Source organism: Atractosteus spatula, chromosome 8, assembly GCF_055471065.1.
Source record: "Atractosteus spatula isolate fAtrSpa1 chromosome 8, fAtrSpa1.hap1, whole genome shotgun sequence".
NCBI classification, from domain to species: Eukaryota; Metazoa; Chordata; class Actinopteri; order Semionotiformes; family Lepisosteidae; genus Atractosteus; species Atractosteus spatula.
The window spans coordinates 43,271,934-43,416,112 of record NC_142713.1 but is presented as its reverse complement, the minus strand read 5'-3'; the positions used below and the strand labels follow the sequence as shown (position 1 = coordinate 43,416,112).

General features: G+C 35.3%; 4 protein-coding genes across 4 annotated transcripts; 1 reads left to right on the top strand and 3 right to left on the bottom strand.

The window, feature by feature from the left end:
* Window positions 1-9,868: 9,868 nt before the first annotated feature.
* dld (deltaD) lies at window positions 9,869-18,538 on the top strand. The gene is made up of 14 exons (XM_088923876.1): window positions 9,869-10,007; window positions 10,753-10,828; window positions 11,033-11,112; window positions 11,203-11,271; window positions 11,547-11,616; window positions 11,722-11,822; window positions 12,631-12,774; window positions 13,468-13,569; window positions 13,962-14,152; window positions 14,432-14,602; window positions 14,963-15,152; window positions 16,771-16,908; window positions 17,424-17,513; window positions 17,604-18,538. Exons 1-14 carry the CDS (start codon window positions 9,969-9,971, stop codon window positions 17,667-17,669), a joined length of 1,527 nt encoding a protein of 508 aa, XP_088780002.1. The 5' UTR covers window positions 9,869-9,968; the 3' UTR covers window positions 17,670-18,538.
* lamb1a (laminin, beta 1a) lies at window positions 18,528-49,594 on the bottom strand. Its single transcript, XM_088923874.1, has 33 exons — window positions 49,389-49,594; window positions 48,436-48,608; window positions 47,001-47,139; window positions 45,806-45,879; window positions 45,229-45,417; window positions 44,995-45,058; window positions 44,212-44,414; window positions 43,310-43,430; window positions 42,160-42,348; window positions 41,731-41,907; window positions 41,490-41,602; window positions 40,724-40,803; window positions 39,116-39,251; window positions 38,873-39,031; window positions 38,647-38,774; window positions 38,385-38,505; window positions 37,826-38,027; window positions 36,919-37,062; window positions 36,568-36,799; window positions 35,479-35,642; window positions 34,432-34,656; window positions 33,953-34,170; window positions 33,499-33,595; window positions 25,338-25,707; window positions 24,962-25,146; window positions 24,026-24,267; window positions 23,274-23,477; window positions 22,683-22,827; window positions 21,559-21,766; window positions 21,073-21,214; window positions 20,472-20,648; window positions 20,183-20,342; window positions 18,528-19,713 (listed from the first exon to the last, which is right to left on the bottom strand). Exons 1-33 carry the CDS (start codon window positions 49,414-49,416, stop codon window positions 19,577-19,579), a joined length of 5,346 nt encoding a protein of 1,781 aa, XP_088780000.1. The 5' UTR covers window positions 49,417-49,594; the 3' UTR covers window positions 18,528-19,576.
* Window positions 49,595-54,813: 5,219 nt separating this feature from the next.
* On the bottom strand, window positions 54,814-86,714 carry lamb4 (laminin, beta 4). Its single transcript, XM_088923575.1, has 34 exons — window positions 86,684-86,714; window positions 85,473-85,630; window positions 84,139-84,274; window positions 82,417-82,490; window positions 81,752-81,940; window positions 80,331-80,394; window positions 79,543-79,757; window positions 78,953-79,073; window positions 78,527-78,715; window positions 77,826-78,005; window positions 76,911-77,023; window positions 76,720-76,799; window positions 76,046-76,199; window positions 75,423-75,554; window positions 74,868-75,056; window positions 74,273-74,388; window positions 73,633-73,750; window positions 72,545-72,722; window positions 71,431-71,574; window positions 69,912-70,143; window positions 69,669-69,826; window positions 67,572-67,796; window positions 66,099-66,316; window positions 65,851-65,947; window positions 65,026-65,395; window positions 63,930-64,090; window positions 63,462-63,664; window positions 62,738-62,941; window positions 61,318-61,462; window positions 60,607-60,814; window positions 60,149-60,284; window positions 58,982-59,152; window positions 58,646-58,799; window positions 54,814-54,947 (listed from the first exon to the last, which is right to left on the bottom strand). Exons 1-34 carry the CDS (start codon window positions 86,712-86,714, stop codon window positions 54,814-54,816), a joined length of 5,397 nt encoding a protein of 1,798 aa, XP_088779701.1.
* Window positions 86,715-102,567: 15,853 nt separating this feature from the next.
* Window positions 102,568-113,204, bottom strand: LOC148829643 (apomucin-like). Its single transcript, XM_088923430.1, has 12 exons — window positions 113,088-113,204; window positions 112,744-112,770; window positions 112,050-112,067; window positions 110,977-110,997; window positions 109,336-109,386; window positions 108,408-108,439; window positions 106,776-106,938; window positions 105,569-105,606; window positions 105,043-105,150; window positions 104,919-104,958; window positions 104,376-104,484; window positions 102,568-103,251 (listed from the first exon to the last, which is right to left on the bottom strand). Exons 7-12 carry the CDS (start codon window positions 106,906-106,908, stop codon window positions 103,089-103,091), a joined length of 591 nt encoding a protein of 196 aa, XP_088779556.1. The 5' UTR covers window positions 106,909-106,938; window positions 108,408-108,439; window positions 109,336-109,386; window positions 110,977-110,997; window positions 112,050-112,067; window positions 112,744-112,770; window positions 113,088-113,204; the 3' UTR covers window positions 102,568-103,088.
* Between the last annotated feature and the right edge of the window lie 30,975 nt (window positions 113,205-144,179).

Below are 144,179 nucleotides of genomic sequence, written 5' to 3'. Positions count from 1 at the left end.
TGTGAAAATCTTATGTGCTCAAAAAGAACAATGTCACGTATACAGTACATTTTGGTGACAGCAAATCCACGATGCCTTGACTAAGATGCTGCTTGTGAACATCGACAATTTTTGCTATCCATCTCTACAACAATCTGGAACCATATCAACCAAGCCATCTCCACTTTGGAGAAGAAAGCACTGGAGATGCACTCCTGAAAGAACTGTGCTTCTAAACCCCTAAGCTGAAAACATACTTCATAGAGTACTGTCATTGGTGCTATACTCTAATTAACACGATGGGACTCTTTTTCTAACCTTTTCTTACATGGACATTGAAGTGACATTTTATTCGTTTCCACATAAAAAACACAGATTATGTCAATTCAATAAAACTGATAGTTCTAGTTTACGTTATTATTTTATTTGTAAGTAAAGTCCTTTTTATCCATCTTGTGAGTATTAATGACTGATACCTTCTGTTAATACAGGCAAAAAATCTACCACACAACCAAATATATTTATGTATGTACACATACAGAGTTCAAATAGTGCTCTCTAGTGGTATTTCAGCACTCATTATTCACTGCAAAATATGAGAAAGCTATTGTTTTAAAAATAATTTAAAACTGTACTACTCTACTTATGTGTACTGCACCATCTAAAGAGAATTTCCATGACAATTTCACACAACGTGACACAAGATGACTCAAGTTAAATACAAGAGATGCACGTTTTAGAAGGGTGGAAATATTAAAGATAGGCAGAACAACTTTTGGGTTTCAATTAATAAAATAAAATAGTATAAATTATTTATCTTTGCTTAAATGGATGTTACAAAAATGATGAAACTCGGTAAAAAAAATTTAATCTGTGAATGAACATCTCAAATGCTATGACAAAATACATCTTAGATACATTGGCACATAAACAGGGAAACTGTAAACTCCTAGGCAACACCACTTCAGTCCATTCACTACCCCTTTTAACAAATGCTTTATAAAGCTGGTATTCAATCACACTATTTCGGTCATTTTAAACAAGTTCAATGCAGGCAGAATCTGAAAGTTTCTGTGAATTCTGTGGTCCCATTCAGAAGGATTTAGTGCCTCAATGTGGTCTTTATGAAAGTCCTATTAGTGATCTCAGGCAGAAAATGACATATTTGTTGCAGCTCTCCAAAGAAGTGAACAGAGATGACAGAATCCACAACATTACACAGACAAGTTCCCGTTATGGGAGTGACACAGAGGAAGAGGAAAAGGTTCTAGGATTAACTTTTTAGATTCTTGTGAGAATTCATCTAGCAAACTTTCTTCAAAGTAACTCATTCTAAAAAGTAATTTTTCTAATTCATTTTGTTTATTTGTCTGTTGTCAGAGCAATTTTTCAGGTCTGTTCTGGTTTTTATACAGTCAGTCAAGATTTACTTAGTAAATTTACTTAGTAAAAACAGGCATGATTCAATCTGAAAACAGTTGGACTATGTACAGACCGTGCAAACTAGGTGATCTAAGGTTGAAATACCTGCTAATCTTTTTCACAATTAAATAGCGTGGGAATTTCAGTGTTGAAGAATACACTCATTTTGCTTAAGACACTATAAAATAATGCAAGCTTTAAGACAATTTGAAAAAAAACATTATTTCAGACAAAATAATAAAAAACCAAGTATTTTTAAAAAGTCAGACTAATAACATATGTTTCATGCTTATTTTTATAAATTACTGTGCTCTCCAAAGACAGCAATTTTTTATTATGAACTCTAATAGTAACAACCCGTTCTTTTAAATAGTCATATGTGATATTTTTAATAAGATCACTCACTCTAAAAACAGCTGTACTTTCTTGGATCAATAAAACAACTGTTTGAAAGAGCAAAAATATTGAGACAATTGGCTGAGAAGTTCTCTTGCTAGCCAGGTGTTTGTTATTGGGTAATTAAACATTCATTAAAGAGCTGAAGATCCTATCAACCTGTCCCAGTGTAGCCTGAATTGAAAGTCATAACCAAAGAAATTTGTTAAAGAAAAGCAATTTTAAAGCTTAAGGAATAGAACAAATAAAAAAAACATATCACAGAATTTAAGCACAGCAAAATCAATAACTTGGAATGTATTAAATAATAAAGCCTACAATGGTTAGGAGACAATCTAGCTCATGTGGTAATTCCAGTAGTTGCTAATTGATCCAAGGCACCCATACATCTGCCTCTTGAAAGAAGCCAGGTACAGTATGGCTGGGTAGCTGTTCCTACATTTTCATACCCTTAGCATAAAGAAGTACCTCATTTTCTTAGTTTTAAAATGCACTTTAATGTAATTTCCATTTGCTTCCTCTGCCTCGTGTTTCACTGTTAAGAGAAAGTCCACTGAGACTCCAATGTCTTTGAGGATTTTCAATACTTGGATCAGGTCTTGTCAAGGTCTTCTCTGATCAAAACTAAAACGGATCAGTTCCATCAGCCTGCTGAGTAGGTAATTCCTTTAATTTAAGTTTAATTTAAACTCCTGGTAAACTATAATTATTTTTTGTTAAATAAAACCACCCATTAACGAGGTGCCAAGAGACATCACTTGTTGAAGTTTAAATGAAGGAACGTTTGAGACATCCATGTTTTTATGTCAGAAATGCAATTAGACAGTGAAGAGACAGTTACTTCTGTGTCAGATTTAGTAGGCATGTAGATTTGAGTATCATCAACATAGAAATGATCATATAGACCACATGATCTTAACAGCTGACCAGGAAGGAACGTATAAATGCTGAATAGTAGGGGCCGCATTACTGAGCTCTGAAGAACACCAGACTAAACAAGCTCAACTTCAGAACTGAAGCCTCCAAGACAGACAATTTGTCAGCAATCAGTAAGATAAGTGTTTGAACCATTTAAGAGCAATGTCAGAAACTCCAAACAGTCCCAAAATGAGAAAGTAAGATGTCATGGCTAACAGTGTTGAAACAGTTTCTGGTGCACTATGGCTGCCGTCGCATAATCCAGGTGGATAGTGCACATTGGTGGTGGTGGAGGGGAGTTCTCGTTACCTGTAAAGCGCTTTGAGTGGAGTCTCCAGAAATGTGCTATATAAGTGTAAGCAGTTAATTAATTAAAAACAGCACTGAGGTCAAAGAGAATATAAATAGGAAAAAAAACAATCAGAAGTCATAAGAAGATCATTAGTGATTTTAACCTGGACAGTTTCTGTCCTGAATCTTTGTAATTGTGTAAAACCAGATTTGAAGGGTTTGAAGAGGTTATTCCTGTGGTTATGGTTGCTCTTCTCTGCTTTTATTCTACAGCAGGGGTTCGTGACGGTACTGCAAAGGGTCCATGAGATTGTGATGGAAACATCAGTGTCAAATTAAATAGTCCTATAAATAAAGTAATAATAAGAATAAGAAAAACAACAGTAGTAATATAAATATTTAACAAAGTGAAAAGAAGCATGTTAAGAGGGTTGCTGCTGCATTTATTGAAAGGTTTGATTGTGAAAATCTCAAGGGGGTACACGAGGCAAATAATTTAGGTTGAAGGGGTTCAGCTGACAAAAAATGTTATCATTTTTATAATATGGTGACCAAAATTGTATAAAATATTCTAAATTAAGTCTTTAAAGTGTGTAATTTTAACACATCATTCATTTATTTAAATGTTATGCTTTTAAGTATACATCATTTATTGCTTCCCCACATTGTCTTGAAGATGTAAATGTGTCAGCATAAATACCTAAATCTTTGTCAGAAATAGCCTCTTTAAGCTCAGCATTTTACTGCTCATTTTTATTTTCATTTGCAGCTTTTTTATGATTTGTACTAGTATGTGTGTCCATTAATGTCTGTTCAAAGAACTAATAAGTTATTTAATTAAGACCAACGTTTTCTAAAACTATGCTCACTAACTCCCAGGATACTATTTCTATATAAATTGATCCTTTAGTTCAGTTCTAGTAATTGTTTCTATAACCATGCACATAATTGTCAAACGTATTGCTCTTTAATTACTTGGTTCGGTTTGGTCACTATGTATCTTTTACCTGTGGAAAAAAAAACACAGGTTTTCATACCAATCAACCAAGACCTGGTCAGCCAGGAAAAACTTCTGCAGTTGATAACATAAAACATATCAAAAGTGTCAAGAAAAACTGTCAGTGAAATCACCAACAAACGCCAGAGTGGAGGGGTTAAGGTATTGAAATCCACAGATCACAGTGGACTGAGACAGTACAGTAGGTATACAAATGCTAAATTTGGGTATGGTAATGTAATAGAACCTTCTGTCTTGTTTTAATTGATATTGTAAATAATGATGCCAGCAGCCGAATGAACTCTGAAGTTTATAGAAACATTTTGTATCCTTAAATAGAAAAAAAACCCAAAACACAAAGCTAATGCAACCAAGGAGTTCATTAGGAGAACAAATGAGGTCAGTCTGCAGATTTAAATAATAGAACAAGCACTTTTCATGCTGAAGAAAAAAAACTGGTACCATAAATCAACTGAAGTAAAAAAAACACACATTACACTCAAACTAACAAAAAAAAAACAAACATGCATGAATGGAGAGACCAAGAAAGAAATTAAATTACTACAAATGTAAATAAGTAGCCAGCCAGCAGCCATATCACCCTGCAACTCACAACTGGCAACCCACTGAAGCTAAGCAGGTATGAGCCTGGTCAGCACCTGGATAAGAGGAACAAGTAATAGGTTTATTCCATGCTGGAAGAAAGAGAACAACGTTTTGGCCGTGGAGCCTTCTTCAGGTGAGTGTTCTGAAGAAGGCTCCACGGCCGAAACGTTGTGTTCTCTTTCTTCTTTTTTTCAGCATGGAATAAACCTATTACTTGTTCCTTTGCAGCCTACGCATGCTGACGCAGCTACCCACCTGAACTACCTGGATAAGAGACCTCCTGGGAAAAACTAAGGTTGCTGCTGGCAGAGGAGTTAGTGGGGCCAGCGCCAGCAGTGGGCGCTCACCCTGTGGTCCATGTGGGTCCTAATGCCCCACTATAGTGACGGGGACACTATACTGTAAACAGGCGCCGTCCTTCGGATGAGACGTAAAACCGAGGTCCTGACAGTCTGTGGTCATTAAAAATCCCAGGGCGTTTCTCGAAAAGAGGAGGGGTGTAACCCTGGTGTCCTGGCCAAATTTCCCATTGGCCCTTACCAGTCATGGCCTCCTAATAATCCCCATCTATGAATTTGCTTCATTACTCTGCTCTCCTTCCCACTGATAGCTGATGTGTGGTGAGCGTTCTGTTGCACTATGGCTGCTGTTGCATCATCCAGGTGGGGGCTGCACATTGGTGGTGGTGGAGGGGAGACCCATTACCTGTAAAGCGCTTTGAGTGGAGTGACAGAGGGATCTCTGTCACCATCCGCAGACAGTACAGAACACGACATTCATTATCCATCTTAAGTTACACGCGTTCTTGCATACACTTTCCTGTCGGCTAGCTAGCTCATGAGGGTGCACACTCGGGGCTTGGCTAGCAGTTTCCTATTCCTATTTCCTGTTTCATACACGCAATACATTACCACCTCTTATTTCAAAATCAGTTTCTGTTACCTGTTAAGACATAAACACAAACTGTAGGTCTATTGTCATGCTTCTCTTTATTTGTACTTATCTGTGTGAGAGAGCGCTCTATCCGTTTGTCTGTCTCTTCCGTGTTGCTGTTTGACTTCCGGGTATAGTGGCCTCATCGGTCCAAACACGATCCCTCTTTTCAGCTTGGCTTTATATTGTCAATGCGGAATAGTGCATGCACACATCTTCCGGTAAAGGAAGTACCATTTTTTCAGGAGGTTAAAAATAACTAAAATGTATTCAGAGTTGGTATTTTTCTTTTGTACATTCTGTTTACACTAGAGTTTACACTCTTTAAAAGAAAGAAGGAATTCCCATGTTAGGGAAATTAGTTTATCTGTGGTGAAATGCAGCACCATAATTTTGAAACAGTGGTACAGTCCAAGGGGGCAGGGCTATATGGTACCTATTTAGGAGGGGGGAGAGCTCTAACTGGAGCCTCGCTATCGCTGCAGTGTGGAGATGATAGGACCTAAATGTGGTAGAACCCTTGATCCTTTTCTTAGAGAAAGTGGGTGTGGGTGTGGGTGTACTTGTTCCATTTTGTTGTGTTTTTTTTGTTTTGCTATATGTATGATTATTTGTGGGGAGCATTGTCTTAATATACCATCATCTTTGCACCTAAGTGCAATTGTGGCAGAGCCATCATCCTGTTTTAAAAGGACTCACTTGGGCACCCCTCCTGCCCTCCTGGTGAGAAGTGGAGAGTCCAGAAAAACACTATATAAGTGTAAGTAATTATTATTATTAGAAGTAGTTCAGGTGGGTAGCTGCGTCAGCATGTGTAGGCTGCAAAGGAACAAGTAAAGGTATTTCTATACTGAAAAGAGAAGAAAGAAAATGCAACGTTTTGGCCATGGAGCCTTCTTCAGGTGTTCATACCTGAAGCTCACCTTTACTATCTGTATCTAGACTGGATGCCTTGTATGTTTTCTCTTTTTTTGAGAATACTATTCCTCTCAGGCTTCAGTGAAAGCATCACAGAATTTCATAAGCAGCAATGTGTGCGTGCTAGACATTTTAATGCATTAAAGAAAAATAACCTTATCTCTAAAACATTACTTTAGTATATGTGTGTAAACTAAAAATAATTACTAGCATTTGTGTAAAGCAATTCACACATAGGAGGGGACACATTATATCCACCACTGAAGTGTGGCGGTAACCTGTGTTAGGTTAGATTTCACAACAGATCAGGTGAAGGAACAAGTAGCTACTTCACCAGTTTAATAAAGTTAACTTTAAGGAAGACCAAATTGACAATATTCCTGTTACAAACCACACTAAAAGATCTTTAATGACCAAGATTTCAGTTTAGTGTTTCATTTTAAAGACAGCTCTTTCTAGAGCAGGGCCCACTATGACCATAATGGGACATTTGTTTGGACATTCTGTACCAGAGGAGAAAGTGCCACCTACTGTATAACTAACATCATTACAGTATCAGCATGGTCTGCTTAGAGGTCTCTCATACCAATACTAATCAGGCCCAGTCTTGCTTAGCTTTAGAGATCCACCTACGAGGTGGGAATGTTGCTGTCACAACAGGAACACAAAGGGTAAAACTTTCAGATTTAAAGATCCTCTACTATTCTTTATTCTTCTAATTATAATGCCATTGCTCTAACTTTCATTGCTCACATGTGAAGTCAATATACTGTATTTCTGTAGAATACATGGAAGCTACTGAATATCAGTAACTAGGGTAAATCAAATGTGTCCATAGTTTTAAAGCAGCAAATTCTCAGTTTGTTTTATTGGGTAGGGCTATTTTGTGTAGAAAACTATTGTATAACTGTAAATATGGATTTTTAGAAAAATATGTTCTTAGGTGGTTACACAGACTTACTTTGTTAGCATAAATAATAGCACCAAATTACAATAAAAATGTAATTTTACAGTGTCACCAAAAATTATTTCTATGCTCAATACTCAGATTTTTTTCCTTGCTGTCAAATATTACAGTCCTTATGAAAGAATCCAGACCCTTGCACATTTTCTTTGCACAGCTTTTGAATTTTCTTTCATTAAAGCTCACAGTTATGACACTAAAATACTGTAGTAATTAATATTTGTTATATACACAACTACTCCACACATTCAAAGCAAAAAGAAGGAAATAAATTGATAATTAATATGAAAATAATTGAAAAGTCTTATTGCATAAGTATTGAAACCCCATGCTGAGGCAAACCTTAATTAATTTAAGTGCACTCAATAACTTTAATGAGCCAACAATTACTCGATTGGCCTCCATCTGTGCAATAAGATGCTTAAATAAAAAATACAACATTGCAACACCACGTTATTGTTCAGGGCACTTCACTCAAGCACAAATGTTTTATGAAGTGTTTTATGAAGTGCCTTTATTAAATGTTTTTATGATTTCAGAATAACAACACCAGTCTCTCTAAGGCTCTGTGGTCAGATAGCTCATTTCAAGCAAAAATTCAAACACGAACACATACTGTAGGAGCTTTCAAAACAGGTCATTGTAAATTATTGAAAAGCACAGATCAGGAATACTATACAAAAATATACATACACAATAGTGTAGGATACTCTACTCAATCATCAATCATCAAGAAATAGAAGATGCAACGTACTGTACTATTCAGATACTCAGACACTGCCTAGATTAGACCATTCCTGCAATTTGAGCAAAGCTGGCCTAAATGGCAGAGTGGAATACCAATCCCATAACCCATATGAAGTTTTCCTGAGTGCCTCCTATGTTTATACTGCAGATATAAATCTGAAAATGTATGCAATGATAACATGAAGGTTTGCATTAAGAAATCTTGAAATGATTGAATGATTTGTGAAAATAATTTAATCTTTTTTGACTAATTTTAAGTATTCATATAAATAAACTTTATAAAGTTTTTGATTAACTTTAGTAAACACAGTCAGGGCATGGACACTCTATACTGATGAGCCCCAGCTCCACACTGTAGTTGCTAAATTCTTTTACTGCTTATTTATGAGCAGACAAATCTCCCACCCATACATTCTTGACAGATGAGTGTAATGCTACAGCTGGTATGAACAAGAGAGTAGTTCAGGTGGGTAGCTGCGTCAGCATGCGTAGGCTGCAAAGGAACAAGTAATAGGTTTATTCCATGCTGAAAAAAAGAAAAAAGAGAACACAACGTTTCGGCCGTGGAGCCTTCTTCAGGTGTGACTACATTCCCCAAAAGCAAACAGATCATGCAGACTCTTCCTCACCAATTGGGCCCCCAAGTGCTGCTTTTCTCCCTCGTGGGATTCAAAGGATAATTCAAATAGTGACTCTCCGGCAAACAGCATGGAAGCACTCTAATGTAAATTGAGAACACAAGAATACCTCAGAGCTGAACCAGAACATAGTGATGAGACTCACTCTAGATTCACAACTCCTCAATTTCATGCAGTCATGGGCTGTCAACTGAAGTTAGAAAAGCAATTCCTGGACAGCAGAGTCCAGTAGTCTTTGATTCCACAAAGAAGCCTTTCCACCAGTTCGTTCACTGTAATATCCACACAGGATGCAAGGTGGGACACACATGCATATGGGGATAATCTAGAAATACCTCTCCAGGCATGGTTTAGGACCATTAAAAAAAAAACCTGGGGAGAACTCCTTCAAATATGATGAGAACATACAAACTCCACATAGAATCATAATCAAACAAAAGGCCCTGGAACTTTGAATCAAGTGTATCCCATTGTTCAACTGAAAAGACAATCTTCTGCAACACAGTAAAATTGAAAAGATGGCATTATGAAGACAGACGCAATTCAGATTTTATTGCATTTTGATGGGAAAATGTATGGCAACAATACAATATTTATTATGACGGGGAATACAAACTTGCGTGACTGAAAAAGTTCCCATTGGAAGAAGCTACCGTATCAGTAGCACCTCATTTTTTTCGACGAGAAAGATTTTGTATTTCTTTTCATTATCCCAGATACAAAGTTTATAAGTTATGCTTATTCAGAGAGTAACACAAAATATTTTTTTACAGTTTTACTAAAACGTTGACTGTATCGTAACTATATAGAAATTTAGGACATATTCATAGAAGTCCTAACTGATCATTTTTAAAACATCTTAATTCACTTTAATTTTCATTTTTAAGAAAGAAGTCTAAAAAATTAATCTTTCTGAATCGTACTCGCACGTTAAAATAAGGCATTAGAATGCTGCACCTTCTTTCCCTACAGAGAAAAACGTCTGTATTTTATTAGGTAGAACTAGAACGCCGAAACCAATCGGTTTTTCTCAACGTCATATGGAGGCGACAGGAAAATCCACCCTTCTACGAATCCAGTGCGCAAGCGCAGAACAGGGAGTCCTTGGCTTTTCAGTCTTGCTGTAGGTTACCCAGAAGGGAAGGGACGTACAGTGAAAATGCAGAGTTGGAATCGGTTATATCGCACTTTAGCAAAGGTAAAAGAGTTGTATTAACTAAGAAATGGTTGTTTTGATTCTGAATCGTTACTGAAGTTTTGAGCCTTTGTAATGATTTGATATTTTATTTGTTAAAACTGCAGTATACAGGCCTAGTAGTAGGTATTACTGACAATTTCGTCACTTATGGCGTTAGTACATCATCATATTTTTAAATTTGAATGAGTTTCAGTAAGTCGTTATCCATATTGATATTATTTCTTTTTTAAATACTAGTTTTCAGGTGAGAAAATCTGATATACGTTTTTGAAATTATGCAAATTACTTTTAAACTAGGAATAGCACTCTTGCAGTCATAAATCAGGGTCATAAATGGAAATAGGTTTTATTTCCATGAGAACAGAGATGAATTATGAAAACGGGTGAAGGTAGGTTTTCTTCATAAGAAGGTTAGGGTTATAGGCTAGTGTGTAAGTAAAGGAACAGGTAAAGGTTTATTCCATGCTGAAAAGAGAAGAAAAGAATCACAACGGGTGTTACCCGAAGAAGACTCGCAAGCCGAAACGTTGTGTCTCTTTTCAGCATGGAATGAACCTATTACTTGTTCCTTTGCAGCCTAGGCATGCTGACGCAGCTACCCACCTGAAGTAATAAATACTGGCCTACTATTAGGTTAATGTAATGTTTTTCATTAGGATTTGTTGAGCTTTACAAAGCAAAATCGATAATTATAGGCAATATAAAACTTGTATATTTAAGCTAATACTTTGTCTTCATATTTCAGCGTGCCCACCATCTCCCAAGTAGACTCCAAGGGATCACAGCTTTGTCCCTGAGAACATATACTGATAAAGCACAAAGTAAGTCTCGGTGATGTTGTTTTATACTGTATATTTATGGGAACACATATAGTAGAGATGTACGACACTGAATAAGAAATCATTAGAGTGATCACCTAAAACATTTACTAAAATGTTTCTGCTTTTTTGATGATCATCTGTTTTCACAGATATTCAAGAAAATTATAGTAGTTTAAAAGGGTTTTTGTGTCTTTTCCTGTCTAGTTGATGCTGATGTCACTGTAATTGGATCAGGACCTGGAGGATATGTGGCTGCTATTAAAGCAGCACAACTTGGTTTTAAGGTAAGGAGAAAACATTTTTAAACAATTTTCATGTGTTTTAAAACGGTTTCATCTGCAAGTTCTTTATTTTTGAACATTTTCTTTTTCTAGACAGTATGTGTGGAGAAGAATGAAACTCTTGGAGGAACATGTTTAAATGTTGGCTGTATCCCTTCAAAGGTAAAATTAAGTGTTGGATATGTGTTTTAGTTGTTCTTACTTGCAGGATGTGTTGACAAATTGAGTAATACAAATAACCTATTGACTACTGCAGAATAAAGCTGTAGCTTATAGAGTTGTTCTGCTTGTATAGAATGGAATGTTGTGTACAACTTGAACTATTTTGATACAGTTTGAGGCTTTTACATTTCTACAGTGTAAGATTTGGAATTACATTTATTGGCTTGAGAGACAAGAAACATTGAGTTTTGTCGATTTTCTAAAATTCTTTTCAGGCTTTGCTAAACAACTCTTATCTGTACCACATGGCACATGGAAAAGATTTTGCAAACAGAGGCATTGATAGTAAGTGAAGCATTTATTTATTGCTGTTGTTTTGTCGTTTAACCTTAAAGACCTTACTTCCTCGGGTAATATTGGTGATTAAATGTCTTTTTTTTCTTTATATAGTAACAGGAATCCAGCTCAATCTGGAGAAAATGATGGAACAAAAGAGTGGAGCTGTCAAATCTTTAACAGGTGGCATTGCTCATCTGTTTAAACAGAATAAGGTCAGTAGTATTGAAACAGCCAGGTGTTTTTTAAAATGCCTTTACTAGCACAAATTTTAATGTGCACTGTAGTTTAATATTTTAAATAAATATTTTCTTTAGGTACATGAAGAGCATTTCTTTGTAAACTTGTAAATGAGTCTTTAAAAATCAGTGTCTTATATCATTGTATATGTTCAGTTCTGCAGTTCCAGCATTCTTTGCCAGACTGAAAGTTGCACTGTCGCTGTTCATCATCCTGTTTGAATAGCATACATAAAATAATGCCTGAGGGAGAATTTCACAGTGTGAATGGATACTTTCATTCTATAAACTGAGTGAAAGTGAGATCCTTTTCCTGTGAATTCAAAATACAGATTCCATTGAGTTAAAAAAGCAGTTTTATGCTGTAGTCCAAACAGGGATGGTGCATGTTTTTGTCTCTGTGTTATGTCATTAAATGTTACTACTACAGTCCTAATGTACTACACTACTAATGTGTGTCAAGACTATTGATTAAACATAAATTATGCTAGCTTCTTACTCTTGCTGTGTAGAGCTTTGCCTACTTTTAAATTTAAATTTGTAAATATAAAAATTAGCCTGCTATTAAAAATATTACTTTACCTCCAAAGTGCAACTTAATTACGGCTATTCTGTACCCCTTTGGTGTTGACATGACAGGATTAAGATATGCATCTTCTGTTGTATGTAGGAATGTAATGATAATATAAATTTGGTTTACCATAAGGTTTCATTGCACAGGATTTCTTCTGCAGTTGCATTTGGTGTGACATTAAATAAACTTTTAAACACAATTTTAATAAAGGTCACACAAGTGAATGGATTTGGCAAGATCACAGGCAAGAACCAGGTTACAGCTACAGTCAGTGATGGCAGTGAACAAGTTATCAACACCAAGAACATCTTGATAGCAACTGGCTCCGAGGTCACACCTTTCCCTGGAATTGAGGTATTATGTTTTCTCATTTTAAGTTTGTTTTACTGTTTCCAGTCTTGAAATTAAACAGTTTTGGCTATACATGAAATAAACTTTATGGTTCCTGGTTCCTAGACTTTTTATTACTTCTGTTTTCTAAGCATAATTTAATGATTATGGACATGTAAAAAATCCTCTATTATTATTGTTATTATGAATTTTAGAAGATGGGTTATTCATGTTAATATGCACATCTTATTATTTTCTTAATTTCATTTTATTTAAAGATCTATTTGAAAAGTCTTGTCCTTAGACTAATGGGATACAACCCATGAAACGTGTTTCTTTTGAGATCATTGTGATCATGGTAACAGTGAACATGGTAACATTGTTGTAATGGAAGCCATCTGAGAGTTAAAGTCTAGCAACCTATGTGAATACACTGTGTAAAGAGCTTTCCTTTCTAAAATCTTCCTGAAAGTGGCTTGATATGAACATTTGTCAATATAATTGTGATCTATATATTGAGTAGAAGGGACTTATGGGGCACAACTGTTACACAGGGCTGCTCTTCTTTATTGACAGGTTGTTCCCATGCTTTAATTTTCTTCATGTATCTTTAGTATTGTGTTAAAGTCTTAGGTATGTTGATTTGTCAGACACTTTTTTTCCAGGTGATTTATAGAAACGTGCTTCTTAATGTATTGTTTTGTCATCTTGCTGCAGATTGATGAAGAAACTATTGTCTCTTCAACTGGTGCCCTGTCTTTGAAGAAAGTGCCTGAAACGCTAATTGTGATTGGTGCTGGAGTTATTGGTGTAGAACTGGTGAGCTTACTGATTTTTTTTTTAAAGGTCACTGCATATGAATATTTAAAAATGAGTAATGTTGTCATCCTACCTGAAACCTAATAATTAGAACCTAAAACTATTAAAAAAGATTGTTGGAGTAATGAAAATGTCATTTTTTATCATAGATTAATATTGGATCATCTCTACTTCCAGTGTTCTTTAATTTTAAAATTAGTTTTCTAATGTTATCACTGACATTGCATCTCATTCACTGATGTCCATCTCCTTTCAGTCATTGCAAGTTTCAGAATACAATTGTGAATTTTACTTTCTCTCGTGTATTTCTGTACTGCTTCAGATAATATTTGACACAGTAGATCATGGTACAGCTCCTTGCAATGGAGAATCTAAGTGTGTGTTTCCTGCAGGGTTCAGTGTGGCAGCGGCTGGGCTCACAGGTGACAGCTGTTGAGTTCTTGGGCCATGTTGGTGGAATAGGCATCGACATGGAAATCTCTAAGAACTTTCAACGCATTCTTCAGAAACAAGGCCTTAAATTTAAACTGGGGACAAAGGTCACTTCAGCCTCAAGGAGAGCAGATGGACAGATCGATGTGTCGTAAGTGGGTTACTTCAATTTAATAAATTACCTTGGATTCAGGATTATGCATTGAATTATAAAATAATCACTGTGCATACTAAGAGGATAAGTATAACTTAAATATAAACAACAAAGTGGGGAAAAAAGAATTATGGTGTAGTAAGTCCAACATAGAAAAATACCTTTGGCATGTAAGAAGTAATACAGATGCATAAACATTTAGGCAGATGTTCAAATGATTTTGCTTTGTAAAGTTAAGCGTTTATTTCCTGTTTTCTTCCTTACTACATTGATTAGAGTTGAAGCAGCTGCAGGTGGAAAGAATGAAGTCCTCACTTGTGACGTTTTGCTGGTCTGTATTGGTCGCCGTCCTTATACACAGAATCTCGGCTTGGAGAATGTTGGAATTGAGCTGGACAACCGGGGCAGAATCCCAATCAACAACAGATTCCAAACAAAGGTTCCAAGGTATATACATTTATCCCTTTCTTCCAGTCCTGTCTCTGACCCTTGGTCTCTTCAGTGCTTTTACAGAAATGGGTATAATAGCATGATTGTTTAAAACTGTCTGGGGAATGTGAGGTAAAACATCTAAATTGTCTTTGACTGAACATTCTTTGGTGCATTTGTTAATATTTCAGCCTAATTATCATTATGCAGAGTTGATACATTTAACGTTGTGGAAATAGATGTAAAGTCGCATCACTTTTTGTCAGACAAAATGGTTCACTCTTAACAAATTCAGTTATCACAAGGCTTGCTTCATATATGTTCTACACATGATTGCCATTCATGCCGTTCATTTTCTGATGATATTTTTCTTCACAGCATATATGCCATTGGAGATGTAGTAGCTGGACCCATGCTTGCTCATAAAGCTGAGGATGAAGGCATCATCTGTGTGGAGGGAATGGCTGGGGGAGCTGTTCACATTGACTACAACTGTGTGCCATCTGTCATTTACACTCACCCAGAGGTTGCCTGGGTAGGAAAATCTGAGGAGCAGCTCAAAGAGGAGGTTGGTTTATGTGGGTGAATGTTTTTTTTTCCCCCGCTTGAGTAGACGAGTCCAATTAAGGGAAACTTACTCCTCTATGCTTCTACAGTTTTTTCATTAATATTGTTTGAAAGCTGTCTTCATTTTCAGTTTGATGTATCACTATGTGAGTTATGTCTTGAAATTCAATACCTGAGGGACCATTGATGATTTTAAACTTGGAACCAGACTGTAGGAGGTGTGAGTTGGTTGGGAGTAGTAGCCTGCTGCCGGTGGCTCATTTGAATTATTACCACTTCAGTGGTGGACGGAGCGGATTCAGTGTACTTTCCATAGCCTGCATTCGAACATTGAGATCAGTACCTACAGTAGGACTTTATTTTACACAGCATTAAAAAATAGCATTTGTGATTGCAGCAATTTCACAAAGCTCTCAGGAAAATCAGTCTTTCGTGCAGCAGATGCATTGACATTTTAATGAATTTACCTTTCTTACGTCTGTTCAGTATGTTGAATAACATGTTATCTACAGGTGGTTTGCTGTGAAAGTCATGGGCTGTTTGTGTTTTATTGCCACAGTTGGAATCACTTTGAGATATACAGTACATCTGTGATGCATGCTTTGCATCAGGTTGCCATTGTTGTTTTGTGGGGTTCTGTCCTATTTCTCTGCTAAAGCCTGGAAAGTATAGGTCTGTTGACTAGTCTCTGAGCCCTAAATTCCTGAAGGTGTCCCACAAATGTTCAGTGGGGCTCAAGTCTTCCAAACAGGAACTGTTGCATGACTAGCATGAGGATGTGCATTGTTCAACAGGGAAGTTGACATGTGAGCCTGCAGGAAGGACAGCAAGTGAGGTTCAGATATGTCTGGATTAGATGTTCACATGACAAGTGACAGTTCACTTAGTACAGCCTCCCACCTACCAGTGTCACAAAAGATTCTCTTGATAAACAGAACATATTGTTTCCTTTTTGGTTTTCATTTTCACCAGCCTTCACACTCAACAGGTTAGGTAATAACACCTCTTCACAATAAACTTTCTCACCAATGAGGTGATTTAGTTCATGTGTAACCAGGAAATGCAAGTAAATTACAGTAATGATCAATCAAAATGATGCCAAAATCAGATGCCAATCAGATTACACATGCTTTGTCTACAATTATATGTGCAAAAATATAAGTGTTTCTTTTGGTGCTCAGTAATTTATACCATTATAAATTACTTTGTTTTTACTGCAACAGTGAAAGCAAAGCCTGGGCAATATAAAATACAAAAAGGTGTCTTTAATGTATTATGTGTACAGAATAAAAAGATGAATGCAAGTTTAAGAATTTTTTAAGTTACATTTAGTAGTTATGGAGTTTTCTTATTGAAGTGGGGCAGGTTTTCTACTAGTTGTACTTTGGTAAATTTGGGGAAGTACATTTCCTTGTAGTAACTAAGTTTAACCACACGATGGCAGCTTATCCATATATTTCAGGAGCAGTATCATCAATCTCTTTTCAGGCTGAATGCCATTAACAGAAGGTTTATTGCTGCAATCCAGTGGTAACATCATAGCAGTTTAAAGGGGGCTCTAAGGGGGAGTTTAATGCTAGACCTGGTTCTCTGTAGTAATTGGAACCTCTGTCTTATAGGGTGTCCCATATAAAGTGGGAAAGTTTCCATTTGCTGCAAATAGCCGGGCAAAAACGAATGCTGATACAGATGGTTTGGTAAAGATCTTGAGTCACAAAGATACTGACAGGATGTTGGGAGCACACATTCTGGGATCGGTAAGTTAAACGCAGTTTACTACTATAGGTTACTAGGTTATACTCTAGTAATTCATATACTGAACTGCACCTTTCTATTGGAATGTGTGGGGTAGATTTGTAAAATTAAGGCATAGATGATTATGCTCTTCTAAAACTAGAGATTATGTTCGGGCATGAAAACCACCCAAAACATGTTCTGAACATGCATGTATGTAAATCAGACACCTGACCTAGCCTTCATCAGAAATGTCACTCTTTGCTGTTTTGAGCAAATGCCATTATATTTTATTTTAGAGTGCTAAGTGAAGTTAAGCTTTACATGCATTGTTTATATATATATGGCGTGTACAATCTAATGTACTGACTGATCGTTAAATGTTAAATTTATTAAGAAATGTAATAAGGATTGATATAAAAAAACTAGATTACAATGACCTTGTTTATGAATAGTTAACTTTATAACCAATTAATGAAAATATTGTAATTAATAATTACACTTAATGACAAAGCATTTTTTCATTTATTTTGTTTAGGGTGCAGGAGAAATGATCAACGAAGCTACTCTAGCAATGGAATATGGAGCATCTTGTGAAGATGTGGCCAGAGTGTGCCATGCTCATCCAGTAAGTCTGGAAGAAATGTTTTCTTGGTATTAACATTGTTCAATATAAATATATATTTTTTACTTATTCTGTTTATCTTCCCTATTTCAGACTGTCTCAGAAGCCTTCAGAGAAGCAAATTTGGCAGCCTCTTTTGGAAAAGCCATTAACTTCTAAGTTGAAGCATCATTTGCACAAAACGCAAATGCATTCTGAACTGTTCACTGGCACTTCATGTGTACTGGTCCTCTGGATTAAAAGGATTTTGGAGAGTTAAGGTGTAATCTGTACCACAATGAATCTGTCATTTACAGCATACTCTTAATACAGGGGGGTTGGGCTATGAACCTGGAACCGTTTTAGAATATTAGTAACAGTTATCAGTTCTGACCGTGTACCGTACTTTTCAGCTTTTAGTGCATACCATGTGCACTTAGTCTGAGCATTATGCACACTACTGAGTAATACTATTTAAGGTGACTTAAAATGTGCCCTTGCTTATTGCTAACCTATTCTGTTGTACAATGTCCTGAAAAAAACCACTCCTACACATTAAATATATCCCATTTTTGATATACTGCACATTCCAGATATAATGCACATCTTGTCTGCAATGTGCTGAAATGTATTTTAGAAATGTAAAAGGGTAGACCTTTAATACGGTAAATTACAGTATGCGAGTGAAATACTTTAGCCCCTCCTCAACAAGAATCACTGAAAATTTATAAAATTACTTGAAATTAATCTGCTGTCAAATACTAATTCTTGTTAACAATCCTCTGATTCACATCAGTAGGCTCACTTAAATTGTTTGCAGTTTCACTCGATTAAAATCATACCATTTTAAGCATTCTGTAAATTTTGTTAATTTTACTGTTTTAAAAGATAAAACTGTCAATACATGTAAACTTGGTGTTTGTATGGTACAGGACTTTTATTGTAATGAAGTCCAAAATGCAAACCTCTGCTTATTTAAGGGGAAAACAGGACAATAAATATAAGAATAACTGTTTTGGTGTACCAAATAAACAAACCTTTTCATTGAAGTTGAATTTAATAAAGCCTATTCATCGGTTTGGGTAATAGCCACAATATAAGACTGAACTTTAGAAAAATGTGCATAACATACTAAAGCTTTTGCTTGCAGGTACACAAAAGAATGCTATTTATTTAGTAAAAATCAGAATGCATAGCTGGATATTATCTACTCTCATTCTGCTACCTAGGAATAGACCTGAAAGCCCCTACATTTTAGGTTAACAGCAAAAAATAAGTAAAAAATCCAGAAAACACATTAAAATTGTAATTGCAAAAACTCTTAATCTGGTAGAGATCTGAAGATACCAAAGCACGGTCTGTATGGCCATTTTAAGTCATACAGCAAAAATAATTTTATGTATATATAAACTATATTGCATATAGTTTAATATAACTGTAGAATTAACCATAGAAATAGAGATTTACATAATGACAGGTGATTGAATGTTATAGATATCTTTTAAATTTAAGTTAGACATGAAAACTTTTTTCAGTTAGATGTTTCAGAGCGGGTTAGTCTAGGAAAGTAATGATTTCATGATTCATTTCAACAAGTACAGTACATCCAGTGAAGTACTACTTTGATAGTATATTATCGAAAGTATGTCATATTGTGACATTTCTTACAAAGAATATGCATCCTTTCGAGTTCTTAAAATTTCAGTTTTATAACTGCATTGTTTTAAACAAACTTAATGTTCCAAAAGCAGAAAATTACCACATTTTAAAATATTTTTAAATATGGAATGTATGTTTACACAGAAAACCAGTATTGCCATGTAGTTTCAAACTTCGGTCCATCTTTATAGTGACTGCTTGTGGGTTCTGTTTTTTTTTAATTTGGTTAATTATTTTACTGTAAACCTGATCATAATTTTAACCATTTTAACATTTTTCTTTATGAGAAACAGGTAAAAAAAGTTTTTCAACAAAAACTTTACTATATAAAATGATGAGACTTAAAATAGGTTTACAAATTCATTAGGCGAGAAGAACACATCCAGACACAGTTGCATAGATAAAAATTTGTAGGTTTTTTTTAAGTTTTACAAGCATGTGCTGTAAACTGTAACCTTCTGGCTGATTTCTTGCAAAAGATCCCGCACTGCCTTCTCCAGGTCTACAAGCTGATTTGCTTTCTCTTCTAAGGTTCTTTGATTGTCTTCATAAGATTTCTCTAAATCTGAAGGGGGGAAAAAAGCTCTTTAAAAATGTGCTTTGCAAATGTAAAATTTGCTTTTTTTTACTGTATATGAATATTTTCAGTGGAGCAATCCTTCTTCACATTTTCATATCTTCAAATATGCTAATAAACACAAAGGTGGGAAGCTGACCTATAACACTAAAAAGTTAGCAGTGAGTTTTAAAATTAAAATTTTATTAAGAAACCCTGATTTCAATACAAAAGAATTACAAAAGTAAGCAGTCTTCCTAAATTCGATTTGACTAACTGCATATATTGGAAAGATAGAACACATTCTACAGTTATCTTTACTGTTAACATTAATACAAAGATCAGGTTCTTTGCTCTACACAAGCACTCAGTATAAAATGTTTGGCAAGTGCCGTTTTATCTAATATACTTGGTATGAATGCTGCGTGTTTGCCATCAGTTGTCCATTCTCCACCCCTAATAAAGTTTGATGTTTTACCTTTTAGAAGCTGAAGTTTCGTGCTTGCGTGTGACAACAGTCCCTTGGCTTCATTTTGAAGCTCTTCTGCCCTCTTCCTTGCATCTGCCACACCTTCAGTCTTTTTAACAATCAAATCTTCTACATCGTTGTATTTATTCTTCAGTTCATTATCTAGTTCCTGTAAAAATCAAAATTTTGGTATCACATCAAAAAACACTAAAGGGATTATGAAAGAAAAAAAATCAACTGTAAAAATAATAAAATGAACATTTATAGAATTTTGAATACTTTTCAAAACTACCTATACCTTTTTGGCTTCATTGGCATCCTCTTGTATTTTATCTGTTGATTTCTCAATTTCATCCGCAGTAGCAATGTTTGTGACTGCTTTTTGTTTTAGGTCATCAATGTCTTTTTCCAGCTGAAGTAATCTCTGGGTTGCATTGTTCAATTTGAATTCTGAGTTTGCAGTTTCAGACTCCACCTGAGGCAAAACAAATTCCAATTACAATTTAAAACCTCTCCCACTAAATTCAGTTAACGTTTAGAAAATACTTATAGTCTGTGCAAGAAACATGTATCACCAAAGCCATATTAGGAAAAGTTTTTAAGAATTCTTAAATATTTTAGCTGGATCTGTACTTAATGATATACTACTTTTTGTTGATTATGTTAGACCTACAGACATGTTTTAATGCTTTCCAGTAATTGTAATGGAGGATAACTTCTTTGCATTTTTACTTTGTTCTTAACAGTCTGTTTCACACAGTTTTTTTTTTTAAGCTAAATACCAAGACCATTGAATAGAACATTTATGCTAGAAGGCAGCCAAGCCTCACATAGACTCTTTTCATGCAATATTCCCCACCCACTTCAAGAGCTCCCTGCAGTGCAGACTGGTGACTCACAGAGGTCAAGAAGTCATTGGTCCCCTGAATGTCTTTGCCAGCTTGTTCGATGGCTTCTGCTACAGCAGTTTGGGCTTTTTCTGCCTCCTCCAGGGCTTTTTTCACCCTGTCTGCAGTGTTCTTGATGTCTGTGGCCTCCTTACTGTAACAAAGATAATTCAAATGTATTGTGCAGAAAAATGCAAGGAATTTGCTAGTTTCAGTACGCCACACAGGAAGATACTGTGCTGTGGAACACTGTCTAGCACAAAGAGAGACCAATTCAGGATACTATTATCTGCATTACAAACTCCAGAATGAACTTTTAATACAAGATTGTAATTAATGATCTATTGTTAAAAGCATTTGAATAGTTAAATGATGCCCTTTTTGAACAAGATCCTGTATTACCCCCAGACTATTGCTACTCAACATAAGCTCAGCAAAAAAATGACTGAAGTAAAGAATGTCTCCTTCTCAGTCCACCACTGCAGACTAGTCACTCACCCGGCCTTCTTAGCTTCATCAAGCAGTGTTTCTGCTCGATGAATGTCTGCTGAACTTTGGTTTAGAATGGCCTCTACATCAGACAAGCTCCCCACTCGCTCACGAATTTCATCTGTCAAATTCTGGAGCTGTGCAGGTGTGGTGGGCATCTGCATTTCTAACACTTCATTAGCAACAGCCTCAATGCTTTCAAGATCAGCACCATCCTCTGTAATGCAAGAAAAAGGAACAATGCTAATGAAATTATTGAAATTGGTTTAGTGTGACAATATTGCATTTACAGAAATTATCAGATTTTTTTTCAGACTAAAACACTAATGCTGCTGTTTCTGCACTTTACAAGTTAAACGTTTATCTGAGTTGCAGATATAATATGTTTCTTAAGGTAAAATGTGACAAGACTGAGGTTAAATTCAGATTCCCAATAGTTTTTTTTCCCAGTGTTTGTATGTTCAGTGTTGCCGACAGTAAATCCTTTGATGGAAGTCAGAAACGTTGGTTTTACCTAATCTTCGGCTACCATTCGACATGCATTAACATGAACATCGCAAGCATAACTTTCTTCTTTCTGCATAGCCTTGCTCAGGTAACTACATCAGTGTATAACTCCTGTTTTCTGTAATTTTAATTAATGCTCAGTAAATTTAATAAAAAGTCCATGTCCTAAATATGAATAAGGCACTGAATGGTCTGGTTCCCCATTTTTTAAAAGATTTATATCAAGAAAAAAGTGACTGTTCAAATCCGTGACAGTGCTTAAAGACCAATCCGTTCACTAAAGATTTCAACGCATAATGTAGTTTTAATTTAATCAAATTTCTTCTTTTTTCTTCTGTTGCATACTTCTGTTGTATATTGTAGTTTCCTGAAAAGCACTCGTTACTATTCTTATTCTCATATTTATTCTTAAAAAATATTTTATTTATTTGTATTTTTTCTTCCACTGCTTTGTCATCTGTGACACAACAGAGTATTTTTGACAAGGACATCACTGGAATTGAAAATGTGGTGTCAGCTGAATACGTTGGTAAATAAAGAGCTATTATAAAGAAAAGGTGAAAAATTCCTTTTCTTATTCTTTAATATTTTTAGATGTGTTAATATGACATACAAACAGTCCTTACGCATTAAGAACTCTCGTATCTGCTTGATAAGTTTACGAAGATCTTCGTTGCTTTGATCCACTTTCTGCTTGGTTTGGTTGGTTTTCTGAAGAACCTCCTGAGCATTGAGCTTGGCTTCATCAGCCTTGAGTTTAGCCTCAGATACCTAATAATGACAAGGTAAATACCAAAACAACTTTTCCAAAAATATTGTGATGGCAAAACAATATATCAGTCTTATGCCCCGCTTTAAAAAACAAAGTTCAAATACTTTAAGGTTTTTTCAACTGGACACTTTCATTTCATGCATTATATTGCTATATTTAAAATTTAAAAAGCAGATTTTTTGTAACTTTAAAGAATTTCCTACACCATCAGTTTAGTTTTCAATGTTGGCTAAATTTGTCTTTGTATCCGCTAAGTAAATTTAAACCAGTGAAAGGGAAAAATCACATGCCATAAGCACAAAGAAACATTGTGACTATGAACAACATCTTGAAAACACATTGTAATATGTATTCTATTACCAAAGCTCTCTGTATGTTTCCTGATCCATGCACACTTTAAAAATACATTTTAAAACAGTATAATGAGATGCATTGCAACACCAACCATCTTAGATAGCCTGTCAACTTCTTCCAGGGCATTAAGAATTTCACTGTCAAAGTCTTTAGCTTTTTGCCAGGCATCATTTGCCAGAGTCACCAGGCCGTCGCAGTTCTCGCCTCCACACTTCCGGGTGCCATCTTCACCCTGGCAGCTTAATCCACCGCAGTGTGACTCAGAGCAAGTAGTGCCTTCGGAGCGTCCACAAGTCTAGGGGACAGAGATTAGCCATTTCAGGAAACAAGGCCATTTCTTTCATTTTCCTTTGGTGGGCAATAAGAGCATGGTCAGTGCTTCTCTTTAACGTGCTTAATAACCACATGCACTGAAGTAAATCATGATTAAACATAACATACCACGACCATCATTTTTTCTTTGATAAACCAATAAGTCTTCATGCATAAACGGAATTTATAACCTGCAGGTCTAGACTAGATACTGTATATTTTTACACTCTGTGTTAAGATTACAAATTACCTGTAAACTAAACATACTGTTGATCATCAACAGCAAAATAGTTCTATTTGTTATGCAATCCCACAACAAGACCTACTTCAATAGTTTTTAAGATCCTAATGAATACGAGAGAGGGACAAAAGTATCAGAAGTTATTTGGAATATTTGGCCTAGCTGAGAGAACAGCAGTCTGACCGCATTGATGAGGCTGACAGAATGTCCCCTTGCTTTAAATATAAAAGTAATTTACAAAAAATGGTGTTACATCAAATTCAGAAAAAGATTATCAAAGAAATTCATACCTTTTCACTGAGCTCAGTAAGGTCTAGGGATTCTAGTTGACCAGCAAGATCATCCAGTCTTTTGGAATATTCTGCTTGGTTTTCATCAAATTGAAGTCTGGTTTCATTCATCTTATCTTCCACTTGTTGGCGGATTGCAGATGATTGTTCTACAGTGTTGCCAGGGTCAGTGGTGGATGCATTTACCCTCGCTTCAGCATCCATAGACTGCTGGAAATACTTACTGACACTGTCTGATGCCCCTTTAGATATCAAAAATTAAAAACAAAAACATTCAAATTATAAAAATTATAGTAGAAATAGAAAAAACACAGTAATCACTTTTGTCAAGAAAAATAACACATTTTTAAAGTAGTTGTCATGTTTTCTAAAAAATATGTTTAGATTTAGTAAGGCACATCATACGGGATGGTCCTTTTATTTTCTTGATCATTTTCTAAACACACTTCTACAGCTCTTGGGCTCTACAAATATTTTTATACTGTGACATCAGAGCTAATAATCAGATTTATTTTTTTATTGTAGCTTTGACATATTTTGTATGAAATTAATTGCAGTTAGAAGCATGTTAATATAACCCTCATTCAAATTGCTTTCTTTTTTAAAATAGTTTTAGTTGATACCATCAGTAATTGTTATGCAATGTCCCCCTTTTCAGCTGTTTGATCAAACCCTAATTAGGACAGTGAAGGAGCAATCAGAATAAAGACTACTCTTCCATGAAAACCCCTAACCCACCCTCTGCCTCTAAATAGGTATGAACCCAGGAGCAGCTGCAAGGGTTAAAATAGGGTGGAGAAAGGGATGTGAAAACTAAATGCATGTGAAAGTAACCAAGAAATTTGACATTTTTTATGTAGGTTAGGTATAAGTGGGCTAGATTAGGATTTGACCTCTTACCAAACATTTGTTTAAAAACTCAGAAAAAATACCTACCTCGAACATCTGAATTTTTTATCAATTCCACTTGACCTAACAGGTCCTTCACAGATTTCTCCACATTCTGAGCATCTTCTTTAAGAGCATCTAACTTGGAGTTAGTGCTGTTCCTATCAGCTGATGTTTCTGAAAGTGTCCCTTCTGTGCTGTTTATTTTCTCAGTCACTTCAATGATTACTTTTCTGTTTTAAAAAAAAAACAAATCTCCATTATTTACTGCATCAAAAGGGAAAGACAATATTCACTTGCATTATGGTCTGTACTAAGTTTAATTCAAGGTTAATATAATATTCGATTAATGTTAAAACATAAATATATATAATATTCTATTCAAGAATAAATAGATTATTGAAGTTACGTTGTAAGTACTTACTTTGTATTTTCCAGGAGATCCTGAAGATCACTTAGTGGCTGGGCTGCTGGATTCTGAGCAAGTATATCTTTGATGGTATTAGCACTTTGCTCCACTGCATTAATTGTCTCCTGGTATGGTCCAGTTATTCCACTTGCTTTAACTGAGTTAGCTCTCTGTATCAGTTTGTGTGTTTTATTGGTTAAGTCTCTAATAACAGTGTCCCACACATCAAAGCACTGATGGCACTGCACACAGTCAGGGAAAACACCAGAGTACCCTCGGGCACACTCGTTGCATCTGGGACCTGACACGCCTTGCTTGCAGATACAATGTCCTGTGGCTGTGTCGCACTGAAAAGTCTGGATACCTCTGGCATCACAGTCGCAAGCTGTAGTCAGTTGAAAACAAATAAAGCAAACAAAATTTCAGAAGAATGTAAATGTACCTGCTAACTGCATGTAGTACCTGGCCTTTATACCTAGTAAGCTTTCTTTTGCTAGGTCTTTACCCAGATCTGAATATTGACAAAGTTCTCATTCATTGTTTGTACTGTTAAATTGGTATTTATATATTTTTTGCCCATGATCTTGAGGTTATACTTCTTCAAAACACTGCATTTCTGGAAGCAATGTGTTAAAAGTTGGCCATTACATTAAGAATTCTTGGGAATTCTCCATTGCTGACTGAGGCTCAAACTTTTATCTTTCATTGCCGTCAGAGCCTTTATGTAGTGATAACGCTGTAATGAGGTATTTCAGACCAGTACTTAATTTATCGTTGCACTGAAAATTACTTAAATTGACCACAAAGGCAATGACCTGAAAGACAATACCTTAGAATGAATATATTGTTTTCACTAAAACACAATTTCTAATGAATGGATAAAACACATATTAGATAACAAAATTGCTATTGCTATATTTTTGATTAAATTAATTTGGTTACTGTTAATTATAATTTCTAGAACACTGTCTCAAGAAACGCAATTGTTTTATTTGCTTGCTCTACATTGCTAGTTATTCACAAGGGCCTTTTAAAATAAAAAATGTAATGACTATATCAAGTAACTATATCTCCAAGAAACAGCAATTGTGTTTTATCAGGAGCAGGACTGACTACACATCTCTTAAGCAAGTAAAAGGCTCCAAAGAACAACAAAGACTCACTTTAAAACCCTGACCCCAGGGTGAAATGTTTCTGAAGGGGTGGGTGGAAACTGGACAAGAGGAAATTACGGACTTCAAAGCTTTTGTTCTCATGGAGTGTGTGCATGTGCATTCTTGGAGTAAGACATAAGAACAAAGTGTTGCTCTCAACATTGTTCTCAGCCTTTATAAATAAAGGCACTGGGCTGTAACATTCCTGCTACTCTATGCACTGTTTCAGCATTAGACAAACATGGTCATCTTCAACCAAATGTTACTAGATTCACCATAAATTATCTTCACATTTTTGTTTGCAGTACAAAAGAAAAGCAGTCACTAAAAATGTAAAAGGCTGGGTGTAGATCTCTAACAAACTTTTCACAACATTATCAATTTAAAGTTTTTTTTCCAAATAACCAGATATTTTTCTATGAAAAGTTAAATGAGAACATTCAAAGGGAAAATGGGTCTTTATGTGAATTGTTTTATTAGAATTGTAGACATTAGCCTGTTAACATAATTCAATACACGGCTATAGTTTACTTTTCATAATGATTAGAAATCTTGAAAAGACAATACATAGGAACCTGCTGCAGAACGGTTCCAAAAACATTTTACACTAGCTGGTCAGCATTATACTTCAATGTTCACTATTACTCAAGACAAGATATTTTCTCACAACATTAAACTGATCATAGTAACCAGCACTTTTAATGTAATAACTTACAGCAGCAAAAACATTCTAAAAGTCTGAAATGCCTACAACATTGTCTCCTGAAATGCAAGTCTTTTTGTTAAATTATCTTTTGTATTCATAAAACATTTTAGTAAAAGAATAGAATATTTAGCTAGTTGAAGACAAATACCTCTGTTAATTAACTACTGTATTTGCAGACTACCTGATTCAAAGAACCTTTATCATTGCAATTATTGTTTGTGTGATGCTGTTTTGTCTCAGTGGCTGTGTTTACTGAAGAGAGGCTCTTTTTCTTTCATTACAGCCATCAGCACATACACAGCTGAGTTTACATTTAACTCCCTTATTTTACTGAATCCACCTCCCCCAGTGTAGGATTAAAGCTATGACTTCGTGTTTACACTAGAACTACCCTTTAAACAGCAGCCCATACATTTGCTAGGTGCCAAAGTGTAAATGTTTACAAGACCCTCTACACAGCTGGAGCACTGTATAACTTCAAAGGTGAAATATCTATGGAATCCAGCAAAAAAACATGTTAATACATGTGATCAGTACCAAGTTGGTGACAAGCATGTATTTGAAAATTGTCAATACTGGTACACTACAGCAATTACAGCAAGAGTTCATTTAAGCCAAATCTAAAAAAGTCACTTTCACAGACACTCACATTAAACAGGAGTGCATAAGAGAAAGTCTCTTGAGAATACAGCTAGGTCTATCTCGTGTTCACCTTGAAATGAGATCAAAATAAAAGTATCCTAGTGAATAACAAACTTGCTGGAAATATTCAATGGCAGTCTTTCTGAAATATTCTAGGAATATAAATATCAAAAACTCTAGAAGCAGAATGCTTTAAATAAAATTGGAATGGCAAATTATTTTAATTGACATTTAGAAAGGGTGTCTGTGGCAGTTTACTTAGATTTCGTATCTTGTATTTTGGTTACTCCAAATTCTTAGCCACTTTGTCACTTTAGTCGCACTTTGTAGACTGCCTCTGAAATAAGATTAAACCAAGGAGGTTATCTGTTTTACAAAGGAAGCAAAGACTTTCAATGCTTAACTAAAACATTCCAAAAATGTCTGACAAGACTCATCTGTTTTGAATTGCTGCATCAACTGGCATGTCCAATGTAAAATGATGGCTTCACAAAATACCAAACCAAGGCCCATGTTCAATGAAAACTTTGAACCACACACCACTCACAAATTAAAAACTAAAGCTTGCCAGAGGTTTTTCACTTCTAAATGCAGCTTTTAAAAATCAGTGCTACAAATCTTATGGTTTGTAAGTACAGGGTATGAGTCCTAGTGTCCTGGATAATCTCCACATCCTAAATTCCTCCTTTAATTCAAAAGGTGAAGTAAATTCTGAATTTTCTACCCGATCTGTTTTGTTGTGTGGCTGTTGACACATAATGGCTGCACTTCAGCAAGATCCCTCCTATTTCTAGGTACACTGAGATCTTTTACGATGTACTATAGAAATGCAAGTAATTATCATCATTATAATCATTATTAATTAACATTAAAACTACTTAAAAAAATTATGGATGCAATTAGTGCACAATATAATATGGTTTTTAGTACTAAGATTATTTTCAAAGGTATATTAAAATATTTTTAATACTAACAAATCCCCACATAAAAGGCAGTGTTTATGTTTAAACGAAGAGCTATTTAATGACCAGAAAAGGGGACATGTGATATATTTAGATATATTTGAGCAGCACAGGGATCTGGATTAAGACTACAACTCTTATTTCATTCACTGATCTAAACTGCTGAATGTAGTTAAAAGACTATTCTAATTTGCACCAAAACAGAAGGAGTGGTAAACACTCCAGCAACAGCAAAAGGAGGACAAAAGATTTAGGCATGTGAATTATAAAAAGACTAGGAAAGGTTAAAGACTTAAGTGTTTATGTTAATACATTTGTCTCCCCTAGACAATGTCGAGACAATATTGGGCAGCAATAAAAATTGAATTTTAGGATATATAGTAAAAACACTGAAAACATAAATCAGAAAACATAAGTTGAAACTCTAAATAGATGCACTGAAGACTGAGAACAGAAGCTTCATATTTATACAGAGAAATTTTAAAAATACGGAATAAATTACCCATTTATTTTGGACCTGATATCCTGGAGACATTCAAGAAATAAATGTATGGATCAATTAGAATAGCAGCACACAGTTATGTGGTTAGACGAACAGCACGAAGTAGTAGTGAACAACATATAGCATAATAAAGCTATGTAAGACTTACAGAAAAGCTAAAACATTATCTTTATTTTATAGTGTTTCGTGAAACAAGATTGCATGGTCCTCTCGGAATGACAGTAAAGTTCCTGTTATGGAAGTGCTAGAAATACAATCCCAATGGAGAAGTACAATCAGTAGGTTGCAATGGGAGTCAAAGAAGGAGAAAACATTTCCTTTCATAAATTTCCTAAATGTTTTTATAGTGCTTATGTGTTTATGTATCGTACTTGTGGGACTGATCCAGGAATCACACATTGAGCTACCTTTTCTCTGTAATTAAAAACACTCACACACCATTTCCTCACTCCTAAATCACATCTTCACAGAAATGTATAAAGACAGAGACAGGGAGAATGCTGAGAATAAAAGCAAATTGTTTTGACTGTTTAGCGTGGAATTCACCTATGCTTGTTCCTTTGCAGGCCACACACAGAGTTTCCAACTCTAACCTATTCACAGCAGAATAGTAACACTCTAGTGTCTTATATTACACTAGTGGGCTGGGTTAGGGTTTGGGTATTCAAATCTGTATTTCTCTAAAATCCTATTCTTGCATTCACACCTTGGTGGAACTGATAGTATTTTATGGAGCTCATTATTAGATATCTTATATTTTATGAGATAGTCTTTAATTTTAACTTTGGAATTCTGGAGTGTCAAATTAAAAACTCAGTAAAGCTTTTAAACAGCAATCTTCTCTACATAGAAATTGTTAAAGTGATGTTGCTGTACGGGAGGGAAAAAGCATTTTTTTTTCAAGGTACACTTCATGTCCAATTCAAGCAATTATATATTCCACATAAATAGATCAAAACAGTGTAATAAATCACAGTGAAATAACAGCAACTCACAAAGGTATTGGTAAACCATGACACTAAATATCAGAAATCACGTGAAAACAAAGAAAGTGCACAGTACATTTCTGAGTAAATATGTGGGAAAAGTTTTCCAAAAATTGTTGAACACATTAACCTTTGCAAACTTTTTAAAAAGTTTTAGAATACAAAGCATTTTGGTACTGAAGCAAAAGATGTATCAGATATACATTTATCAAAATGTTTAATTGTGGCTAATAGATAAGCTGTAATAATAACATTTTAATTGCTGAATATTTTAAAAATATTTTTAAAATTGCAGATGATTTAAACCTTAAGACTTTTCTTTCCAATTTTTCCATTTTAATTATTTGTAGCTTCTCTTATTTTAACATTTTTTAACTGTGTTTTCTGAACAACTACATAATTTCCTAAGAGAATAACTTTGGGTTTAAACATTGTTTTGCATGTTTAACACCCCATTAAAGTAAATAAATTCAGACAATTGTGATAACTGGAACTCTTCAGCATGAAATTAGTTAAGACTCAACAATACAGAGAAATGAATGAAAGGAATGTGATCCAAAAGAAACACTGTATGTTTCCTGCTCTATCCAACTTATCTAAACATGAGGGTACACATATCTGGAATAACAACCCCCAACCCCCAGTGCAAGAAAAAAATGGAGGGTGGTTTTTCCCTACTAAGAAAAATAAACTCACATTTCTGCTTACTGAGAGAGAACAAGCATGTCACTCCAAAAAAGGTTGTACAAAGCTGAAGGAAACAACCTTAAGCTTAGCAAAATGTTTCCTATGCGAAGGTAATTATGAAAGTAAAATATACCACCCATATTGTTAAAAACAATTGTGATATGTTTGAATTGTATGAGTTACATAAAATATTTTTAAGGGTTCATTTTTACATTAACCCTGCTCGATAAATGCATCTCCTGTTTTCCAAAAATGATCTTCAGCATACTATGAATCTTTAAACTTTTTTCCTTAAGATATCATATGTCATTCATTATTCATACTAATTTTTGTCAAAAATAAAAAAAAATAAAAACCCCATGGCTTTATACTGCTTACATTCTAAACACAACACAATTCAAGGAACAAACCAATCGTGATTATTTTGAATTGCTGCTAATATTTGAGGAGGAAAAAAATACACTTTTAAAATATAAATCGAAACAGAGTTCCCAAGTCATTAAACAGTAACATTTCACAAAATAGCAGTGTAGTTAAAATGATCCTGAGTAACAGAGGACTATATTTAGTCTGAGACAAAGAATTCTTTTTTGCTGCTGAAGTCATTTTAAATATTGCCTGCTTCCAAAGGGCTGCCTTCAATATCCATCTTTAATGTCATGTACAAAGTTATTGCGAGGTACAGACAGATATACCCCATGTTAGTCATAGAAACACAGCTAATGTCTGTACATCTGGCCATAATTCACTATGACAAAAAATGACACCTAGAGTGTATGACTCACTCATTTTCTATAGCAAATCCACTTTTACCTCCTGCATTTAGATCAAATATTTGAATAAATATCCCAAATTGAGTTCTCTGTCTTGTAAATCAAGGTTGTTTTTTAATATATCCTGAGAAAATGGATTTCCGATATCTTCTTTGATCTAACTAATAAAATTTGAAAAATGTGCAGTAAATACCAAAATGACATTTATTGTATTCAACAAATGTGCATTAAATGTTGGAACATTCCATTTTTTGTAAATTACATTTGTAAAGAAAAGTATTGGAACAATGTAATTCGATAATTCCCAATTGTACCCAATCTGAGTGTACTTGTCCTGGTACCCAATTTGAAAGTACTGGTGAGGGTTATTAGTTTAATACTTTTACCATTAACATTAGATAACATTCTAATTTAAGGGTGCCAAATACTTGCCTGTAACAATCTTTTTTTTTAGCTAAAACTGGAGGCAAACTCAGCATATCATTTTTTGAAATGAAAGAGGTTGTATGTTAAGCATATATTTAAGTAAAAATAACTTTATAAATAACATTTGTCAATTTATCCCACTTTCCTTCTGATAAAATAAAGCCTGTCAGGAATTTATAAGAGAACAAATTGATTAGATTTATTATAGAAACCTAAAAATGAAGAAGATACAATACCTTCCTGTATATCTAATACACTTTTGCATCAAACATATCTTGCTGTTATCAAATTGCACATGATTATTAAATAACTTATACCACAAAGAGAGATCATAACGTAACAGATCATAATATGCTGACCAAAAACAAATCTGTTGTCTACTGTTTCATGGAAGATAATATACTGTATATCACTGAACTTTGGTTAGTAACTGACATAAATTCAATTTCTGCTTTTGTTCTTAAAGCCCATAGTTGATACCAATCACAAAGCTGTTTAAATTGTGTTCATGAAACTACCGCAAACAAAAGATACAATAATGGGCACTATGGATCTAATGGATTAAAAATTAATGGAATTTCAAAAGACTACCTAGACTGTATCAATCTGTTTTAAATCCATGTTATATATGACAGACTATATATGAAAGTCACAGGGAATTTAAATTTCACAGGTTTTATTTTTATTAAAATCCATATAAAGTTTTTTTTACTTTGGAATCAATTATTTTCTTCAGATATTCACTGTGTGTTGAATCAGCAATTGTTACTCCCCTCCACAGCACAGAAGGGATAACAACTGTGCATACTTTCAGCATGCTGTGTCAGTACCACCCCCAGTTTTCTCACAGTGTCTACAGTGTAGTATAAGTGGCTGTTTATGAATGTTTTATGAAGAATTGGGGAAGTCACATGAAAGGTCTATGAATACCCTGGGATTTAAAACTGTAATTCATATAACCTTCATAAGAAATTCTATATAATCTTTGCAATTACATCAAAAATATACTTTTATTGTGACATTACCATTTTTGTTTATGGTAATTCAAAATGATTGTATCGTTAAGAGTCTTTTGATTGATCTTTTCATCAGGAACCAAACATACAGTGTTCTGTTTTCTCAACCATTTCTTCTTATTCAGCACCACACACAAGCAGAACAGAGTACACATAAATTCCTGTTACATCGTGATTTTTGTTAGCAATGGGAAGCAAATATTTAAACTTGTTTGCTCACCACTACCATTAAGACCTGTAAGAGTTCCTTAATTCAGATGTTTAATTTCACTCTAACAATTTAAAATGTCAAAGGATACTACTATAAGGCTTGGAACAATACCTTTGCACTCAACATTGGGATCTCCCCAGTAGAGCTCCTTGCAGTCTCGGCATGCTCTTCCTCCAAATCCAGGCTTGCAGGAACACTGACCTGTCCACTGCGAAAAATAAAATAAAAAATGATCATAGAAGCTTGATGCAGTGCCTCTGTTTTTATACTTTACTGCGATTTAATAGAGTAGTGCAAGCATATAAAAATAAAGAACATATAACGTTATGACGGCAAAACCATAAAGAGGAAAGATATACCATTTACAAAAAGAACTATTTTTTTTTGCCAAAACTGGGTTTCATTTTCATGCATCCAAAAGCAGACTTGACATAGTTCTCTTATAAGGCAAATCTAACTTAATAATAAAATATATTTTAATAATGCAAATAAACTGCAAATGCTTGTGTTTGCAGCTAAAACTAAAAGAGATCATGAACTCTAAATCAGACTTGCTTTGTCTTACCTCATTGCAAGATGATCCCAGGGAATTGCTTTCATCACAATCACAGGGTTCACAACCTGTCCCACTCGCCAAATTCCAGGTGTCGGGAGCACATTGGTCACAATTCTGCCCAATCACATTAGGAAGACACTGGCATTGCCCACTGGCCAAATCACAGTGACAGTCGGCAGCTGAAGGACAGGTTTCGTTTGTTGTGCCCAGGTGGTTACAAACACATTCTTGAAGACAGAAGAACAAAAAGCAATGTAGTACATAAAATAACACAACAACTGTCTAAGGAACAGAAAAATCCTCAGAATCTGCATGAATATTTAGTGAAAATATAAAATAATAGGGGGGGTTTAGAAGATTCCATTTGTAAATTTCAAAAGGCACATAAGCATGAGATTTTAATTGAAATTAACAAGTGTTACGTTAACCCGTACTTCAATTGGCAGTTCTAAATCAAATGTGTATGTAAAAAAAGAAGAAATCCTTACTTCTACAACTTTGAGTTAGAGCATCTCCAAAGTATCCAAGCTTGCAGCGACGACAGTTTTCACCCTCTGTGTGGTACAGGCATTTCAGACAAATTCCTGTATGCGCATCACAGGAACCCGGATCCAGCATGTCAATATTGTTATTGCACTGACATGGCCGGCATATTCCTCCAACTTCATTAGGATTGCCATAATAACCTGGAGAACACTCATCACACCTGGCACCTATAAACAATATACACAGACATTTCATCCTTGTAGGGCATCACACAGATATCTGATCTGGGTTGTGAACTTACACCAAACAAAAGTTAAGACAAGCACAATGTTACAAGCAGTCAGCAAAAATGTATACTTAGAGGCATTAAAATGCAACATGTACTACTGGTGACAATACACTTTAGTAAGTAAAGCATGACAATACATTTTATTAAGTACTGGAAAAGTGCTTATACAAATGATGTAGGTGCTTATTTGGATTCACCTACATCTTCACTTAGAAAATAAAGGATAACTGTAAAAACCATCAAGAGGTTACACAGTGAAAAGTGGAAATATTAAATCTAGAAATATAAGATAAAAGATGGCACATACAGTATACGCCATTCTTAAAGGAATGACACGCAGACAGGCACTGAACAAAGGAAAAATTAACCAGTTTAAAATACTGCTAGGTATTGACAAAGGCAGCAAAAAGTGAACTGAAAGTTGTTCAGCCCAACATTCTGTACCTCGTGTTCCAGCATAATAATGCTGAAAATATACAGGTTCCAAGTCAGCAGTAATATAAAGTCTAATAATGTTTATTATTTTAGTATTTTCATTTCTCTGTTTCAAAATGTCTTTGGGTAATTTAGTGGTAATGCACATTTGTGTCAAAATAATCGATGGGGAGAAATCACAAGACTCTAAAATGAATTAATTTTAGTGTTTTACTTTTCTGAGGGGAAAAAATAAAAGTAAAAGTAGCAGAAAATAATTTTTCCAAATTAATTAATCCCCATTTATTATTTTGTGAAGGCTCCCCATTAAAACTTAACATATTACCTTTGTATCCCTGGTTACAGACACAAAACACTTGGAGGGAATCTCTGCTTTGATAGCAGGCACTGGCAAACTGGCGTCCGCTGCCTGGACCATCTGGGCATAGACAAGGGCGACAGTGATCCCCTGAGCCCAGGACTGGATCTCCATAGTACCCATCTAAACATCTGCCAAGAAAGGGAAGCACTATGTTATTTTTCACATGACTCAAGTAAAATATCAAAAGCTATGACACCCAGCCGAAACACTGTGTTTATTTTCTTCTCTTTTCAGCATGGAATAAACCTTTACTTGTTCCTTTGCAGCCTATGCATGTGTAGCAGAGCTAGTTTGGACACGGTGACATCATTGCCCTCCCTGAGCATAGCAGGGACCTCAGCTGCCTTGGCTGAGGGAGGTCTCCTTTAGCTCATGAGGCTGGTTCCCTGTTGCGTTATGCCGGAGACCTGGGTTTGCGCCCAGGTATTGCGGGACGAACCGGCGGAGTGGAGCGGTGGAGGGCATGAGACCACGTGGAACCGTGATGGTCACACATGCTGATGCAGCTACCTACTTAAACCTATCAAAAACTTTGTTGAAAACTGTGCAAGGTGTTGTATAAATTTGCAGTAAATTTATAAATTAAGTAAAAAACATTACTTTTGGAAGGAACGAGCCAGGGAGCTGCGGCAAGGGAGAAGATGAGTTTGAGGGACAGATGTGAGAAAGATGTGTCATGGGATGCTCAGAAGGAGGGATATTTATACTTAAGAGAGTGAAAGCAGGCAAGATTAGAATTTGACCATCTTCTGAACTTCTGAGGTGCTCGTTATTTTTTAAATAGATATTTGTGTCTTTTATATTGTTGCATTTTCTTTTACTGCACTCTAAAACTATACTGTACCAGAAACAATCAAGCCACATGGCCAGGCTTGCCAATCACTGAATTGTGGGCTGTTTGATTAAACTCTTAGAAATCTGCTTGCTAGATAAGCAGGTGGCAGGACTGATTTTCATTTAATTATTTCAAATTGACCCTATTTAGTTGGTTTACAATTGTCTCCACTTCGTTAGAGCTTCATTATTTCACTCGAACACAATCTATTATAGTACCTTTCGCAGTTGAGTCCAGTAGTATGATCCTTGCAGCCCAAGCACTCCCCTGTCTGAGGGTCACAGTGGTCTGTGTGCCCATTGCAGTTACAGGAGCGGCAAGTAGGAAATCCCCAGTAACCTGGCAGACACTTGTCACACTGACGACCATATGTACCATGGATACACTCACACTGACCAGTTGCCACATGGCAGAAACTGTTAACAGAGCCATGAGGGTTACACTCACAGGCTGAAATAAATAAAAAAAACAGATTTGCATTAAACAAAAACAAGTGTTACAAGTGCATTGAATTAATAGCTTTATTTGTAGACTATACATTACAAACATAAGACTAAAAATTAACTTACGTCTACAGCCACTTGGTCCAAATAAATAGGTAGCAGGAGCACACCGGTCACAGTTTCTTCCAACCACATTGGGCCTGCACTGGCACTGACCTCCATTAGGATCACACACAGTGCTTAAGGAACCTTGGGGGTCACACTGACAGCCTGTCAAAAAAGATCAATTGTTTTAGGAGGACTTCTGTCTGGACATTGCTATATTAGACTCCACTTCAGTTTTATGGATGATGCTTTGATGATGAGTGTTATGGAACAATAAAATTACCTCCTTGGCAGGCAGGATAAGAACAGCGAGTTTGGACTTGCATCAGAGCTTACATATTTTTGGCAGCAGATCAAATTTGTGAAAATAACAGGGAGTTCTAAGCCCTAGACGTGTATACAGTAATTATAAAAGAACAATGTCTCAGAGGTTTGTGGCTTTTAAAAACCACCATGGCTTTATGAAAACACCTGCAACCTTGTTAACCTCATTCTTTGCAAAAATGCAGTTAATGGAAGGAGACAAAGTAACAACATTAACACAGATTAGAGACTTGGCAAAGCATTCAGAAATGGAAAAACAAAGGCATTTTCAAAGAATTTTAATTTACAAAAATGTTTCTTAATTATGTACCTTAAACACCCCAGACATTTTAACCACATTTTATAAATTATCCTGGTACACTTTTGAAAACCTGTACTGTTATACACTCCACACATACGACATACACAAACAGTATGCTACCTATATATAAAAAGCTGCTTTGTGCATGAATCTCCAATTTTGTTTTCAAATTAAACTACTTCCAAATTAGTAAAACAGCTAATATGCTTTAAATATATTTTAACCATTGCTGTTAATATTTTTTTTGTTTTTTTTAAGCACATCTCTCTTGCTTTGTAAAAGATGAGTTATTAATATTCTTACTCAAGGCTCCTTGGTGAAGCAGTGCAGAAATACTGAAAATGAAGTTCCTGCAGATGTCTGTCATGGGGGTTTTCACTACACTCTGGCTGTTCTCCAGACAGCGGTACCTCTGGAAAGTTTCCCATGCACTGTTTGTGATAACATCTTCCCCGGAAGCTCCAGTGAAAATTTCAAGGTTTTTGCAGTGAGGCATGAGAACAATCTGTCAGGCAAGAGAAAAATATGTTCCAGACCAGGTTCGGATCACCACATTTCAAAACAGGAATCAAAGATGTAAGTAATTATTATCAGTGTATAATATTTTATAATACCTAAAAAATACTTAGCTGTATACTAGTCTTTAATATTCTGTGTTGAACTGGTTTATTTATGTCCGATTCTAGAGAGGACTAACTTTTCATGTGCTGTGTCAAGCAGCTGCTAGACATTTGGTAAATGAGAAAATGTATAAGTAAGAATTTTCTGATAATGTGACACACAATATACATGTTATTGGTTTTTGATGATTTAATGTAATGTTTAATGATTTGTTAGTATAATTTGAGTCATGTCAACTCACAGAATCAATCAGAGTGTATGGACTCTGGATCTCGCTCAGATTGGAGTAAAAAGGCAAGCTGAGACGGACTGTATAGTTCAGTCCCCTTTCAAAACACACAGGCCTTGGAAGAACCACATATCTAAGAGAGAAAATGCAGATTAAAAAAGAGGAAATAAGCAAATCAAATTTGGAGAGTTATTTGTTTCAAAAACCTCAATATATGTCTGAAACTAAAAATTAAATTATAAGTGCTTAGGGATCCATACTGAACATTACATACCTGGAACCTGGAGGTAGTGACACCACTTGGTTGTCATCATCAGGCACTGTATTCACACATCTGCTCCCAGTGGAAATTACGCTAGGACGATCCACTCTTACAACAACCTCTTCCCACTTGTCTGGTAACTAAGAACAGCAGGAGAACAACAATGATTTGTTTGTTTTTTTAGTATTTGAAGGCTTCCTACAGCTCATGTTTGATAAGTGAAATCATAATTTATTACCTGAGGTTCATAGCGAATCAGAATATCATACTCCATAGAATGTGGGATGTTGTCAATGTAGAACTCCAGGTAGGCTCCCTCTGGTACACTCACAAACCCAATACCTGTCCATGTAGGTGTCCGATCTTGAGGGTAGGGTCTTTGGACAATCGTCACTCCCTAGTGACAGAAAGAAAGGCTTTAGAAAATAAAGTTACAAGTGTTTATCAAATAACAGAAATATAAAAAACATAAAATACTTACTGGCCCTAGGGTGGCATCCTCTGCTTCATACGTGTAATGGTCCAGAGCAATAAAGTAAAATCCAGATTCCACTTCACTGCACTGGCGTCCAAACATGTGATCACGACACTGACACTGTCCAGTTTCTGCAGAACAACTAGGAGAGACAAAAAGGAAACACCTTCAGAAAAGCCCACTGAAATTCTACTATTCCCACCAAATAACACTGGTGTAACTTTATTGCTGCTTATTATTTATTATGACTTTTTATAAATTGATTTATATTTTACTGTGTAGCAGTTGCTGACTCTACTGATTTTCAAAAAAGCTTTATGTTAGATGGTTCAAATGACTATAAGAAAAAATATTTTCATAGAAATATTAATTATTCCATAATAAGATTACAAAAGAATATCACAATTAACCTTAACACTTTTCCACTATACCAGCACAGGCCCTTATTTATAGCAAAGCAAGATTATTCCTTTTAATATGGTAGTTATCATAAACTGATGTTGCTATAAAGATTTTATAAATTACCATAATACAGGCTTTATGAGATACAGCTGATTGGAGGAAACTTCTGCTTCATAAAGTGACTTATTATTGCTAACTACATGTTTGTGAGATTAGTGGTTTCATTGTGTATCTATCCTGGTATAAAGCTAACCTAACTGGTAAACTATTTGTTCACACCCAAAGAAGGCTCCACAGCCGAAACGTTGTGTTTTCTTTCTTCTCTTTTCAGCACGGAATAAACCTATTACTTTCCTTTACTATTCCTTTACTATTTGTTAATATTGGGCATTGTTCCTTCTTGACACTATTGGTCACATATGGTGTCTCACAGGGTTCTGTTCCTGTGCCCAATCTTATTTATCTTCTAAAATTCTTCTTAGGTATGGTTATCAGTTTTCATTTGCTCATGACTATTTGTTAATATTGAGCATTGTTCCTTCTTGACACAAGTGGTCACATATGGTGTCTCACAGGGTTCTGTTCTGTGCCCAATCTCTTTATTTATCTTTTAACATTCTTCTTAGGTATGGTTATCAGTTTTCATTTGCTCATGACACTCAAATGCATGTTTGCCCATTTATGAAACCTAACATTAATCAAATACTGTTACAGCCTGACACACCACCTATTTGAAACTGAAAAATCAGTGCAACATTTTTTCCCCCATCTGAATTCTGACAAGACCAAAGACTGAATCAGAGTTCCTGACTGGTTCTGCTTTCTCTACAATTGTGCCAACTTTAGTTAAACTATCAATAGAGTTGGATTCAATATGGGTCAAGAATCTTGTTGTCATCTAATTATTATTAATAATATCTTCTAGCTATTAATAGAAATATCTTGACTTTAATCCATTCTTACTGATTAGTTCAAAAATCATTGGAAATCAGGGCTGGGCAGTTCAAAAATCATTGGAAATCACAGACTCTTGATTTAGAGCCAGAACGAAAAAAGAAAAATAATAACATTTAGGGTACAAACACAGATTGAAATATGCTTCATATCAGTAACTAAAATGTAGATTAGGTCTATTCATAAATAAATATTAAGTTTTGTACAATACTGAAAAGACAGAAGGAGGTCTGAATCTGAATTGAACTTTGTCCTTACTCGTTATTGATAGCTCCCCCTTGGTCACAGTCACATGGCCGACATCCATCCATATCATTGCTCAATCCCCAGTGCTGTGCCTGTTGGATTATAAATCATTACCACTATCAATCTGATATGAAAAAACATTGATACTTACTGAACCAAATCAATGTCAGAAACCCTCCCTGCTTATACAGTCTTTTCACTGAGTAACTTTTTGCACTTGCAAAAAGTTAACTTTCCTTTAAGTATATCATAGTTCCTTAACATCCAGCAAGTACTACAATTTTTCAAAATGTGAATTATAAACTAATTTCATTGGTTACCAACTATACTACCCTCTTAGGCTAGTAAGGGGTGCCCAGTGCAGACTTTTAGTCAAATTAAAGGATCTAACAATGGATAATTACTATTTTTGGTATGCCCAGTGCATGCAAACCCTGGTGTCACAAAACTGGTACGAGTTATGGGCGTAGTCTTTGTAAACGTTTTATGAGAAAATAAAATACAATTTATGTTAACTTCTAATCTGCATACCACTTAACCCTGATTATCCACAGAGCACAAATTATGGGTACCCAATATTTTTCCCTAACAGCTTCATCTGCTTGAGAACACTCAAAATGAGATTTTTCTTTTCTTTTCAATCTTTGGTTTCCTAATAAATGGGCCTGATCAAATACACAGTACTCATTGATTTCCTGAAAACAAATTGTACAGCTGTAATAAAAATACATTGTACTCTTTCTGCAACAATGTTAGGTAAGAGAGACAGATTACGTACCAGACACTGGTCACAGTTCCTCCCAGTTACCAAGCGTTTGCAGAAGCAGTTTCCTGTCTCTACATAGCACGGACTTCCTCCTGGAACAGTTCCCAGAGGATTGCACGTGCAAGCTATAAAATGAAGACACATTAAAACCACTGAGTAATTTAATAATGATGTGCAGGGCATTACGCATTTCTTGTTAAACACCTGCAAAATACCAATTCAAGTAAAAAGTGAAAACGCTAATGATTCTTACGCTGGCACCCCAGTGGGTCATCACTTATTCCATAGTATCCTTGTTTACACTGATCACAACGTTCCCCCTCAACGTTGGGCTTGCAACGACACTGTCCAGCAATAAGACCAGAGGAGACGTCAGTGTGCCGATCGCATATTCCACCATTGAGAGAACCAACGGGGTCACAATTACATTCTAGAGAGGAGAAAAAAAGTTTTCAGTCTAAGAAAATAACATTTTTTACAAATTAATCTGTATGTAGCATGTACATGTTGACCAAAATAAATGTTAATGTTGCTTAGGGCTTGGTCTGCTTAGAAATCCCCTCTGTCGTCTGAGATAAAACTTTAAAGCCCAGGTGCTACCCAGTTCTGTCACGCACTATGAACTACGAAATACAAACATCTCCCTTCCTCTTACACTTGAGGGATTATATTATTGACTTACGTTCACAAATGTTAGGATTACGAATATCTCTCTCCGGATGCTGGAAATAAAAAGGCTTGCATTGTTCACAGTTGCGCCCCATGGTATTGTGTTGGCAATTGTCACACACTCCCCCACTGACATTCCCAGTGGACATGTAAACTGCCATATCAAAATGGCAGATGTTGGAATGCTGGTTGCAGTTACACTCTGTAAATATAAAACAGATATTTATACATCTTAAAGGAAAAAAATGTATAATCATTATTATTATATCACAGGTCAATCTCCCTGTGTACTCCTTGCAGTATAATACTTACATTCACTTAATAATGCTGAGTTATTTCCTTTTAATAACATAACATTTATTTTTTAGAATTCAGACCCAAAACAACCTAAACATCCCTACATATCAAACCCTTGAACTCCTGCTTTCCACAAATGTTAAGGAAAAAAACATTTCCAATACGTAGACAGCAGCTGATCATGCAGCAAGAATGAAGCAGATGGGAAAAGGCTTTATACACATTTTCCAAAGAGTTTCTATGTATGGTGTGCAAATATTATGTAAAGATATTTTCTACACAAATCAATATACTTCCTTCATCTGGTGGGAGTTTTAACAGGTTTGGGAGGTGTGGCAGCAACCAACTTTTCATTCCCTATGTTACTCTAACTGAATCCTTCGTAACACTGCATGTCAAAAAACTGTAAAGAACCTTTCTTTTTGCATTTGTCATTCTATATCCATCCTCCACCCAATCTTCAACTGTGCAGCTACCTTTTGGCCAACTTCTCACTCTACACTGGGGTTATAACCTCCTTGTATTACGAGATAGTTAACCCTTAGACACGCTTGCTCAAAAAAGCACATTACATCAAAGTTTCTTATGCCTAACTACTCAACAACATTCCTAAATTAAATTTCTTATTAGGCCTTATTGGGTGAATGTGTTCCATTTATTACAAGGTTCACAGTTTCCATCCTGTTCTTGAGGTTGTCTTAGCAATATTTCAATAAGGGCTTTATTATACATCTTCTGCACATATAATTAATATCATGTGCCACTATCAGTAAAACATATGTATTTCATTATGAATGAATGCACTCTTGTATTGGTATTAAATTCTTTACATTCTTCAGTCAGGAGCGTAGGAGTGATAAACATACTTTTGCAGGCATTGGTATTGCGTCCTTCAGCTGGTCTCCAGGGTAAATCATGATAGAAGTCTTTGCATTGTTCGCAATTCAGACCTTTGGTGTTGTGATTACACATACAATGCCCATGTACCTGGAAAAGCACAGAAACAATTACAATTACTCCTATATACATTAACTTAAATTGTGCTGCGCTTAGAATTTTTTTACAAATACCATAATGTTCCAGAGGCATATAAAGCTGAAACTTATAAATTATAAGCAAATGGTTTTATTAGTTTTATTGACAAAATAATATTTTTATGTTTTAGTACTGCAAAACTACATCTTCTTTACTTATTGTAAAAATACAAATCTTTCAGGTTTAATTGTTTGTTTAAAACAAAATAACTACAATCACCATACAAGAACATCCTAAAGTCATGAATCTGTACAGAGACTGAAAAACAAGGGTAGAACTATGTAATGTCTAAGACGTTCATTTGGCAGTGTACATTTTCATTCTTCAAGTATTAAGTTAATTATTTTTACGAAATCTCTAATACACACTCTACATGAGACAAAATAATGATATGAAGATAAAGAACTTGCTATACAATATCCTGTGTACTTTTCCCTGATTGACATGAAGGAAAGATCAAAGCCTACAATTATTTTCTTTGCCTCATTCAAGAAAGTCTGTAGTCAAGAAAGTCACGAAGGCCTTGGAACATCATGTGGTACAGGCTTTGTGTAAACACGACATGCTGAAGACTAAACAGGAACTTTGTAGTTCTGTTTGTACACATGAGACTTCTTTTGTGTCTGCTCTGCCACATATATGTTTTTGAAAGAACGTAATTCAGACTTTTTAAAAATGTTTCCAAAAAAGACAAAATATCACGGTTTTAATGGTCAAAATCAAGTCAGCTTACCATTCCTTCTACATCTTCTCCAATCCCATCTACAGGGGCACATTCACTGGCATGACCATAGCAGAAGCAGTTCCCACGCACAACCATGTCATAGATGGCATAGTAGTACTTCTCTTTAATTTCCATTCTGGAGTCCAGCAAGTTGTCTCCTAACGTGTGCACTTTTGTAAACTTGATCCTTAGGTTTGTGATTTTCAACATGTCTTAAAGGGTGGAAAAGAAAATATGAAAAAATAACTACACAAGCTAAGCTTTGTCATTTAAGAATATTTCTTGGGCAGTCTACTACAGTTGGCAAGCTAAAAATAACACTTTTCAATACACTGTTTCACTCACCACTAGAAGTATTAGCTATCATAATATCAGATTAAGATTTGAATGGAATGCCTTTCAGAAGTGTTTTAAATCATGTCTTCAAAATTATAATGCTACCATCATACCATTTGTGTTGCTACAGCTGGGTTGGGAGCATAAGGTCACAACTAGAATAAGAGCTGGAAGGTAACAGTGAGTGAAATCACTCATCTTCTTGATTCTAACTAAAAACATCCTGATAAGCATACCTCTTTCTTCCTGAAGGTAAGAATCAGGAATGCAAAATATTATCAGAGAAGAACACACTCTACAGAAATACTGCCCCTTACTAGATTTTAAAAACCCACTAATGAATCAGAAGTTACTGATTATTGATGTGAAGTAGGCCACATTTTTAAATACATTTTTACTTCAATGAGTAGAATGTAATACAACAATAGACATTAACTTAAAAAATGAAAAGTGTACTTTGGATTCTGGGGCTGTAAGGATCTTCGATTCTAAATGCAGGATCTAAAACCCGGAAGATAACCTACAAAAAAAAACACAGAAGAACATTTATTTGAAATGCTCATAGTACAGACCACAATAAATTACATTTACATAACAATTTGTATGATTTATTTTGGTCCTCAAAAACTCACAATGGCATTATATATGATCTCATATAAGCAATGTTAAAACTGAAGTAATTCAACAAACCTCTCCTTCTGTAGAAGGCTCAATGTCTGAATATCGAGAGTCACATATTACATCATCAACTTTCTTCATAGGTCCTCGTGAGACTGATGGGAAAGATGACTCGCAGTCATAAGCAAAATAACGGTACACTTGCCAGGTATTCCCAAAATCAGAGGACCGTTCAATCACCATTGCAGCAGGACGAAACGTCTAACATGAAACAAACACAGCACACCATTAACATCAGAGGTACACTTCAAATATAGCACAATATGAACACTTTTATTTAAAAGACTTAAACTATTAGCATTTTGCTGTCAAGCTCAGCTGTATTTCACCAAGGGTAGAAACACTAAGGGTAGTTACTGTAGAACAAAACAGTCACATTTGTTAAAAAAGAAATCCACTTTGCACTGCAGAAGACAGCTGAAACCAGCCTCTGAACTGTTTTTGAGTACTGTGTGTTTCAAAGCACTTTTTAAGTAGTGTGGAACTTGCTTCACTATGGTGAAACATTCTACATGGTCTTATCAACAGCTGGAAACGTATGCAAGAGGAACTGTGCTAATTAACCTCTTGACAAAAGACACCCTGTTACCTTGAACGTCATAATGAGATGAGTGAAATGAAATTCCGCCTCCAGATTCAGCTGGATGGTAACATTTTCTATGCCTGAAGGGAGTTGAAAAAAATGTGAAGAAAACAGAAACATCTGTGTGCACAATGTTTATCAGCCAAGTAAAATATGAGTCTAGGACAGCTGTGTAATCCTGTTTCAATGAGCTTCCTGAGCAGAAACTACATTTGTGCTGTAAAATTAAATTCACTTGAATGAACACTATTTAATGTTTCTGTGAATCTTAACCATCTTTCATAATCCAAACTATACCTTTCAAAATAATGTAATTATTTATAACTTCAATATTCATTCTAACAGTAAAATGTCTATAGAAAATGAATATGTATCTCATCCTGTAAGATGGTAAATGTACAACTGAAGATACTAAGACACATTATCTGATGATGGCCCATCCAAGAGCTTTTGACACACAATGCCTATTTAACAAGGAACACCAGAAAACTGGGATTTGCACAAATATGTCTTAAATTGATATCATTCCTTTCTAAGTACATTTTTTTCTGTCTTTTATCCAACTGATAATAAAAACAAAGTGTTTGCTTCTCACAAAGCAATTAATAAATTATTAATAAAGGTCATTAATAAAATTCATTCTGCTGGAGTTCCGTTAGTGGATAGCAGCCAAAAAATGCAAATTCTGAATTGGTTCCAGTGCATAACTGGATACATCTGTAGTACTTGCTGCCAACATCTTTATGATGAATCACACCCTCCCTGCCTCAAGTTTACATTCCCATGAGTTTTTTTTTTAGCTTTGTAAATTTAAGAGAAATAAACCTCTTTTGCTCCTATCAGCTAGCTTAAAATTAAATTTTACACTCAGTAATTGAAATTTCTGCAGCATGCATTTATCCTACATTTTAGGCATTTATTTTAATAATACATTGTCAATAGTGTGCAGATTAACAGATGTTTTCTGAGGGTCTTCAAGGTAATTATTATCGGCAGTTTAACTGTAAATCTTAAAGTGGATAAGTAGGTCCTTTGTGTATCGGTTAGCCATTACTTTTCACTTTGAATTTGACCCCAGTCAGTGCCTGTGCTTGATAAAAGAGTTAACTAACAACACCTTGTAGAAAACCGACCTGGAACAAGATGCCTTTAATTCATACCAAGAGTCTGTATTACATCTTATTTTCCCATGTGAACTCACCATTTTCAGACTGCCACCAGGTTTTCAAACGATTAGGAGCAAAAGTTGTCACCACATTCTCGATACGATGGCTGGTGGTGTGGTTTGTAGACTCATCATACAGTTTTTTAGAATCACAAACAAAGCACTTCTTTTCTTCCTGGAGCAAGCAGGACAACACAAGATTAAAAGGCAGAAAAAATGACATCTGTCATTTTCTTCAAGGTATATCATGGTGTTTATTCTAATAATAATTTATTTTTAAGGAAATATGTTATTTTTTAGATTTGGTAGATATAAACAGTATTTTCCATATGATAAGCAAAATGTTATAAAGGTTTCAGCTTAAAAGTCATTTTCACAAATGAAAAGTAACTTAATTAGTGTTGTATTTTTACTGAAATAATTCTTAAATGTATTTTTCCTAGATCCAAATATCCCAAAAATCTCCTGTCTTAGATATTCCTCCACTTGTTGTAAAAATCTTTCAAAGCCAGACAGAAAAGAAACAGTAGATTGTATTTGAACTAACCCCATAAGGAAATGTAAAAGGCCTTTCTTTCTCCAAGAACATACTACTGGAAAAGTCTAACAGAGAATTGGTGCAAGTTACTGTATAATTCAGTGTACATTAAGTACCTATGCCTTCTGGAAAAACTCTCTTTACACCCCCCTTTTTGACATTTACTTTTGTAAAACACAAATGTACTTTATGTAATGAATAAGTCTTTTAAATGTAATTATATTAGCTGAAAGCATTAAAAAATTCCTCTAAACCTCTGTATTTAATCTTGTGGTTTCCATTAACTTATCAGGAAGCTGTCTAGACACCCATAATGAAGAGATCATTCTCATCTGATCTTCCCTTCTGTCTCCGAATGATTAAAAGAATAAGGACACATATTGCTAAGAAGAAAAAAAGGGAAAAAAAACTTCCCATAAGAAGAGATTGTTTTAGAAAGACCCCAGGGGGCTTTGGAAAGCATCCCAAAAATAAATAACACCAGGAAACACAGAAAGAAGCCAACTATAAACCAGATTTCTTCTGTCAGAATACAGAGCTCATTTTGCTTCAGGATACAGAGTTAAATTATAGTTTGTAACATTTCCATATTGTTGGGAAAAAGATAAATAAATGAAACTAGAAAACAAACTTTCCCAGGCTTTCAGTCTCAGTTTTTGCTAAACTGTTTAAAAAGAAAACACACACCTATGCCATGAGTGAGGAGTTCTAGTTTTAACAGTGATTAATCATTCATGTAGAAATGCCCACGGGAGAGTTCTCTACTACGTGAAACGTTTTGTTTTGCTTCTGAAAATGCATTAGAGCATTTAATCTGAGTCCTAGGGGGTTATGCTAAACGATTCACACTTTACATGAGCTAGCCGTTAAGTTAACGGTATCTGCAGTTCTAAGAAAGTTGTATCCGTTTTCTATCGTTAATTTACACAATACCTGCAAGTGGCTAACAATGCAAAAGGGCTCAGGCTTCAAGAGTCCGCAGGTCGACGTAGCTGAAAGCTGATGAGCTCTCCCTATTAGCAAGTCACCGGTGGCCGGGTAACAGCTTCCTTCCCTGCAAACATCGCTGAACTCTGGAACCTGGGCGAGAGCAGGGACCCACATAGCTATGGAGACAAAAAAAAACTAAGATTACCCGATAGGAAAAGAGAAAATGTTTGTAAGAACAAATCTGTAAAAAATCAGTGTTTTGTGCATCTGAACAGTTGCAGATGTTGGTTAAAAAGCATTGAGAATTAAGAAACTGAGCAGTAAAAGCATTTGTAAGAAGATCTCAAATTGCGCTAAACATGAACAGCAGCAATAATCATCATAAGAAAACACAAAACAATTTTAATTACTTTTTTCAGTAGTGTAATTAAGTAATGGCATACAAAGAAAATCAAATATTTGCATTTTCTTTAACAAACAGAATCCTATCATTTTTATTTTATCTCATAAACACGAACAACACACGAAAATGAATAACTTCCTAGCCTGTTGTTGCACAAGTTTTAATTCAAATCATATGGTGCCATTTTCTTCACAATCCAAAAATCATGGGTAAAGAAATGAGGCTGTTCTGCTAATTTTTTTTATAAAATATGTATTTCCAACATAAAATACGAAAGCAAAATAGTTTTTTGGAAGGCGGGTATATTTTTTTTCACACGGAACATGGAATTATAATTATATACAACAACTACTAAATTACAAATATCTTTCCAGAATCAACTAATTGAGACTAAGTCACTAACTTTTATTTCGAATAAACTAACATTTGGGGTGCTTGGAATTGGTCTGTTGATAAGAAAATTAATAAGAATAATATTCTCAGAGGTCTTTGTTTGACTTTATGAGTTTGCTTTCCTGGTATATTTTGATGCGATGCAAGATGATTAACTTACCTAAAATTGCTGCGACTGCAAGCATCATTTTGAAAACCTTTAAAGCATTAACTTCGTACTCGGTCTCAATCCTTCCAGACCTTGTACTCAGCTGAGGAAGACAAATTTAAGATGTTTTGATACGGCGTGTACTAAATCTTAAAACGATGGGTGTCCACGCCAGTTCCACATCCCACACGACTTCCCACTGTAACCGCTGGAACACTGAGGCAGCGCAACTGTAACTTTAGTTTTTACTATCTTTAGAGCATGCGCACTGGGGGGTCAGATTTTAAAATACCATATTAAGTACATATCAGACTGTGAGCAACAGATTGAACAAATTGTAGCCTCATATCTCCAACTCCTGGTTATATATTTGCTGTGCTTTAGTAATTCTACTGCTCGTATCTGTTACTCATGTTTTGACTACGGTATTTTACTGTGATATACTGTTTTGCTTTTACCGATAAAGTACCGACTAATTGTGGACAAGCACGGTATGCGCTTAATGTTACTGATCTAACAATACATATTAGAATGTCCAGTGTTTTTAATTACAAAGGATGTTGAGCTCTACATATTAAACAAAAGCATTTTAAATCAGATGTTCTTCTTCACTTCTAGAATTTATCCGAAACAGTTGTAAGTAGACGATCAAAGGAATAATATAAAAATAACACTCGCTAAATATAACCAGCGGAAAACATCTGAGGAAAAATGAAATTAAGAGTTTAAGCCACAAAGAGCTACCAACCCCCCACCACCTTCTGTTTAAAAACAAAGAAATCTTTCCAGTAAAACAAAGCAATACCCCTCCCCTGGGGCACTGGGAAAAGAAGAGTTAATTACCCCCGAATAGTCCTCTGAAAAGGCACAGGACGCAAAAAAAAGCTCATAGAATTTTTGGAATTGCCTATCCTTCCTGCTCTATTAAGAGGAAGTGTAACTGATAGTAGTTAGAAAAGTGCAATCTAATGAACATTTATTACAATAGTTTTTGTGCTTCAAAGTGCATGACTCTCATGTCTTCCAATATTAAAACACTGTAGAAAAGATAAACATACCTACACTTGAATCACAGTGGGGGAAATAACCGTTCACTATATTTTAAATACTAAAAATCTGCAGTTTAGAATAAAACAGAATTATGTTTGGAAGACCTCACTCATTAATTTGATGATACCGAGAACCATGCGGTACAGTAGGTCTCGTCTCTCGAAGCCCGGATTAGATTAATGTTAATGATGCTTTTTTAAAGAATCTTTTCACTGATTATCAACTGTCTTTGAAAAACATAGTTTGCTTTAATCTAACGTGGAAATAGACAACTATAGCATTTTTTCGTGAAAACAAAAAACTCTTTGTGAAATGATCTGTGACTGTGTAAACTTTGAAATAAGAATTTCATGACAATGGGGGCAATTAAGGTATTCATACAAAATGGAGCCATCATTGGCCAGAAGAACTTTGTCTTTTTATTTCTTTACTTTGCTGATAAAAACTAGCCTTTAGGATAGATGTTAACTTTAACTCCCAAAATGCAGACATTTATTTTTCACCATCTTTGAAATACACAGAAAACACAAATATGACCTACATATTTACAGATAATAACTGGGAGAAATGTTGTTTCGTCTTGTTGAATAAATTGAGCTAATAATTAAATTAATAAGTTATGCATAAAGTCTGCAAAATTAGTTTTTTTTTTCCCCCTGATGTTTCTTGTTTGTGCCCTTTTGGTTTTGGACACTTTAGACCTTCAATTTGCAAATCCTGTAAAATATTTTCATTATCAAAGACCTTTTCCTAGTAGTACTTTGAGGTTCTGCTTATTCTACAATAAGAATTTGCTGTAGTAGTAAAAATTATGACCACATACTTACCACATTAAGCATAACCTGTATCATTCCATCCTGATATCTTTCGATTTCTATGAGAATATCCAAAAACAAAATGCAACACAGTATTCTGTTTTTTGTTTGGAAAAGAATGCATGCTTAATATTATTATTATTGCTTCTCTCCTTTTTCTATTTATACTTTGTCTCGTAACAAATCATTTTCACCACAGCGTATTCTTCAATTAAAAATATGATAAAAAGTTAGGTAGTAAAAGGGTTACATAAAAAAATACAACTTTAGAAATGGAAAATAAAATGTCTGCAGAGTTCCTCAGTTTACCGCCACCAGTCTATAACAGATTTTCTCGATCACACAGAAGACAACTATATGAAAGGGTTTCATATAGTTTAGAAAAAGCCATTCTTCCTTAAGACCAACTTTAAAAACAAGAATGGAAAAAAGATGGAGTAGAAATACTTGATCAAGCAAAAGAAATTACATGTAAAACCTTACGTTTGCCAGTTGAACAAACTCCAAAGAATATGATTTAAAAAAATATTTAAATGCTAGATTAATTGTTCTTTAAATCTTTTTTCACTCAAGTGTTTTGATTGACAGTTTAAGGTTCCAGAATCAAATGTAATTTAATATGTTATATCTAATTTACCTGTGAATTGAGAAGGCCATAAAGTATTGAGGCATCAACTAAGCTTAAAGGTGAGGAATAATTAAATTAATTCCATAAATGCTAAAAAAAACATCTGCGGAATGTGGTCCTCAAAGGCAGAACCGTAAATAAAAGACTGAAGTATAGACATCCTACTAACAAGGGAAGTGTGAATAATATGCCCCAAAGGATTCCAGCCATAATTGGATGCCATTTTTATTTTTCAATCTGAAAAAGCAAAACTTGAAAAAAAAATTCAGTACATATAATTAGGCCTTCAAAAATATTATTTGCTTGATATATACCGATTATAGACTTGAGAAATAGAATTTGGAAAGTTATTTGGCTTTATTGCAAACTGTAGCTTACAATATTAAAAACCATAGAAGCCAGTGTGTTTTTCAATTACCATAAGAAGAAAGAGTATTCTCAATTACTTCATGATACACAATTTTTTATTTTACAAATAATAAGGCCAGCCAACATTATTCACACATACCCGATTTTTTTAATTCACTATATTCAATAAATATTTTGATTAGAGTTCCTAATAAACCCTTGCTGAGTCAGAGTGCTTTAGACTTACAGACTGTGTGGTACAAATATTAAAATGTGGAAGGGGAGGCATGGAAGTAGGACAGTTAGCACGCCTGCCTACAATTTCTGGGTCCTATGTTCAATTCTACACTGAGGTACCACCAGAGTAGAGTTTTCATGTTCTCTCCAGATAAATAAGGGTTTTCTTCAGGTGCTCCATCTTCCTCCTACATTCTAAACGAATGTGGGGTAATTAGTGGACTGTAGAGAATGCAATGCAACCTGAACCTTCTGAGATAGGTTTCTCTGACCCTTGCCTGATAATGGATGAATGAAATGTGAAAGACCTCAAGGGCAGTGTTTTACTGCTACAGAATGCACAACTAGAGTTTAATGTGGGAGGTTCTAAATCTGTTTTTTCTGGGGCAGCATGGATATTTCAATGGGGTCAGATTTCTCAGTAACCTTTAAAGCAAAATAAAGGAAAACTGCTTCTATGAAAGATATTTTGAATCATGGAAAAGAAAATGTTAAAATTGATAGGCTTTTATAATACAAAATAAATCCCATTAAACTATGGCACACGCTTTTTTAAGTAAGAGTATGAAACAATTAAAATTAAGTATTTAGTTAGTCCAAAAAGGGAAAAAAACAGCAAAGCTTGTTAATACTGCTTATAAAGATCATTTTTTAAATGTTTATTCAGGGGCATAAGACACTTCTTACTCAGATTACCATTTGACTTTGCCCGTTTTTAACTTGGACACCTGTGCGCACATTTCATTTTTTTGTCTTAGGTGTATTACACATAAAACAAAACAAAACATGCCCTTTCATGCAGTTCAAGGGACCTAGTAGCACCACACCAACATACAGTACAGTATTTGTAATTGTTCCTTCTAGTCAATTTCTTGACTTTTAAAAAATTACAAATCATAAAGGCAGTGACATTGCCAATTTTCCATGTGAAAAAATATAAAAATTAAAAATATTAATTTGAGTATGGGTAATTAAAAGATGAGTATCTTTGAATTCCCTATTTGTTCTTTCACAGTATGAAAATTTGTAGCCATCCATCCTTTTTCAGTAACCTTTTTATCCTTGGAGGATCATGGAGAGTCAGAACTTAACCAAGCAGACACAGGGAATAAGATACAGTAACACTACTTTCTGTATGGTGTACCAGTCCATTGCAAGGCACACTACAATATACATTCACATGCATGTATAGTATTGTACTTATGGAGACAGTTTAGAGATGCTTATTAACATTGATAACATACCTTTAGACAAAGGGGGGAAAACACAGTAGCCAAGGAAAACCCATGTGAACAAAAGCAGAACTTTAAAACTTCCCCCATCATGCAATGCAGGACTCAAACACTGGATCCAAGAGTTTGGAAGCAGTAGTGCTAACATCATGCCATGTGGGAAGACTACACTCTCTGGCAAAGCAAAGTGTACACAGGACATGAATGTATTCTAAAACCTTACATTTCTTTAGTAAAGGAACAAGCAAGTTTATTCCATGCTGAAAAGAGAATAAAGCAAACACAATGTTTCGGCTGTGGAGCCTTCTTCTGATGTGAGAAAGACAGGGAAGTCAGCAGAGATTATATATCATAGGAGAAAAAAGCCAGGAGTGTAGAGGAGCAGGAAAGAGGCAGACTGGGCACTCAGGTGGTGCGAATTCAAGAGTGGTGAAGAGAGGTGTGAAGTCGAAACCTGCAAATGAATAAAGAGGATTAGAAGGAAATGAGTCTGTTGTTGAGAGAATGGGGGAAGGTGTGAAGGTGTGAATTTCTTTAGTAACTTTAGTTACTGTAGCAATAATTCCTAATTTTATAGTTTCATTCACATTTTCAAATTTAATATCTCCTTTGCTACTGTATTTGAGCACCTCTCAAGTAGATAAGATAAGGTTCAATCAGTAACTAACCTTCTGAGGTTAGGTCAGGTGAAAGAATTATGTGTAAAGCCACATACTGCAAATTAAACTTAAAAAAAAAATATTCCAATTATTTGGATAACAAGTATTTCCACAATATTGTGCCAAAATATGCATGGCTACCCAAAATGATGTATTTCAGTGGACTGTATTAAAATGAATACATTAATTATCTTAATGAAGCATTTTATTCAGGTGACACAAAGCTTAACATTTTTCACAACAAAAAAAAAATCTTCCACTATAAAAACAACACCCCTTAACCGAAAAGAATTTTATTTTTAGCCCAGAAGGTTAGTATTATAGATTACATTTCTAAAACAAATTGCATGAGCTTGATAATTCATTTTCAACAATAGCCAGTAGAAAAAATACAATATTAATAAGTATAATAACATGAGGAAAGATTAGCTGCAATGGGGCATTTTGTTAGCTTTGTTGTAGATTAAGCTAACAGGTGTTGTATCCCCTTCCACGGTCTAGGAGTTCTTTCCTGATTGCTTGAATTATTGCTTCTAGATTGGCAATTTCATTAGCTTTATCTTCCTTTTTCTTGTTAAGATCTTGGATTTTATTTTCTAAGTCTGAAAAGAGAAATAACAAGAATTTACAGTTCTCTACTTAAATATCTTAACATATACAGTATGACATCACTTATTAACTGTCTCTGCAAAAAATATTAAGTGAGTCTTGAGTCATAAGATGTTGGATCTCTTTTGTTTTTCTAAAGTAAAATATGGACTTGATGAAGTGCGAAGTGCTTTTAAGCTGTAGTTCATTGTGATATGTAAATGATTAAGTGTTTGCAAATTTAGTAAAACACTTTAAGCAGCTTCATATTACTGTGAAATTAAATCAATTATAATTGATGCTCTGTATAAACTGAATATAGAAACTGAACCAAGTTATTATAAGGTAATAAAGATTACATTTAATATTTCTACTCCCTAAAACGTAGAAAGAAAAACTTCAATGGTTCAACTGTGGAGCTTTTTTCAGGAGTGAGGAAGAGAGAAAGAGCACAAGAATTGATAGATACTTTATTAATCCCATGAGGGAAATTGCAGTGCAACAGCAGCCAGGCACAGTCAACACAGCACAGTGTAACAAAATAATACAATAATACAACAATACAATACAGTCAGTACATCAGTGAGAAGTGCAGTAAAAAATTGGGTACACAGAATTGCACACAGTACAGAGCTAAAACACAAACCAGAATGTACAGTACACAAGAAGATGTATTCCACATTATAAATATATTGCACAAATCTAAACGCATATATTGCACACCAGTTGTTAACAGAAAAAACAGCTGTAAACAGAGAATTCATGTTTAGTCCAAAAACAGATCCATGTTGTCCCTGCCCAGACACACAGTGGATGAGTTGTAAAGTCTTATGGCAGAAGGCAAGAATGACCTTCTGTAGTGCTCCCTGTCGCACTATGGTTGGATCAGCCTATTGCTGAACGTGCTCTTCATTCTGACAAGCATGTCATAGAGGGGATAGGAGATGTTGGAAGCAAAGGTGTAAAGAGAACAAAATGAAAAAAAACATATGAGGGGCATTGAAGGTAAAACTGAATATAGAATGGAAATCTGGGAGATGAATTCCTAAAATAAGTAAAAAGCTTAAATATGCACAGTAAATTATAAAACTTCCTGGACTGGCTCCTGCTTCCCTGTGATTGAGAGATGGCGATGTGATTTTGTTTTAAGAATACTTTTGGCATGGATTTGAAGGAGTTTAGAAAAGGTGACTCTCTGATATCCTTGGGGAGAGAGTTCCAGAGCTTGGGGGCAAAACAGGAGAAGGCCCTGTCACCAATAGAATGTAGATGGGCTTGGGGTACAGTTAGGAGACCAGAATTAGAAGAGTGAAGGTTGCGAAGTGGGGAGTAGGGCGATAATAGTTCAGACAGGTACTGAGGTGCCAAGCCATGCAGAGCCTTATAGGTGAGCATGAGGATTTTAAAGTCTACACAAAATTTGACAAAAAGCCAGTGCAAGGATTCCAGGAGAGGAGTGTGTGATCACTTGCACTAAACCTGGTCAGGATTCTGGCTGCCAAATTTTGGACATATTGCAGTTTGTTCAAAGTAGATTTAGGTACCCCAGAGAGTATAAGGCATTACAGTAGTCAATTTGGGAGAACACAAATGTGTTGATCAGTTTTTCAGCCACAGTTAGTGATAGCATATGGTAAAGTCTAGCGATATTTCTGAGGTGAAAAAAATATATTTTGACAATATGCTGTATATGGGGGTCAAATGTTAAACCAGAATCGAATATCACCCCAAGGTTTGTCAATTTAGATTGAAGCTCAAGTACAGAACCATCTACAGATAGGGTTACAGGATTGGCTTTACAAAGCTGATGAGGGGTGCCAATAAGCATGACTTCAGTCTTATCACAGTTAAGATGAAGGACATTTTGAGTCATCCAAGTTTTTATGTCAGAGATGCAATTAGATAGAATAGAGACTGCCACATCAGTGTCAAGTTTGGTATGGATGTATATTTGGGTATCATCAGCATAGAAATGATAACTGAAGCCATGTGATCTTAAAAGCTGACCAAGGGGAAACATGTAAATGCTGAAGAGCAAGGGGCCCAGTATTGAGACCTGAGGAACATCAGACTTAACACGACCAATTTCAGACCTATATCCAGTAAGAGAGACAAAGTGACAGCGATCAGTGAGGTAAGACTTAAATCATTTTAGAGCAGTGTCAGAAACTCCAAACACAGTCTCAAGACGATGTCATGGTCAACAGTGTCAGAAGCAGGACTGAGATCAAGAAGGATGAGTTTAGAAAGAGAACCAGAATCAGAAGCTATTAGAAGATCGTTAGTGACTTTGACCAGGGCAGTTTCTGTGCTGTGAAGTTGACAGAAGCCAGATTGGAGGGGTTTGAAAAGGTTATTTACCATGAGGTGATTTTGTAACTGAAATGTGGCAGCACGTTCTAGAATTTTTGCAAGAAAGGGTAAGTTGGAGATGCGGTGAAAATTGTTTAGATTGTCCAGAGCCATGTTAGGCTTTTTTGGCATGGGGTTAATGGCAGCAGTTTTGAGGACCGTTGGTACAATGCCAGTGCTCAAGGATTCATTTATAATATTGAGGACAATGGGACAGAGAGAAGAGAAACAGGACTGAAATAAAGTGGTGGGAATGGGATCTAAAATAGATGTGGTGGGTTTCATGTGTGTAACTAGTTTATTGAGGTAGTCAAGAAGAGAGAAGTTGGAGAGAAGGGAACCAGAAAAGTTGGATAAGGAGGGAGGTGGTATGGAAATGATATGGTGGTGGAGAGAATGTGTCGATCTTGGAGTTAAAGAAATCAAAGAATGTGTTGCAAAGTTGCAATGAGGCAGGTAATGTGGTGGGGCAGTTTGGCTTTAGCAAACTGTTGGTGGTGGAGAAAAGATGTCTGGGTTTTTTATGGTAATTTTCAATGATGTGAGAGAAGTAGGTGGATCTACAAGACACTATTGTAACCTTATATTCAGACAAGTAATCTCTCCAAGCCTGATAATGTACATTTAGGCCAGAAAGACGCCACCTACGCTCAAGTTTGCTGGAGGCTGCCTTCATAGGTCGCAGATGGTCGTTGTACCAGGGGGCAGAGCAAGAGATGGAGATGGTTTGAGTTTTTAGAGGAGCAAAGGTGTAGATAAAGGGTAGATAAAAGAGCTGTGGGCTGTTATTTTGGGGAATGACAATATACTGTATAGAGAGGTGATGTTCATGGTTAAAAATGAAGCATTATGGAGTCTGAAATTGAAAGACATCTAACAAGTGAAGAAAACGGTTAGTATTCTTAATATATTATAAAGGAAGAACTTCAACATGCCTCATTAGGCTGTCAAGGATAGCAGAAAAGGTTAGTATTCGTTCAGCTGTATGCCAACACAACAAAATCAGAATCATAAATGTAGACTATTTCAGTTATCAGTTATATTTCAATATACCATGATTAAGCCCCTTCAGTTTTCATGTTTATTTGTGGGTAGTTTTCCTATCTAAATCTCTGTGTAATCAAGTGTCTTTAAATATTTTATGTCAAAGAATTATTCAAATACCTATTTAAAATAATGGCAAAATATTAAAATTTAAATAATTATATGTGAATTATTATCCTTATGATACAGTAAAACAAATGAAAGGGGGCAATATCTACACAATCAAATGTAAGAATATTTAAAAGCTGTATTAGACAAATAGAACCAACCCTAGAATTATTATATAATTAATACAAGAAAAGTCTGTCCATATTACCTGTTAGGAGCTTAATTTTTTCTTCAACAGTTTTTCCTAGATTTTCAGCATCCATTTTTAGTTTTTCTATTCTTTCATTGGCCTCATTGGAAGCTTCCTGGTCTTCTGCCTTTTCTTTCAACTTGTTGAGTTCGTCAAAGACGACATCTAATTGCTGTTAAAGAGATTGAATGCTATTACAAAGTGGTCTCATGATCTTTAACATTATGCAGGTCTACAGTGGTCTTTAAAATATTGCACTGTGTACAACCTTTCCATTAAAATCAGATTATGATGGGTGTAATATGGTTGCTTTCAGTAGAAAGACCTTGGTTAATAGACATGCTCTGTATTTACCCTCTCACCATCTGTAGCTTTATTAAAGGCAGTTTCTGCTGCAGCCTTTGCCTCCTTGGCTTGTAGTCTGTTCATTGCAGTTTTGTTCTTTAGTGCCTCTATTTCCTCCAGTAAAATTTGCACTCTTGCAAAGTCAAAAGCATTTTCAGTGTGGTTTATCTTTTCTTCTGCCTGTTTGTAAAACAAAGCATATAAAAGCAATTCCACAGGTTGTGGGTAGTGTAAATTAAATGTGCTGTATATAGTGTCTTCATTTTTTTATATTGTTCTTATAGTTCTTGCATACATTAAAGAATGTGACATCATTCTATAAGCATTGAAATAACATAATGCTGGATTTTTTTGTTCCTTCAGGAATATGCAGTAATAGTGCTGTGTGTTGTTCAAGTGTTATGGAATAAAGGGCCTATACTACCACCTGATGTTACCTACCCCTGTCTATTATCATATTCTATTTATTTTGTTCTACCTATCCACCCCTTTATTTACAGTATATTGCTCTCCCTCATTCTCCCAACACACCTGAAGAATGCTACACAGTTGAAATATTGTTTCTTTTTATTTTGCAATGTAGGATTAAGATCTACTTGCTCCTAGGTTATACAATTACTAGGTTATATAATTACATAGATAACAACATCCCTTAGTGACAAACACATTTCACAGTATGTAAGGGACAGAAGAATGTTTTTAAAAATTTGTATTGTGAAATTATATCACATTGAAATGTTTGGCTTTTATTCTGTTGTTTATATGTGCTGCAACAATGATTTGGTTATATTGGTCTTTTCTGTAGTAAAATGAAGCTTTCTTACATATCGTGGGATTGATAATAATACAGCACCCCCTTTAGGTGATGTTTAGAATTAAAATTGGGTTCTGAGGGAAACAATAATGTTTTACATTATTATTACTAAAAATTGTTAATTGTATGCCTAAGTCTAAAAAGGTGCATTAAAGAGCACAAATCTGATTTAAAAAAGAGATTCTACATTCTTGGATGCAAAAAAGTGTGTGTTTATGTTTAGAACTTTGCTTTCTGTATTGTCTACATAGTATAGTCTAGTCTCCTTCTTAGTAGTAGTAAACAAAAATCCTGTGCAACATCTTTATATATTTCTTTATCTTAAAGAATCACTAAGGATATTGAAGTGTGTACACAATTACCTCTGCAATTTTGTCATTGATGGCTTTGGTACTAGGTTTTGTTGAGGCAAGTGTCTTTTCGACTCTGTCTTGAATCTTGTTAGCATTCTCTAAGGCCTTCTTTACTTTCCTGAAGTCGACAGATTTTGCTTTTGCCCTTAAATATAAAAAATCTTAGATAAATGATTGTTCATTTATATTAGAAAAAATTATTTTAAATGATGCATTTTACATTTTTTCATTTTATGTATCATATTTCAATTAAAACTGATGACTCATTCCAAACATATTTGAGGAAGCTATATATATAAGTTTTAAGATACATTATTGATTATAGAGTAATGCTAAGGAAATTTTAAATTTGCAAAATAAATTTATAGAAAATAAACCACACTGTAGCTTTTCAAAGATACAAAAGAGTCTGTAAATGTCTTTAAAAGTTTGTTTTCTTTTTCACAAGAATTAGAACAACATCTTACTCAGCATTCTTTCCTTCTTCCAGTAGCGTGTTTGCCTTCTGGAGCTGTTCATTTAGGTTTTTCAATTCATCTTCCACTTCTGCACAGTTAATCAAGATGCTCTGGATCTTTTTGATTATGTCTTCCAGATTTTTGGGTGAGCTGGGTAACTTAAATGATAGGACAATTGTAGCAACTTTGTCAATGTCATCTGGTTCCACTCTGTCAGCTGTGATTGAAATGGAAAAATAGAACATAAAATGGAGAGGGCATACATTCGTCTATGGTCCTTGAAAGATTTTTTTTTCCATTTTCTTCTATCACTACTCTTATGCATTTGTAAAATTCTTCCACTAAAATTTATTCCCTCCTCAGTCTGGGCTCCAGGCCCTCCACTTAATTTTGTCTTTCAGGTGGGTGGCTGAGATTTTGCAGTATTCTGAGTGCTCCAGTCAAAATTAAGAGTCCAGTGGGACTGACAGGATCTCATCAGTCTATGTTCTGATGTAAAGCATTTAAGATAGTTACCCCCACCTTCCTGGTAGTAAGGTTGTCTGTATCGAACCTGATTAATTATTGGCAATAACAAAACAAATCAAGCAAATGTCAATTAAAAAGCCAAACAAATAAGAACAGCATCCTTACATGTAATTCAGCTTCAAAAAATACCAATGGCTGCCAGGAACAGCTGAGAACATAGTAGCAGTATTTATATTAAATAACGCTTTTTACCTGTTAAAAACTCCTTTACTTTCTTAATAAGAATTATTGTGTCTTCCTTTTCTTTATGAAAATTTTCTCTTGTGCTTTCTATTCTCTTCTTCAGATCCACTGCTTTCTCTTTAGTTTCTTTTGTTTTCTGCAGTGCATCATTAATCTAGAAATGAAAACGTGTTGGTTTAAATTTCCATAACATGGTATTGTAAATAACAGAGGCAAAAGAGAAAGAAATGCTAGTCACAGAACTGTAAAGATTCAAATATGTGTAGAGTAAATCTGCATACAGTATGAGTAGGTAGCTGTGTCTGCATGCATATGCTGCTAAGGAACAGGTAAATGTGTATTCCATGCTGAAAGGAAAATAAAAGAGGCACAATGTTTTGGCTGTGAAGCCTCACAACCTGAAGAAGGCTGCTCAGCTGAAACATTTAGTTTCTTTTCTTTCATGCTTTCAGCATGGAATAAACCTTTACCTGCTCCTACTGTATATACAGTATGATTGTTTCTTGGAATGCACCATGATGGCATTGTCACCACTATCATGCTTGAGAGATATGAAGATGTGGATACTTTCAAACCAACATTAAATAACAACAGTAAGTAAAAACAACTTTTACTTTTACAGAGGACAACACTGTCTTTAATTCCTAAATAAGTAGAATTATAGGTCTTTAAACCTTCCATTGCAGAATTTATCACAACTCCCTAGGCTAGGATCAAATGGGAGGTTTCAAGTTGCCTCACAGGTTATTGTCTCTTGGTCAGCTGAGTTCAAGACACATATTACCTTCTAAAAATGCTTACAAAATGTGGGTTGTTTATATTTTAACATATACTTAAATTTACATGACAATAGCAAAGAAAAAACCCATAACCACAGACAATTATACATTTCAAGGTTGTGTTACACATATTTTGTATTGTGTTATGTCTTTTCTGCCTGCACATCAAATATGATGCAAGCAACAACCCATATGCACGACCCATATGTGGCTCAGGTTTAGATTACAACTGGATGGTCTGACATTCTGCCCCAGTTGCTGATACAATGCAGAATTCACGATTTGTTCAATAATTAGAAGCTGTCAATGATGTCTTCCAACACAAGAACCCCATCTTGTCTTAGGGCCAGGATGGTTTGCAATCTCTACATCTTACCAAATTCTAGTCAATAACCTGCTCCAAGACAATGATCTGTCACAACTGTCACATTTAACTGTAACATTTAACTAAATGTTAGATAATTAAGTAAATTAAGATAACAATAATTGATTCATTATTGTTGTAAATAACAGGTATTGTAACACTTATAAGTAGGTATATACTTTTGATATTTGTTTTAAAGTGGATTAATTTGATGAAGTTGACTCTACAGAGAGCGATTGAGAAATTACTTTAGTACCAATGCAAAAAATTGAAACTAGAAATTTACCTCTTTCTCAGAATACTGTAGCTGATTTAGAAGATAATTAATGGACTTTTCCACTTGGTTTGATGTTTTAGTAGCATTCTGGGAGAGTGGGAGGCTACCACTGCAGTCAGGACCTCCACATTTTCTGTATCCAAAAAAGCTTACACAAAGAGCCCCCCCACATCTTGCCTTGGAGCATTCAGCATCACCTGGGGAGCCACAGATCTAAGAAGAACAAAATATTTTTGTTCACAAACCAAGCTTTTTCAAGCCATTTTTTTTTTAAAATATAGTACAGAATGATATTCATACAGTTAGTCCCTTATCCTTTGAAACTGAAAGAAAAGAAAAGAAAACCACAATAAAGTAAAAATAAATTAAAAATTAATGAGTTTAGCACATCCTGATGGAGGAGGAATAGAGTGTCCTTCAAAGACAGGCTGAGCGCTACATTGGTCTACCTACAAAGTAGCTCTCAATGACAGAGCACGAATCAGTGGCAGAGCAGAGTTTATGTATGATGATTGAAGCACCTGTTATTTGGATGAAGGAGGTTGGGATAATTGGCCTGAGCAAGTCTGAATAGTCGGATGGAATGCAGCTCCTTGTGGGAATGCACCTGGTTTCCAAGGAAATTGAGGGCTGCGAGCTTGTGCTCGCCCAGACATTACATAGACTCCATACTTTTTGGAGAATAAAAATGGTCTTTTCCATAGAATTGTGACCCATTCATAATCACACTCACTTTTTCATTTAGATTTGCTACAGTCAGAGCCTTGACCTTTTTCTCTAAACTCTCCCAGTCATTCTGCAGACATGTCTTATACAGCAGACTATCTGCCTTTTCCCTTGTATTCTGGGATTCGTCAATGAGGGTTGTAGCTTGTTTTTTCTTTTGTTCCGCAAACATGAAATCTGTATGGTGCTTTCTGGTGACATCATATGCTCCTAATATCACATGAAATTAAAAAAATACACAACGATCATATAAATATTTGGGATTTGTATACTGTATTGAAAAAATACACTAAATCCTAGCACAAAATAACCTTGAATTAAAATTGAATCATAATTATTTTACTTTTATAATTATTAAACAAATATACAAGAAAATTCCTTAATAAATACCATTTATCACATATTAAGCACTTCGGTAGCACATTTGAAATATTTTAATATTGCATGCAAATATTTTTTTTTCCTTTGAACTTACTTAACAGTACTTTTGTGTCAAAATTCGGAAGGGCTTTCACTTTATCCTTCAAATCTTCAAAAAGCCTGTTAAAGTCATATCTAATAGTATCAATATCACTGTTCAACAATGAAGTCCAGTCCATAAAAATTATGTTTGGATCTGTTTCATCTTTTTCTTTGCTGCAAAAGAAGTACATTTGAATTTATGGTAAACAATTCCAAAATACTTGATAATATTGGTTTCACTTACAGTAAATTACATGATTAAATATTAATTTAAAAAAATTAAGTTCTATGCAGGCTGTGTTCACTAGATGAGTGTTTTTTTCATACAGCAAGGTCAAACAGAAAAGGGAACCTGTTATAACTGATTTGTGGCATTCTTCTAATACACAGAACTACTGTACATTAAATGTTTTGGTAACCTGTTCTCATTGCATCTATAAGTGCAAAATTATATCCAAAGTAAGTGGCTTTTTTAAACTCCTAAAATGTACCAAAAATCATAAAGTACACATTATGCTGAACACACTGAACTGAAAGTAGAAGTGCAAAATACATGGAGATTTTTTTTCCTATGATTCAAAATAACTTCATGACTGAATACTTTTGAGATATTGTTCCTGAGCAATTTAAAGACATACCAAGAGCTTCTAAATTAATTTTCAAATTCAGATTTCAGATCAGAACCATGGAAACCATGCATGTCTATACAACCCAACCATCATTGGTAACAGATGAGTTAACCAAAGCATAAAACAAAGGTACACTTAAAGAAATAAAACAAAACATTCCACCTGGAGATGTGAAACAGTAAAAAGAGAAACCATTTCCTCATGAAAGTTTACAATAGTAAATTTTCATACAGTGTCATACAACTTGATTTTTACTGTTAATTTATTACCATTTGTCAGTACTTTTACAAAGTACTTACTATGCTTTTTTTCCTTGAATTACCATAGATTCCTATAGTTTGAATTATGCTTTCTGATACACTTTTTATTACACTTTACCATGCTTCTTTTACACTTTGCTACTTCTTTGCCCTGGTATGCCACTGTAAAATTGAAGAAAATTCTAGTAAAAAAATATATATATAGTCAGATGAAGCTTACTTGATTTTTTCACAGAAGTGTTCAAGATTTTCTATTTCATCTGAGGAAGCCACTGAAGTGTTCAGAAATTCCTGCAGTTCTGCGAGCTTGATCTCCATGTCTTGTAGCTTGTTGTCATAGATTGTAATGTTACTGTCACTGCAATGAGACACGCTGCTGTTTAGCCTTCGGAAAGTGTTCTGAATGCCGGTGATGTTTTTGTCCCAGAGCAGGAAGCAGGGGTGACAGGGAGTGCAAGCTGGAAACTCTGCATCATAGCCACGGGCACACTTGTCACAAAAGGCACCAATCACGCCAGGACGGCAGTTACACTCCCCAGTGAACTTATCACACACTGGCTTCTCAGTTCCTTCAACATTGCAGTCACATGCTGTTGTATTAAAAACAAGGATTTACATGGAATTACTTCATGAACTTTGTCCTTCAGAAAGTCTAGCCTGTTCAAACGACACTGAACAAACTAATTTAATCACATTTACCTTCTGCCACTACTAGACTCACAAAAGTAACACATCACTATTGTGTCAAACAAGAAGCAGACTTCGAGCATAAAAGATGTGTATGGTACGTAATCCTGTCTGATAAAAATCATAAATTAAATGGAATTAGGTGAAGGTGGCGATTTGAGATGTGTGGTGAAAGTTTCTAACTTACTGAAGTTAGTTTGAAATGCAAAAGGTTGTGTGGATAACAATTTAAGATTTAAGAAGTGACTTGAGTAGCAACATCTGTCTCTTTTTACAATCAACACTTATACACTAATAAGCTGATGTAAGTGTGCATTGCAGGATAACAAGCACTTCTTAAAAACATGTTTGCACTTACAAATACACTGTAGCTCAGGGTCTCCAAAGAAATTTTCCCCACATTCATCACATTTTCTTCCTCCATAATCTGGTCGACAGGGACACTGGCCAGTATTCTGTGCAGCTCAAAATAAAAGACACAGGAGATGGGAAAAAAGAGAGTATTAATATTTAGGAAGATAGTCGCAATAAAAAAATAATATTATAGCAAGGCATACTTTCCATTGAAAATACCAAATATTTAGCTATTGCTGAAAAGACTTGTACCTGATTGCACTGGTTGCTAAGAGAGTTTGCTGAATTGCAGTTACATTGCTGACAGCCTCTACCATTTTCCAGGTTCCAGTATCCCACATCACATTGATCACAGTTTGTTCCAATCACATGGGGCAAGCAAGGACACTGCCCAGAAGACTGCTCACAGATACACACCCCATTAACCACACACCTGGCACTGTCAGTACCCAGCTCATCACAAGAGCATTCTGAAAACAGTAATTAGAGAAAAATAGATTTAGCACAATGCAGGAGGTAGAGAGAACAATGGTGTCATTTAACTTCATCATTCACAGAGATGATAATTCTGAGAGAGAGATATATATAAAGGCAAATTTTATTTTTGAGTCCTGGAGTATGTATGACTGGTAAATGGTAAGTAGTAATAAGACTCAACAGACAAAAAAAAAATACTTTCCCACCAAACTGGATACAAAGACTCTTGATTTCTTATTTAATTACTCCTGTCAGTGAAAAAAGAACACATTTTCAAATTCTAACAATGCATCAATATATTTTCAACATGTAAAGACACAATGAAAGGTATATTGTTACAGGTTATGGTACGTGACTTTGGAAGTCTCTAAGAATGTAGACACAACAGGTGACACCTAGCTAGTGTCAACATTTTCACTTCCGAGAACTTCAAACCAAGGGATTTTTACTTGTGTTGGGTGTGAGACACAATGATCAAAATAATCTTATGCTTTACATTAGTTAATTAATTAAGTTAAAGTAAGTTAAAACATTAGTTAATTAAGTTCTGGGTAAATGATTAAGAGTGTCAAAAATGTAGGATAAAAAGGCAGACACAAGAGAGTGGATCACAACAGATCAAGAAAGAAGAGAAGAGACGGGAGGACACAGAACATAAAGTGTGTGCCAGGAGAGAGATCATCAATATTTGTCAGTATTTGAACCTTGCTAAGAGTGATTGTTATTCTGTGTTTTTAGGATCCCTCAGTTAAAAACAGCCTCTCCTAATGAGTGCATTATTAAAATAGGGAGATACAGTAGGTTCCATTTTATTTTGGGTTTACAGACGGCATGTTGTATTCTATTTAGTTTAGAAGGCAGCTTTATCTTATTCTGGCTTTTGTAGGCTTTATTAGTTTGAATACTTGATAGCAGTCTGAGGTTTTTCTGGGTGATCTAGACATACAGAAGGCTTCTGGAACACCTTGACTGTAAACTTGTAAATAGAGTGACTTGTATGTTGTATGTTTAGTGTTTCTAAGGTCTCATACCTTTCTATCAAAGGTATGCCAGAGAACAAAGAACTCATGTGCCTCTAATTATACTAATAGCTTGGGTATGTTCTTGGCAAAATCCTTACACATTGGGGGTTATGATTTTTTAATTGACTTATTGATTAATCCACTCGATCATCAATTGATTCGATTTTCTCTTTTTTCGTAACCCCCCTTTTGTACCAATATGTTCAGAGGATGTACACTGTACTACCTTTGCAGTCTTGAGACAGAGCTGATCCATAAAAACCAGGCCTGCAGGACTCGCAGTTGTGCCCCACTGTGTTGTAGAGACATCTGAGACATTGCCCTGTGATCTTGTCACAGGCATTCTCATCTCTGAGGTCTATATTATTATTACAGGGACACTCCAGACATTGGCTCCCTGGCTGCGTCAGATTGCCATAGAACCCTGAGGGACACTTGTCACAGTGGCTGCCTGAAACATAGAAAAAGAGTTTATTTTCCCATTGTGCTGCAACTAACAAAGCTTCAAAACATATTTATGATAATATTTTTTAATCAAAGATGCACATTGCAACAATTAATATTTTGTTCATTAAAAAAGTCACTATAGCACTTGCCATTTTTTCACACCATTTATTGTATATGTGCATTGTCGCTCACTTTGGCCAGAAATGGCCAGAAATGTTTAATATTTTTAACTTCCACCCATCCCTCAAATATACGATTAACATATCTTCCACTACTCTTCCGTTTCTAGACATCCACTTGTCTATCAACTACCCCCGACTGTCCACTTCAGTTTATTACAAACCCACGGATTTACACAGCTACCTCCTGTACAGCTCATTTCACCCCAACCACACTAAAAACTCTCTTCCTTTTTCACAGTTCCTTAGGTTACGACGATTATGCAGCGACGACATCGACTTCGAGAACCAAGCCCTCGAAATGTACTCATTTTTCATCAACAGAGGAGACCCCAGCAGTGTGATTGACAGGGCCCTTGCCCCCCGGACCATCACCCCGATCAGGAGCTCCCACCGTAACAACCGCATTCCTTTGGTGCTTCCTTACCACCCTAACACACTTCCTATCCCCAGGACCATTAACCACAACTTTTCCATCCTACAGGATGATCCCTCCATTGGGGCCCTCTTTTCTGATCGCCCTATCATCTCATATCGCCGACCACCTAATCTGCGTAACCTCCTTGTTCACAGCTCCCTTGACCGCCCTCAACAACCATCCACACCAGGCACTTTCCCTTGCAACAGAGCTCGCTGTATCACCTGCAAATACACAGCCACCACCACACTCATTCAAGGCCCCTCAGGACAATTCCGGATCACCCAGACAGCATCTTGTACCTCCAGCAACCTTATTTACTGTATCTCTTGCAGTAAATGCCCAGCCATCTACATTGGAGAAACAGGAAGGAGACTCGGAGACCGTTTCAGAGAACACGTCAGGGCTGTAAAGATTAAAGATCTCTCCAAGCCCATTGTTTCTCATTTCACCTCTGACGGCCACGACCACTCTAATCTCTCCGTCTGTGTTCTCAAAGACGGTTTTCCGAACTCATACATCAGAAAGACCACCGAAACTAAAATTATTCTGCAGCTAGGATCACACCTTCTCCCTTCCCTTAACGACAGACTACTGTTCTTTTAAATTTTCTCCATTCATTGGAAGTTTCATTTCACACCTCTCTGCACCCATTCTGACTTCACACCTCTTGATTGGCCTCTCTTTCTGTCCCCTGCTCCCGCCTCTCACTCCTCCTCCCTCCCAACCTTTGTTCTCCCGCTACTTTACCTTTGCCTACTGCCCTGTCTCTCTCACACCTGAAGAAGGCTCCACGGCCGAAACGTTGTGTTCTCTTTCTTCTTTTTTTCAGCATGGAATAAACCTATTACTTGTTCCTTTGCAGCCTACGCATGCTGACGCAGCTACCCACCTGAACTAATATTTATAATGTATTGTTGTGTTGATTGCTTCATATAATAATACAATTATCATTATGACTGGAACTGGTTAATGGAGTTCATACAGTACAGAAGCATTACACAAGTGTTGGTTGCAACTTAGTCTCATACAATTTTTGTACTTCCAACTTTTTATAGTAAAAAGGAACAAAGCTAGAAAAACCTTGAGAGTTTTAAAGAAAAGTATAGCCGATTGTCATTTTACACACAATGGAAATTCACTCTAAGTAACATAATGTAAGGGTCTTTCTCTGTTAAATGTACACTATAGCAAGCAAAAGTATTTTACTTTAGTGTGCATATAACAGCTCCTAGAAATTAATATAGAAAGAAAAGTAAAACATTACACAAGTTCTGACCTGCATATCCTTCTATGCAGTTACAGACCACTTGGATGGCATTCTGATCTTTGCTGCAAGAATGTGCAAAATAGCGGCCACTGCCTTTAGCGTCTGGACACATACACGGTTCACAAGGTTCTTTCAAAACAGGGTCCCCATAGTAGCCATCCAGGCATCTACAAATACATGACATTGTTAATCCTACATTTCTGTTTAAATACATTTTAACATCTCTGGAAACATTTTACACATTTTACTTGCCTTTCACAGTTCTGCCCTGTGGAGAACCCCTTGCAGTTGAGACATGTTCCAGTTATTGGGTCACAGAGCTCTGCCATCCCATTGCATTGACATGGGCGGCACTTAGGATATCCAAAGTAACCTGGCTGGCACTGGTTGCATTGCCTTCCCGAAACATCCGTTCGGCAAAGACACTGTCCGTTCACTTGATCGCACATTTCGCTGACAGAACCTTGAGGGTCACAGGCACAAGCTATGGAAAATTGGACAGAATGAGCCTTTAGGTTGGGGTTGCAAACACTTTGCAAAGGCAGTATACATTTGGAAAGGTAAGCTTCTTTTCTAAACTGATCTGACCCACTTTTTGAAAGGGAAACATGTATACTAAAAACATTTTATCCGTGTATTAGCTTGATCCGTGATCTGTGACTGACAGATCTGCGGTATTGTGAAAGAGGTTGTATCATATCAATTAGTCACACTTTTGGCAGATTGAGATTGATAAGCATGACACAAGATGCTAAAATCTTGCCCTCCCTGTTTTTCAGCATTTTGTTAGTTGCATTTACCAACTAAACCATGTTTATGATTAAGTAAAGATGCAGATGATTTTTTATGATTATGTAAGGATGCATCCTTCCTTTGAGCATAGGGATGCAACTGTATGCGAATTGCATGGTGACTCATAGGACAGCTACTGTACTGTATATTAATTATGACGTGTTGTGCAGTCTTTTCTTTCTATTTTGTTTCCTTTCTGTCCTTTTGTTCCAGATTCAACACCACATACTCATAAGGTTACTCAAGAGTGTGTGGTTCAATCTGTGAGGACTGTTTCCCACCAGGTTGCTTGCATTAGGATTGCGAAGGACTTTAAGAAGGCGAGAAGCTGAAGATCAGGCAGAGAGATTTTCTTGTACAGCCTGTGCAGACCAGAAAGCAAACATATTTCTCTTTTTGAGACAAGCTGCTTTTGCTTAAGATACTGCGGTTGAGTTTGCTGGGTACAAGAGGATGAGATCTTTATGTTGACTCTGGGCTTTAATGGTTCTGGGTCAGTTAAGCATGTATGATTATTTTATCCTGACTCACCACTTTGCATAGTAGTGTAATGTAGTGTAAGTCTGTCTTCTCTTCAGATTTAGTCTCTTTCTCTATAATGGTTGGCTGTATCTTAGTTTGTTAGTGTGTGTTGTTACTGAATAATATTGTAGTTTGTACGTCTGAAAATTTCTTCGTTTTTCTCATCAGTGTGTCATTTAATTCACACAAAGAAAGCTGTGTACAGTACCTCCGTACCTCCTCTGTTATTGACACCACAGTTGCTCAATTTAAGAGTCTTGCACTTTTCAGAACCCCCAGACCACAGAATTAAGAGGTTCTAGATCTCTGTAATACTACAGTAGGTGGATATAATCAAAGTAAAGTATACTCATTTTATTGTTTATATTAGAGTGTAACCTTCCAGACTACACTGAACATTTCACCTAATGATGCACATTTACAGTAGCAAGGCTATTGTTTTAAAAGAGAGACATACCTGTACAGCCATAGGGACCAAATCCAAAGGTTGCTGGAGCACAAGTATCACAGCATCGGCCAATCACATTGGGTTTGCACTGACATTGACCACCAAACTTACTGCAGGAAGGACTTACAGAGCCTTCTGCATTGCACCTGCAGGCTAAAAAAAAACTTATACTAAATTATTTATTCAAAGGACCATCAATGGCCTTTGACCATCAAATTAAATTAACTTAATTACAATAATACATTAAATGATGTAAATATCTTGTTGATATATACATTTTTGTCTTATCTGAAAGTATGCTAATTATGTTGTAGCAGTTAATATTGGGTAAATAAACCCAGGCACTTTGAAACAGGCACTGAAAGCTTATTATACCAAAGACTTTTAAGAATTTGATTTCATAACCAATTCATTTTTTATACTTTGAATACATTTTGTAATATAGTTAATGATTAAGACCTGACAGATAATATTATTAAGAATTTCAGATGTTTGCTTATACTTTTTTTATTTAAATTAATTCTTACATCTAACCATTCTGTAAAAATACTCTAACAATATCTGTAATCATACGTCATACTGTAACTTATGATCAGCATTACAAAGTCCATGTACAACACAATCTTCCTTTGGTATTCACATTTGATTACTGACAAGTAATGACTGTAATTATTGACAAGAGGTGCAACACTTGGAAATGCAATTACATTTAAAAATAATTCACAATCCATTTTCAAATTTAGAAGAATAATTTCATGTCTGTATTGTTGAGGTGTTGGCATGTTTATTGTATTTAGCAATATTACCACTAGAGGGTCATGTTTCACAAATATTAGGAAGAAATGTACGGAGAGGAAGCACAGAAATTGAGAACTAGTGTGTAAGGACAAATAACACAGAGTCAAGTGTTACAAAATGACCTGGATAGCTGGATTATAAAGTCTAATTTTGAAAATTAAGAGAAGGAGCCAAGGTACACTGCAAAACTCCACTGCTCACTTTCAGTTACTATTCATAGAGGTAGAGATCCAATTAATTTCCAATTTAGAAAAAAAATGTATAAGCTGAACTGGCACAGATTGACTTTTTGACAGATCTGGAATATTACAGGTCAAGTACTTACACACAGCACCATTGTGTATGCGAGCTGACATGCTGGCAATAAGCCTCTCACACACATTAGGTAAGATCTGAGATCCGACTTCAGATGCAATCTCAATGCACTGGTACCGTCGATACTCATCTATATCACTTTGGGAGCAGAAATTCTGAAGGGACTCAATCTGTGGAATTAAACCCATCTGGAAAGCAAGGAAATACTGTCTTAAACAATATTTTCCAAAAATAGATCAACTCAAAACAGACGTTTTCTGAGCTACACATAATGAGCGCAGCAACATTTTTAGCAATTTCTAAAAGTCTCCAACTCACACCAGACCCTGGCAGCATATCACTCCTACACTTAAATCTCTACATTGCTTGCCTATAAAGTCATACATTGAATATAAGATCTTGTTACTGACTTTTAAAGCTCTTAATAATATGGTTCTATCATATATATCTTAAGTCCTTGATGTTTACACTCCCTACTTTAGGCTCCATTCAGTTGAGGCTGGTCCTTTGCCCACTGTACTTAGGACTAAATTTTGGAATTTTTCTGTTGCTGCTCCATTGTTATGGAATGGCCTTCCTCGAAATCTTCAAGATACAAATTCTTTGACTCTTTCAGTTTCAGATATAAACTTAGAATTCACCTTTTTACTGTACTTTTTTTCTTCTTTATCACTATTGTATGGTGTCCTTGGCTTTGGAAAGGTGTTTTATTTCTTTATTATTAGTAGCAGTAGCAGCAGTAGCTGGAGCGGTTTTTCATCTCAGGAAGGATTAAGGATTGGGATCTGGAATTTACCTCCTGTTGTATTAAGGTTAAATGTTCCTGTTATAAACCATTTATGGGTATGTTGTTAATCTAAATATTGTGGAGTGGAAATCGGATCTAAAATGTGCATCTAAAAAGCACTCCATTTCATTTTAAATTTCTGCACAGAGTTATGTGTGTGGAATTACTTTTTCCTTGCATGTAAAACTGTAATACAATTTTACTTTAGAAGCTAGAACATTTGGTTCTGGAGGTACTCTAGGAGACGTGGCTTGCAGTAGGAACAATACCAATGAATGAAATAATAACCTACATTATTTCAACAAGCTTACCGAATCAATCAGGGTGAAGGATGACTGAGAATTTGCATTAGATTGGGTTTTAAATGTGATATCTATTTGATAACTCCCATCAAGGTCCAAGCAGATGGGCATATCCCAGATGGCTATTCTGAAATCAAACAGTTATTTTATAATGATGAGGAACAATACTTTGACTTTATCTTTCTTAATAATAGGCCATTGTTAAAGGAAGAATTGTTAATTTTGCTTATATTTTTTTAAATTGAGGTTACATAATTGTAGGCTATATTTGTGGTATGTACCATAAGTGAGATATAGTATATCCCTGAAGGACTGCTTGATTGGTGCATAGTGGTACAAAATCAATCTTGGAAATGTTCAACTTTAAATATCAAGTTTCAGGTCAAAAGGCTTTGTTTGTAATTTTTGTTGATGTGTAAAGTTAACCTTTTCATGTCTTTATGATAAATATATTAAGCAACAGATCAAGACATTATTCTAATGAACCATTTAACTGAATAAGGAAAATGCAGAAACATAATACAATCTGTAGCGCCCACTGATTAGTAATACAATATTTACACAAACCAAATAGACACAGACATCTTAATATGGTTTTAGTGATTTGTTTTTGTAGCATTAAATTGGATTTTTGACAAGGGAAGCTTACCTTGCCAAGCCAGAGAGAGTTACTGTTTTGGTCTGTGTTTGTTCCTCTGGGCAGCGTCCGTCAACAGGTGAACTTATAACAGAGACTTTCATGTTTGCTGTCCAGTCATCTGTGGACTTAAGAATGCATTAGAAGTTAAAAAATGCTTCTGATAAAATTGTATCGATGTTTTCAAACAATCCAATCCCAGATATATAGTATGTATATATAAATAAATCAAGTAATAGGTTTATTCCATGCCGAAAAGAGAAGAAAGAAAACACGTTTCAGCTGTGAAGCCTTCTTTGGGTGTGGACACTGGTCTCTTTCCAGCATGGAATAAACCTATTACTTGTTCCTTTGCAGCCTACGCATGCTGACGCAGCTACCCACCTGAACTACTATAAATATATCAATGTTAATTTATTATTAATATTATTATTATTGTTATTTTGTGTTCATTTCTCATTTATTTTGGACATTTTTATTTTCAGGTGTTAGTTAAGAAATAAAGTATAAATTATTCCTGTAATATTATTCATTTAAAGAACCAACAAGAAATATTGTGATTTTTTCATTTTTCATTAAATCATTAAAATGAACAATCCATGCTTACTTCAGGTTCAAAGTGGATCACTACAAAGTATTGCATTGAGAAAGGGACTTTTGTGACATTGAACCTCAGTCCTGCTCCATCCTGCACCCTAACAAACCCTGGGCCTGTCCATGTGACAGGTCTGCCTGCCACTCGCTCTCGAAACACAAGCTGGAGTGGAGATCCTGGGTCAAGGGAAATGGTGTTCTGCTGCAAAAGATCCATGAGATAAAACAATATACAGTATTTCCAGTGTCAGCAACAAGTATCAAAATACTATTCCACAGTACTGAACAGTGTTCCAAAATGAACTAGGTCACTTCAGAATAATCATCTGTTATTACAGGAATTTAAAACAACCATTAAGAATGTGAAAAACACAGAAGGACAAAGTCAGAGGGAAAAATGTTTTCAATGGGATGTAAACTAAAGAAACCTTGTATATAATCCCAGAGCCTTGTATTTATCACAAACAAATAATGTGAAAAGTCCTTCACAGGAGAAAATGTGATAGTACTTGATTAAAAGTTGAAGTATTAAATGCATAAAATTTTCAGATTATGTTTTAAAAATTACTTGCTCTTGTCTCCTTTCCCAGACATTCTGCTTATTTATTCTGGTCAGGACAAATTTCCCATTTTTGTACTTAAAGTCATATCCTCTTTGGCGGAAATAATGCTCGCACTTTGGCAGAGCTGTTGGTTTTACCTGGAAAGACAGTTTGGAATATTGACAATAAAAAATTAATGTCTTTTTGTCTGAAATTAATAGTAAAATACAGTTAATAATAACATAAATTTAAAATCTAAAAATTAAATTGGTGTATTGCCATAGTAAGTAACAGCAACCAAAAATAGCTTAGAACATGTTATATAAAGCTAAGGAATATATCCAAAGCTCTGGCTCTCCAGTGCCATATATTGCTGAGCATTGCTGGATGCTTAGTCTAACTTTGTAATCCCTGTGGAGAGCTGGTAAAAATGGTTTGCTTTAATAATTTTAACTGCAAGGGCCACAGGGAAAAAAATATCAAATGAGACTTTAATAAGAGTTTAATAACATCTGCTGTTTTGTTTCATTTTATTTAAGAGTAGAGCTAGAAAGAGAGAATTACTGTAACACTTGATTTACTAAATTGTATAAATTGAATAATGAAAAGAGCAGGATTTGCACAGGTTAAATAAATAAAATATACCAACCAAAGGAGAGGGCCCACCAGTCATAGGTGCAGCATGTTCAGCTTCATAAAGGTAATAATCCAAAGGAGCAAAGAAATAGCCAGTGGCTGGTTCATTACACCTATGGCCAATAATGTGGGGGAGGCATTGACACTGTCCATCTACTGATGAGCACCTACACAAATAAGATTGATAAAAATGTAATTTATTTATGAAAAAAAATATTTTTGCCCCCAAAATGCACTTCTGAAGTACCTAGAAACAAATTTAAAATGTTGGTCTAGGGAGCTTTTAGTGACATTTTTAAAAGAACTGCTACACATTTTTAGTGTATCGGATGTATTTTCCATCCAACCCTTTTCTAACCGTTTCTTCCAATTCAGGGTCATAAGGGAGCCAGAGCCTATCCTGGCAAGCAAGAAATGCAAGCCACTCCGAACATGACAATAGCAACAAATGAGAGAAGACACCAATTGATCAGATTTACTGATCAGCATGGCATTAATTACTTGAATGGAGTTGAGCTGACTATAACGCATACTTTTGCAAGTGCCTATATAAGATCTGAATGTTTAGTCAAATTCATAATCTATGAGGAATTTTATTTCAAAATGCAAGCAATAACCATGACACATTTTAAAGTCACTGTATTTGTTACAGTATGTGAATTATGACTGTGAAAACATTATACGTACATGTTATTATATGCTCCTCCAATATCACAATCGCAAGGAGTACAGATGTGCACTGAATTGCCTAAACCCCAGTATCCAGGCTGCAAAACAGACAAATTATTAGTGAAAAGAGATAGAAAGTTGAGGTTTTTTTCAGTCCATTATTAACACTGTACTTTACTGTATCCTAAACAGAACTAACTGTGGCTTACCAAGCATTCATCACACAAGGGTCCAGTGGTGAAGCGCTGGCAGAAACACTCTCCTGTCACTTGGTCACAGGGAGAAGAGATCAGCACGCTTCCCAGCCTGTTGCACCTGCAAACTGCAAAGCTCAGGATGTTAAAAACAACAGAAACTCCACAATGCGTAACAATGGAGAATGAAATTGAGATATTGCAGTGTTTGTTTGCATATGAATCAATTGATGCTGCTGAGAAAGACATGATAGGTTGTTATGTGCAATTTGGTGATTTGTGGTTGCATCTCTGTTATATTTTTCAGATCATTTTAACTAAAGTAGAGACTTTTAGACCAAGATACTTCTTTTGTTTTAATCAATTTTGAAAATTACACATGAAGAGCTCTGTGCCGATACTTTCGGATCAAGAGCCCAGTGCTGTGAGTAATTGTGCTGTTTTTTCCTAGTCTATTTCTGTCTGTAAAATGTCATCATTTTTGGTCTCTTTTTACAGAAATGTTGTTTTTGCTTATTTATTTGTTTTATTTTTTAAGGGTGCAAAAGCTAAAAAATTATTATGATGAAATTTCTACATCATTCACTGCTATTCACTGAGTTTGATATTTTTGAAGCTGGTTTACAGAGTGTTCTCAAGGAAACTAAATTTTTCAAACAAAAAATAATTTAAATGAACATATTGAGAAAATTACCCATTCTGAATCTATTTTACTGAAGTAACTTCACATGGTACCACAGGTACTCTGCTCTTCCCATTATCGGTCTTGAATCGTTCACATAGAAAATACAAGTTATTCAATCACTTGTGGTCTCTGTTTTAAAATAGTGTTCAACATCATTTGGGCAAAACAAATTATTTAGCAATATCTGACATATTAGTTTAAAGCCTTAAAATAATACTGAATAACACCAAAGTTATCTTGCTTACACTGGCATCCTTTGGGATTATCTCGGTTTATCCCAAAATATCCAGACTTGCAGCGGTCACATCTAAGTCCCTCCACATTCTCCTTGCATTTGCAGTGCCCAGCCACTGTTCCTAAGATGGGGTCTGTGCGAGCCTCACACAGTCCACCATTCACAGTACCTTCTGGGTCACAGTCACATGCTGTATTAAAAACAGATGAAAATGAACTCATCTCATGTTCTGCTCTCAATACATTTTCAAGTAAAATAAAATCATCACTGAAATAACTAGAGTGGCATTCAGAAGGTAATAAATGAGGTTATTTATTTGTTATGATCAAAATGAGAGCGGAATGTTCAATCTTGATTTACTGTCATACAGCACAAAACCATTAATTCAAGACAACAGAAAAGGCTATGGGTGGAGTTTATGTATGGGCAATTCTTATGTAGATATTTACCCATACACATTCTGAATCAACCCTTTGTGACAGAGATTATGAAGAAAATTACATTTGATTAGGGAAGCAAGGTGGTGCAGTGGTTAGGATTGCTGACCACATTGTGATTGTGTCTGTCTTCCCTGCGATGGACTGGCATCCCATCCAGGGTGTACCCTACCTTGCACCTTTTGCTTGCTGGTTCTGGTTCTGTCCCCCCACCCCTGACCCTGAATTGCAAAAAAGCCGTTAGAAAATGGATAGATGAAATTTGGCTACATACGGATACACCCATGAGGGTCAGTCAGAGGTTGCTGTGGGTCTTGATAATAGAAGGGTTTGCACTGCTCACAGTTTGGTCCAGCCCTGTTATTCTGACAGTCATCACAGACACCCCCACTCACTCCGCCACTGGATAAATACAGTGCCATGTTAAAATGACACTTCTCCGAATGTCCATTGCAGTTACATTCTGGAAAGAGAAGTTTTACTCAATATTATTTTAAGTACAGTATTGTGATTATGAAAGTAAACAAATCCCTCACTTTTCTTAAACTGCAGTAAACCTTTTTTAAACCGAGATTGTTGCTGATTAGAAATGGCCACTTAATAGTCATAAGGTGCGTGTTCCAACGTAATTAAAAATAAAGTGTCAGTGGTTTGTAGGTCACTGATTAAACTGATAAATTAATCAATTTTATTTTTGTACTTGTACAGGTATGTGTGTTCAATTCTTCAGCTGGCCTCCAGGGGGCATCATTATAGAAATCTCTGCATCTCTCGCAGTTTAATCCATCTGTGTTGTGCTGGCATACACATCTGCCATGGACCTGCAGCCAAAGAAAAACATTATTTGGAGTTTTCTTAAAAATGATCACATATAAAATCTTGTTTGAATTTAGATATTATAAATTGCAAGGAAGAAATGTGTTAAAACAGCTGAAAACTAGTTATAAACATTGATAGGTACTCTCATCTCAACTATCTGCTTTCATTTTTTTTCAGATCTTAAATAATGGGAATGTTTTATCCAAGAGCATTGTTAATTGAACCAAGAGGAAATTATATGAATATAATCCTTGCCAAAGAGAGACACATATGCATTCACTCTTTGACCTTCACACGTAAGTACAGAAGGTGAGATTGCTGAAATTGAGGTTGAATGATTTTTTATGATTTTGATTGAACAGATTTATCATTTTTTCCTAAAAGCAGATGATTCAAAGAGTCAAGTTAGCCATCTGGCTGTGAAGAACTGAAGTAGAGACCTCTGTATTAATGAATTAATACGATTCTTACCATCCCTTGGTCTCTGAACACATCGCCTCTTGTGTTGTCCACCAGTATGCACTGACTTGCATGGCCATTGCAGAAGCAGCTCCCGCGTACAACCATTTCATACAAAGCATAGTAATATTTGTCCTGAGGGTTGCGTTTCCGTCTTCCCAGCAGATTATCACCCAAAGTGAGAAGCCTTGTGAAGTTTATTCGCAGATTTGTAAGGGTTATGAGCTCTAGAGTGGATAAAATGTATTTAAACATCAAAGAACATAGGCCTAATTTGGTCAACAGGAGTGACTTGGTGGTCAGGTATTCAGTGCTACTGCCTTGTGGTTCTAGGGTTCTGGGTTCAGTTCATGCAGTTCAAGTTTTCTTTTTTTTCTTTTTCTTTTTTTTACTTACTTACTTGAGCTGATCCTAACCAGTACTGGTTATGACATATAGAGAAACACTTATGATGGGCGAAATGGCCTACTGTATTCTATGGTCTTCTCTATACTGAAGCTGGACATCATCAGTGAATGGAAAATTGGGACCACCATATTATGTGTGTACAATTTCCATGTTTTCAAGGAAAAATTGATTAAATAGGCAGAATTAATAAAGAATTAAATACAACACGGCTTGAGAGCTGGTTAATTCTCTACATCAAAGCACTTGCTCTGACTACCCTCTGCATACTTGTTTGTATATTTTGAGAGACAGTTGTTTTGGGAGTGTGAATGTACTAATCTAAAAACATTAGATGTCAATGATGTGCTCTCAGTATTATTTAAATCATTAATCTATGATAATACTGTACAGACCTTGTATATGAGGAGCATATGGGTCATCAATTTCAAAATTGGGATCCAAGGCTTTCAAAACTACCTGCAAAACAATCAGCATTTTTATTTTGTTCTAGTTTTCTAAACTAAATCCATTTAGACCTGAGGAACATAAACAAACGTTATTAACTTTAATCATTATGGTCTTCATGTACTGCGTGTTTGATGCAATGTTTTAAAGGCATATGCCTAAAAATATAAAACTGTTGACCCATTCCCTTTGTTACTGGTCACTACCTTTATAGGGTAGTACTCATGATTTAGAGCATGTGATGAATCCCTGGAGTCCAGCTATTGTTAAGTCTAAAGGGCAACATTTTCAGACTGCAGTAGCTATCTTGCATAAACTCAGTCTTCGCTTTGTTCCAGTGGGCTGTTAGTGCCCTGCCTTCAACAGAGGTTTCATCATCCAGCCCAGGTGGAAGTCCTGAGGTCTTAGGTAACACTTACAGTAAAGAAAACCCTTGTTACATATGGAATATTAACATAACAATATTAAAATATTACATTAAACATACACGAAATCTGATGAAAAAGTGCCTCACCTTATTTCTACAGTACATGATCATGTCCATTGAACTTAGGCCATGGAAAATAATAACTAAGGTTTCTACTCTTAAGAGACATGACGAAAACTACAGTATGTATGCTGACCATTCTCTTTAGGGTAGATTGAGGGCAATCATTGTGTTCAGTGAAACATTGATGGAGTCCTGGAACAACAGTTTTTCTGTTCATGAAATATTATTCAAAAACATTTATCTTCTAACATCATAACCTAAAACCACTCAGTGCTAGCATTACAACTATACAACTTCAAGAAATCAAAGTCAAGCTATTTCTGTGCCCAAGATTTTCACCTGATCTGATTCCAAGAGAACATCTGTGGGACCAGCTCTACAATGCCATAAATAAGAGACAACAGTGACTGGCCTATTCTTTTGCCAGCTCTCTTCATTGGCATGTATAAGTGCTGCCAGATTATTAATACTTAGGGGAGTCACGTTTCCTATTGAAAATCAGTCAGGATTTTTTCATCCTTTGTAATTTGGTTCAATAACTAAGTTTAAATTGTTTCATCCCATCTTTTAGATTTGAGTGTTGTATTTCATTTATTGCATTTGCTCTTTTATTATAGATAATGTGTAATTTTAGGCCTTAATTGCACAAAGTCAAGTCATTGAAAAGTGCTAAGACTGCTTGGAGTAACATTTTTGTGTGACAATTGTCTACAGTATTTACACACAAAACAAATGGAAGGTCTTGCCTTCTCTTTAACTTTAAATCTTTAACTCAAAACAGTGATTCAGATAGACCACATTCACATGAAGAATTTTTTAAAGGACTGAGGTTAAGTTGCATAAATGTATATGATCACGTTTTGCAGGTCAATAGCCTACCTCCCCATCAGTGGATGGCTCAGTTCCAGAGTATCTTGAATCACAGATGACGTCTTCTAGATTATCAGATGGACCTTCTGGGACTGAGGGAAATGAGGCCTTACAGTCCTGGGCAAAATATCTGAACACCTTCCAGGTTCTCCCATTGTCTTTTGACCTCTCAACTAGCATAGCAGCAGGACGAAAAGTCTGTTAGGAATTGGGGAAAATACTCTGTGATGAGAACAAGGTTATTATTTAAGGAAAGTAGGGTAGTCAGGACTGTGAATAGAACCCTGACTGGCAGTGCAAAAGGCCAGTGGTTCTTATATGAATTCTGAAATCATGCTATCATGTGGTTCGAGATTCTGTAGCTCTTGTTTCTCCAGCAGTCAGATAGTATCAAGTAGCAAGTGACATCAAATAGCAAGCAAGTCAATTCAGGATCATGCGGGGAATAAAGTATGCAAGGTAGGATAACTCTGGAAGGGATGCCAGTCCATCATTAAGCAATCATTGAAACATTCCAAATTTCTACAAATAAAATATAGACATATATATATCCATATATACTCCATTAGTTTATAAATGCTTTAAGAAGTTGTTTTAATGAGCAAATATTCATTTTTGCGTCCTGGAGTCTGATACTTTTGTACAGTACATTTTATTTAAAAACACAACAATACCTTGAATGTCAGAACAAGGTGACTGAATTGAAAAAGAGCCTCCAAGTTTAATTGGATACTGACATGTTCTACACCTGCAGGTAAGAAGAAAAAAAGTTATTGTTTTGAGAATGTGGTAGCTGTGTATGATATGTAGAACCACATAATGAGATATGATCCTGAAACCTCAGTAAATTTAAATAACAATAATGATTACTTCCTTGCATTTCTATAGAAATTTTCATATCTAAAAATCTCAAAGTGCTTTACAAAGGAGGGAGCCCATTTCATCCACCATGCAGAGCTCATCTGGATGATTACAGTATATTCAGGAACCCTCACTACAAAAAAGTTTCGGTCGAGAAGTGGGAAATGACTTATCTCTTAAATTAAACAAACAAAAAAAATCTTTCATGACCAGTACCTCAGCTTAACAGTTAGTTGTAGAATAGCACTTACTGTACAGCAGAGTGTCACCTGTCTCATTACCTTAACGAGGTGTCACTTATTAGTTTTCCAACACCCCTTGCCTCTTACAGCAGCAAACTAGTATTTTTAAAAGGTCTCCCATCCCAGTACTGACCAGGACCTTGCTTAGATTCTGAGACCTAAAGAAATAATGCTACTCAAAAAAGTAGACTCTGTGAAGATTACTATATATTACAGCAATTGTCAAAGTTAAGACAACTTCCTCAATAAGAAATGTAAGACCAGATGACAAAAAAGGAATACAAAAGATTATGAAAGACAGACATTAGGATGAATCAACAAGTCAAATAGGAGTCAAACTAACAAAGTAACAATGCCAAGAAAGGTTTTGTAGGAATCTTAGTTTTTTCTTAGAGATTATATTGACAAATATGATGGTTTTTGAGATGTGCAGGTCTTTTTCAATGTGGCTTATGTCAGTATTTATGCCTCAGAGATCAGTAAAATATTGAACAGGAAGGGTTTTCATGTGAGGACAACCAGTAATAAACCATAGCTCTCTAAAAGAACATTGACGCCTGTCTCAAGTTTACCAAATACAATCTTTATTGTATATAGATATTTACCTATACAATCTACAAAGAATTTACTGAAAGAATGTTCACTGGGACAGAAAGAAGTTGAACTTTTTGGCCACAAAGAGTAATGTTTTGTGTGGCAGAAACCAATCAGTTTATCTTAATCTTTTATTAAGACTTTCCCGAAAATATATTTACATTTTAGTTATAAAATATACTAGAAAACTGGTAATCCTAAGGAGTTTCTGAACTGTATCTTGGCGTTGCAAGTTTTAGTGATCCCTATGTAAATTTCCATGTCTCCAGTATTATTTTATGATTAACAGGATGAAAAGCTGCAAATAAACCCAGAAGGAGAAGGATATTAAGTGGTCCAGAGTAAGAAACCACCAACAAATCATTAAAAATCTTATCAAGGGCTTTTTCAGTTCCGTCTCTCTTTCTCAAACCTGATGGAAATGGTTCAAGAACTTCATAGGTTACCATATTTTTTGCTAAGAATAGCTAGATGAAATCTTTGGAACAATCGCTGTAACTGCTATCTGTCTAACTGACCAATTGTGCTGAATGGCCTCCTTTTGTTTGCAAGTCTTCAAAAGTGTTGTAATTTCTTGGTTTTGTTTTTCTTAAATGAAAACCATGACTCAGGTATAGGACACATTACTGAGAACGAGATTCACATTTGTCTGATATCATATTATTTAAAAAGTGTATTAAAAAAACAGATAACACATACCATTTTCTGATTGCCACCACTTCAATTTTCGATCTGGCTCAAAAGCTGTGATGATATTTTCAATTTGATGACTGTTGGGGTTGTTGTAGAGATTATATGGGTATCGAGAGTCACATGTAAAGCACTTCTGCTCATCCTGCATGATAAAAGAAATAACATTCTTTATGTAAGAAAGTTGTAGTATAATGATTGAAAAAAAGATTCAGTTAAAAATAAATCAAAATGCTTAGAGATGATAAGATATACTAGCCTTTAAAACACTAAATTTATAAGAAAACATTTTTTTGTTGCTCAATACTGTGAAATACTTGGAAATGAAAATATGGCATCACCATGAGCTCAGGAATTAAATAAAAACTGTCAGGATTTAGAAAAAACAGAAAGCTGTATTTTTTTTTCTTCAAATACCAGTAGAAAAAAAAAAGTGTAAAAACCTGAAACTATATGTATATAATCTTAGGTCAGTGCACATCTAATTTGAAAGTACAGTCAAGGCTGCTACAAAACTATAGTTTTTTGTAGAATAAATTGTTATAATTACATTTACTTTAATGAATAATGAAGTATAAATAATGAAAAAGAAATGTAGGTCTTGATTGCAGGACTCATGTAATCATGAGTATATATACTAGCACTATGGAATGCTATTGGAGAAAAGGTACAGATCTGAACAAGCCTTCAGAATGCACTGGTAGAATAACACCCAGAGGTCAGATTCTAGTGAAAATATGCATTCTTTAACTTCCATGAGTACAAAAAAAGTTGAAAATGTGAAGAATAAGTTTAGCGAAATTGAGTAAAAATGCAAAAGGGCCCTATTATACCATTAAATTTACCAAACATTTATCTACATACACAGGACTGGTCTTCAATTTGTAATTACTGAGAAATGCAATGTCACCAAACTGTTTGGCATTGAGTTCATGAGTTGCCTCTTGTCTTTATGCCTTGATAGCCTTTCCATCTTACTGCTAGATCCTGGAAGACTGAAACTCATTAACATCATAGACTGATTCAATCATGCAGAGACACAGTGTTATACTGAACTCTGACTATTTTCCAACCAAATACAAAAGTTTGTCAAAGCCAGTTGAGCTCAAGCTGTTCCTAGTCAGGGCTTTAACATAGCTGTGATTTGAACTGCTATATTGCTGATAGAATATCTATAGGCCTTACACACACGATGTCTTAATAATCATGCAGAAACATAGTACACTAAAAATCTGTCTTTTTTATCTAAAAAAAATCACTTAATTAAATGAACCAGTATCTTTTCTAAGACTCAGAAAATGTTCCCATTTTGTCCTCAGTTGCATTCTCAGAATGATACTGACCTCCAGATATCCAATAATGCAGTACTTTTGTGGACCACTTAATCCACAGGTTGAAGATGCAGAGAGCTGGGCATTGCGACCTATCATAAGATCTCCAAGTGGAGGATGGCATGAACTGACACTACACTCTTCCTGAGTGTGAACTGTGGCCACCAGCACTAGATAAACAGAAGAATATTATTGTTATTTTCCAATATGTGAAAAATAATTCCTACGTTATTTAAAGTGTTAAATTATGTACATCTCTGAGATTACCAATGTAAAGTATGTCTAAGTAAGGCTGTTGGCTTATCTTTGTTAAATGAAGTTTGAAAAAGGTACAGTATATTGGATTAAGCTTGAGTGTATTTATTATTTTTAATCAAATCGGCAAAGGCAAAGGACAGTGGTGAAGGATTATGCACACTTTTCAGAAATAAAATAGCATTGTAATTGAAACTTTAAGTTACTTCCACTCAAAGTCTTGTTATAAACCATATATGTACTATATTGACATATTATTTAAAATAAACCTTTATCATCTGAGAAGGCAGAGTTAGCAAATGTATTACAACATACTTTATATGCAGGGATACTTGCAGTCATTTTTATCCTACACAAATAACTCCAGCCAGTAAAAATTCTACCATTGATTTTCTAAGCACAGAAAGCTGCTTTTTAATTATATTTACCCACATCTTCAATCTTCAAAGCTGCTTTCTTAAAACAGACAAGTACTGTAAATTTCCCTCATACTATACTTGTGTTGTTATATAAGTTTTTACATTCATCCAACTATTTTCTAACTTCTTTATCCAGTACAGGATTGCTGTGTAGCCGGAGCCTATCCTGGCATGCGATGGGCACGAGGCATGATACACCCTGGATGGCACTCACAGACACAAACACACACACAATCACAACAGAGCCATTTTTCCAGAAGCCTATTGACCCACTAGTACAGTACAGTATGTCTTTGAAATGTGGCAGGAAACCAGAGTGCCAGCAGGAAACCCACATGAGCATAGGGAAAACATACACACTCATAACAAACAGCACCCCAGGAATTGAACCTAGGGCCACAGTGCTGCGATGAGGCAACGCTAACCACTGTGCCACTTTTCTGCTCAAGATTTTAAATATATCTATGGGTAGTGAACTCTTCTAATGTAGTCAACCCATTACACAGAATATGTAGGGTTTGTCGAGGCCTACTTTATATAAGAACTTACAAAAAATCATGAGCAGCTGTACTTCTGCCATCTTTAGTGTTTTAGAAGCTGAAATGTAGAGAGAAAAAAGAATGAATCCTGATAAATACAATAACACATTTTATGAAGACAGTCATGATTTTGTGGTTTTAACTAAAAACTTAAGCCATTAACTATAAGAGTTCCAAGAGAAAAACAAGAATACAAAATGAAGAATCTGTTATTTTAACACAGCTATTAAAATAATCTGTATCATCTTCATGACATGACTATGTCCTAAAACATTCTATCCCCCTGTCAAGCATAGGATCTGTGTGAAAAAGAAATCTATCAGAAGAAGACATTTTACTTAGAATGGAGTGTTCAGAAGGTTTAATGAGTGAAGAATCAGAATCAGACTTTGAAAATGACAGAAAACATCAAATGACCTGCTATTTCCTGAGTGCATCTGTATATAAAAGTGAGAAATGTAGAAACATATTTAAATGAGTACAACACACTTGGGCAATATTCATAAAGTACCTATAGTATACAGATATACAATAATCAACTATCAAAAACACACAAAAATGACAAATAAATATACTTGCAACTCATTTACTTTGTTTCAAAATAAATTAAAAAGCAAATTAATTTACTAAAAGTTAAAAGGGTTTTGTAATAAAATGTGACACACTCATTGCCAATATAGAGTATATACTGTAAGCCACTGCCGAATATTTACAGTTTCTCTATGGGACAGATGTGAGGGTAAGGAATGTAGCACTAGACAGAAGCAATAGCCTAGGCAATTGCAATGAAAGTTGTATACTTTCACTAAATGTGACTTCAGGGCACCACTTAATGTGTTTGCAAAAGCTGCTTCTCAGGAATCTTTCACCAGGTGCTGTAACTACCCATTTTACTGCTTGTTAAGTTCAATGCCTTAAGCTGAAATCACAGTGATATTCAACATTTTTAAAGACAAAATATGTATTATTTTCAAATAAAAAGGCTTAATACTGGGTAGGCATGCTGGTATGGCATGTTTAATGTTCTGTCTCACGACTCATGAGTTCTAGATACAGTTCTGGACTTGGATGCCTACTGTGTGAAGTGTATATGTTCTCCATGTATTCATGTGGGTCCTAAAACCTTTCAAAACATGCTGTGTAGGTTCAATGGTGTCTCTAAATTTTCCATGTGCAGACCCTGTAATGGACTGGCGTCCCATTCATGATTTGGTCCTATCTAGCACCCTATGCTTCACGGTTGTCAATACCCTTTCCAGGAATAAGCAGTTTACTGAACAGTTATTCTGATTGGTTTATGTCTCTTAACTGTAGCTGAGCAGCAGTTATCCACCACTTTGTTTGCTTTGTATAGAAAGAAATAATGTTGAATGCAAAGATATCAGGGGTTTGTGAATGATGTCCTTCACACAGCACCATAAAAATTATTTTCTTTATGTACTGTGACACAAAAAGTTATTACACAAGAATTTGGTACTTATCAAAAAATGTAATTAAAATACCATACATGGTTAATTCTGCTCTAGGAGGATTTATGAGTCTTAATCACATGTTTTCACTATTCATTTGTTGTTCTTAAAATTAATTTGAACGTAAATTCAAGTACTTGGTTTCCATGTTTGATTCCACAATTTATCAAGGAAAAAACACATTTCTAAGCTTTACAAATGATACCAGTGGGAAAAAAAATACTAAGAGAGTAAGGAGCTTTTAATAGGAGTGGACCAGTAATTTGAAGCTTTTTAATGTAGTGTTTTTCACTCTGAAAAATGAACCCACATTTCCCAAAGGGATGAAAACTCATCCCTCCCCATCCCCCCTCTACTTCCAGCTGTCTATGTCCCATTTACAGTTGAAACAGACATAGTGTTCATACAAAGAAAATAAACTTCATAATATTTTAAAAGGTAAAATAGACATTTTGGTGCAGATCTAGTCCTGTAAAACAAAAATACCTAACACACAGTAGTAAATTAGATAGTCGCATAAGAGTTATAGAATTATATAACAAAAGGAAATTCAACCCATTCCACTACAAAAAAGTAAAATGGTAAACAATAAAGAAAAACAATAAAGAATGATAATACATTTAAACACAAACTAAACTCACACACAAATTATGCATTATTAATCTAAAAATATTAACTTACAGGATTCCCTCTATGCTGGGCATACATTTTTAAAAGCAAGATGCAAAACAGCAATATTCAAAATAATAAAGCAGAATATATAAATATATTTAAGGTAACAAATATATTTTAATTCCGTTTAAATACACAACTATATATATACAATTTTCAACAATTCAACACTAATTTATGCAAATAATTAAAGGAAAAGTCTATAGCAAAAATAAAATTAATGCTTAGCAATTTATATTTTTCTTTAAAATGTGCAAAAAAGGCTCAGTGCTTTAATAAAATTACTTGTTCTGTGAGTGAAATTCTCACAATCTTACCTGTTTGATGCGGTTAGTGGAATACTGACACTTGCTCAGAAAAAGGTGTTTCAGCATGTAAAGGCACAGCTAAATCCTGCTGAAATATAAAGCAATTTTTCCCCCTTAGGCTGTGTGGTGAGGAAGATAAGGTTTCTTTCAAATCTGACAACTACAGGTCTGATTTATGATTACTTATATGACAGTGTAAATGTATAGTATGTCAGCTCAATACTGAGTGAAGATGAACAACTATTACCACCCCAAATTATATTAAAATTAAAACCTAAAATGAATACATCAAGTAGATTAATATAGGGGCAACAGTGAAGAAGGGAAATATATTTATCTGCTCGGTACACAACACATTAAGACAAACGTAGTATAAAAAAATGCAGCAAGACTCACTCATTCGGCAGTTCCACTGAGGGTTGTCTGAAGACTTGAAGGAACACATCATCCACCTCCCCCTCGACTTTCCCTCTCTGGAAGCCTTCCTTTTCTGGATCGACAAAATTGATACCAGGCGAAGAGCTGACAAGCCCCTTCCTGCCGCTCCCTCCACCGCCACAACCCTCTTCATTGGTTATGGCACAAAGATGGGATCGTGGTCGCCGTCTGTCGCCAGAGGAGAGAAGCAAACGTCTTCGTGATAGCCGTTGCATGTACTGTGGCTCCTCCGACCACCTTCACTCTTTTTGCCCCCTCCAACCCCAAAGCCTTTCCAGCAGCACCTCATCTCCCAGGGTCACTATCGTTTCCTCCTCGCATTGCACTTCCGGACCATCTCTTGCGGCAACCCTGTTGTGGGGAAAGTCTCACTTTGTTCTCTTGGCTTTACTCGACTCAGGTGCAGCAGGGAACTTTATAGATGCCGCCATCGTTAAAGATCTGAAGATCCCCTGTGTTCCGATCCCCGGGACAGATTCACTGGCGCACAGCCCCACTAACCCTCTCCATTGGTGCCACCCATCAGGAGACAATTCAATTCCTGCTCCTCAATTCCCCATCTCACTCCCTTGGCTTCTCCAACACGACCCCCACTTCTCCTGGACCCGTAATGAGGTTTTGGCCTGGAGCTCCCACTGTCACGTGCAGTGCTGTATTTCCCCTGTCTGAGTTTCTGCCACTTCCACCTCTTCAGACCCCTCACACCACATTCCACTGCAATATTCTAATTCGAAACGAGCTTTCTGTAAACAGGAAGCCTTGTCCCTCCCCCCGCACCGCCCGTACGGCTGCGCAATAGACCTACTCCCTGGAACCCTGCTTCCTAAGGGGCGTATTTATTCAGACACCCTTGAGAAATATATATAGTAATCCCTGAAATCTGGTTTTATTCAACCCTCCACATCACCTGCCTGTGCCGGATTTTTTTTCGTAGGAAAAAAAGACGGGTCCCTCTGACCTTGTATCAACTACAGGGGACTGAACAACATTACCATTAAGAATTGTTAACCCCTTACTCTAATTCCAGCGGCGCTAGAATCAGTGCGGGGTGCCACTGTTTTTATGAAATTGGACCAACGGGGCGCCTACAACCTGATCCGCATTAGAGAAGGGGATGAATGGAAAATGGCGTTTATGACCACTCATGTGCAAAATTTGAGTATCTTGTTATGCCTTTTGGCCTGGCTAATGCTCCCTCTCTTTTCCAAACCTTTATGAACGACATCTTCCTGGATATCATTCATAAATACATCCTGATTTATCTGGATGATATCCTTGTCTTTTCAAATTCCCAGCAGGATCATGTTCTCCATGTCTGAGAGGTCTTATCCCACCTTGTTCAGCACAAGCTTTATACGAAATTAGAAAAGTGCATATTCCACATTTCTAGAATTAAATTCTTGGGTTATGTTCTTTCTCCCCTCGGTATCGAGATGGATTCTTCAAAAATTACAGCTATCACTGACTAGCCTCATCCTAAAAACCTGAAACAAATTCAGCGATTTCTTGGGTTCGTCAACTTTTATCGACGATTTATCCGCAATTTCAGCTCCATGGTTGCTCCCTTCACCACCCTCACCTGCAAGGCTTCTAACATGGGTTAATGAAACCCAGAAGCCCACCAAGCCTTCCTTAGGTTGAATCATGTTTACCACAGCGCCACTTCTCGACACCCTCTTCCTCCTTCAGGTCAGATGTGTCTTGGCCGGTCACACGTTCCTCCACAATGCCCCCTGAACAAGCTGTTTGTCTCCAATCAAGTCCGGTCGGCGGTGTTACAGTGGGGCATCAACTCCCGCTTTGCCATACCCTGGATCTGATTTCCAGAGATTTTTGGTGGCCTTCTATTAAAACCAATGTCGCCGACTATATACGAACTTGCTCGGTCTGTGCTAGGATTAAAAACCTCTGTGGTAAGAAGGTTGGCCTCCTCCAACCCCTCCCCGTCCCCGATCGTCCCTGGTTGCATATATCTGTGGACTTCCTGACCAACCTCCCGTTGTCAAGGCAAGACTGCAATAATGGTCGCCGTTGACCGATTTTCTAAATCCGTACACTTTATTCTCCTGCTCGCCTTACCCACCGCCCAAGAGATGGCAGACCTATTCATCCATCATGTTTTCAGGCTCCACGGCATCCCCAGAGATGTGGTTTCGAATAGAGCACCCAAGTTTCCAGGTTCTAGAAAGCCTTTTGCACTTCCCTGGATGTCTCGGTTTCGCTTACCTCCGGATATCATCCCGAGGCTAACGGCCAAACTGAGAGGGTTAATCAGAGTCTTCTGACATTTTTAAGAGCCTATGTTTCTGCCTCCCAGGATGATTGGGTACCCTTACTCCCATGGGCAGAATATGCTCACAACTCTTTAACCACTTCTTCTATAGGACTATCCCCTTTCCACTGTTCAGTGGGATATCAACCCTCCCTCGTTCCAGATACCCCCTCAGACACTGAAATTCCATCAACCCAGGACTACATAGCCAGGCTCCGGAAATTATGGACGGTAGTGAAACATTCTCTTTAGGAGACCGCTTGCCGATACAAAAGGACCACTGACCGATGCTGCAGGCCCCTTCCCCGACTTTGTAAAAGAAAATTTATTTGGTTATCTACTCTGAACCTACCGCTTCATCAGCCTTCCAGCAAATTGGGTCCTCGCTTTATTGGTCCCTTCAGGGTTCTCACTCAGATCACGCCTGTTTCTTACTGCCTGGCTCTCCACCAACACTAGGGATTCACCCCACCTTCCACGTATCCCTCCTTAAACCTATCCATAGGTCCCCCCCCGTCAAACCACAACCACGTCCTCCTCCTCTACGTCTCATTGATGGTCTCCCGGCTTTCACTGTTAACAAGATCCTGGACTCTAGATGGTTCCGAGGCTCTCTTCAATATCTAGTCCACTGGGAAGGCTATGGAGGAGACTACTGGAGGAGAGATCATGGGTCCCAGAGAAGGACAGCTTGGACCGCAGCCTGATCCAGGACTTTCATTGCGACTTCCGAAAGCGACAGACTAGGGCGTCAGGAGCTGCCCGTGGAGAGGGGGTACTGTCACGCCCTCACATAACAAGTCACATAATTCTGATAAATGCTGGTGCATTCCCACGACCTCAGTCAGTCAGACACCAGCCCTATCAAATTCCCGAAAACGACAGTGCACAATCTAATCATCCTATCACATTTCTCGCTTCTCACCGCACCTTCTATTTAAACCTTCTCAACCCTCACTTCACCGCTTGGTATTAAACAGTCAACTGTTTTTCTGAGCTCTTCACCCTCGAAACCTTTTTGCGAAACCTTTCCTCAATCCTCCTGGATAATGACACTGCCTGCCTTCCCGACTCCGACTTCATCTTGCCCTGTTGGATTCGTTCCCTATCCGACCTGCATAGGGTTCGTCACACCATTCGTGACACTGATCTGATGTAATGTCTAATGATTAATGTTAAGTGTCATGGGAGACTGGACCACACTAACTAGCCATGTTATTGTAAACAAAAATGGCTGAATGGGAGCCTTACATCAATTAGATACTAGCAATCAAATGAGCTATATGAGTTGTATGGCTTCTCATTTGTAGACTCTTAAAATAAAATTTCTCCTTTCATTATTGTAGTACTGTTATAATTTAGAGCTTTTTATCATTTATAGAAAGTGAAAATACTTTAATATTGAGTTTATTATGTGAACATATACAGTACAGTATAGTCTCCTTGAAGGTTTTGTTTGAAATAAAGGTTCTGCAGCAAATGTTCACAGCTTATCTTACCATTTGGTCATGTTTCCTGAGAAAAACAAAGAACAGAATAAGAAAAACAAATTGCAGACATACAAAAGTACCTATTTGTTTTGGCCATATCTCTTAGGAGACAAAACATTACAAAGGACTGCTAAGTTATTTGATCAATGCCTTTCAGAAGATTACTATACTAATTCCACAGTTTAAGAAATGTAGGGCATTTGAATTAAGTGTAAGTAGTTCAGCCTGTCTCGGGTTAGCTTACTTTAAATCTTGCAGACAGACTTTTTAAGCTGTTATTAAAATAATGAAAGTGCTACATTACTGTTTTTTGAAAGGTGATAACGTAAGAGCTATGCTCTGTACTTCTGGAATGTCATAAACCATAGAGACAAAGTGTTCAGATTTGAATGTTATTACCCTTCATATTATTAAACTGAAAACCAAAATAATCATGACAATGAGAGTGTCTTGCTCTACAACAAAAACTGCAGATAACACCACCCTCACAACTCCCTCCATACATAAAGATATATAAAATCTACCTTTTCTGTATTTAATCTCTGATTAATATTCAAACATAGATTTGAACTTTATATTGTATTATTGTCTGGTATCTAATAAAATGTTGATGATTCCTCGGGCACCAAAGATGTTTCAGTTTTACCAAAACTCTGCATCATTAGGGTCTTTGTTTTGTATAACCAAATGCCGTAACTAGCAATTCTAGATAAACAAAATCTAGAGTTTGATTAATTAATAAAAGAATGTTTGTAGTCGGTACTTTTAATTGAATATACTGTATAGGAAACCAGGAGGTTTTATCATTAAAGAAGAACGGATACGTGATACTTGGTTGTAGATAAACAACGTATCATAAATTTAAAGATTTACAGTAAATACATTTCACAGATTCTTATAAATGCAGCGTTAATTCCTCACCTCCTCCTAAAATTGTCCAATCAAAGCGTTAAACAGACCTTACAGTAGCTCTCACCAATCGAATTGAACTTATTTTTCGCCTTTTTCCTTATCGTCTAGAACTGAACACCAAACAGTAAACAGCGCTGAACCGAGACGCAAATCAAATCTCATATGAGGGACAGCTGGTCAGGATTGAAAGGTGGGGAAAGCTGAAATGCTCGCGACTGTTTTCATATGTAAGGACCTGTCTTCCAGAAATAATCATTAACAAGATCTTTATGAAAATGACTTAAACGTTAAAATAGTTTGTAGTAGCATAGCGTTACCTGTATGTAACATATACGTTTTCATAAGGGAAATACCAGTTTGTTTAGTATAGATTTCTAGATGTGATTTTTAACAAACAAAACAAACATTAGCAAAGTCAGATCTAATATTTGAATTGTTTATTCAGTTTAAAAATAAAAAAAAGTGTATTTGTGAATTAATTTAACATCTGTTGGCAATAAAATGATTTTTTAAATATTTAGACATAGCTTTATTTTTATTTACATACCATTTATATGGTAACAAATGAAATTAACAAAGTTCACTGACCATGCTTGTGATATCAATGTTATTTTTACTGTCACAGATATTGGCTGAACAGCATTACCTTTTGGATAAAATAGCAGCTAACAGGGCTTTCAGTAATCTGCCACGATGTGTTTAATACAACAGTATTGGATCCACCTCTCTGCACAGTTAAAATGTGGGCCATAATCTTAATAAATTGGTGGCATTGTGAGTCAGTGGTAAGAATTGCTCATCTCAGGTTGTGGGTTTGATTTGATATGGCTTGCCTTCTTTGTGGAGTTTCATTGTATTCACTGTGTTTTCTGGTTTGTGCTGTGTGCTCGTCCGCCTTCCAAAGATATACTTGCTAGACTAATTGGTGTCTCTAAATTGTCCACGTGTGGGCCACGAGTTCGATGGGCATCCAATCCTCCAGGGTGTAGTACTACTTTGTAAAGAAAAATGTATAAAAATTACAAAGAAAAGAAATATGTTTTTATTCTAAGCTATTAAGTATGACATTGAAAATATAACAAAATACAGTGGGTACCTAATAGTGTGTTGAGTGTGGTGTATATGTATCATTAGTGTGATGATTGAGTACAAACCTCACTAATGTGATGTAAATTCAAAACTTTTTCATTGATTTAAAAACGTTTAAATTTTAGATTGACTTACCTACGTGCATTCCTTTTGTATGTACATTAACTTTAGGTAATTTTAATGATATCAACATAGTTTTGCGTTCTGTTTAGGTGCCATCTTTATGTCAGTTAAGGGAGTGTGTTGGTTAGCTACACTGGAGAAATTCATGTTCATTTTATATAGACCTTAAGGATGTTACAAATTTTTTACTGCTTTTTTTATTTCAACAAACACCAAAAAAGCTGTGCAGTGAAAGAAAGATGTTTTATACTTGTGCAAGTGAATAGAGGCTGAAGACCAGTACTGAATGTGTTAAAAGAAACAGGAACACTTTGTCTCTCAGAAATTAATTTCTAATATTTACCTTTTAGGGATCTTCTTTTGAGACTTATCTCATATACTTGTTTTATGTGAATATCTATCCATTTAAGGTTGCTTTTAGTCAAAACTATATTCTTCACAGGATTCATTCAGATAAGTTAGTTCCACATTAGATTTTCCACAGTTTCAGTGTTCAGATGTGGCCGACCTGCGTTTGTTATGAAATAGTACAAGCAATATTAGGAGAATAAGGACTGCAGTGTTTTTTGTCCATGTTGTAAAAATGTACAGACTGAGGAGATAAATACCTTACACTCATTGTTTTCCAGGGTTGTCCACTTCAGCTTTTAGGCAATAATCTACATTGGAACCTTCTGCAATCATGGGAGAAAGCACACGGAACATCTGGTTACCTTTGTTGATAGCACTGTTATCAGGAGAGAGACCCAGCTTTAAGATTATGACATTATACCTGATTGGGACAGTGCTGGCCTTTCTGACTGTTCTTCTTGCACTGAAGGAATTTGTCAATTCTCTAATGTACCACAAGGGCAAGAATGAAGGGACAGAAGAGAACAACATCAATAGAAGATCACAAAGGGAATCTGGACTATAACGGACTGTAACCTAAGACAAAATTCTTCCCAGTCTCATGGAATGCTCTGAGTTGAGGTGCAAATTGCATGTGAAAACCAAAAAAGCAAGAGTTCTAATTGCCATGTAGGGGTCACAACAATGAAGTAGATTTATAAAATAAAATGCTCCATAGAAATATTTCAGAACTAATATGGTTTCACATTTGCTGTAACAAAGGTCATACAACATTGAGTCCATCATTCAAGGCAAGATGGGAGTGTTTTTTGGGTATTCGTAAGACAAGGAGGTTATTTTCATTAAAACAAATATAGGAGTCTGTTTGAATCTATAGAGAAGCATATCAATCAATGTTTTTGCTTTTTGTACTGAAATTGGAATTAAATCTCTTTAGTTGTTTTCAAAATCAATATAATACCTTGATGATGTGACTTTTCCTGTTTAATAAACAACTGAGAAGCAATCAACCTACTATGTATGGTACATCATTTATTTAATTTCTCCTTGATTATTTAAGAACTTGTATGTTAGTAGTAACTGTAAGAAGTATGTAAGCAATGGACCCTACAAATCAAATGTTTATGCTGCTTTATGTGCTTTAAGGGCATTATTTTATTGTTATAAAAGTAGAGATATTGTACTCTTAATTTAATTTAGTTCACAGCAGCACTGACTTTCAAGTCATTTGTAGAATAAAAAATACCCAGATTGTATTTTGTGAAGTGTATGTTGAAAAATAAACATTTCAATTAGAAAGACAGTTTTGTTAATTAATTTATTTGAAAATTTATTAGACAAAAATATATTCAATTCCAGTATTTGACAATACAAGAAACAGATACAGTATCTTAATAACCACTGATGAGAGAAACCTGAAAACTATCCAGAATTTTCTTAAAGAAATGACAAGCTAGCTATCATCACTGGACAAGTAAAGCAGATAAAATTTCTGCCATTGGTCTCTGGTGTCAATGCAAATAAATATGTAAGTGTATATACTGTACGATCACCCAGAGAAGGCTCCACATCCGAAATGTGTTTCTTTTCTTCTCTTTTCAGCATCCATAAACATTAGCCATACATGAAAATCGTTTTAAGTCACATCATCCATGCATTTTCTAATTGCTTTATCCTATACAGGGTCACAGGGTAGCCAGAGCCTATGAGGGCAAGCAGCAGGAACAAGGCAAGTTAGATCCTGAACATGACACTGTCACCAGTCTAACACAGGATACATACAGACACAAACATGTGCACACTCACGCCAGGGCAAAATTTCCCAGATGCTAATTAACCTACCAGTATGTCTTTGCACTGTGGAGGAAAGCCATGCAAACTCATAGAGAACATAAAAACTCCCTCAGTGCCACCATGTTGTCCTCATGTCACATCATGAAAATCCATCCATCCATTTCCTAACCACTTCTTCCTATTTGTTGTGAGGGGGGCAGGACCCATTCCTGCAAGCAATGGGCACTAGGCAAGGTACACAATGGGATGGGATGCTAGTCCATTGCAGGGCTATCATGAAAATCATAAACGATAAACACAAATATAATAGATTTAATATCAGGTGATGCTACTTTATTATGAAGAAGGGCCTACTTTCCTTCATCACAATAGAACATGGAGTTACTCATTTTAATCTTATACTGCATACACTGACAAAGTATGCATCGGCTTTGCTCATCCCTTCCACTGCTAAAACAATCCAAGGCCGTGCCTTCGCCATTATAGTTAATGGCAATAATCTTGAACTCACAAGAAATACCCCTAATCAATAACCTGTAGTATTATAGCCTTATAAATGGAGACCTTTATGCAGCAATTCTGAAAAATGCAAAAATAGAAATATTCCTGTCAGCACTTTTATCTCCTGTAATTATCCTTGTCATTCATGACAGTTGATGACCACACATTTTTCAGCTGTTGAAGTGACAAATGTAAAAAAACACTTCAGTGTGCTTTCAAATCAGCCCAACAAAATACAGTACCCATCTATTCTGTTTTAGTGACAATTTAGTATGTGGATGACAATTTCAATTGGTTACAATTCAAGGTCGATTTTAAATAACTGGTGCATAATGGATGTGCATCATTTTACTCAAGTGTCAAGGATCACCTTGATGTGAAGTGCAGGAAATTGATTTGAGGTATTGTGGTGCACAGTGGGTATGTTGAAAAGTGACACTATGTATAGTGGTGCTAGAAAGTTTGTGAACCCTTTGAAATTTTCTGAATTTCTGCATATATTTGCATAAATGTGATCAGTTCTTCATCTAAGTCATAAAAATAGATAATGAGAACCCAATAAAACAAATAACACACAAAAAGATATTATTTTTCATTCATTTATTGATCAATATGAGCCAACATTAAATGTCTTTGTTGGAAAAAGTATGTGAACCTCTTGGATTATCAAGTTCAGTTAATCATCAATTCAGTTAAGAGTCAGGAGTGTCAATCGATGGGATGACAATCAGGTGTGAGTTTGGGTGGGCCTGCCCTATTTAAAAAACATAAACCTGAGTCTCCACTATCAAAGTCTGGTCTTCACCACACAGGTTTGTGAACGCATGCCATGCCTCGATCAAAGGTGATTTCTGAGGACCTGATCTGATAATATTTTAGGTCAAATTTATGCAGAAATTCAGAAAATTCTAAAGTCTTCACAAAATTTCTTACACCACTGTACATGGGAAACAGTATAGTCCTCACCTGTCACTTTTAATAATATTGAAAATGCAGCAAGTACTAATCCTAAAACTAAAAATCTGAATACCTGCTAAGTATTACATATTGTAATAAGGGTTGTCTCTGTATAAATGACTAGTGTTATGTTCTTCAACATAGTAGTTGTGTTAAGAATTATCTTTAATTATCTTAACAGAGTATGTAATATCTAAAAAAGGTGATATAAGTTCAGGGGATAAAAACATTTTGAAGGGTTTATTGAACAGTCCATACAGCATGCATCAGGCTACTCCCCTTCCTCTGTCTTCTCCATCTCCTCGATATTATATTGACAATTCCTAGTGCGACCTCTAGTGGCATAGTATATCTATTGTATGGCATAGCATAAAGAAATGGAAAGATAAAAGGGCAGGGGAGATTAATTCTTTATTAATCCTAATAATTTCACAAAAATATTACAGTTTTGGGTGTTTTGTACTCCAGATTTATGCTGCCACTAAACTTCTTAGATTCAGCTGTGAATAAAAGTAATTGTCTTTTCTAAAAAATATTTACCCTAAAATGCAGTAAACCTGCTGTAATCGAATGTAGCACAATAACAGTTATAAATTACAGCAATAACTTACAACTTGGCAAAGGAACACTGTGGTACGGAAGTAAATTAAGATTGGAGTAGGAAAGCAAACGAATAGAAGGAAAAGAGAGATACGATGCTTAAGAAGAGAGATCAAAACCTTGAACAGACAACTTAAGAGAGCTAAGGCAGAAGAACGGCAGGGAATAGGAGAACTTAAAACAAAATGAGAAGGGCTGAGAAAGGGATCCCCAATAAGGATCGTATACAAATAGTATATAAGAACTGCCCAATGCTGCTTCGAAGGCTGTGGAAACTATTCTAAATGATATAAGGGATGATCATAAGGAATGATCCCATCAAGTTTGAAGAAGGGTTTGCTCCTATGGAGAACTCCTCATCCATTGGACAGTTTAGAACAATCTCACTTCTTAACATGAAGTGGAAGATTTTCTTCTCAGTATTAGCCACAAGGTTGTCAATATACATGATCGAGAACAAGTACATTGACACAGGAAGGGGGAATCCCAGGTTTTTCAGGATGCTTGGAGCACACAGGGTATCCAGGAGGTGAAGTCCAGTAGAGGAGACCTGACAGTTGTTTGACTGGACCTGGCTAATGCTTATGGATCCATCCCACATAATTTGATTTGGGTTGCATTGTTAAGAGTTGAATACTTGATAAGAGTCCGGAATTTCTTTGGGTGGTTAGGACGTTAGGCCTCCGGGATGCCTTGTCTGTAAATTTGTACTGTCAATAGAGAAACTTGTGTGTTGTACAGTATGTTTATGCTGTGTGTAGTAAAGTGTGTGACACTGTCGTTGTTGATAAATTGTTGTTTAAACAAGTGTGCCAAAATTATTACTCTTTTCACCAAAACTGTGTTCCACAAAGAATTTATAACCTCAAACTGTACCAACTACTTGGGTATATTCTTGACAAAGTCTTTACAAGTTGGGGTTTATGATCATTTATTTTACATATTGACTAATCTGCTGTCATTTCCCGCTTGTTCTCAAATTTTTGCAACCCCCCCCACACACACACACACATTTGTAACATATTTTAGAGGATAAACAAAGGCAGGATGGTGTTGTGGAGGTTACTGTTGTTGCCTCACAATTCTTGGGTTATATGGGTTCAGTTCTTGACTTGGGCGCCTCATGTATGAAGTCTGCATCTTCTCCCCATGTTCTGAAGGTTGGCTGTGGGGGCTCTTGTTTCCTCCTACCTTCTAAAGATATTGTAGACAGGTTAATTGGGGTCTATAAACTGTCATTGTGATTGTGCCCTGCAGTGAACTGATATCCTATCCAAAGTGTAGTTCTATATTGAGTCCTAACCAAGAATAAGTGAATTTCTGATAATGTAGGAGGATAAATGAAAACAAGTCTCTGGAACCTCTGTGGAACCAACTCATCCTCAGCTGGCTGCTACTGCACAGGAAGGAATTACTTTGTAATGCTTGCATGCTGACAGTGTTTCATGTTTCATGCAAGATTTAATGTGTATTTTGGCTTTATTTCTCTGAGAGCTATATTGCAATGTTGGCTTAAATCTATTTGATCTGGTTGTTGTGCAACTTTTATGTATCAGTACATATGTTAGATATACCGATGTTACATATTCTTAAGCACCTATGCACTCATCAACCAAAATATTACAGAGAACCACTAATATAGCTCAGTTTACTTCCAGTGCTGATTACAGCTGCAAAACACTGACATTCAGTGCAAGCACTCTAGATGTTCTGAGGTGTCCATGCAGAAATGAGACCACTCAGTATCTGATATCTCTTGTAACACACCTGGGGTTGGTGTGTTGTAGCAAGTGATCTTTGAACAAGTGGATCCCTGGAAAACAGACTCAAACACAGCCGTAAGGTACAAAACAAGTCCTTTTTTTATTTATAGTGCGCAAAAACAAAGCAAACCTCCAAACAAAAGCCTAACACCTCTGTCTTCTAGCATCTGGTCAAGTGACTGAGTGGCAGGACTTTCCCCACAACCTTCTGGGGAAAGCAGTTCAGGGCAGAGTTGTCATCTTACACAAACCTGTCAACCTCACATTCTGCATAAGATCCAGGACATCTTGTGACCACCTATGAATTTCAAGATGGTGTTTCGTATCCAACAGACACTGCCTGTCTAGGCTTGAGGCCATTTTAATTGATACTTATGATACTTCATGCACCTCCTGAGGCATATGCACTATCGTTTTGTTCTGTGAGGTCACTCACAACTTTACTCTTCATGAGTCATGGGACATACAATTTACAGGCTGGCTTTTACCTTTATTTGAACAGGATGTATCACTCCAAGGAAACAGTCCCTTCTCTAAGATTTTGGCAGGGCAGAGAATAAGAGAATAATCTAATAGTGGTAATAATAATTCAATATGGTAACAAATATATAGTTAAATTGAATTGCATTAGACATTTATTATCTGGATAATCTTAAAAAAAGAAAAAAATCCTTCTATGACCTGCTGATCAACCAGCAATGAGTGCATGACATCAAGTTGTACAGTGAATTTTTCAGTTTTCAGTTTGGCAAGTGTTCAGAAATAATTCTCTAATTTTCATAGATTTATTTTTTTCATAACAGAGACAAAGAAACAAGATCTATGCGTTTATAGGCTTCACAGTCCCCAAAGCTGTAAGTAAGGAGTTTAATGAACAGGTTTTAATACAGTATTTAAAAAATAGAAATCTTTAGTGGTAATCCAAGCAAAAAGAGTTTTAAGTGTTAATGTAGTACACATGAGGTTCATTTTGTAATATGTGTATGCAACACTGTAAAATGATGATGATGAAGATCATGATCATGATGACAATGACAAAACATGCTTTTCTTCCAGGGTGTAATTTCATTAGATTGTAACTATTCTCCAAATAAAACATTTTGGATCATTCTACTCTTAGCACAATGATACAAAATATTGAAATTACAGACACTGTCAAACTTGCAAAACTAATTTTATTTTTATATTTGAAACATAGTTCAAACAGAATCATTGATTATTGCCTGAGATACATTTTAATTTTTTTAGAAAGTAAATACAGATGAAAATTATTTGAGCTGAATTTTTATTAATGACTTGCATTTATTTTTAAATCTGTAAAAGCAATTAAAACCTTTCAATCCTCCATGAGATCTTTTTAACAATCTGATTCACATTTCCTTTTTGGAGAAATCAAAATTCTTCTGATTATATTCAAAGAGATTTTCCCCCTTTTTTCCAATATTATCATAAAATTTGAAGACTGTTACATTTTAAAACTAAATTAGCTGTTGTATTTGTAAAAAGTCTGAAATATTGTAATAATTTTAAAGATAGCAATATGAACAAACATGAACAATTCCTATTTGTAATAAATGTAGTACCTCCACCAGTCCATTAAGAAAACAGTTTAAAAACAAAGGGTATCACCTAGATTAATTGACACAGGCATTCCATTCTAGTTATGGTGTGATGCCTCAGTCACACACATGACATGCACAGCTAGTGATGTATGTGTAATTATATGTTTTAGAAATATTACCATTACAGGTCAAAATTACTTTTCTCTTTTCAGATTTTTCTGCTTGACAGCATTGACACTCCTGCTTCATTGTAAAGATATTTTCAGATTGAACCGACCTAAAATAAAAAAACAACATTTTTTTCATTTAACTATAACTTTGATGTCAAAAAATATGATTATATTTTCCATCAATATTTATTATTTATTATCATTAATAAATACCATGCTCTTGACAATATGTTGGTCTTCATTATGTCATTCATATTACCTAATGTATGTAAGTGCTGCTTAACTCTTAATTCACTGTTTATTCATGGTATGTAAATTTTAAGTTACTGAGTTTTTTAAAGGCAAGCATTTGACATTTATTTATTCTAATGTATACCAGCAAGATCAAAGTGATACAGAAAATTACTAATGGCTTAAAAACAAATATTTGAACACAGACATTTGTATCTCTCAAGCAGAAAAAAAGATAATAACTAATATATTTTTATGCCAGCAATAGTAAACTTTAGATTGCATTATTTGCCACCCTAGGTCTGTACTCCTGTGAAGCCAGGTACAAATAAAAAGAAAAGACCTGAACTACTCCAGAACACTTGTGGTAAGAGGACCACATGAATCTGTATAAGACATTTAAAGTGATAGCATTGTTTTGCTTTGCTTAGCAGCACCGTACAACAGATGGTCTACCTAAAAATGATATCTTTTTAAATCCTGGTTTAACCGATCAGAAGAATATCAGTATAGCACTGCTGTACAGAAAGGAAGAGAGCTTTGCCCCAAAACAAAGTACTATAGCATATATATTCAGATTCTCCTCTAGGGGGCAATGTCTACGGCTTTCTCCAAGTATGTATTTTTATTGCAAGCCTCTTACAAACCTTTAGCAATTAACGTTTTGGAACAAGTACTTTAACGTCACAGATAGACTCATTTCCTGGGAGAAATTCTGTTTTCAAAAATACTAAGCACCCAATGATTTACTTAAATTTCCATCAAAGTATATAACTAACTCATAAACACTATGCGATCCCTCATAGGCCTTAAGGAATCTAGTTTCTAGTCTGCATTTAAAGACTAGTTCTAGTCAAAGATGTTTGTAGACCATTTCTGCCACTAAATAAAGCTTTGCGGGTTCTTGACTGAACATAAGCCACTCAGCTACTAAAAAGTATGTGCTCTGCAATTTAATCAATGTATTCAGTAAAAATGAAGAAAAAGGTAAAGAGCTTACCAATGCCGAGATTCACACTGGCCTGCACATACTGTAGTTTCCACCACTTTAACACATTTATCAACTGTTACATTCACAGAGTACGTCTTTGGAGAACATTTTTCCTTGCCTATAACAACAAATTTATAATTATTTATATATAATGTAACATATTTTTCTCTGTGGTATAAAGCATTAGGGTGATGACAAAGTCGTTAGCATTGCTACTTCTCAGCACCTGAGCCCTGGGTTCAATTCTGGACCTGGGTTGCTACTGTATCTATGTGGAGTTTAAAAGTTTGCCTTGTCTTTGTGTGCGTTTCCTCCAGGTGCTCTGGTTTCCTTTCACAGTCCAAAAATATACTGGTACTGTAGGTTAAATAGCTTCTGGTAAAATTAGCCCTGCTGTGAGTGTTTGGGTGTTTATGTCTATGTCTGTCCTGGGATGGACTGGCGTCCCGTCCAGGATGTGCCCATTACATGCCGGGATAGACTCCCTCAACCCTGAATTAGATGAAGCAGTTAGATAATGGACAGATGGATGGTATATAAAATTGAACTTACATGTATAGCAACAGTGGTCATTATCCCAGATTCTTTGTTCCTGTAAATAAATAGATGGAAGTGAGAAAATGTACAGTATTTAAACAATTAAAGATTTTAACTAAAGGATGTCAAAGTGAAATACCTCAGGGCAATTCAGTTCAGGGCACATTTTCTTTTCCAGAATGATGCCAGACTTTTCACAGCTGAAGAAATGGCATGGCTGTGAGGGATCAGTCCAATTATTTCCAACCTATATGTAGGAATTGAAATAACAATTTGTAGCAGTTTTATTTAGAAATACTTGTATTTTTGCAGCTTACAATGACACCTTTATAAAAGTAAGTCTTTGATAACAGGTATGAAATTGAAAACCCAGTAAGTAGCCACAATGTCTGAAAATCTCATATTTTCATCACCAAGCAATTCCCTTTGATTTAATAAATATGATATTTCTCATTTTAATCTAGTAAACACACAATTAATTTGGATTGTACAAAATGGTAAAGAATGGAAGATAACACAAGTAATTAACCCAGAGTTATACTGTGTAAAGTAAATAGCATGCCCCTAAATTTAACTTCATGCTTTTCTGTATCCCGACAACAGGAAGTATGGAGCAGCATTTACCCATGAATAAAACATAATAGAAATATAAAAATGGAATATACCTTATATATCTGTCCTTTGTATTCACAGGTCTTCTCAACTGGGAGAGAATGAAGAAAGATTGCAAGGAAATTGGTACTGAGTTTATTGTCAGTATGTTACTGTACATAGTCTTTATTGCAGGGCCAGTATTGTAATAAACTATTATGTAACTTAAGATCACTTTATTAGCCATATATAATTTCTGGCATTAGGAATTTGTCTTTTTGCATCCCCCAGTTTTCTCTCTATAAGACCCACAGGGAGAGAGAAGCTTGGGGTCAGAGCACAGGGTCAGCCATTTATACAGCGCCTCTAGAGCAGCTGGGGTTAAGGACCTTGCTCAGGGGCCCAACAGAGTAGGATTTCTCTGCTGCAGGATTTGAACTGGCAACCTACCAGCCACCGGTGCAGATCCTTAGCCACAGTGCCACCGCTCCACCCTTAATGACTGTCTTATGAGGTTGATTCAAAAAGCAAAGAAAATTCATAAATAAAACTGACTGAATCCCCCCCACACACACTTCCCATGTTTTACAAGATGTGCACAGCAGTGATTAAAGTTTCTTGATGCCATCTTAATAGACTTTTTGGATTAGACTATAGTTAAGCTGTCCTTTGGACCTTGTGATCACTGACATGTTCTCACCCTTAGAGCCATCTTTTAGAGGCTCAGTGAGCTGAGTATGAAATACAGCAAGACCACAGGTAAAATGAAGAGAAGTTCAAAGGGTCAAGGTGCATGAGTTACACAGTGGCCAATGTTTAGACCTGAATGGTATTTAAATTATTTGAGTTGTAGGAGTTGATGGAATGCAAGTGTTAAAAAACAGGAAGACTATGCAGAGAAGTGATGCAATTCATAATCTGGTCACTCGCGACCTGGTCATACACCTAAATACTCAAAGCATTTCTTTAACTTTCCAGGTGAAACTGAATGGTTGGGTATTAAGTTAAAGCAACACACCTTTGTAAAGACTAGTAAGTGCATGAGGCACAGAAGCCTTATTTGTGCTATGTACAAATAAACTAAAAAATAAAGGGCTTTGTAACTCTCTAATCATCAAACAGTATATTTGCACTTGTCCAATCATCAATAAATGTGTGTAACAATATACTGTATATATGAGTATTTACTGAAATAATGTTAATTTAAACAGCTGTAAGTGAAGAAACACTGCACAGAAGTAGCAATTAATTCAATTACCCTTCATGTTATGAACTACTTACCACAATAATGTGTCTGGCAACAGTCAGTTTTATTAATTATCACCAAGATTTCATTGTCCTTGCAGGTGGTTGTGGATGTAACATTTTTGGGTATGCACTTCACTGACTTTGTGATATTGCTACAGGTACACATATGGCAGTTGGATTCCCAAGTTTCACCAATCTAAAAAGCAAGAATGTGACACAAAAGTATTAAAGTACCTAAAATTTCTGAACAGAAAAAAGATTAAATAACTGGTTGGCTTGGTGACATGGCATTTAACTCTGCTGCCTTGCAGCTCTTAGGTTTGATTTTAGCTTGGGGAACCTTCTGGGTGGAGTTTACATGTTTTCACTGTGTCTGCATGAGTGTTCTCCAGGTGCTCTGGTTTACCTTAAGACATACTGGTTAGGTCAGGTGTTTCTACATATTCCCTGTATTCTTGTGTAAAATTGAATGAATTCAATTTAGTATTAATTGAATATTTAAATATTATCCCATTCATTACAGTAAAATAGGGCAAGTGTGACATGATGCTGAGACCTTTGGAATCAAGAGGATCTTGGGTATAAGCCTATAATGCGGACACTGCTGTTATAAACTTGAGCAAGGTTTTTTATCCTGACTGCTGTAGTCCATCCAGCTGTACAAAGTAACCATCAGTGTGACTGAGCACTAGTAAGACATAATTTACAATACCCTGTACAATTTTGATTCCCAAGTAAGAAAAAGAGATATTACAGCATTGGGATTAGTCTAGAGAAGAGCAACCAGATGCTTAAAGTAAAAGACTTGACTGAAAGACCTGAACAATTGCAGCTTCAAACAGAGAAGACTGCATGAGAACCTGATACATGTATTATAATACACAAAGGCAACTTTGTGAACATCTTCAGTATCAACAGTTGTCACCAGAACTACATGGAAATGCATTTCAATATGAGAACAGGAGCCACGTCTTCACACAGAGGCTTGTGGGAGTATGTAACAAGCTACCCAGCAATGTAGAAGCAAAACCCTGGCTTATTTAAAGAACTGGCCGGATGAGATCCTCATATCAAATAATTACTATTAAGATGGGCCAAATGGCCTCTTCTTGCTTGTTTATGATCTTATGCATAAATAGTCTTCTTCTTATAACAATAGACCAAGCCTTGTACTCCTGGCACACTTAAATAGCAGAAAATACAGAATAATTTCTGACTTTAGTGAGTCTATAGGTTTCCGTAAGACTTTAAGTTGCGCAATACTTAAGAGTTTTGTCTGTAATTTTACAGATATCTCACAAATACCTGTACATATCATTAGCATTATTTATCAAATGCGGTCACTGATTAGATATCCCAGACAATAACCCAAACAGCTAAGATCTTGGTGTAAAGCACTTGGAATACAGCTGAAAAGGGACTCTCTGATAAGCAGCCTATCCTGAGTCTTTAACACAGAGCAGGACATCATAAACAGGGTCCATTCTCAACCTCTTTAATGATAAATTATTCAACATCAGCATCTTTGCTCTTTCCCACCAAGGGAGAACATCTTTAAGAGTATAGATTAGAGGTCACAGTCAATCACCCAAACTATGACCAACCAATGAGCAGCCTGCAGAGTGGAGAAAGACACTATCAAAAAATCATATAAAATAATCTCACCTCCTTGGTCTCTCCCAGAGGTCCTTTGCAAACTACAAAATGGAAATATGATAATATTGTCTCACACAGCACCAAAATGTACAGTTCTCATTTACTTTTAAATGTAAGTATTATCTGTCACTACACATATTGCACTATTCCTAGTCCTTTCTTTTATATTTCAGAAAATAAAAACATAAGCTAATCTACATAATAATATCATTTGTAGCTCTGAATACTGTTTTTTCTGAAAACACATTAGCCATAATTAAATACAGACATAATTTTAAACAGTGTTATTTTACTATGCATTTTTGTAGGTATATATTTAAGTTAAAGAATGTTTTAAACATGAAATCTATTTATTTTTACAATCTGGATAAAAACATCATTATTGTGTTTTGGGGGGCAGAGAAAATAACCACATTTTACATAAGCTAAACCTGACAACACAACAAAGGTTCATTTTAAAATAAGGCTAATATGACCAGGTAGACCTCTGAATTTGAAGACAGTACAGTTATTTAAGAGAGCAAGGCTAGAAAGATAGAATATTTTGTTAAAGGGGAACTTTATCAATTGAGTACTGATATTTTAATATATTCTCAGGAAAACCATTGATTACTTTATTCAGTTTTAGAGTGTATAATTCTATGTAAAACAATAAAACTAAGAATTGTCCTTAAATAGTAATAAAAAAAATTCTTAGGGAAAATTATTTTTTATTGCTTCAAGTCTAATGCAACACTTTTGTAGATCCAATGTCCATATTAGTTATGAGCTGGAGTAGAATATTTATTTAATAAATGTATACATTCAATGGAGGAGTATTTCCATCAATAAATTCTATACTAAACAATATTATTAGTCAACCTCAAAACTGAAATAAAAAAGTAGCATGTCATTCCACTGAGCAAAGACTAGGCGGGGAGCAAGCAACTTATATTACCTGGTGGTGCTGGTGTTCCACATATGGTAGTGTGACTAGTTGATGTTTTTACTAAGAAGAAAAAACATTATTTACTAAGAAAAACAAGAAAAAACATTTATACATTTTAAATATCAATCAAGTATCAATCAAGATAGGCAAAATTATAATAGAGGAAAACAAGTATTATAATAAATATAAAGTTAACGTTATTTTTCAACAGCATTATTATGTTGAATTATGATGGTTAGGAGAATCACATACAGTACAAGACCATACACACTTATGGTTTAGAAATCATTTTTAATTTTTAATATTTAAAAAATAAATAATTAACTGGTATTATATTGATTATGTTCTCATAACACTGACATTTGTGACACTGACATCACCACTGAAAAACAAACTTTCATTTGAGAGAGTGATAGATGCAAAATTATTAAAACCACACACTTTCCACTGTAAAATAATTATTTCCTAATGACTTCATATGTCTTTTCCATACAGCCAAAGATAAAAATTCTTTTTCAGAAGCTCTTGAATTTTTTTTAACAGTAGGGTGCTGTGAAATAGTTATTGGTTCTGATTCATTTGGTTAGGTGGCTCTGATAAGCAATACAACGATTGGATATTATCTGGAATCGTTCAATTAGTTCTCCTCTAAAACTCAACAAACTACAATTTTTCAGGTGAGATTTAATAATCTTTGGGTTCTTTTACTGTTTTAAATCCCCCAGAGTGCATGAGATAACATAGGTTTTCCAGTGTTCTAAGTATCTAGATATCCCAGAAGATCATAAAACACCAGGATTCATGACACCTGAATGAAGAGAATAAATCATCAGAGAGCATGTCTGAAAGACACATACTGTAAGTCTGAAAACTGTCATTGTGAAAATGATTCAAGTGGAGCACCAATTTCAGGCTCCGATTAATTTTGTCTGGATAGCATTCCTACTTAGATCAGTATTAATTCCGAATTACTTGCACACTATGACAACCACCTAGAATAACAGATGTTGCACTAAGACCTTGAAAAGTCATATTTGAAGATACAATTTCTCCTCTTTATTAACGTAATGAAAAAATCTTTGTAACACTTAATAGCCATCCATTTTCAAAGCACGTTATCCTGTACCCAACACCGAACACCCAAATTCATTTCTTGAATTCCTGTAACGTGTATCATGCTTTACACGCTATCACTGAAGTTTCAGCGCCATGGCGAATGAGAAGCCAAGGTCCAAGTGCAGGTTTTCAGAGGAGCTTTGGGAGTTTTTGGAATTACACAATAGGAATGAGGCTATTATGAGGGATGGAGCCATTATTGATGCAGGGTGACAAGAAAAGGGAGAGGAGCTGAACTGATAATGAGTAGGAAAAAAAAGCTGGCTTAACTGCAGCGGAGAGGCATGCTAAAAATAGAGCTGTCCAAATTATGCCTGGACAGCATTGGAACCAATCCCAGCCTGGGCATCACAACTTGTAGTTAAAAAAGAATATTCTACTTAAGTATTATTTTGAATTTAAATTATAGAATGACAGGTCTCAGCACAAGTGAAGTTGGACTACTTTACATTAGATAATATAGATTCCTTGTATGTTGTTTGACTTATTAGTTTCACCCAGAAAAGACATACAATGTAAAGAAGATAAGCTTACCTTGAGGTTCAGTAGTGAAGCCTAAATAATAGTAAATAGTATTTCAAATTATTGCACTGTACCTGTATGAAACTCATTTTATCCTTGATTATCTCCTTTTATAAGAACAATCAACGTTTGTTAATGAACATTTTAGTTGTGAAGGATGACATTATTAGGTAAATAAAAATTTTAAAATTGGCTTGCTTTAGACTACAGTTTGCAAAGAAACTAAAGGTGGGATTGTAAGGTAAGATCATATGTATTTTAAGGATATTGTTTAAAAGCAACCATAAAGAAAGAATCATTCATTTTTAATTTATTATTTTTTATGCTTCTGGTTTAAACATGCCTTTCTGGCAAGAAGGTTAGTCTCTGTATTCCTAACATAATTGGTTCTGATTTGGGCTATGTCTTTAATCCAAGAGGTGAAACACAGTTGATCAAACCCTCCTTGTGGGTAGGGGTGATACACAATCTTTAGCTGGAAACACAGCAGACTTCCCAGGTGCCTGTAGGATGTGCTACAGGACAATCGAGAAGAGCTGCACCACTCCCAGTGATGCTATGGCTCTCTTTTTGAAGACCATTAGTCTTCTTCGGTGCTGTTCAACTATGAGGGCAGCTTTAATTAACACAGTTAATTAAACTTTGCTGACTACACATTGGGATAATAACTCATACTTTTTATTATTTACTTTATCTTGCATCCATATGCCTAATGTTTAAGAACGCTTCTTCAGATATGTAAGACTGAATGATCATGACCCCAGGCTAGTCCCATGCATATACAAAATTAGCTAAAATAAAACAAACATATAATACAAAAATGTAAATGTATATACAGTAGTAATATAAAAAAATAAAGTCAGTGTTTTCATATGACTAGAAAAAATAACTTTAAACCACAGTGTTTTCTGTTCACAATGTGCAACACTAAATTTGATTTTTTTTGTTTATGCAATGTAATGGCAATTTCAATGTTTAACAGAAATATGCCAATGGAAATCTGAATGGATCTGGAAGACTGATTCATGCTGCATCAAAGTTTTTCATACAGTTGCAAGAATGAGTAAATAAATACCCTTACATACCTGTAGATTTTGTGGTACCTGTATTAAAAAAATAATAATACAATTTTTTTCTTGTTTAAGAATGATTTATTTATCATTTAACAATTTATTGTTGGGGAACTGCCAATTTCTCAAATATCCACCCAGTTTGGAGTTGCAAACCTCCTTTGATAACCTTTTTTTAACCTTTGATTCCCAAGCACTATTCCAATTGAGAAAGAAAATTTAACACTTAAATTTCATTAAAATGGTGCATATAAGCAATGCATTGTTTCCCACTGATAAGAAACTGAATATATACTGTAAATATTAAATATACAAGTTTTTAAATTTCTTCAGAATGATCTTATTATATGATTTCATTATGTGATTACATCACGTCATTTTGATATGAAGGATAAAAGATCCAGTTAATCAACTTATTTCTCTTAATTTATTATGAAAAATACAAACAAAATTAATTCTAACAGGAAGTACAATACTTAAAGTAACCTTTCACATTTGTGGACAATTTAAAACTGAATAGAATGATTAAATCAAATAAAGAATGTTAATTTATTCTTATTTGTGGCTGCTAAGAAAATAAATTCTATCTCAAAGTATGCTTTATTTAAATATTACAAGATTTAGCATCTCTAATTTTTTGTCAGAGTATTTAAAAATTATTAATTTAAAATGGTTTAAGGGTAAAATAATATGTATTAAATACAATTACCTGTAATAACTGAAAATGTTGTATTTCCTATAGAAAGAAGGGAAAAAAGTTAAATACAAGTATAAAGGTTTACAGGTTTACAGCAAATGTAGCATCTAAAGGCATACATGTATATTTTGATAAATCCTCATAAAATATCCTTGAGAAAATCCAATGTCCAAATTGATTATAAGAAGCATTCGCATATGTATTTATTCATTGTGTAAATATAAGAGGAGTACTTCCATCAAGTGATTCTAAACAAAATTAAGGTAATAGACTCACTTCAGAAATGATTTTAAAAATAAAATGACATGATATTTTAAAGAGCAATCACAAGGCACAGGACAAAAATTTGAAATTACCTGTAGTTCCAGTTGTGGTAGTGCCAGGACCCGTTGGTGTTGGAGATGTAGAAGATGTCAGAGGTGACACTGTTGTTGTGGAAGCTGTTGTTGATTTCGGAGAAACAGTTGGTGTCGTTGTTTCTGTTATGATTGTAGTTGTTTGTAAAGAAATAACAAAGAAATGCATTTTAAATCATTCATTGGATGAATAGCAAACTATCAATCAAGACTCACCCAACAATAATGGTTGAAAACACGTTCCACAACAAAAAGTAAGTTTTCTCCTTGCAGTAAAGACATAAAACCTCCAATGATGAAAAATATTTTTTGGGGGAGATCAACAGTGAAGATAAAGTACTCTGCTAGAAATAATAACATACAGCAAAAGACCATACACACTTTTGCCTTGGAACGCAACTTGTTTTCTCATTGTGTATTCAGCTTTCATTTTGATTTACAATAGCACTAAATATTTAGGTGGTAATCTGTACTATTTTCAATTATCACTTTCTCAAAGCATTTCCGTTGGTGACACTCAACAAATAAAGAAATTACCAAAACAGACTTCCACTGCCATATCAGCACTGAAGGCCATGTTATGTTTCAACAGTGTAATTTGTAGTAAAATAGTACATTGTTCATCTTCCTACTGTAGAAATGCTTTTCTGCTGAATTCACATCTTGCCTTCAGAGAAACAGATATTATTTCTTCTTTTTTTAAAACCCACTGAACGTGTAGATTATTGAAGTCCAGGACAGTGTTGTTCTTTAAGAGAGTGGGGCTAGTAAACCAGAATATTGGTAATTTGAGGAAATTATAAATTGAGCATTGATTTTGTCATTCGTCGTTAGGAAAACCGTTGATTACCTGTAGTTTGTGGCGTTCCAGTTGTGGTAGTCACAGGAGTCGTTGGTGTTGGAGGTGCAGAAGTTGTGGGAGGTGACACTGTTGTTGTGGAAGCTGTTGTTGATTTTGGAGAAACAGTTGGTGTCGTTGTTTCTGTTTTGACTGTAGTTGTTTGTAAAGAAATGACAAAGAAATGCATTTTAAATCATTAGTTGGATGAAAAGCAAAATATCAATCAAGACTCAACCAACAATAATGGTTGAAAACACGTTTCACAACAAAAAGTAAGTTTTCTCCTTGCAGTAAAGACATGAAACCCCCAATGATGAAAAAGATTTTTTGGGGGAGATCAACAGTGAAGATAAAGTACTCTGCTAGAAATAATAAAATACAGCAAAAGACCATACACACTTTTGCCTTGGAACGCAACTTGTTTTCTCATTGTGTATTCAGCTTTCATTTTGATTTACAATGCACTAAATATCTAAGTGGTAATCTGTGCTATTTTCAATTATCACTTTCTCAAAGCATTTCCGTTGGTGACACTCAACAAATAAAGAAATTACCAAAACAAACTTCCACTGCCGTATCAGCACTGAAGGCCATGTTATGTTTCAACAGTGTAATTTGTAGTAAAATAGTACATTGTTCATCTTCCTACTGTAGAAATGCTTTTCTGCTGAATTCACATCTTGTTTTCATAAAAAAAGATATTATTTCTTTTTTTTTTAAAACCCACTGAACGTGTAGATTATTGAAGTCCAGGACAGTGTTGTTCTTTAAGAGAGTGAGGCTAGTAAACCAGAAGATTGGTAATTTGAGGAAATTATAAATTGAGTATTGATTTTGTCATTCGTCGTTAGGAAAACCGTTGATTACCTGTAGTTTGTGGCGTTCCAGTTGTGGTAGTCACAGGAATCGTTGGTGTTGGAGGTGCAGAAGTTGTGGGAGGTGACACTGTTGTTGTGGAAGCTGTTGTTGATTTTGGAGAAACAGTTGGTGTCGTTGTTTCTGTTATGATTGTAGTTGTTTGTAAAGAAGTAACAAAGAAATGCATTTTAAATCATTCATTGGATGAAAAGCAAAATATCAATCAAGACTCAACAAACAATAATGGTTGAAAACATGTTTCACAACAAAAAGTAAGTTTTCTCCTTGCAGTAAAGACATGAAACCCCCAATGATGAAAAAGATTTTTGGGGGGAGATCAACCGTGAAGATAAAGTACTCTGCTAGAAATAATAACATACAGCAAAAGACCATACACACTTTTGCCTTGGAACTCATCTTGTTTTCTCATTGTGTATTCAGCTTTCATTTTGATTTACAATGCACTAAATATCTAAGTGCTAATCTGTGCTATTTTCAATTATCACTTTCTCAAAGCATTTCCGTTGGTGACACTCAACAAATAAAGAAATTACCAAAACAAACTTCCACTACCGTATCAGCACTGAAGGCCATGTTATGTTTCAACAGTGTAATTTGTAGTAAAATAGTATATTGTTCATCTTTCTACTGTAGAAATGCTTTTCTGCTGAATTCACATCTTGTTTTCATAGAAACAGATATTATTTCTTCTTTTTTTAAAACCCACTGAACGTGTAGATTATTGAAGTCCAGGACAGTGTTGTTCTTTAAGAGAGTGAGGCTAGTAAACCAGAAGATTGGTAATTTGAGGAAAGTATAAATGGAGTATTGATTTTGTCATTCGTCGTTAGGAAAACCGTTGATTACCTGTAGTTTGTGGCGTTCCAGTTGTGGTAGTCACAGGAGTCGTTGGTGTTGGAGGTGCAGAAGTTGTGGGAGGTGACACTGTTGTTGTGGAAGCTGTTGTTGATTTTGGAGAAACAGTTGGTGTCGTTGTTTCTGTTTTGATTGTAGTTGTTTGTAAAGAAATGACAAAGAAATGCATTTTAAATCATTAGTTGGATGAAAAGCAAAATATCAATCAAGACTCAACCAACAATAATGGTTGAAAACACGTTTCACAACAAAAAGTAAGTTTTCTCCTTGCAGTAAAGACATGAAACCCCCAATGATGAAAAAGATTTTTTGGGGGAGATCAACCGTGAAGATAAAGTACTCTGCTAGAAATAATAACATACAGCAAAAGACCATACACACTTTTGCCTTGGAACTCATCTTGTTTTCTCATTGTGTATTCAGCTTTCATTTTGATTTACAATGCACTAAATATCTAAGTGCTAATCTGTGCTATTTTCAATTATCACTTTCTCAAAGCATTTCCGTTGGTGACACTAAACAAATAAAGAAATTACCAAAACAAACTTCCACTGCCATATCAGCACTGAAGGCCATGTTATGTTTCAACAGTGTAATTTGTAGTAAAATAGTACATTGTTCATCTTCCTACTGTAGAAATGCTTTTCTGCTGAATTCACATCTTGCCTTCAGAGAAACAGATATTATTTCTTCTTTTTTTAAAACCCACTGAACGTGTAGATTATTGAAGTCCAGGACAGTGTTGTTCTTTAAGAGAGTGGGGCTAGTAAACCAGAATATTGGTAATTTGAGGAAATTATAAATTGAGCATTGATTTTGTCATTCGTCGTTAGGAAAACCGTTGATTACCTGTAGTTTGTGGCGTTCCAGTTGTGGTAGTCACAGGAGTCGTTGGTGTTGGAGGTGCAGAAGTTGTGGGAGGTGACACTGTTGTTGTGGAAGCTGTTGTTGATTTTGGAGAAACAGTTGGTGTCGTTGTTTCTGTTTTGATTGTAGTTGTTTGTAAAGAAATGACAAAGAAATGCATTTTAAATCATTAGTTGGATGAAAAGCAAAATATCAATCAAGACTCAACCAACAATAATGGTTGAAAACACGTTTCACAACAAAAAGTAAGTTTTCTCCTTGCAGTAAAGACATGAAACCCCCAATGATGAAAAAGATTTTTGGGGGGAGATCAACCGTGAAGATAAAGTACTCTGCTAGAAATAATAACATACAGCAAAAGACCATACACACTTTTGCCTTGGAACTCATCTTGTTTTCTCATTGTGTATTCAGCTTTCATTTTGATTTACAATGCACTAAATATCTAAGTGCTAATCTGTGCTATTTTCAATTATCACTTTCTCAAAGCATTTCCGTTGGTGACACTCAACAAATAAAGAAATTACCAAAACAAACTTCCACTACCGTATCAGCACTGAAGGCCATGTTATGTTTCAACAGTGTAATTTGTAGTAAAATAGTATATTGTTCATCTTTCTACTGTAGAAATGCTTTTCTGCTGAATTCACATCTTGTTTTCATAGAAACAGATATTATTTCTTCTTTTTTTAAAACCCACTGAACGTGTAGATTATTGAAGTCCAGGACAGTGTTGTTCTTTAAGAGAGTGAGGCTAGTAAACCAGAAGATTGGTAATTTGAGGAAAGTATAAATGGAGTATTGATTTTGTCATTCGTCGTTAGGAAAACTGTTGATTACCTGTAGTTTGTGGCGTTCCAGTTGTGGTAGTCACAGGAGTCGTTGGTGTTGGAGGTGCAGAAGTTGTGGGAGGTGACACTGTTGTTGTGGAAGCTGTTGTTGATTTTGGAGAAACAGTTGGTGTCGTTGTTTCTGTTTTGATTGTAGTTGTTTGTAAAGAAATGACAAAGAAATGCATTTTAAATCATTAGTTGGATGAAAAGCAAAATATCAATCAAGACTCAACCAACAATAATGGTTGAAAACACGTTTCACAACAAAAAGTAAGTTTTCTCCTTGCAGTAAAGACATGAAACCCCCAATGATGAAAAAGATTTTTTGGGGGAGATCAACCGTGAAGATAAAGTACTCTGCTAGAAATAATAACATACAGCAAAAGACCATACACACTTTTGCCTTGGAACTCATCTTGTTTTCTCATTGTGTATTCAGCTTTCATTTTGATTTACAATGCACTAAATATCTAAGTGCTAATCTGTGCTATTTTCAATTATCACTTTCTCAAAGCATTTCCGTTGGTGACACTAAACAAATAAAGAAATTACCAAAACAAACTTCCACTACCGTATCAGCACTGATGGCCATGTTATGTTTCAACAGTGTAATTTGTAGTAAAATAGTATATTGTTCATCTTTCTACTGTAGAAATGCTTTTCTGCTGAATTCACATCTTGTTTTCATAAAAACAGATATTATTTCTTCTTTTTTTAAAACCCACTGAACGTGTAGATTACTGAAGTCCAGGACAGTGTTGTTCTTTAAGAGAGTGAGGCTAGTAAACCAGAAGATTGGTAATTTGAGGAAAGTATAAATGGAGTATTGATTTTGTCATTCGTCGTTAGGAAAACCGTTGATTACCTGTAGTTTGTGGCGTTCCAGTTGCGGTAGTCACAGGAGTCGTTGGTGTTGGAGGTGCAGAAGTTGTTGGAGGTGACACTGTTGTTGTGGAAGCTGTTGTTGATTTTGGAGAAACAGTTGTTTTCTCATTGTGTATTCAGCTTTCATTTTGATTTACAATAGCACAAAATATCTAAGTGGTAATCTGTGCTATTTTCAATAATCACTTTCTCAAAGCATTTCCGTTGGTGACACTCAACAAATAAAGAAATTACCAAAAGAAACTTCCACTGCCGTATCAACACTGAAGGCCATGTTTTCTTTCAACAGTGTAATTTGTACTAAAATAGTACATTGTTCATCTTCCTATTGTAGAAATGCTTTTCTGCTGAATTCACATCTTGCCTTCAGAGAAACAGATATTATTTCTTCTTTTTTTAAAACCCACTGAACGTGTAGATTATTGAAGTCCAGGACAGTGTTGTTCTTTAAGAGAGCGGGGCTAGTAAACCAGAATATTGGTACTTTGATGAAATTATAAATTGAGTACAGATTTTGTCATTCGTCGTTGGGAAAACCATTGATTTTGTTCAAAGTTTTATAGTTGGGAATTGTATGAAACACAGCAAAATGAAAAATTGTCTTTGAATCCTGATAGAATATAACTGCGGACAATGTATTTTTATCTCTTAGTTTACGCAACACGTGTGTAGATCCAACATCCAAATTAAATATGAGCTGCATTCACATATGTATTTATTCCTTGTGTAAATATAAAAGTATTATTTCCATCAATGGATTCTGAACCAACTTACAGTTTTAGACCCACCTCAAATCAGAAATGATTTGAAAAATAAAATGACATGATATTTTTAAGAGCAATATCTAGGCACGGGACAAGATTTTGAAATTACTGTACCTGTAGTTTGCGGCGTTCCAGTTGTGGTAGTCACAGGAGTCGTTGGTGTTGGAGGTGTAGAAGTTGTGGGAGGTGACACTGTTGTTGTGGAAGCTGTTGTTGATTCTGGAGAAACAGTTGGTGTCGTTGTTTCTGTTATGATTGTAGTTGTTTGTAAAGAAATAACAAAGAAATGCATTTTAAATCATTCATTGGATGAAAAGCAAAATATCAGTCAAGACTCACCCAATAATAATGGTTGAAAACACGTTTCACAACAAAAAGTAAGATTTCTCCTTGCAGTAAAGACATGAAACCCCCAATGATGAAAAAGATTTTTTGGGGGAGATCAACCGTGAAGATAAAGTACTCTGCTAGAAATAATAACATACAGCAAAAGACCATACACACTTTTGCCTTGGAACTCATCTTGTTTTCTCATTGTGTATTCAGCTTTCATTTTGATGTACAATAGCACTAAATATCTAAGTGGTATTCTGTGCTATTTTCAATTATCACTTTCTCAAAGCATTTCCGTTGGTGACACTCAACAAATAAAGAAATTACCAAAAGAAACTTCCACTACCGTATCAGCACTGAAGGCCATGTTATGTTTCAACAGTGTAATTTGTAGTAAAATAGTATATTGTTCATCTTCCTATTGTAGAAATGCTTTTCTGCTGAATTCACATCTTGTTTTCATAGAAAGAGATATTATTTCTTCTTTTTTTAAAACCCACTGAACGTGTAGATTATTGAAGTCCAGGACATTGTTGTTCTTTAAGAGAGTGGGGCTAGTAAACCAGAATATTGGTAATTTGAGGAAATTATACATTCAGTATTGATTTTGTCATTCTTCGTTGGGAAAACCGTTGATTTTGTTCAAAGTTTTATAGTTGGGAATTGTATGAAAGACAGCAAAATGAACAATTGTCTTTGAATCCTGATAGAACATAACTGCAAACAATGTATTTTTATCTCTTAGTTTACGCAACACGTGTGTAGATCCAACATCCAAATTAAATATGAGGTGCATTCACATATGTATTTATTCCTTGTGTAAATATAAAAGTAGTATTTCCATCAATGGATTCTGAACCAACTTACAGTATAGACCCACCTCAAATCAGAAATGATTTGAAAAATAAAATGACATGATATTTTAAAGAGGAATCACTAGGCACGGGACAAGATTTTGAAATTACTGTACCTGTAGTTTGTGGCGTTCCAGTTGTGGTAGTCACAGGAGTCGTTGGTGTTGGAGGTGCAGAAGTTGTGGGAGGTGACACTGTTGTTGTGGAAGCTGTTGTTGATTTTGGAGAAACAGTTGGTGTCGTTGTTTCTGTTATGATTGTAGTTGTTTGTAAAGAAATAACAAAGAAATGCATTTTAAATCATTCATTGGATGAAAAGCAAAATATCAATCAAGACTCACCCAACAATAATGGTTGAAAACACGTTTCACAACAAAAAGTAAGTTTTCTCCTTGTAGTAAAGACATGAAACCTCCAATAATGAAAAAGATTTTTTGGGGGAGATCAACCGTGAAGATAAAGTACTCTGCTAGAAATAATAACATACAGCAAAAGACCATACACACTTTTGCCTTGGAAAGCAACTTGTTTTCTCATTGTGTATTCAGCTTTCATTGTGATTTACAATAGCACTAAATACCTAAGTGGTAATCTGTGCTATTTTTAATTATCACTTTCTCAAAGCATTTCCATTGGTGACACTCAACAAATAAAGAAATTACCAAAACAAACTTCCACTAATGTATCAGCACTGAAGGCCATGTTATTTTTCAACAGTGTAATTTGTAGAAAAATAGTACATTGTTCATCTTTGTACTGTAGAAATGCCTTTCTGCTGAATTCACATCTTGTTTTCATAGAAATAGATATTATTTCTTCTTTTTTTAAAACCCACTGAACGTGTAGATTATTGAAGTTCAGGACAGTGTTGTTCTTTAAGAGAGTGAGGCTAGTAAACCAGAAGATTGGTAATTTGAGGAAATTATAAATTGAGTATTGATTTTGTAATTCGTCGTTAGGAAAACTGATGATTACCTGTAGTTTGTGGCGTTCCAGTTGTGGTAGTCACAGGAGTCGTTGGTGTTGGAGGTGTAGAAGTTGTGGGAGGTGACACTGTTGTTGTGGAAGCTGTTGTTGATTCTGGAGTAACAGTTGATGTCGTTGTTTCTGTTATGATTGTATTTGTTTGTAAAGAAATAACAAAGAAACGCATTTTAAATCATTCCTTGGATGAAAAGCAAAATATCAATCAAGACTCACCCAACAATAATGGCTGAAAACACATTTCACAACAAAAAGTAAGTTTTCTCCTTGCAGTAAAGACATGAAACCCCCAATGATGAAAAAGATTTTTAGGGGGAGATCAACCGTGAAGATAACGTACTCTGCTAGAAATAATAACATACAGCAAAAGACCATACAGACTTTTGCCTTGGAACTCATCTTGTTTTCTCATTGTGTATTCAGCTTTTATTTTGATTTACAATAGCACTAAATATCTAAGTGGTAATCTGTGCTATTTTCAATTATCACTTTCTCAAAGCATTTCCGTTGGTGACACTCAACAAATAAAGAAATTACCAAAACAAACTTCCACTGCCGTATCAACACTGAAGGCCACGTTTTCTTTCAACAGTGTAATTTGTACTAAAATAGTACATTGTTCATCTTCCTATTGTAGAAATGCTTTTCTGCTGAATTCACATCTTGCCTTCAGAGAAACAGATATTATTTCTTCTTTTTTTAAAACCCACTGAACGTGTAGATTACTGAAGTCCAGGACAGTGTTGTTCTTTAAGAGAGCGGGGCTAGTAAACCAGAATATTGGTACTTTGATGAAATTATAAATTGAGTATAGATTTTGTCATTCGTCGCTGGGAAAACCATTGATTTTGTTCAAACTTTTATAGTTGGGAATTGTTTGAAAGACAGCAAAATGAAAAATTGTCTTTGAATCCTGATAGAATATAACTGCGGACAATGTATTTTTATCTCTTAGTTTACGCAACACGTGTGTAGATCCAACATCCAAATTAAATATGAGCTGCATTCACATATGTATTTATTCCATGTGTAAATATAAAAGTATTATTTCCATCAATGGATTCTGAACCAACTTACAGTATTAGACCCACCTCAAATCAGAAATGATTTGAAAAATAAAATGACATGATATTTTAAAGAGCAATCACTAGGCACGGGACAAGATTTTGAAATTACTGTACCTGTAGTTTGTGTCGTTCCTGTCGTGGTAGTCACAGGAGTCGTTGGTGTTAGAGGTGTAGAAGTTGTGGGAGGTGACACTGTTGTTGTGGAAGCTGTTGTTGATTCTGGAGAAACAGTTGGTGTCGTTGTTTCTGTTATGATTGTAGTTGTTTGTAAAGAAATAACAAAGAAATGCATTTTAAATCATTCCTTGGATGAAAAGCAAAATATCAATCAAGACTCACCCAACAATAATGGTTGAAAACACGTTTCACAACAAAAAGTAAGTTTTCTCCTTGCAGTAAAGACATGAAACCCCCAATGATGAAAAAGATTTTTGGGGGGAGATCAACCGTGAAGATAAAGTACTCTGCTAGAAATAATAACATACAGCAAAAGACCATACACACTTTTGCCTTGGAACTCATCTTGTTTTCTCATTGTGTATTTAGCTTTCATTTTGATTTACAATAGCACTAAATATCTAAGTGGTAATCTGTGCTGTTTTCAATTATCACTTTCTCAAAGCATTACCGTTGGTGACATTCAACAAATAAAGAAATTACCAAAACAAACTTCCACTGCCGTATCAACACTGAAGGCCATGTTTTTTTTCAACAGTGTAATTTGTACTAAAATAGTACATTGTTCATCTTCCTATTGTAGAAATGCTTTTCTGCTGAATTCACATCTTGCCTTCAGAGAAACAGGTATTATTTCTTCTTTTTTTAAAACCCACTGAACGTGTAGATTATTGAAGTCCAGGACAGTGTTGTTCTTTAAGAGAGTGGGGCTAGTAAACCAGAATATTGGTACTTTGAGGAAATTATAAATTGAGTATAGATTTTGTCATTCGTCGTTGGGAAAACCATTGATTTTGTTCAAAGTTTTATAGTTGGGAATTGTATGAAAGACAGCAAAATGAAAAATTGTCTTTGAATCCTGATAGAATATAACTGCGGACAATGTATTTTTATCTCTTAGTTTACGCAACCCGTGTGTAGATCCAACATCCAAATTAAATATGAGCTGCATTCACATATGTATTTATTCCTTGTGTAAATATAAAAGTATTATTTCCATCAATGGATTCTGAACCAACTTACAGCATTAGACCCACCTCAAATCAGAAATGATTTGAAAAATAAAATGACATGATATTTTAAAGAGCAATCACTAGGCACGGGACAAGATTTTGAAATTACTGTACCTGTAGTTTGTGTCGTTCCTGTCGTGGTAGTCACAGGAGTCGTTGGTGTTGGAGGTGTAGAAGTTGTGGGAGGTGACACTGTTGTTGTGGAAGCTGTTGTTGATTCTGGAGAAACAGTTGGTGTCGTTGTTTCTGTTATGATTGTAGTTGTTTGTAAAGAAATAACAAAGAAATGCATTTTAAATCATTCCTTGGATGAAAAGCAAAATATCAATCAAGACTCACCCAACAATAATGGTTGAAAACACGTTTCACAACAAAAAGTAAGTTTTCTCCTTGCAGTAAAGACATGAAACCCCCAATGATGAAAAAGATTTTTGGGGGGAGATCAACCGTGAAGATAAAGTACTCTGCTAGAAATAATAACATACAGCAAAAGACCATACACACTTTTGCCTTGGAACTCATCTTGTTTTCTCATTGTGTATTTAGCTTTCATTTTGATTTACAATAGCACTAAATATCTAAGTGGTAATCTGTGCTGTTTTCAATTATCACTTTCTCAAAGCATTACCGTTGGTGACATTCAACAAATAAAGAAATTACCAAAACAAACTTCCACTGCCGTATCAACACTGAAGGCCATGTTTTTTTTCAACAGTGTAATTTGTACTAAAATAGTACATTGTTCATCTTCCTATTGTAGAAATGCTTTTCTGCTGAATTCACATCTTGCCTTCAGAGAAACAGGTATTATTTCTTCTTTTTTTAAAACCCACTGAACGTGTAGATTATTGAAGTCCAGGACAGTGTTGTTCTTTAAGAGAGTGGGGCTAGTAAACCAGAATATTGGTACTTTGAGGAAATTATAAATTGAGTATAGATTTTGTCATTCGTCGTTGGGAAAACCATTGATTTTGTTCAAAGTTTTATAGTTGGGAATTGTATGAAAGACAGCAAAATGAAAAATTGTCTTTGAATCCTGATAGAATATAACTGCGGACAATGTATTTTTATCTCTTAGTTTACGCAACCCGTGTGTAGATCCAACATCCAAATTAAATATGAGCTGCATTCACATATGTATTTATTCCTTGTGTAAATATAAAAGTATTATTTCCATCAATGGATTCTGAACCAACTTACAGCATTAGACCCACCTCAAATCAGAAATGATTTGAAAAATAAAATGACATGATATTTTAAAGAGCAATCACTAGGCACGGGACAAGATTTTGAAATTACTGTACCTGTAGTTTGTGTCGTTCCTGTCGTGGTAGTCACAGGAGTCGTTGGTGTTGGAGGTGTAGAAGTTGTGGGAGGTGACACTGTTGTTGTGGAAGCTGTTGTTGATTCTGGAGAAACAGTTGGTGTCGTTGTTTCTGTTATGATTGTAGTTGTTTGTAAAGAAATAACAAAGAAATGCATTTTAAATCATTCCTTGGATGAAAAGCAAAATATCAATCAGGACTCACCCAACAATAATGGTTGAAAACACGTTTCACAACAAAAAGTAAGTTTTCTCCTTGCAGTAAAGACATGAAACCACCAATGATGAAAAAGATTTTTGGGGGTAGATCAACCGTGAAGATAACGTACTCTGCTAGAAATAATAACATACAGCAAAAGACCATACACACTTTTACCTTGGAACTCATCTTGTTTTCTCATTGTGTATTCAGCTTTTATTTTGATTTACAATAGCACTAAATATCTAAGTGGTAATCTGTGCTATTTTCAATTATCACTTTCTCAAAGCATTTCCGTTGGTGACACTCAACAAATAAAGAAATTACCAAAACAAACTTCCACTGCCGTATCAACACTGAAGGCCATGTTTTCTTTCAACAGTGTAATTTGTACTAAAATAGTACATTGTTCATCTTCCTATTGTAGAAATGCTTTTCTGCCGAATTCACATCTTGCCTTCAGAGAAACAGATATTATTTCTTCTTTTTTTAAAACCCACTGAACGTGTAGATTATTGAAGTCCAGGACAGTGTTGTTCTTTAAGAGAGCGGGGCTAGTAAAGCAGAATATTGGTACTTTGAGGAAATTATAAATTGAGTATAGATTTTGTCATTCGTCGTTGGGAAAACCGTTGATTTTGTTCAAAGTTTTATAGTTGGGAATTGTATGAAAGACAGCAAAATGAAAAATTGTCTTTGAATCCTGATAGAATATAACTGCGGACAATGTATTTTTATCTCTTAGTTTACGCAACACGTGTGTAGATCCAACATCCAAATTAAATATGAGCTGCATTCAAATATGTATTTATTCCTTGTGTAAATATAAAAGTATTATTTCCATCAATGGATTCTGAACCAACTTACAGTTTTAGACCCACCTCAAATCAGAAATGATTTGAAAAATAAAATGACATGATATTTTAAAGAGCAATCACTAGGCACGGGACAAGATTTTGAAATTACTGTACCTGTAGTTTGTGGCGTTCCAGTTGTGGTAGTCACAGGAGTCGTTGGTGTTGGAGGTGCAGAAGTTGTGGGAGGTGACACTGTTGTTGTGGAAGCTGTTGTTGATTCTGGAGAAACAGTTGGTGTCGTTGTTTCTGTTATGATTGTAGTTGTTTGTAAAGAAATAACAAAGAAATGCATTTTAAATCATTCGTTGGATGAAAAGCAAAATATCAATCAAGACTCACCCAACAATAATGGTTGAAAACACGTTTCACAACAAAAAGTAAGTTTTCTCCTTGCAGTAAAGACATGAAACCCCCAATGATGAAAAAGATATTTGGGGGGAGATCAACCGTGAAGATAAAGTACTCTGCTAGAAATAATAACATACAGCAAAAGACCATACACACTTTTGCCTTGGAACTCATCTTGTTTTCTCGCTGTGTATTCAGCTTTTATTTTGATTTACAATAGCACTAAATATCTAAGTGGTAATCTGTGCTGTTTTCAATTATCACTTTCTTAAATCATTACCGTTGGTGACACTCAACAAATAAAGAAATTATCAAAAAAACTTCCACTGCCGTTTCAACACTGAAGGCCATGTTTTCTTTCAACAGTGTAATTTGTACTAAAATAGTACATTGTTCACCTTCCTATTGTAGAAATGCTTTTCTGCTGAATTCACATCTTGCCTTCAGAGAAACAGGTATTATTTCTTCTTTTTTTAAAACCCACTGAACGTGTAGATTATTGAAGTCCAGGACAGTGTTGTTCTTTAAGAGAGCGGGGCTAGTAAACCAGAATATTGGTACTTTGAGGAAATTATAAATTGAGTATAGATTTTGTCATTCGTCGTTGGGAAAACCGTTGATTTTGTTCAAAGTTTTATAGTTGGGAATTGTATGAAAGACAGCAAAATGAAAAATTGTCTTTGAATCCTGATAGAATATAACTGCGGACAATGTATTTTTATCTCTTAGTTTACGCAACCCGTGTGTAGATCCAACATCCAAATTAAATATGAGCTGCATTCACATATGTATTTATTCCTTGTGTAAATATAAAAGTAATATTTCCATCAATGGATTCTGAACCAACTTACAGTTTTAGACCCACCTCAAATCAGAAATGATTTGAAAAATAAAATGACATGATATTTTAAAGAGCAATCACTAGGCACGGGACAAGATTTTGAAATTACTGTACCTGTAGTTTGTGGCGTTCCAGTCGTGGTAGTCACAGGAGTCGTTGGTGTTGGAGGTGTAGAAGTTGTGGGAGGTGACACTGTTGTTGTGGAAGCTGTTGTTGATTCTGGAGAAACAGTTGGTGTCGTTGTTTCTGTTATGATTGTAGTTGTTTGTAAAGAAATAACAAAGAAATGCATTTTAAATCATTCCTTGGATGAAAAGCAAAATATCAATCAAGACTCACCCAACAATAATGGTTGAAAACACGTTTCACAACAAAAAGTAAGTTTTCTCCTTGCAGTAAAGACATGAAACCCCCAATGATGAAAAAGATTTTTGGGGGGAGATCAACCGTGAAGATAAAGTACTCTGCTAGAAATAATAACATACAGCAAAAGACCATACACACTTTTGCCTTGGAATTCATCTTGTTTTCTCATTGTGTATTTAGCTTTCATTTTGATTTACAATAGCACTAAATATCTAAGTGGTAATCTGTGCTGTTTTCAATTATCACTTTCTCAAAGCATTACCGTTGGTGACATTCAACAAATAAAGAAATTACCAAAACAAACTTCCACTGCCGTATCAACACTGAAGGCCATGTTTTCTTTCAATAGTGTAATTTGTACTAAAATAGTACATTGTTCATCTTCCTATTGTAGAAATGCTTTTCTGCTGAATTCACATCTTGCCTTCAGAGAAACAGGTATTATTTCTTCTTTTTTTAAAACCCACTGAACGTATAGATTATTGAAGTCCAGGACAGTGTTGTTCTTTAAGAGAGTGGGGCTAGTAAACCAGAATATTGGTACTTTGATGAAATCATAAATTGAGTATAGATTTTGTCATTCATCGTTGGGAAAACCATTGATTTTGTTCAAAGTTTTATAGTTGGGAATTGTATGAAAGACAGCAAAATGAAAAACTGTCTTTGAATCCTGATAGAATATAACTGCGGACAATGTATTTTTACCTCTTAGTTTACGCAACACGTATGTAGATCCAACATCCAAATTAAATATGAGCTGCATTCACATATGTATTCATTCCTTGTGTAAATATAAAAGTATTATTTCCATCAATGGATTCTGAACCAACTTACAGTTTTAGACCCACCTCAAATCAGAAATGATTTGAAAAATAAAATGACATGATATTTTAAAGAGCAATCACTAGGCACGGGACAAGATTTTGAAATTACTGTACCTGTAGTTTGTGTCGTTCCTGTCGTGGTAGTCACAGGAGTCGTTGGTGTTGGAGGTGTAGAAGTTGTGGGAGGTGACACTGTTGTTGTGGAAGCTGTTGTTGATTCTGGAGAAACAGTTGGTGTCGTTGTTTCTGATATGATTGTAGTTGTTTGTAAAGAAATAACAAAGAAATGCATTTTAAATCATTCCTTGGATGAAAAGCAAAATATCAATCAAGACTCACCCAACAATAATGGTTGAAAACAGGTTTCACAACAAAAAGTAAGTTTTCTCCTTGCAGTAAAGACATGAAACCCCCAATGATGAAAAAGATTTTTGGGGGGAGATCAACCGTGAAGATAACGTACTCTGCTAGAAATAATAACATACAGCAAAAGACCATACACACTTTTGCCTTGGAACTCATCTTGTTTTCTCATTGTGTATTCAGCTTTCATTTTGATGTACAATAGCACTAAATATCTAAGTGGTAATCTGTGCTGTTTTCAATTATCACTTTCTCAAAGCATTACCGTTGGTGACACTCAACAAATAAAGAAATTACCAAAACAAACTTCCACTGCCGTATCAACACTGAAGGCCATGTTTTCTTTCAACAGTGTAATTTGTACTAAAATAGTACATTGTTCACCTTCCTATTGTAGAAATGCTTTTCTGCTGAATTCACATCTTGCCTTCAGAGAAACAGATATTATTTCTTCTTTTTTTAAAACCCGCTGAACGTGTAGATTATTGAAGTCCAGGACAGTGTTGTTCTTTAAGAGAGCGGGGCTAGTAAACCAGAATATTGGTACTTTGATGAAATTATAAATTGAGTATAGATTTTGTCATTCGTCGTTGGGAAAACCATTGATTTTGTTCAAACTTTTATAGTTGGGAATTGTTTGAAAGACAGCAAAATGAAAAATTGTCTTTGAATCCTGATAGAATATAACTGCGGACAATGTATTTTTATCTCTTAGTTTACGCAACACGTATGTAGATCCAACATCCAAATTAAATATGAGCTGCATTCACATATGTATTTATTCCATGTGTAAATATAAAAGTATTATTTCCATCAAAGGATTCTGAACCAACTTACAGTATTAGACCCACCTCAAATCAGAAATGATTTGAAAAATAAAATGACATGATATTTTAAAGAGCAATCACTAGGCACGGGACAAGATTTTGAAATTACTGTACCTGTAGTTTGTGGTGTTCCAGTTGTGGTAGTCACAGGACTCGTTGGTGTTGGAGGTGTAGAAGTTGTGGGAGGTGACACTGTTGTTGTGGAAGCTGTTGTTGATTCTGGAGAAACAGTTGGTGTTGTTGTTTCTGTTATGATTGTAGTTGTTTGTAAAGAAATAACAAAGAAATGCATTTTAAATCATTCCTTGGATGAAAAGCAAAATATCATTCAAGACTCACCCAACAATAATGGTTGAAAACAGGTTTCACAACAAAAAGTAAGTTTTCTCCTTGCAGTAAAGACATGAAACCCCCAATGATGAAAAAGATTTTTGGGGGTAGATCAACCGTGAAGATAACGTACTCTGCTAGAAATAATAACATACAGCAGAAGACCATACACACTTTTGCCTTGGAACTCATCTTGTTTTCTCGCTGTGTATTCAGCTTTTATTTTGATTTACAATAGCACTAAATATCTAAGTGGTAATCTGTGCTATTTTCAATTATCACTTTCTCAAAGCATTTCCGTTGGTGACACTCAACAAATAAAGAAATTACCAAAACAAACTTCCACTGCCGTATCAACACTGAAGGCCATGTTTTCTTTCAACAGTGTAATTTGTACTAAAATAGTACATTGTTCATCTTCCTATTGTAGAAATGCTTTTCTGCTGAATTCACATCTTGCCTTCAGAGAAACAGATATTATTTCTTCTTTTTTTAAAACCCACTGAACGTGTAGATTACTGAAGTCCAGGACAGTGTTGTTCTTTAAGAGAGCGGGGCTAGTAAACCAGAATATTGGTACTTTGATTAAATTATAAATTGAGTATAGATTTTGTCATTCGTCGTTGGGAAAACCATTGATTTTGTTCAAACTTTTATAGTTGGGAATTGTTTGAAAGACAGCAAAATGAAAAATTGTCTTTGAATCCTGATAGAATATAACTGCGGACAATGTATTTTTATCTCTTAGTTTACGCAACACGTGTGTAGATCCAACATCCAAATTAAATATGAGCTGCATTCACATATGTATTTATTCCTTGTGTAAATATAAAAGTATTATTTCCATCAAAGGATTCTGAACCAACTTACAGTATTAGACCCACCTCAAATCAGAAATGATTTGAAAAATAAAATGACATGATATTTTAAAGAGCAATCACTAGGCACGGGACAAGATTTTGAAATTACTGTACCTGTAGTTTGTGTCGTTCCTGTCGTTGAATCCTGATAGAATATAACTGCGGACAATGTATTTTTACCTCTTAGTTTACGCAACACGTATGTAGATCCAACATCCAAATTAAATATGAGCTGCATTCACATATGTATTCATTCCTTGTGTAAATATAAAAGTATTATTTCCATCAATGGATTCTGAACCAACTTACAGTTTTAGACCCACCTCAAATCAGAAATGATTTGAAAAATAAAATGACATGATATTTTAAAGAGCAATCACTAGGCACGGGACAAGATTTTGAAATTACTGTACCTGTAGTTTGTGTCGTTCCTGTCGTGGTAGTCACAGGAGTCGTTGGTGTTGGAGGTGTAGAAGTTGTGGGAGGTGACACTGTTGTTGTGGAAGCTGTTGTTGATTCTGGAGAAACAGTTGGTGTCGTTGTTTCTGATATGATTGTAGTTGTTTGTAAAGAAATAACAAAGAAATGCATTTTAAATCATTCCTTGGATGAAAAGCAAAATATCAATCAAGACTCACCCAACAATAATGGTTGAAAACAGGTTTCACAACAAAAAGTAAGTTTTCTCCTTGCAGTAAAGACATGAAACCCCCAATGATGAAAAAGATTTTTGGGGGGAGATCAACCGTGAAGATAACGTACTCTGCTAGAAATAATAACATACAGCAAAAGACCATACACACTTTTGCCTTGGAACTCATCTTGTTTTCTCATTGTGTATTCAGCTTTCATTTTGATGTACAATAGCACTAAATATCTAAGTGGTAATCTGTGCTGTTTTCAATTATCACTTTCTCAAAGCATTACCGTTGGTGACACTCAACAAATAAAGAAATTACCAAAACAAACTTCCACTGCCGTATCAACACTGAAGGCCATGTTTTCTTTCAACAGTGTAATTTGTACTAAAATAGTACATTGTTCACCTTCCTATTGTAGAAATGCTTTTCTGCTGAATTCACATCTTGCCTTCAGAGAAACAGATATTATTTCTTCTTTTTTTAAAACCCGCTGAACGTGTAGATTATTGAAGTCCAGGACAGTGTTGTTCTTTAAGAGAGCGGGGCTAGTAAACCAGAATATTGGTACTTTGATGAAATTATAAATTGAGTATAGATTTTGTCATTCGTCGTTGGGAAAACCATTGATTTTGTTCAAACTTTTATAGTTGGGAATTGTTTGAAAGACAGCAAAATGAAAAATTGTCTTTGAATCCTGATAGAATATAACTGCGGACAATGTATTTTTATCTCTTAGTTTACGCAACACGTATGTAGATCCAACATCCAAATTAAATATGAGCTGCATTCACATATGTATTTATTCCATGTGTAAATATAAAAGTATTATTTCCATCAAAGGATTCTGAACCAACTTACAGTATTAGACCCACCTCAAATCAGAAATGATTTGAAAAATAAAATGACATGATATTTTAAAGAGCAATCACTAGGCACGGGACAAGATTTTGAAATTACTGTACCTGTAGTTTGTGGTGTTCCAGTTGTGGTAGTCACAGGACTCGTTGGTGTTGGAGGTGTAGAAGTTGTGGGAGGTGACACTGTTGTTGTGGAAGCTGTTGTTGATTCTGGAGAAACAGTTGGTGTTGTTGTTTCTGTTATGATTGTAGTTGTTTGTAAAGAAATAACAAAGAAATGCATTTTAAATCATTCCTTGGATGAAAAGCAAAATATCATTCAAGACTCACCCAACAATAATGGTTGAAAACAGGTTTCACAACAAAAAGTAAGTTTTCTCCTTGCAGTAAAGACATGAAACCCCCAATGATGAAAAAGATTTTTGGGGGTAGATCAACCGTGAAGATAACGTACTCTGCTAGAAATAATAACATACAGCAGAAGACCATACACACTTTTGCCTTGGAACTCATCTTGTTTTCTCGCTGTGTATTCAGCTTTTATTTTGATTTACAATAGCACTAAATATCTAAGTGGTAATCTGTGCTATTTTCAATTATCACTTTCTCAAAGCATTTCCGTTGGTGACACTCAACAAATAAAGAAATTACCAAAACAAACTTCCACTGCCGTATCAACACTGAAGGCCATGTTTTCTTTCAACAGTGTAATTTGTACTAAAATAGTACATTGTTCATCTTCCTATTGTAGAAATGCTTTTCTGCTGAATTCACATCTTGCCTTCAGAGAAACAGATATTATTTCTTCTTTTTTTAAAACCCACTGAACGTGTAGATTACTGAAGTCCAGGACAGTGTTGTTCTTTAAGAGAGCGGGGCTAGTAAACCAGAATATTGGTACTTTGATTAAATTATAAATTGAGTATAGATTTTGTCATTCGTCGTTGGGAAAACCATTGATTTTGTTCAAACTTTTATAGTTGGGAATTGTTTGAAAGACAGCAAAATGAAAAATTGTCTTTGAATCCTGATAGAATATAACTGCGGACAATGTATTTTTATCTCTTAGTTTACGCAACACGTGTGTAGATCCAACATCCAAATTAAATATGAGCTGCATTCACATATGTATTTATTCCTTGTGTAAATATAAAAGTATTATTTCCATCAAAGGATTCTGAACCAACTTACAGTATTAGACCCACCTCAAATCAGAAATGATTTGAAAAATAAAATGACATGATATTTTAAAGAGCAATCACTAGGCACGGGACAAGATTTTGAAATTACTGTACCTGTAGTTTGTGTCGTTCCTGTCGTGGTAGTCACAGGAGTCGTTGGTGTTGAAGGTGTAGAAGTTGTGGGAGGTGACACTGTTGTTGTGGAAGCTGTTGTTGATTCTGGAGAAACAGTTGGTGTCGTTGTTTCTGTTATGATTGTAGTTGTTTGTAAAGAAATAACAAAGAAATGCATTTTAAATCATTCCTTGGATGAAAAGCAAAATATCAATCAAGACTCACCCAACAATAATGGTTGAAAACACGTTTCACAACAAAAAGTAAGTTTTCTCCTTGCAGTAAAGACATGAAACCCCCAATGATGAAAAAGATTTTTGGTGGGAGATCAACCGTGAAGATAAAGTACTCTGCTAGAAATAATAACATACAGCAAAAGACCATACACACTTTTGCCTTGGAACTCATCTTGTTTTCTCATTGTGTATTTAGTTTTCATTTTGATTTACAATAGCACTAAATAACTTAGTGGTAATCTGTGCTGTTTTCAATTATCACTTTCTCAAAGCATTACCGTTGGTGACATTCAACAAATAAAGAAATTACCAAAACAAACTTCCACTGCCGTATCAACACTGAAGGCCATGTTTTCTTTCAACAGTGTAATTTGTACTAAAATAGTACATTGTTCATCTTCCTATTGTAGAAATGCTTTTCTGCTGAATTCACATCTTGCCTTCAGAGAAACAGATATTATTTCTTCTTTTTTTAAAACCCACTGAACGTGTAGATTATTGAACTCCAGGACTGTGTTGTTCTTTAAGAGAGTGGGGCTAGTAAACCAGAATATTGGTACTTTGAGGAAATTATAAATTGAGTATAGATTTTGTCATTCGTCGTTGGGAAAACCGTTGATTTTGTTCAAAGTTTTATAGTTGGGAATTGTATGAAAGACAGCAAAATGAAAAATTGTCTTTGAATCCTGATAGAATATAACTGCGGACAATGTATTTTTATCTCTTAGTTTACGCAACACGTGTGTAGATCCAACATCCAAATTAAATATGAGCTGCATTCACATATGTATTTATTCCTTGTGTAAATATAAAAGTACTATTTCCATCAATGGATTCTGAACCAACTTACAGCATTAGACCCACCTCAAATCAGAAATGATTTGTAAAATAAAATGACATGATATTTAAAAGAGCAATCACTAGGCACGGGACAAGATTTTGAAATTACTGTACCTGTAGTTTGTGTCGTTCCTGTCGTGGTAGTCACAGGAGTCGTTGGTGTTGGAGGTGTAGAAGTTGTGGGAGGTGACACTGTTGTTGTGGAAGCTGTTGTTGATTCTGGAGAAACAGTTGGTGTCGTTGTTTCTGTTATGATTGTAGTTGTTTGTAAAGAAATAACAAAGAAATGCATTTGAAATCATTTGTTGGATGAAAAGCAAAATATCAATCAAGACTCACCCAACAATAATGGTTGAAAACACGTTTCACAACAAAAAGTAAGTTTTCTCCTTGCAGTAAAGACATGAAACCCCCAATGATGAAAAAGATTTTTGGGGGGAGATCAACCGTGAAGATAAAGTACTCTGCTAGAAATAATAACATACAGCAAAAGACCATACACACTGTTGCCTTGGAACTCATCTTGTTTTCTCATTGTGTATTCAGCTTTCATTTTGATGTATAATAGCACTAAATATCTAAGTGGTAATCTGTGCTGTTTTCAATTATCACTTTCTCAAAGCATTACCGTTGGTGACACTCAACAAATAAAGAAATTACCAAAACAAACTTCCACTGCCGTATCAACACTGAAGGCCATGTTTTCTTTCAACAGTGTAATTTGTACTAAAATAGTACATTGTTCACCTTCCTATTTTAGAAATGCTTTTCTGCTGAATTCACATCTTGCCTTCAGAGAAACAGATATTATTTCTTCTTTTTTTAAAACCCGCTGAACGTGTAGATTATTGAAGTCCAGGACAGTGTTGTTCTTTAAGAGAGCGGGGCTAGTAAACCAGAATATTGGTACTTTGATGAAATTATAAATTGAGTATAGATTTTGTCATTCGTCGTTGGGAAAACCATTGATTTTGTTCAAAGTTTTATAGTTGGGAATTGTATGAAAGACAGCAAAATGAAAAATTGTCTTTGAATCCTGATAGAATATAACTGCGGACAATGTATTTTTATCTCTTAGTTTACGCAACACGTGTGTAGATCCAACATCCAAATTAAATATGAGCTGCATTCACATATGTATTTATTCCTTGTGTAAATATAAAAGTATTATTTCCATCAATGGATTCTGAACCAACTTACAGCATTAGACCCACCTCAAATCAGAAATGATTTGAAAAATAAAATGACATGATATTTTAAAGAGCAATCACTAGGCACGGGACAAGATTTTGAAATTACTGTACCTGTAGTTTGTGTCGTTCCTGTCGTGGTAGTCACAGGAGTCGTTGGTGTTGGAGGTGTAGAAGTTGTGGGAGGTGACACTGTTGTTGTGGAAGCTGTTGTTGATTCTGGAGAAACAGTTGGTGTCGTTGTTTCTGTTATGATTGTAGTTGTTTGTAAAGAAATAACAAAGAAATGCATTTTAAATCATTCCTTGGATGAAAAGCAAAATATCATTCAAGACTCACCCAACAATAATGGTTGAAAACAGGTTTCACAACAAAAAGTAAGTTTTCTCCTTGCAGTAAAGACATGAAACCCCCAATGATGAAAAAGTTTTTTGGGGGTAGATCAACCGTGAAGATAACGTACTCTGCTAGAAATAATAACATACAGCAAAAGACCATACACACTTTTGCCTTGGAACTCATCTTGTTTTCTCGCTGTGTATTCAGCTTTTATTTTGATTTACAATAGCACTAAATATCTAAGTGGTAATCTGTGCTATTTTCAATTATCACTTTCTCAAAGCATTTCCGTTGGTGACACTCAACAAATAAAGAAATTACCAAAACAAACTTCCACTGCCGTATCAACACTGAAGGCCATGTTTTCTTTCAACAGTGTAATTTGTACTAAAATAGTACATTGTTCATCTTCCTATTGTAGAAATGCTTTTCTGCTGAATTCACATCTTGCCTTCAGAGAATCAGATATTATTTCTTCTTTTTTTAAAACCCACTGAACGTGTAGATTACTGAAGTCCAGGACAGTGTTGTTCTTTAAGAGAGCGGGGCTAGTAAACCAGAATATTGGTACTTTGATGAAATTATAAATTGAGTATAGATTTTGTCATTCGTCGTTGGGAAAACCATTGATTTTGTTCAAACTTTTATAGTTGGGAATTGTTTGAAAGACAGCAAAATGAAAAATTGTCTTTGAATCCTGATAGAATATAACTGCGGACAATGTATTTTTATCTCTTAGTTTACGCAACACGTGTGTAGATCCAACATCCAAATTAAATATGAGCTGCATTCACATATGTATTTATTCCATGTGTAAATATAAAAGTATTATTTCCATCAATGGATTCTGAACCAACTTACAGTATTAGACCCACCTCAAATCAGAAATGATTTGAAAAATAAAATGACATGATATTTTAAAGAGCAATCACTAGGCACGGGACAAGATTTTGAAATTACTGTACCTGTAGTTTGTGTCGTTCCTGTCGTGGTAGTCACAGGAGTCGTTGGTGTTGGAGGTGTAGAAGTTGTGGGAGGTGACACTGTTGTTGTGGAAGCTGTTGTTGATTCTGGAGAAACAGTTGGTGTCGTTGTTTCTGTTATGATTGTAGTTGTTTGTAAAGAAATAACAAAGAAATGCATTTTAAATCATTCCTTGGATGAAAAGCAAAATATCATTCAAGACTCACCCAACAATAATGGTTGAAAACACGTTTCACAACAAAAAGTAAGTTTTCTCCTTGCAGTAAAGACATGAAACCCCCAATGATGAAAACGATTTTTGGGGGGAGATCAACCGTGAAGATAAAGTACTCTGCTAGAAATAATAACATACAGCAAAAGACCATACACACTTTTGCCTTGGAACTCATCTTGTTTTCTCATTGTGTATTTAGCTTTCATTTTGATTTACAATAGCACTAAATATCTAAGTGGTAATCTGTGCTGTTTTCAATTATCACTTTCTCAAAGCATTACCGTTGGTGACATTCAACAAATAAAGAAATTACCAAAACAAACTTCCACTGCCGTATCAACACTGAAGGCCATGTTTTCTTTCAACAGTGTAATTTGTACTAAAATAGTACATTGTTCATCTTCCTATTGTAGAAATGCTTTTCTGCTGAATTCACATCTTGCCTTCAGAGAAACAGATATTATTTCTTCTTTTTTTAAAACCCACTGAACGTGTAGATTATTGAACTCCAGGACAGTGTTGTTCTTTAAGAGAGCGGGGCTAGTAAACCAGAATATTGGTACTTTGATGAAATTATAAATTGAGTATAGATTTTGTCATTCGTCGTTGGGAAAACCATTGATTTTGTTCAAAGTTTTATAGTTGGGAATTGTATGAAAGACAGCAAAATGAAAAATTGTCTTTGAATCCTGATAGAATATAACTGCGGACAATGTATTTTTATCTCTTAGTTTACGCAACACGTGTGTAGATCCAACATCCAAATTAAATATGAGCTGCATTCACATATGTATTTATTCCTTGTGTAAATATAAAAGTACTATTTCCATCAATGGATTCTGAACCAACTTACAGCATTAGACCCACCTCAAATCAGAAATGATTTGTAAAATAAAATGACATGATATTTTAAAGAGCAATCACTAGGCACGGGACAAGATTTTGAAATTACTGTACCTGTAGTTTGTGTCGTTCCTGTCGTGGTAGTCACAGGAGTCGTTGGTGTTGGAGGTGTAGAAGTTGTGGGAGGTGACACTGTTGTTGTGGAAGCTGTTGTTGATTCTGGAGAAACAGTTGGTGTCGTTGTTTCTGTTATGATTGTAGTTGTTTGTAAAGAAATAACAAAGAAATGCATTTTAAATCATTCCTTGGATGAAAAGCAAAATATCATTCAAGACACACCCAACAATAATGGTTGAAATGAGGTTTCACAACAAAAAGTAAGTTTTCTCCTTGCAGTAAAGACATGAAACCCCCAATGATGAAAAAGATTTTTGGGGGGAGATCAACCGTGAAGATAAAGTACTCTGCTAGAAATAATAACATACAGCAAGAGACCATACACACTTTTGCCTTGGAACTCATCTTGTTTTCTCATTGTGTATTTAGCTTTCATTATAATTTACAATAGCATTAAATATCTAAGTGGTAATCTGTGGTGTTTTCAATTATCACTTTCTCAAAGCATTACCGTTGGTGACACTCAACAAATAAAGAAATTACCAAAACAAACTTCCACTGCCGTATCAACACTGAAGGCCATGTTTTCTTTCAACAGTGTAATTTGTACTAAAATAGTACATTGTTCATCTTCCTATTGTAGAAATGCTTTTCTGCTGAATTCACATCTTGCCTTCAGAGAAACAGGTATTATCTCTTCTTTTTTTAAAACCCACTGAACGTGTAGATTATTGAAGTCCAGGACAGTGTTGTTCTTTAAGAGAGTGGGGCTAGTAAACCAGAATATTGGTACTTTGAGGAAATTATAAATTGAGTATAGAGTTTGTCATTCGTCGTTGGGAAAACCATTGATTTTGTTCAAAGTTTTATAGTTGGGAATTGTATGAAAGACAGCAAAATGAAAAATTTTCTTTGAATCCTGATAGAATATAACTGCGGACAATGTATTTTTATCTCTTAGTTTACGCAACCCGTGTGTAGATCCAACATCCAAATTAAATATGAGCTGCATTCACATATGTATTTATTCCTTGTGTAAATATTAAAGTAATATTTCCATCAATGGATTCTGAACCAACTTACAGTTTTAGACCCACCTCAAATCAGAAATGATTTGAAAAATAAAATGACATGATATTTTAAAGAGCAATCACTAGGCACGGGACAAGATTTTGAAATTACTGTACCTGTAGTTTGTGGCGTTCCAGTTGTGGTAGTCACAGGAGTCGTTGGTGTTGGAGGTGTAGAAGTTGTGGGAGGTGACACTGTTGTTGTGGAAGCTGTTGTTGATTCTGGAGAAACAGTTGGTGTCGTTGTTTCTGTTATGATTGTAGTTGTTTGTGAAGAAATAACAAAGAAATGCATTTTAAATCATTCCTTGGATGAAAAGCAAAATATCATTCAAGACTCACCCAACAATAATGGTTGAAATGAGGTTTCACAACAAAAAGTAAGTTTTCTCCTTGCAGTAAAGACATGAAACCACCAATGATGAAAAAGATTTTTGGGGGTAGATCAACCGTGAAGATAACGTACTCTGCTAGAAATAATAACATACAGCAAAAGACCATACACACTTTTGCCGTGGAACTCATCTTGTTTTCTCATTGTGTATTCAGCTTTTATTTTGATTTAAAATAGCACTAAATATCTAAGTGGTAATCTGTGCTATTTTCAATTATCACTTTCTCAAAGCATTTCCGTTGGTGACACTCAACAAATAAAGAAATTACCAAAACAAACATCCACTGCCGTATCATCACTGAAGGCCATATTTTCTTTCAACACTGTAATTTGTACTAAAATAGTACATTGTTCATCTTCCTATTGTAGAAATGCTTTTCTGCTGAATTCACATCTTGCCTTCAGAGAAACAGATATTATTTCTTCTTTTTTTAAAACCCACTGAACGTGTAGATTATTGAAGTCCAGGACAGTGTTGTTCTTTAAGAGAGTGGGGCTAGTAAACCAGAATATTGGTACTTTGAGGAAATTATAAATTGAGTATAGATTTTGTCATTCGTCGTTGGGAAAACCGTTGATTTTGTTCAAAGTTTTATAGTTGGGAATTGTATGAAAGACAGCAAAATGAAAAATTGTCTTTGAATCCTGATAGAATATAACTGCGGACAATGTATTTTTATCTCTTAGTTTACGCAACACGTGTGTAGATCCAACATCCAAATTAAATATGAGCTGCATTCACATATGTATTTATTCCTTGTGTAAATATAAAAGTATTATTTCCATCAATTGATTCTGAACCAACTTACAGCATTAGACCCACCTCAAATCAGAAATGATTTGAAAAATAAAATGACATGATATTTTAAAGAGCAATCACTAGGTACGGGACAAGATTTTGAAATTACTGTACCTGTAGTTTTTGTCGTTCCTGTCGTGGTAGTCACAGGAGTCGTTGGTGTTGGAGGTGTAGAAGTTGTGGGAGGTGACACTGTTGTTGTGGAAGCTGTTGTTGATTCTGGAGAAACAGTTGGTGTCGTTGTTTCTGTTATGATTGTAGTTGTTTGTAAAGAAATAACAAAGAAATGCATTTTAAATCATTCCTTGGATGAAAAGCAAAATATCATTCAAGACTCACCCAACAATAATGGTTGAAATGAGGTTTCACAACAAAAAGTAAGTTTTCTCCTTGCAGTAAAGACATGAAATCCCCAATGATGAAAAAGATTTTTGGGGGGAGATCAACCGTGAAGATAAAGTACTCTGCTAGAAATAATAAGATACAGCAAGAGACCATACACACTTTTGCCTTGGAACTCATATTGTTTTCTCATTGTGTATTTAGCTTTCATTTTGATTTACAATAGCACTAAATATCTAAGTGGTAATCTGTGGTGTTTTCAATTATCACTTTCTCAAAGCATTACCGTTGGTGACACTCAACAAATAAAGAAATTACCAAAACAAACTTCCACTGCCGTATCAACACTGAAGGCCATGTTTTCTTTCAACAGTGTAATTTGTACTAAAATAGTACATTGTTCACCTTCCTATTTTAGAAATGCTTTTCTGCTGAATTCACATCTTGCCTTCAGAGAAACAGATATTATTTCTTCTTTTTTTAAAACCCGCTGAACGTGTAGATTATTGAAGTCCAGGACAGTGTTGTTCTTTAAGAGAGCGGGGCTAGTAAACCAGAATATTGGTACTTTGAGGAAATTATAAATTGAGTATAGATTTTGTCATTCGTCGTTGGGAAAACCATTGATTTTGTTCAAAGTTTTATAGTTGGGAATTGTATGAAAGACAGCAAAATGAAAAATTGTCTTTGAATCCTGATAGAATATAACTGCGGACAATGTATTTTTATCTCTTAGTTTACGCAACACGTGTGTAGATCCAACATCCAAATTAAATATGAGCTGAATTCACATATGTATTTATTCCTTGTGTAAATATAAAAGTATTATTTCCATCAATGGATTCTGAACCAACTTACAGCATTAGACCCACCTCAAATCAGAAATGATTTGAAAAATAAAATGACATGATATTTTAAAGAGCAATCACTAGGCACGGGACAAGATTTTGAAATTACTGTACCTGTAGTTTGTGTCGTTCCTGTCGTGGTAGTCACAGGAGTCGTTGGTGTTGGAGGTGTAGAAGTTGTGGGAGGTGACACTGTTGTTGTGGAAGCTGTTGTTGATTCTGGAGAAACAGTTGGTGTCGTTGTTTCTGTTATGATTGTAGTTGTTTGTAAAGAAATAACAAAGAAATGCATTTTAAATCATTCCTTGGATGAAAAGCAAAATATCATTCAAGACTCACCCAACAATAATGGTTGAAAACAGGTTTCACAACAAAAAGTAAGTTTTCTCCTTGCAGTAAAGACATGAAACCCCCAATGATGAAAAAGTTTTTTGGGGGTAGATCAACCGTGAAGATAACGTACTCTGCTAGAAATAATAACATACAGCAAAAGACCATACACACTTTTGCCTTGGAACTCATCTTGTTTTCTCGCTGTGTATTCAGCTTTTATTTTGATTTACAATAGCACTAAATATCTAAGTGGTAATCTGTGCTATTTTCAATTATCACTTTCTCAAAGCATTTCCGTTGGTGACACTCAACAAATAAAGAAATTACCAAAACAAACTTCCACTGCCATATCAACACTGAAGGCCATGTTTTCTTTCAACAGTGTAATTTGTACTAAAATAGTACATTGTTCATCTTCCTATTGTAGAAATGCTTTTCTGCTGAATTCACATCTTGCCTTCAGAGAAACAGGTATTATCTCTTCTTTTTTTAAAACCCACTGAACGTGTAGATTATTGAAGTCCAGGACAGTGTTGTTCTTTAAGAGAGTGGGGCTAGTAAACCAGAATATTGGTACTTTGAGGAAATTATAAATTGAGTATAGAGTTTGTCATTCGTCGTTGGGAAAACCATTGATTTTGTTCAAAGTTTTATAGTTGGGAATTGTATGAAAGACAGCAAAATGAAAAATTGTCTTTGAATCCTGATAGAATATAACTGCGGACAATGTATTTTTATCTCTTAGTTTACGCAACCCGTGTGTAGATCCAACATCCAAATTAAATATGAGCTGCATTCACATATGTATTTATTCCTTGTGTAAATATTAAAGTAATATTTCCATCAATGGATTCTGAACCAACTTACAGTTTTAGACCCACCTCAAATCAGAAATGATTTGAAAAATAAAATGACATGATATTTTAAAGAGCAATCACTAGGCACGGGACAAGATTTTGAAATTACTGTACCTGTAGTTTGTGGCGTTCCAGTTGTGGTAGTCACAGGAGTCGTTGGTGTTGGAGGTGTAGAAGTTGTGGGAGGTGACACTGTTGTTGTGGAAGCTGTTGTTGATTCTGGAGAAACAGTTGGTGTCGTTGTTTCTGTTATGATTGTAGTTGTTTGTGAAGAAATAACAAAGAAATGCATTTTAAATCATTCCTTGGATGAAAAGCAAAATATCATTCAAGACTCACCCAACAATAATGGTTGAAATGAGGTTTCACAACAAAAAGTAAGTTTTCTCCTTGCAGTAAAGACATGAAACCACCAATGATGAAAAAGATTTTTGGGGGTAGATCAACCGTGAAGATAACGTACTCTGCTAGAAATAATAACATACAGCAAAAGACCATACACACTTTTGCCGTGGAACTCATCTTGTTTTCTCATTGTGTATTCAGCTTTTATTTTGATTTAAAATAGCACTAAATATCTAAGTGGTAATCTGTGCTATTTTCAATTATCACTTTCTCAAAGCATTTCCGTTGGTGACACTCAACAAATAAAGAAATTACCAAAACAAACATCCACTGCCGTATCATCACTGAAGGCCATATTTTCTTTCAACACTGTAATTTGTACTAAAATAGTACATTGTTCATCTTCCTATTGTAGAAATGCTTTTCTGCTGAATTCACATCTTGCCTTCAGAGAAACAGATATTATTTCTTCTTTTTTTAAAACCCACTGAACGTGTAGATTATTGAAGTCCAGGACAGTGTTGTTCTTTAAGAGAGTGGGGCTAGTAAACCAGAATATTGGTACTTTGAGGAAATTATAAATTGAGTATAGATTTTGTCATTCGTCGTTGGGAAAACCGTTGATTTTGTTCAAAGTTTTATAGTTGGGAATTGTATGAAAGACAGCAAAATGAAAAATTGTCTTTGAATCCTGATAGAATATAACTGCGGACAATGTATTTTTATCTCTTAGTTTACGCAACACGTGTGTAGATCCAACATCCAAATTAAATATGAGCTGCATTCACATATGTATTTATTCCTTGTGTAAATATAAAAGTATTATTTCCATCAATTGATTCTGAACCAACTTACAGCATTAGACCCACCTCAAATCAGAAATGATTTGAAAAATAAAATGACATGATATTTTAAAGAGCAATCACTAGGTACGGGACAAGATTTTGAAATTACTGTACCTGTAGTTTTTGTCGTTCCTGTCGTGGTAGTCACAGGAGTCGTTGGTGTTGGAGGTGTAGAAGTTGTGGGAGGTGACACTGTTGTTGTGGAAGCTGTT

What these genes read in the sequence shown, in the direction of transcription:
- dld (XM_088923876.1), top strand. Translation starts at nt 9,969, where the DNA reads ATGCAGAGTTGGAATCGGTTATATCGCACTTTAGCAAAG. An exon ending in ATATACTGATAAAGCACAAA is followed by an intron (nt 10,829 to 11,032) that starts GTAAGTCTCGGT and finishes TTTCCTGTCTAG; the next exon opens with TTGATGCTGATGTCACTGTA. An exon ending in AGGAGCAGCTCAAAGAGGAG is followed by an intron (nt 15,153 to 16,770) that starts GTTGGTTTATGT and finishes TCTGTCTTATAG; the next exon opens with GGTGTCCCATATAAAGTGGG.
- lamb1a (XM_088923874.1), bottom strand. Translation starts at nt 49,416, where the DNA reads ATGATGCTTGCAGTCGCAGCAATTTTAG. An exon ending in AGGATGCCACCCTAGGGCCA is followed by an intron (nt 39,032 to 39,115) that starts GTAAGTATTTTA and finishes TTCTGTCACTAG; the next exon opens with GGAGTGACGATTGTCCAAAG. An exon ending in GAAACTTCAGCTTCTAAAAG is followed by an intron (nt 19,714 to 20,182) that starts GTAAAACATCAA and finishes TCCCCCCTTCAG; the next exon opens with ATTTAGAGAAATCTTATGAA.
- lamb4 (XM_088923575.1), bottom strand. Translation starts at nt 86,714, where the DNA reads ATGGCAGAAGTACAGCTGCTCATGATTTTTT. An exon ending in AGCCATCCACTGATGGGGAG is followed by an intron (nt 80,395 to 81,751) that starts GTAGGCTATTGA and finishes ATTGTTTTGCAG; the next exon opens with GTAGTTTTGAAAGCCTTGGA. An exon ending in GAACACACATACCTGTACAA is followed by an intron (nt 78,716 to 78,952) that starts GTACAAAAATAA and finishes TTCTCTTTCCAG; the next exon opens with AATGTAACTGCAATGGACAT.
- LOC148829643 (XM_088923430.1), bottom strand. Translation starts at nt 106,908, where the DNA reads ATGTGTACCTGTAGCAATATCACAAAGTCAGTGAAGTGCATACCCAAA. An exon ending in TTGCCAGACACATTATTGTG is followed by an intron (nt 105,607 to 106,775) that starts GTAAGTAGTTCA and finishes ATTCTCTCCCAG; the next exon opens with TTGAGAAGACCTGTGAATAC. An exon ending in ACAAAGGACAGATATATAAG is followed by an intron (nt 105,151 to 105,568) that starts GTATATTCCATT and finishes TCCTACATATAG; the next exon opens with GTTGGAAATAATTGGACTGA.